The 144,179-nt window shown below is 30.6% G+C and overlaps 3 protein-coding genes and 1 pseudogene across 3 annotated transcripts; 2 read left to right on the top strand and 2 right to left on the bottom strand.

Moving 5' to 3' along the window:
* Positions 1-11,009: 11,009 nt before the first annotated feature.
* LOC142326709 (presenilins-associated rhomboid-like protein, mitochondrial) lies at positions 11,010-17,409 on the top strand. The gene is made up of 3 exons (XM_075369349.1): positions 11,010-11,158; positions 13,564-13,665; positions 17,274-17,409. The coding sequence occupies exons 1-3, from the start codon at positions 11,015-11,017 to the stop codon at positions 17,373-17,375; spliced, it is 348 nt and encodes a 115-aa protein (XP_075225464.1). The 5' UTR covers positions 11,010-11,014; the 3' UTR covers positions 17,376-17,409.
* A 6,940-nt stretch (positions 17,410-24,349) lies between these two features.
* Positions 24,350-49,481, bottom strand: LOC142326547 (glycine dehydrogenase (decarboxylating), mitochondrial-like; annotated as a pseudogene).
* Positions 49,482-55,565: 6,084 nt separating this feature from the next.
* Positions 55,566-126,192, bottom strand: LOC142326546 (uncharacterized). Its single transcript, XM_075369126.1, has 4 exons — positions 126,154-126,192; positions 64,557-64,685; positions 60,695-60,820; positions 55,566-55,913 (listed from the first exon to the last, which is right to left on the bottom strand). The coding sequence occupies exons 1-4, from the start codon at positions 126,190-126,192 to the stop codon at positions 55,566-55,568; spliced, it is 642 nt and encodes a 213-aa protein (XP_075225241.1).
* Positions 77,658-139,376, top strand: LOC142326121 (uncharacterized). The gene is made up of 4 exons (XM_075368322.1): positions 77,658-77,865; positions 128,404-128,661; positions 136,408-136,533; positions 138,769-139,376. Exons 2-4 carry the CDS (start codon positions 128,440-128,442, stop codon positions 139,054-139,056), a joined length of 636 nt encoding a protein of 211 aa, XP_075224437.1. The 5' UTR covers positions 77,658-77,865; positions 128,404-128,439; the 3' UTR covers positions 139,057-139,376.
* The last annotated feature ends 4,803 nt before the right edge of the window (positions 139,377-144,179 follow it).

Below are 144,179 nucleotides of genomic sequence, written 5' to 3'. Positions count from 1 at the left end.
TGCAGAGTGTGCACTTCTGTGCAGGCTTTATTAAAAATTTGTACCGAGCAGAAAGTGTCCTTTTGTGTAGCTTGTCGGGAATATAGAAAATCCCTCAACATGAGGAATCCTATACAACGCACTGTTAAGTTTTGTCCAGGCTCTTTCTAATAATGTGCAAAAGGAGAATGCATGTCCATCATGGAAAGAACCGACCAAATTGGTCTAGGCTTTGTCAGACCAGATAAAATTCCTTACGTCTGCTTTTTCGTCACTGAATTCTTTTTAGGCAAGAAAAAGGAGGATATTTTTGGTGGAAAGACTGATAGTGAGCAGTTTATTGAAAATCACTCAATCAGTACATCACCAAATAAAATTCCTGCTGTACCAAATATGCAGCAAACTATCAAAATTCCTATGAAGGGATGTATTAAAAAAAAAAAATTGTTGCCTGGTATGGTATCTCTGCCCTACAAGGTTTCCAGGTCCCCACCACATCTCGAGGTCTCTTCACAGATATGGTGACAAATGAAGTGCCTGAAGAAGCAAATTACTTCCTAAAGGTTATAAACACCAAAAAGAAAAACTGGATCGTATTTGATAATCTACATGCAGGGTTTATATTTTTTTTTTACTAAAGGAAGAAAATTCTGTGGTACATTGTCTGCAGGAAATTCACCTCCTTCCCCATAATGAAGTGTCTTCTCGCAGCTAGGTCTATAAGAGATGCGGCTAAGTGTAGGTAGAGGACATGAAGGTGTGGCTGTTTTCCTGAAGGAGGTTGATTAGCCGCACAGATTCCCCTGGCTATAAACATCCCTGCAGCTCAGTGAAAGTATTGGCATCATTTAAAATGAATATCTGCAACTTATACTTTTCCCCAAATTCCAGTATCAGTGAAGACGATCTTTCCAATCTGCTTTCCCAAATACCTTTGTCCTGCCTAATAATTGGTGATTTCAACACCTTTACTATTCATCATTATGTTCTTCTTTAGGTACTATAGTTGATTGAATGACGCATAACTTTTATCTCTGCATATTGAACAATGGGTCATACACACTTATGTCATCTTCATCTGGTACATTTTCATTTGTTGATCTGCCTTTGTGTTCAACATCCCTACTTTCATGTCTTATCCACTACATGTCCTAAAACTTTAGAAGCAGTTATAGACCAGTTTTTACCTCAGTTGTTAATTGTGATTTGCCTCAGAGTCAGCCAAGCAGATGGATAGTTGGGAAAGATTGGATGCAAGAATTCCTTTGGGCAATACAACAGGAGTCGTATAGTGTGATCCACCAACTTGTCGCATATATGGCATTTATATTTGTATTGTCATGGCATTTATAGACATAGAAAAGTCATTTGATAATGTAGACTGGAATAAAATGTTCTGCATTTTAAAAAAATTTAGTGTTGAGAGCATAAGAAAGAAACCGTAATAAAAAAGGGAGTCTGAAAAAAGATGTTCCCTATCCCCGTTACTTTTATCTTTACATAGAACTAGCAGTTAATGATGTTAAAGAAAAAGTCTGATCCGGAGTAACAGTACAAGGTTAAGTGATAAAGATACTACGATTTGCTGATGACATAGTAATTATATCTGAGAGTAAAAAAGATTTAGAAGAAGCAATGAATAGCATGGATTAAGTCCTACACAAGAACTACCGCATGAAAATAAACAAGAACAAAATGAAAGTAATGAAATGTAGTAGAAATAATGTTGATGGACCACTGAATATAAAAATAGGGCAAGAAAAAGATTATGAAGATAGAAGAATTTTGTTACTTGGGAAGTAGAATTACTATAGGTGGAGCGATATAAAATGCCGAATAGCACTGGTGAAAAAAGCTTCAGTCAAAAATATATTCTGCTTACATCAAAAATTAATTTAAACATCAGGAAAACATTTTTGAAAGTATATGTTTGGAGTGTAGCTTTATATTGAAGTGAAACTTGGACGATCAGAGTACCTGAGAAGAAAAGATTAAAAGATTTTGAAATGCGGTGTAATAGGAGAATGTTAGAAATCAGATGATTGGATAAAGTGACAAATGAAGAGGTGTTGCGGCAAATTGAAGAAAGAATCATTTGAAAAATATAGTTAAAAGAAGAGACAGGCTTATAGGCCACATCTTAAGGCATCCTGGCATAGTTGCTTTTATATTGGAGGGACAAGTAGAAGGGAAAAAATTGTGCAGGCAGGCAATGCTTTGAATATGTAAAACAAATTGTTAGGGACGTAGGATGTAGGGGATTTACCAATATTAAATGACGGGCACTAGATAGGGAATCTTGGCAAGCTGCTTCAAACCAGTCAAATGACTGAAGACAAAAAAAATTTATATTTTTAATATTGTGTCATTGTGATTTTATTTCGCCTTTAACATATGACATAGGCACTTCACATTATGCTGTACTGTATAAAAAATATTTTTGTTTTGATATTGAGCATTTTAATTGCTGATTTTATTTCTTTTATAACTCTGTAATTTAATTTTTAAGTTTGGTATTTTTAACTAATTGTTCATTCTTGTAATATAGTGTCCAGGTGTTGATAAAGACATTTAGTTGTCTGTCCAGGAAAAGATTAAATAGAAATAATCATATCAATCTGAAAAAATTTGCTAGAAAAAAAAAAAATTTTTCTTGCGGTCACCTCTATGATCTTTTTGACTAATCCAATCAGTATAAGATTTAATCGATGATCTCAAGTTGTGTTACTACCAACCAACAGTGTCAAATATTTTGTAGCCTGGAGCTGATTCTTCTTTGCTGGGAAAAAAGTTATCTTAGGAAGAGCTTTCCATTCAAGGACATATTGTCACAATTTTCAATTAAATTCAATTTATTCAGGTACTCAAATGTAACATGATAGACCTCTATAAATAGAATGAATCAGTTCAGCTGAGAGTTACCTCCTGTGCTCAGACCTGGATATAAAAATTACAAAGATTTACATAACATACAAGAACATAACAAAAGATATATGTACAAGAAATAAAAATCTAATTTCTAATTACAAAGTACTTTATAAGCAAAGTATTCATCATAATATTTTAAAAGAATCAGAAAATTGTTGAATAAATTCATTTGCTACTGGGATGTTTGCTGATGATTCTCCATGAATTTAAAGTTCCCAAATTCCATCATGCTGATTAAAATTTTGAAGCCACCTGTATTTGCAATAATATTTTCATTCCCATTTAGATTCTTATTAAAGTAATTGCTTTCTCTACTGGAATTGATCCACTAATTGGTTTATCAAGAGATCACTTTTGAACAAATCACCAAAAGAGCTCAATTCCCCTCATCATTTGATGCTTTCTTCATTGTCTTACTGGAAATACTTTATTCTTTTTTGAGTTGCAAAACATTAATCATAATGGTTTCTCCACTTATCTAAATATCTGAAAGAGTGGATGTTCCTGAACCATATTCATCTGATTACCATTATCCAATTTTTCTAAGATCTCTCTTTTTTCTGTAATTGATAAAACAATTGTTTTGTTGCAGACATGATATTAACAATCCCTAACAATATTGATACTTATGTTAACAGCACCAGAGTTACATTATTATAAATTGTATTTATAAGAAATTTGTACGTGTACTGTCTCTCAATATCCTTAATTATCAAACCAGATTATTATATGAACTGAAAACATGCGATATATATATATATATATATATATATATATATATATATATAAATAAAATATGTCCGTACTTACTTACTGATAATCAAAAACTACAGAAGATAAATTAATGAAAATTTGTATACACATTCTTCTTATGATGTAACTGCACATCACATTAAGAAAGTATTTTTTTTAGATTCTGAGTTTAAAGAGTTAAAATGGGGTAATATTAATTTTTTTTTTTTTTTCAATTTCTTGGTAGCAAAGTATTTAAAAACCAGATTTTTTTTTAATTCTATCTTGAAAGCGATGAGAGGTAAAAAAATGTTGACAATGATTGTAAATTTTCCCCATTTCCGATTATACTAAACGAGATATTCATTCGATTTGGGCTTACAAATACTCTTCAGATAATTATCTTAAAACCATTTTTAGATTTTTTTGAATTTTAACATTTTAAGGGATAAAAAATAAATTATTTATTTATTTTTTTGCTGTTTTATGCTACAACTATTGAATCAATCTTTATGAGATGTGGATGTGATTGTAATTTATGTTTTAGATTTTTTTTTAATAACGTGTTACTTTTTTAAAATTGCCTAGTGCAGATGTAAGGAGTCCAGATAGTTGGACATCTGGGAAATTGGCGTTCCATTGTATATTGTGGATATTGGCAACAATACATTTAATATTTCCACTAAAGTATATATTAAACTGAAGATTTGTCCATAGTACATATTTTAGTTTTCTTTCAATCATTGCAGCTTATTATTAAAACATTACTAGAGCTATCACAGAAAACTATAATGATTAAAACTGCATCACAATTAAAATGTACTCTTCTTAGAAGATTGAAGGTAGTGTACATTAATTGGAAATAAAAATCAATCGAGTGTTTTTGAGAAAAACATCTTAATTTTTGTGTGTAGTATATTAAATATCATATTAATACAGCTTAATTATATTAAATAAGATTTTTATCCGTAGAATATATGCTTATGCATAACTGTTGTAATATTATGTGGATTATCACATGAGTACTTTTTACCAAAATTTAAATTTATACTATAAATAGTATCACGAGTAGGATTTAAATATAGTACTTTCTCACTTTAAAATTTTTACTGAATGACCATTTAGTAATGTTACTTTCTTCTACAGTATAAGTTTGGGTTGTTTTTTCCCCAATGTTTATTTTAATTTACCATCTTGAAATGATTTTACGTGGTCATTTATATTGAATTTTAATTAAATAATCTAGTTTTAAAGTATATATGATATAATTATCATTGTCACCATGAAATAAGGACAGTGTTACATCTTTTAAGCTTTCATGTCAATATCTTAGATTTGGATTGATTTGTCCAGTTCTTTCTAGAGCAATTTTTTATAAAATCATTTATCAAGAGTTGGATGATAACAAAATTTATGTATGTTACTACTCATATTAGTTAATAAAAGACCATAAACTAGTGGCATTTTTGTCATAGTATACAGAAGAAATGATGAATTGTTCAATTTGATTGTTTATGGTAATGAAAATGAGTATTGCATAGCACTTTAGAAATGAAATGCCAATCATTTTTGTATAGTACATCTGTTGTCACAATTGAAAGTATAAGCAGGATTTGCTTTTTAGGCATATTTATCACCATAGTTATTCGGGATCAATTCGGTACATTGTTGATCGACTTTCAAAAAGGAAGCACATAACAAATGCTGCGCTAGCCTTCTATCAAATGATATAGAAATTGCACACCAGAATATACAATCAATGACACCTAACAAAGAGCATTGTGTTATTGCATGATAACATAAGCATGTAATACTTGTGGGGCGTAAGGTTTATTAAAAAATTATGATGGAAAAAGAAAACAGAAAATTCAAATCATTGATAACTGGTAAAAACAAGTAAGTTGAAGGGGTTTTTTGGTACCGATTTGGGAATGTGCTGAGTTGAAAGAAGCTGTCTGTTTTATGCGTTAACCGTACAGTTGTAACATATATATATATATATATATATATGTATAAGCATAAAAAGATAGTAAATCAACAAATTATGTAATATATTGTGTCATCAAATAATATAATATACAGGCTGGTTTGATTATTAGAGTAATTAACATAATACAATTTTTTCCTAGCAGACTTATTGCAGAGGATTTGATAACAGTAACTATTGTAATCATAAGTAATTTCTAGTATAAATTTGTTATTATGTATATTGTGTTGAATGCATATACTCTTCTTTTTCAGAGGATGGTATTATTATGGAAATTATTACATTTGGCAGAACCGTAAATATGTTGTTCAAGCATGGCATGATTTTAGGTCACCTTTTGACTGATAAAAACAATGTTAATAATCAAATATTTTAAAGGTAAATATATTTCCTATGCAAGTAATTTGATTTAATTTTTTTTTTTTTTACCTTTCAATATATAACAAAATAAATTATGTTCACATAACCAAATGAATGAAAATGCAAACAAATGTTAGTGAGAGTACTGTTCCAGTATGTCATGAAGAAAAGTACTGTTCCATGTGTTACAGGGAGATTGTACTGCTAATCGGATTGAAGGTTCTGAAAATCATATGTACTATAAAAGATGATGTTCATATAAACATTGTATTCCTTTAAATCATTTTTGCTAACTTTTAATAGCTACAAAGCAATAAGGTTACAATAAAAACTGATTATTGTGTGTACTTCTTTATCAATGTATCCTTCGTTTAGAATGAATGATTTTTAATTCGACCGGTGTATCCGTGCATGTTTGGTTTTTTTTTTGCAACATATATGCATTTTGTGTTGTAATGATTATTTCACACAAAAAGCAGCATCCTTAAAAGGACGTTTAAAAAAGATAATGAAATCCTTAAAATATATGTATTACTTTTCTTTGTTACAGATTTTCAAATGTTACACTGCAGAGATAAGTAATTTTTTTATAAATAATAATGAATGCATTTATTACAAAAAAATGTGACGAAAAAAAATTTAATTCTGGATAGTATTTATTATAACGTGCACATATTTTAATACACATTGTTGTGTATGCATTTATTTATGTGTGAAGTCATTTAATTTAAATTAAATTCGAATGGTATTTTAATATTAAAAAATAAAAAATGTTTTATTATTTTGTAAACAAAAATTTAATGTTTTATTTCCTATTTTGTTATCGATATATATTAATTTGTTTTTTTATCTTACTTCTGACTAATAAAAAAAAAACAGTTTATTTTTAAAGAAATGCTTCTTTTAAATAAGTTTGATAAAATGTTACAAAAAAGTAAATTTTTCTTTAATAAATTAGATACCTTTTACCACCTTTCTTTTTATATTTAAGGGAATAATTTATTTATGCTTTTAATTACAGGCTGATGCCAAATTTAATTGGTATACTTTTTTATGGATGAAAGATGAATTTTGTTGTGTATGAAAAAAGTCAACCCTGACTTGGATTAAAAACAAGAACCTTCCAGAAGAAAGACGTTTTCATGCTCCCATAAAGATCAGCATGATAAAGATCTCATTATTATCAAAATTATCTTCTATAAAGTGAAAAGTTAGGTTTTCAGGTTAATCATATTTAAAATTTGTGACAAAAATTTTTAAAGAGATTGATGGGCTGTGTATTAAGATATCCACGTTCAATTAATTTAGTAACAGAAAGATGTATGGAACATAAAAAGCTGTGAAAAATATATATTTGAATATAAAACAGCGATTAAGGATGTATAAATACGTCAAAGTTAAAAGATTTGCACAGTACAGAAAAAAATGGAGAATACAATCAAACCATTGTGAAGATGACAGAAAAAGTAAATATAATATTAAACTTTTTAAAGCCAGGAAAATTAAAATATAAAAATATGTGGAAACAAAAGTTTATTTTTAAAATCAAATTGAAATGTTATATTTTGTACTAGAGCAGTGGCTTACTTACCTAAAACTTCAGATTATTTTCTATGTAAAAATAAATTATGGTAGCATATTAGTTGAAACAATAACTTCTGCAAAATTAAATCTAAGTTCATTACTTTCTGGTGGGTTGTTACTTTAATCAAAGTCTAAATTCTTACAGTACCTTTACTATATTGTTATCAATGTAAAAGTTCATACTGCCATCCTGAAATTACTTCAACAACAGAAATGCATTCTGAAGTAATAATTCAGACCATCATCTTTGCTAACATACAAAACCCAAATTATTACTTTTGTTATAATTAAGTTTATATACTATATATGCGATGTTATTTTCTTTTAAAAAATTCTTCATACATTTTTAAGAGAGAAAAAATTCAATTTAATAGAACAAACACCTAAAGACAAATTACACAGAAAGTGGTTTAATTTTACAGTAACAGTAATTACTCAAAATACCGACACAATAACAAATGATGTGTTCAACCAAGAAAAAACATTAAGAAGTGCGATAAAGTTAAAGATAGAATTCTACATTTTAATAGTAATGTAATCCTTGAATTTTTTTACTAGCAATAGGTCAGTATTTTATCATAACAGAAATATCTGATGTGGACAACACATGACTTCCTTGTACACAGATTAAATTAAATTACATTTACACATTTTTTTTTTTAAATGAAAAGTACATAAAATTTTATTTCATAAAAAACTTCTAATATTTTATCTTTTTTTTGTTATTGAATTATTATTCATCATAAAAATAATTTTACAGTGAGAGGTTAACATAATTATTAATAAATCAATGTGTTTAAATTTAAAAAAAAAGTTAAAGAAAAAGGAGATGAAGTCTGTTTTGAACCGATGTGAACCTAAGATCCAAATATTTCATTAATAAAAATTTTATTTGGTTATAACTCTGAAACCAATGAAAATAAGTACCACTTTTGATATATCGTTAAAAAGCTATCAATGAGGGCTTATTACTGCAGTTAAGAAAAAGTCCAAACACCAATTTTATTTTTATTTTGGGCTTTTTTTGACACTTTTGGTTCAGGCAATCAAAAGGAGAGGTGCACAGTTAGATGTTACAACAGTCCTAAATCCAAAATTTCAACATCATACGGCTAATCATTTTTTAATTATATGAGATACATAATACATATGTGGATACAGATGTCTTGCCGCAACTAGTCAAAATGGATTCAGGGATGGTCAAAATTGATATTTCTGTTGAAATATGAAAACCAAAATGTTTCATGATCACAATACTTTCTTTACTTCGTACAAGGAAGTAAAACTAATTTAATTTTATTTAAATTACTTCTATTTTATTTATTAATAAAGTCTGTAATTTTCCATCAGCCAAACCTTTCTGGATGTCCTTGATATAGTCATTTTCATACAAATTATGCTGCGCTTCATTAAAAATATTAATTATATTCAAAACAAGCAAGCTAAAGCTAAAGCAAGCTAAAATTAACTGTAAAAAAGTGATTGAACAACAAAGGTGGACTAAGGAGGATAAAAATAACTTCCAAAGACCATGTTATTAGTAATTTTAGACTTGTGAAAGGAATGTGTTTTGAAAATAATTTTTTTAATGACAAGCGTAATTTATTAATATTTAAAACTAAGCATAGTATAATTTTAGTATTTTTCCTTTTACATGTCATAAAAATGTCATAAAAATGAGCACTGATGGAGAAATCAACTTGTTTTTATTAAAATTAAAAATAATTTAAAGGTAGGTTAATGACTGACTGTCTTAAATACCCTATGGTAATCGTTGGAGTATCAAATATCAGAATACCTTTAAAAGAGGAAGATATTTTTGTGTATATATATTAGAATTAAAAGTTATAATAGATGATTACCAATCAGTGTGAAAAGTATTTCTGGTGCTAAGAATTCTACAGCCAAGAACAGACAATTTAAATGAATGTGTAATTAAATTTAAATTTATTTAACTTAAATATTTACACCGTTTAACTGCAAAAACTAAAGTTATGCCATTCATCTTGCATTTACTTAAAAATTATTTTAGGTTACCATAATGTAGGTAGTGACCATCGATAAGTTACACTTTCTTGAATTCATGAATGTAATTTCACTGTAATCCACAGTAACATCTTAAAGAAGGTCCATTGAAATCTTGTCAAATTCTAGCCTTCAGTTGATTAATTTTATTTTGGAGGTAATGAGAGAATGCTCAGCTGTTTAAAGATCCCCATAAAAAGAATTTTATAATAAGATGAAAAGTTTGTGATTGAATGAAGGCTAATGAAGAAGCAAGATAAAGGAGCACATACCCCAATTTTTGAAAATATTAATGTAGGGTTAGTGTTTTATGGTTGTAAATTATGGATAATAGGAAAACCAGAAAGGGAAAGTGTAAATAGAGATTTTTGAAACATCATGTTACAAGAGGATGTTGAAAGTTGGTAGTTTAATAAATCGCTAAAGAAAAGATCTTAACAGAAACATGAGAGAAAAGAAAGTTTTGGCAGAATCTTAACAGTCAAAGTTGGTTGGGGGTGAATAAATTTATAGCTGATGGAGATCAATAGTTTGGTGATGGAGAGATAAGTAGTTGAGGTAAAAACTGTAGAGGAGTTGATGATTATAAAATGTGTGAAACGGACAATGGAGGATGAATGATGTAATAAATATGCTAATGTTGAACGATTAGGATAGAACAGAAGAAAGGATTTGTGAATAAATAGCATGAAACCAGGCAATTGACTGACTTCAAAATAAATTAAAGATCCAATAATTTCTCTGCTGCTGTTCCAGGCAGGACATGTTTGCAGCTTCTAAAAAGATCTTGTTGTGCTGTAATTGATATTCTTGGATTGTAGGTACTAAGTAGTCAGTCCTCTTCTCCTAAATCCATACATTTTAATTCATAATATAATTTTACTGTTTATAGCCAAAAGACATTTGAATCATGTCATTAATTTGTTCTGAAGTCACAATAGCCTCTCTGCCACCATAATTTTTATATTTATTTTTTCACAGCACAGCAGTCACCATTTTGTTTTTTAAATGTGTTTAATATTAATGTATTCTACACTTCTGACCAATCAATATGACATGTAACTAAATGGCAATGACTAGAAAACTAAATGGTGTCATAAACTTTGAATTTACTCTGAATAATTCAAAATTATCCATTCATACCCGCCACTTTTTTTAAAAATGAATTTACGTTATTGAATGCAGTAATTATATGATGTATGCAAATCTATATTCAATAAATAAATAAAAGATGGTATTTTTGGATTTACAAAATATTGACTTCACTGTGGGTTTTTTCAAATTTTATTTTTCTTTATACTTGGTGTTAAATAGTTTTGGAATCATTCTGCTGTAGTAATCAAATTTATGGACATAATTTGCATTATCTTTAAAAATATATTAATAAAAGAAATTATGGTATCGTTTACATTGTTTATAATGTTTTTGTTCTTTTTAGGAACTGTCGCTGCCCTGGGCAAAGAACAATTTGTTGGATTGTACATGGCGGCTGGTTGCATATCCTCATTAACTAGTTTATTATATAAATCTGCTTTTGGAGTATCTGGGCTTTCATTGGGAGCAGTATGTTTTTTTTTTTTTTTTTTTGTTTTACTTTATATAAGTATATATAGTTTTTTAATAATTTAAAATACTTTTTTAAAATTTAATATTTTAAAAAATAACTGAAAATAATAACTGTATAGGTCATCCAGAAAATAAAAACCATTCCATTACATTAACTCATTCTAAGCCAAATTTCATGACTAAATACATTACTATTGTGTCCTGTATGAAATACATGTAAAACACTGAATTTCTCTGAAATTTGCAATTCAAAGGATGATCCAGTTTTTTCTACTAAAAAAGCTCATCCTGTAGAAAGAAATCGATAGTCAAATTAGAAAAGTGTATATGAGGTTGTAAATTAAGTATGAGAAAATGGGAATCATATTTAATAAAAAACGATCAGCTCATCATTCATACAATATTTTACAAGAAAAATTGTTCTGGTTATTTTTCTCTTATGACTGAAAAACTGAATCAGAAAATTGATATTAATTGAGATTCATAAAAATCGGCAACTCATTCATTATTGACAGATTATTTATTATACACAGATTTTCAAAGTCTGTTGTAAGAAATATGTTAGTGAACCTCTAAAGTACAAAAAAATTTGTACCGATGAGTTCATTGACCTGCTGTCTGAAGAAAGCAATAAACAATGCATGGAAGCGGCTTTTGATATTTCTTCACTGGTATAAGAAAGAAGTTGGGGATTTTTTAAATATTTTATTCCATACTGCCCTTATCTGGCCCCCAGTGATTTAAACAAATTTTTTCATGAAAATTTTTAAGCTGAATCATTTTATAAGTGACAAAAAATTATGCATTCTGTATTTTAACTTAACTTTTAGTTAATTTAACTCTTAATATGAGTATTCTCTATATGTATTTAATACAATGTCAATTATTGTGATAAAATTGTAATGGTTTTTATGCGCTAGTATAAGTGCTAAGTATAATATTATAATATTATCTTTAACTATAATATTATCTTTGACAATTAATTTTATTTTTATAACTGTTTAATTTAAATACAATTTTATCAAATCATTCACCTAGTCATCGATTTACTATATTAATATAGAAACTGTTAAAATAGGTTGCTATGTATTCTATTTTTACACAAATCTTTCTCTTAATAATATCTTTAGGAAGTATTCTTTAGTGTCACTGCTTTTATCTGCCTGTAGCAGTTAACAAGTTTCCTTTCTATGCGACATTATTTTTTAGAAAAGAGAGCAGTGATGAACCATAAAATGGTTTAGATTGTTTTTTTAGTTTTAATTGTTTAGATTTTTAGTGAAGCATTCTTTGTGTTGTAGTTATGAAAAGCTCACGTAATTAGAAAAAAATTCAAATTTTAATATTATAGCGAAATTATAATTTTTCAGGAAATATGAAATCACCATAAAAAAAAAAAAAAAAACATTCCAATGTGTTATACAGAATATAAAAGTATAGCATGTAAATGATTTTGAAAATGTAAACTTGTTACAAGCACACTAAAAGAATATATAAAATTAAAATAAAAGACTAATGGAAAGAAAAAAAATTATTCCAGAATTTAATTGTTTATTTGTTCATTATTCATTCACATCAGACCAAAATTAGACTATGAAATGTCTTATTTCATTCTATTTATTTCATAATACTCTGGTAACTTCATTAATATCTTTTGGCTGTTGTACGATCTGAACATTTCATGAAAATCTCATCTATTCCTTATTCCTTTTGTTTTCAGGTAAAATTCATCTGCTCCATAGTAGTTTTCTTTAGCACAAGAAGCAGATTTTTCAAGCAAAATTTTGATATCCTGTGTCAGACATGTCTTCTCTTGCTCATATTATGTAACAATTTTCTTCTAAAGTTGACCTTTCTGGTTTTGCATGTATTTCTTACCAGTATTGTTGCTTTTAATACCAGTAAGCCGTGTTAAGTGATATGTAAAAATTAAAACAGGTTGTTCTGGTAAGTGGTTGCCAAGAAAAAAATGTTTTCAAGACTGTGAGATCCAAAATAGAACAAGTGAAACACTTATAATTAATTAATTTAATTATCCAGTAACACTGAAAAACACTTTTAGCTAACATTATCGATTAGCATCTATACTTCAACTTTCTGCAGGCATGCTCCGAGCATATTCATTGACACTACACATTTCTCACTTACTAGTACATGATCCAAGTAATCAAAAGCATTGCAGTAAAGAAAAAGGTGGGTTCCCTCTTCCCTACTTGGTTTACTAAATACTGAATAAGCACTAGCATAACAGTTGTTGACTTATCCCTATCAAAATAAATTTAAATAAGTAAGTAATAAACTCAATTAAGTTAATTTTAACTTAGTATTTAATTTATTTAGGTTATATTAGTTTTGATTAACGCTGTAATTTTGTATTTTTGGAATAAATTTTTGTGTTATAGTCTGGTGCTATAATGGCCATCATTGGTTATGTTTGTACTGCCTACCCAGATACTGAGATGTCACTAATATTTTTACCATTTGTACATTTTAAAGCTCATCATGTAAGTTTAATTACATATAATATTTTATTAATTAAAATTTATTTTAAAAATTTTATTATAGTATAATAGTGTTTTTTTCTTTTTTGAGTTTACAGGTAGGCTTTATTTCAGTGTTTATGCACTGTGCAGATGCTTTATAATTATGTGGTGCATTCCTTTCGACGTTAGGTTAGTTGGTCTGTGGACAACCATTGGGTGTAATAAACCGAGATGTCAGTTGTTGAGCTGTGATTGAACATGCTTCAATATTCATGTTGTTTCATTTATCAGAGTCAATTGTTGCAAGAAATATAATGTTTCTTTCTGTTGAGGAGGGCATTTTTCTCGTTGAACACATTTTTCATGAAGGTAACAAGTATATCGATTTAATAAAGCACTAGTTTTCTGAATTGAATTGCTCAAAGTGGAAGACCACCAAAACTAAACGAACAGAAGCTGCTGGAAATTTCAGCATGAAAGCCATATCTTGGGGTTAACCAGGCCCAACTATGTCATTCCTGAGCCCCCTTCCAAGGACCGTGACTCAGTCTGTACATTTTCTTGCCTGCCTATAACTACTAGGGGAGGGGTTTATACTGCCTATAATCGGGACCCAATTATGTTGGGCCCTGATTAACAAATAACTTACATTTGTTAACCACCAGTTTCAGTCCATGTGTTTGTATCCGCTTGTCAGTTAAAGATAATGCAGAATTGCCTCTTGTCTGTATTTCCTCTTCCGTCCTTCCGCTGACAAGGACCACAAGGTCATCGGCATATGCAATGGTCTCCGTCTGTGCTGGCAGACAAAGTTTCAACACGCCGTCATAAACCACATTCCAAAGCAGGGGCCTCAGCACTGACCCCTGTGGAACACCTCTAAACAGCTGAAACCAAGCCTTGTTGTGTATCAGCTGTGGCCCACCTATCCTTTAGATAATCTCCAACCTGCCTGCACAGTTAATTAGTAATGCCTTTCTCTCTCAGCAACTCCATAATGGATCCCCACAGTATGGAGCCGAATGCATTCCTTACATTAACAAAATCATCATCCGCATATTCCTCGTTCTCCATGTGCCCTCTCTTTCTCTCGCAGCCCAGTTTATCACTCTTGAGATCACCTGGGTAGTCGACTTTCCCTTACAGAAGCCATATTGGTTTAAGTGAATATCCATGCCAGCTTTTAGTTCATCAATTACTGCCAGCATCCTTTTCACCACTTTAGCCGTGGTATTTAACAGGCAAATAGGATGATACTCTGCTGGCCAACCAGCTGGTCCTCCCTTGGGGAGGAAGACCACCCATACCTCCTTCCAGCAAACCGGGAAGAAGCCACTCTCCAGACCCCTATTAACCATGATCTCCCAAAAGATCCATCTCACAAGGCTTTTGAGAATCAGTGCAGGAATCCCATCAGATCCAGGACTCCGTTTGTCACCCAATCTACCAATTGCCCAGGTCACCTCATCCATCGTGAATCTGCGTGCCTTAGAGTCCTGTTGTCTCTCTATGTCTTGTTCCTGACAGAACCCCAACCCCAATGAATTACACAAACAATCTTACAAAAATTGGAGTCTGGGTCAAATACGCATTGTGGGTCCAAACTTTTTTTAAAAATACAGTTAATAGTGACTGTTATTGTGCTGTTTTAACAAACTTCATTAGTCAGTTAACAGAAATGGAAATTATCACGGTTTGTTCAAACAAGATTGTGCCACAGTGTACACAACTAACAGGTCAATTATGTTTTTATGAAATGTCTTCGGTGAATGAATCATTTGAAGGGGTTTGTAGCCTGCACAATCACCCAATCTGACTATCTTACTTTCTACAGCAGTGAAACAAGAAGTGTATCACAACAGATCACACACAGTTGACGAACTAAAATCCTCATTAACGACATACGTAAGAGACATTCCAGTACACCAGCTGGTTAAAGTGTTTGAAAACAAATTGAAATGTGTGCAGTTTTGTTCTGATGTTGGAGGTCATTTTCAACACTTTTTATAAACTATTCTAGTAATTACAGTATCCATTTTTATAAAGTAATACTAAGAAAATTTCATTACTTTTTTTCTTGTGCACAGCAATTTTCTGAATGCACTGTAATCTAACTGCCTATGTGGTTGAAAAATACTTAGTTTATTTTTGTCTGCTCCATAGCAAGGGAAGGTTTAGTAAATCCCCGTTTCTACCATCCTAGTCAAAAAGAATAATACTTAACATCCAATTTATTTATGAATAATTTTAATGATGAAAAGCTAAATGGTTAATTTGACTAAAACACTACTTACTTGCAAGTTCTTTTTTTTTAATGATATTTAGTCTATGCTTATGTAAATTTAAATGTGTTTTACACTTTGTGATTACTGTACAGTAATACAGTAGAAACCTAGTAATCGTGACTTAAAATAGTACTTGGTCTGATCACTAAATATCTTGATTAACCAGAATTATCTTTCAGTCCATTTCTTTATTTAGTATTTTAGACAGCATGCATATTGCTATTGTGTAATGATTTATAAAATCTTAATCATCATAAAAATAGGTTTGCGGTTCTGACAATCAAAAGAATGAACATGAGAAGGTGAGATTGGAATATTATAGGCGGGTACCAGATAATTTTCTTTCCAAGTATGTCAAAAGAATGTTTATGGGAAAGAAAAGATAAATTTTTAGACAAAAACATTATCAATACCTGGTAACATATTGTGGTTACTAAACAAGTGTAAAATAGTTATTAATGAAGTGCACCAACTGTCCTTTCTTGCCCGCTTTAAAAGGAGTGGAGGAAATCTCCCAATATACCAATGCCAAAATTTCAGATAACTTAAATAGGGATTATTTAGTTAATAAATAGTTTTTGTAATTATTCCTTGAAAAATATTTATTTCTAAACCAAATTATGTAATATTTATATTAATAAGAATTAAATTATGTAATTCTTATATTACATAATTTATAATAATGTAATCAAATTAATATAATTTCTACGTAATCTAACTTACTTTTGTTTCCTTTATTAGCTAAACCTCGGTTTACATTTCTACTTTTCTCATTTTAAGTATATAAATTTGTGAAGAACATAGCTTCTAGATGCAAGACAAGTCATTCATAATTAGAAGATTAAAAATATAGGTGTAAAAAAAGATTAAGAAAGATTCCCTTGACATTCAAGTTGAATATATAGGGTAGACTTGACCATCAGTTATCTATTTTTTTTATCAGTGTCTATTTAAAATTCTAAATTTATCTTTAGATCTTACATATTCAAAATTTAATCTTTTATGAAATAAATAAAATAATCAGTTCTACAACAATCTGTTTTTCTGTCTACAGTAACATTGTGTACAACAATAATGTTTTAAATATTAAAAAACATGATTTTTCATCATTTTAAGTTGTTAAATTTTAGAGGAATACAATGTGATAAACAAGTGATAACAATGCGATATGCTCGTATATATATAAAATACAAACATGGAAATTGTTTTTATATTTTCATTCATTATATTTGCTTCAAAATTGTTATTAGAAATAATTATTTTATTTGACAGGCCTTAACTAGTCTGTATTAACAGGTATGTTTTGCATTAAGAAGTAAATTTAATAATTTTTATTTTTTTTAGGCTATAAAAGCAATAATGACATTGGATGCTGCTGGTATTTTATTTAAGTGGCAATTTTTCGATCATGCAGCACATCTTGGTGGTGCCATAGTAGGAATGTAAGATATAAATTAAAAATGTTATTCTTTTACTTTTAAGAGATTAACAGTTATAGAGATTAATAGTTAATAAATTATAAGTGCAAACTTATGTCTTAAATATAAGCTAAAAATAAACAGATCCTTGGAGATTTAATCATTTTTGACAATCTTTTATATGATATTTTTCTTCATTTATACATCATCATAAAAATATAACTAATTGCTGATGAACTTTTATGAAATAAATAACATAATCAGTTCTACAACAATCTGTTTTTCTGTCTACAGTAACATTGTATACAACAATAATGTTATTTTATATTTTAAGATAACATGTGTAAAATACAATGGAATGCCGATTATCCAGACTGCCATTTACAAGGCCAAATCCAGGTAAATGGAAAATTAAAAAAGGTTCATCATAAGTGTGGACATACCATTCCGATGTATAATGGGTATCACACTTAATAAAAATATGAAAGTATAAAAAATAATTGTATTACAGTAAAAAGATACTCAGAACATAAGTAAGTACAGTATAATAAAAAACAGATACAATTAGACGTTACAAAAATCGAACGTGGTAGAAATTTGCTAATAAAAGAATCTGAATTTATAAAAACTATTTTAAATAAATTAAAATTTACTACTACTACCTTACTGTTTTATAAAAAATGTCATTTCAAAAACTTACAAAAACATATTGAAGAGAAATTGCATTTATTATAAAAATATATTATTTTAAAACTGTTAAAAAAATAGAAAAAAAAATTACAGTACGTTTCATAGAATAAAACTTTAATAATACTAACATTTAATAATTTAAACATACCTTTAAAAATACTATTTCTTTTTAAAAAAAATCAAGAATGTATATTTGCTTGTATGTTGATCTTCATTTAGGAGCTACAGTAGCCAACATGTAACAGTGCGCTTGGATGACAGCCCGCACATCTGCTATACTATTGTTCTCTAAAACATTGGCACACCATGATTAGTCAATTCTTAGTAGCATAAACATGATGTATGATACGTTGGGTAGTAATTGTCGCCACTCCAAGCTCACCGTTATTTGGCGGCAACTGTACGAGATCACATAATCATTTTAACAAAGAATCTGTATGCTTTAACTGTTCAATAATGATGGACAAAAATTAAGTTTGTGTGAGACAGCCCTGGATGTAAGTCATTGCCTTTTTTTGAGCTGTTGGCTGATCATATATGGTATCTACAATCTCATCATTGCACAAAATTTAGTACCCTGGGTTATTGTCATCACTAATGATCCATTCATCAACATTCTCGAAATCACAGTCTGTATTGCCCGATATGAAATCTCTTGTGTAAAATTCCTTACGTTATAAAATCTTCACGATGCATTACATCAGTATTGTTGGCATTGTTTTATTTAAAATTTCATTCCACATTCTTTGCTAATATCACCCTTCTGTCAGAGTTCCATGCATAGGCCACATAAAACAGCAATCTTTTAGATTAATGTCTTTGATTATCTTAATTATGCCACGTACATCTTCATTATCAGCCAAAAGAGTTCTTTTCATGTCCTCTGAAACCAGGGTGAACCCAACTGTACATAACCCTACCTTCTCCAGTATGCGAACGCTGTGCTGGAGTCTTCTGTTGAATCGCTGGTCCTTTGGGAACAAAATTTCGGTTTTAGTTAAAAATATTTCAGTACTTGTTGTTCCTCTTGAAAAAACTAACAAACTGGGAGTTTGAAAAGACTTCGACCAACCTTTTCAGCTGAAGAGGTATCGAACGATAAAGAAACAAGTAATGTAACAGAGAGTGCTAAATTATTTAATGTATGGTTTCTTTTAGTAAAGTGTAACAAGGAAGTTAAATCCTTTTCTAAGGTTTCTCTCTTTGTAATAAGTAAGTGCATAATAACAGCTCTGGCTTCGAAATTTATTAAAAAACTTAGTAATGGTGCCCAGGTAAGTAATGATAACAAGAGTCGGAAACTCCTAGCCCTTAGGTGCATGGGGAAGGACAAAGTGATAGTGGAGCCCAATAATAATACACTAAATTCCAGCAGGAGAGTGTATCTTTCTAAGAGTGATCTTTTACCATGAGTTGGCTGGTATTGAATTATCTGAAATATCAGAAGATCTATCATCGCAGTCAGTCACTTCTGTGCAGAGGATTATGAATAAGTAAAATGGTTGTGTCAACATTTTCACTTATCCTAACCTTTTTTACTCCAACTGTTCCTAAGCGAATAAGACTTGGCTACCTCTCTGTCTGTGTGTGACCATTCATACCAAACCCAAGATGCTGCTTACAGTATCAGGGTTTTGATCACAACAAAATTGGTTGCATGAGGGAACAAATTTGTCTGCATTGCAGCCGTACAGAACATGATGATAGTGCATGCTTTGTAGCTGGAAAATGTATTAATTGTAAAGGTTCGCATTTGGCAAAACTTCAAGATTGTTTCGAGGTTGCCCCCTTTCCAAGGAGGAACAGGCTTTATTAAAAATTTGTACCGAGCAGAAAGTGTCCTTTTGTGTAGCTTGTCAGGAATATAGAAAATCCCTCAACATGAGGAATCCTATACAACGCACTGTTAAGTTTTGTCCAGGCTCTTTCTAATAATGTGCAAAAGGAGAATGCATGTCCATCATGGAAAGAACCGACCAAATTGGTCTAGGCTTTGTCAGACCAGATAAAATTCCTTACGTCTGCTTTTTCGTCACTGAATTCTTTTTAGGCAAGAAAAAGGAGGATATTTTTGGTGGAAAGACTGATAGTGAGCAGTTTATTGAAAATCACTCAATCAGTACATCACCAAATAAAATTCCTGCTGTACCAAATATGCAGCAAACTATCAAAATCCCTATGAAGGGATGTATTAAAAAAAAAAAATTGTTGCCTGGTATGGTATCTCTGCCCTACAAGGTTTCCAGGTCCCCACCACATCTCGAGGTCTCTTCACAGATATGGTGACAAATGAAGTGCCTGAAGAAGCAAATTACTTCCTAAAGGTTATAAACACCAAAAAGAAAAACTGGATCGTATTTGATAATCTACATGCAGGGTTTATATTTTTTTTTTACTAAAGGAAGTTGTGGGGCGTAAGGTTTATTAAAAAATTATGATGGAAAAAGAAAACAGAAAATTCAAATCATTGATAACTGGTAAAAACAAGTAAGTTGTGTTCAATGTGTGAAGTCATTTAATTTAAATTAAATTCGAATGGTATTTTAATATTAAAAAATAAAAAATGTTTTATTATTTTGTAAACAAAAATTTAATGTTTTATTTCCTATTTTGTTATCGATATATATTAATTTGTTTTTTTATCTTAATTCTGACTAATAAAAAAAAAAAACAGTTTATTTTTAAAGAAATGCTTCTTTTAAATAAGTTTGATAAAATGTTACAAAAAAGTAAATTTTTCTTTAATAAATTAGATACCTTTTACCACCTTTCTTTTTATATTTAAGGGAATAATTTATTTATGCTTTTAATTACAGGCTGATGCCAAATTTAATTGCTATACTTTTTTATGGATGAAAGATGAATTTTGTTGTGTATGAAAAAAGTCAACCCTGACTTGGATTAAAAACAAGAACCTTCCAGAAGAAAGACTTTTTCATGCTCCCATAAAGATCAGCATGATAAAGATCTCATTATTATCAAAATTATCTTCTATAAAGTGAAAAGTTAGGTTTTCAGGTTAATCATATTTAAAATTTGTGACAAAAATTTTTAAAGAGATTGATGGGCTGTGTATTAAGATATCCACGTTCAATTAATTTAGTAACAGAAAGATGTATGGAACATAAAAAGCTGTGAAAAATATATATTTGAATATAAAACAGCGATTAAGGATGTATAAATACGTCAAAGTTAAAAGATTTGCACAGTACAGAAAAAAATGGAGAATACCATCAAACCAGTGTGACAGATGACAGAAAAAGTAAATATAATATTAAACTTTTTAAAGCCAGGAAAATTAAAATATAAAAATATGTGGAAACAAAAGTTTATTTTTAAAATCAAATTGAAATGTTATATTTTGTACTAGAGCAGTGGCTTACTTACCTAAAACTTCAGATTATTTTCAATGTAAAAATAAATTATGGTAGCATATTAGTTGAAACAATAACTTCTGCAAAATAAAATCTAAGTTCATTACTTTCTGGTGGGTTGTTACTTTAATCAAAGTCTAAATTCTTACAGTACCTTTACTATATTGTTATCAATGTAAAAGTTCATACTGCCATCCTGAAATTACTTCAGCAACAGAAATGCATTCTGAAGTAATAATTCAGACCATCATCTTTGCTAACATACAAAACCCAAATTATTACTTTTGTTATAATTAAGTTTATATACTATATATGCGATGTTATTTTCTTTTAAAAAATTCTTCATACATTTTTAAGAGAGAAAAAATTCAATTTAATAGAACAAACACCTAAAGACAAATTACACAGAAAGTGGTTTAATTTTACAGTAACAGTAATTACTCAAAATACCGACACAATAACAAATGATGTGTTCAATCAAGAAAAAAAATTAAGAAGTGCGATAAAGTTAAAGATAGAATTCTACATTTTAATAGTAATGTAATCCTTGAATTTTTTTACTAGCAATAGGTCAGTATTTTATCATAACAGAAATATCTGATGTGGACAACACATGACTTCCTTGTACACAGATTAAATTAAATTACATTTACACATTTTTTTTTTTAAATGAAAAGTACATAAAATTTTATTTCATAAAAAACTTCTAATATTTTATCTTTTTTTTGTTATTGAATTATTATTCATCATAAAAATAATTTTACAGTGAGAGGTTAACATAATTATTAATAAATCAATGTGTTTAAATTTAAAAAAAAAGTTAAAGAAAAAGGAGATGAAGTCTGTTTTGAACCGATGTGAACCTAAGATCCAAATATTTCATTAATAAAAATTTTATTTGGTTATAACTCTGAAACCAATGAAAATAAGTACCACTTTTGATATATCGTTAAAAAGCTATCAATGAGGGCTTATTACTGCAGTTAAGAAAAAGTCCAAACACCAATTTTATTTTTATTTTGGGCTTTTTTTGACACTTTTGGTTCAGGCAATCAAAAGGAGAGGTGCACAGTTAGATGTTACAACAGTCCTAAATCCAAAATTTCAACATCATACGGCTAATCATTTTTTAATTATATGAGATACATAATACATATGTGGATACAGATGTCTTGCCGCAACTAGTCAAAATGGATTCAGGGATGGTCAAAATTGATATTTCTGTTGAAATATGAAAACCAAAATGTTTCATGATCACAATACTTTGTTTACTTCGTACAAGGAAGTAAAACTAATTTAATTTTATTTAAATTACTTCTATTTTATTTATTAATAAAGTCTGTAATTTTCCATCAGCCAAACCTTTCTGGATGTCCTTGATATAGTCATTTTCATACAAATTATGCTGCGCTTCATTAAAAATATTAATTATATTCAAAACTATAACCTAAGCAAGCTAAAATTAACTGTAAAAAAGTGATTGAACAACAAAGGTGGACTAAGGAGGATAAAAATAACTTCCAAAGACCATGTTATTAGTAATTTTAGACTTGTGAAAGGAATGTGTTTTGAAAATAATTTTTTTAATGACAAGCGTAATTTATTAATATTTAAAACTAAGCATAGTATAATTTTAGTATTTTTCCTTTTACATGTCATAAAAATGTTCAAAATATCCATCTTGAGCACTGATGGAGAAATCAACTTGTTTTTATGCCCAGTTCAATTTTTCTTAGTTACCGCAGCACTGACTTCAGCTAGCAGAAATGCTATCTTTTGATATTTTCTTTAAATTCACCAAAGTGTGTATGTTGTTCTTGTTATAGTAACTTTCAAATGAACCAAAAATAGAAATTTGGTGGTGAGAAAAATTTTGAGACCACAGATACCGTATTCCACAAGAAATTACAGTTATAAAAAAATTCATGCAACTCCATAGCCAAATTGGAAGTGTGACACAGAGCATCCATCTTGCTGTAACCAATATTTTTGCTCTTTATTTCAAGCTAAGCTATAAGATTTGTAATTTATGAATAATTTTCTGCATCCCAATCCCATTGGGGAAGACACACCCACTTTGTGGCAATTCCAGTCGCCACACCACCCTCTCCATTTTGAGCCCTGAGGGGCTTTACCGGAGGCCATCTTTAGACCCTCTTACATCTCACAGTCATCAGTCGGGATGCCACCGATGCAAATTGCTCGGCAGACATTTACAACAGTAAAAATTATATCAGCCAACACCTTCGCTTTAGGCTTCTTTCGGACAGCTTCACTCTTTTTCCTACAATATCACCCTCTGAACTGCTAAGTGAGTCCGTGGAAGCGCGAACTCTGTGTCTAGTTCCAATTTTAATACCAATGCTTGTGACTAAATGCCTCAACCATCAACTAAGTAATGAGTCAGTACAACGCTAAACTCATACCATTCAAAATGTGTTACATGTAATAACAAAATTCAGATTACATCCCATCGCCCATTATAAACATCATACCTGAAGACCGCCCCTTGGCAACACAGTGCCACACCTCATGGCTGCATGGACTACCATGCACAGTCAACCTCAGTAGCACAGTCAAGCCCCGCCAACAGTGGTTCCACCACCCAACTTTAACAACTATTGCTCTAAATTAACCGCATGACATTTACTTCATCACATTCATTCGCTCTCGGCAAGACAATACATATATACCTTTATGTGTTTATTTAGACAAAAGTACAAACATCTTGGACCTACAGTCAAAAAACATGAATGCAAACGTACATTTAAAATGTATGGAAAACTTACTATAACTGAAAAAATTTGTCATACATAACGTTTAGTCATCTCAATATCATAAACTTCTAACTTTCAGACTAATACACTTCATTCCACTTAACAGAGATAAATTACATGAATAAATTTTTTAATTAAAGCAAATGATCATTACAGTACACTATTAGACAAACTCCTACACAAATTTTATTATTAAAAACAAAATAAATTACAAAAAAGATAAATTCATTAAAATAATTTATGTTAACATCGCATTGAGAACTATAAAACAATATACAAATTATCAAACAATTTTGTTCTCCTGTGGTGTACAAATTTTGACTGCTGAGACTGAAATAAGTTTTACATTTGACAAAACAGATGGAGTATTTCATAATAAGAGCTCATTAAAACATTTCACTCCACCATTGAGTATACTTTCACAAACTGGCTTGTTGAAACAAATCTAAAATGCACAGGAATTCATAATTAAAAAGATCTTAAATAAACAATAAAGGACACAAATTAAATACACTTGTGAATAATCCAAAATATATATAATAATAAAAGAGGTTTTACAAAAACACAACTTAATTTTGAGCATGTAATTAATAAAAAAAATGTTACAAAATTAAGTTCAAACATCATTATTACTACAGCAATCAGCATCGACAGAGGCAGACTCTGTAGAAGCTTTTACCACCAAGAAAATACAACTTAGACTCGGATAAAATTTTTATAATTTTAACCTTAAATAAAGTACACTGAAATTGATTTGAAACATTTTTTAACATTTATGTTGTAAAAAGTTATAAATTGTAATTGATTGAATATTTACAATTTTTCTCACTTTTATAATTTTTCCATCTTGATATTCCATTCTCAAGCACTTATTTCTTTTTGAATAGTATCCCAATATTAAAAACTTGGTAATATTGGAGGGCAAGTGCATACAAGGTGTTTATCTCCATATATATCATCAATACGTCCAACTGTTGGCCAGATTTTATTATCGGGTCGAACAAATTCCTGTACAGAATTTAAAATGAAATATGAATATACAAATATACAAAATATACAAAGTTATAATCTCTTAACTTTTAATTTTGCCACAACATACTTGTTAATAAGTTAATGTAATTTATTTATCTCTTGCTTTGGAGGTTTTATGGCATACCTTTTTTTTCAATTTTTAAAAAGTTGGTTTTCCACCATTTTGGGGGTGGAACAAAACACTTGATCTACAAAATTGATATTTATATATTTTATGCATTTTAGTAAACCTTACATTACCATGTTTGAACCAACTTGATAGATTACCCCGTTATTGTGTAATGATTATTACAAAATTTATATTTTGGTGACCATGTTGAGGTAAACCCAATGGCTAATTCATGTAACGAATGGCTGCATTTGTGTAATTTAGTAATCTAAAATCAAAATCCAAGAAAAATGTGTCCACACACATACATACATAATTGAATCTAATAACATACTGTACATTCATTGAAAATTACATCTCTAAATGGCCGGCCTCGGCCTCCATGGTGTGAGTGGTAGCATCTCAGCCTTTCATACAGAGGTCCTGGGTTCGAATCCGTCAGGCATGGCATTTATCATTTATCAGGGAATTTATCATTTCGTAACTCTTTGATAAGGTAAGAGAATTGTTCCCCCTCTGTTAATGTCTAATGCAGAGAAAACTAATAAATATTCAAGGAGACAGGTTGAAACAGTGAAAAATTAAATAAAAATCATTATTGTAACTCCTTAAAGAATGACTTAGGTTTTGTACCAAATTAAGAATAATTTAATAACGACTTCAAAAACTGAAATTTGAACAAGTCAAAAAGTCATTTTGGTTTGTAGTATGATTTTTAAAGTTAGCTTTACTTTTTTTTAAAATTAAACCTGTAAACAATGTAGCTATATGAAAAAATAAACGATTTGCAAGAAATATAAAAGTAAGAGACTTCATCTCGATAAAAAATAAAAAAGTGAACACCACATGACTTCCTTGTAAGCCTATTAAATTATATCTACACATTTTTTGCTGCATTTCATTTAAAGTTATTTCATTTGAATGTAGATACAATCCTCCAATTCTTTATATAAAGTGAACAGTTACAGAATTGCATTGTGGTGGACACCACACTGATCACATTTTTTTGTGATGTACATATCAGCATTTTATTTCAGTTTATATATTAATTTTGTTACACGCCACTCAAGTAGTTGTGTAGTGTAAGTGAGAACGTGTCAGATCTGTAACCATGGACACATCGGTTGGAATCTTGACTTCATTTACATTTTTTATTTATTTAATTATATTGATTTGCTAATAATAATTATTAGCCTGTGTAAAAATTTTTGAATTAAAATGAAAAGAATGTAAAGTTTTATTTCACTAATAACTTCCAATTTATTTTTAATTTTTTTTTTTTGTTATTGAATTTTTATTGCAATTTGTTTTTACAGTCAGAGGTTAACAATTATTAATAAATCAATATATTTAAATTAAAAAAAAAAGTTAAAAAAGAATAAATGTATATGAATTTAGATTTGAACCGATGTGCCAATAAAGTACCAATAAAATTAAGTACTACTTACAATATATCGTTGAAAAATTCTGAGGGCTTATAATACTGCAGTTAAGAAAGAGTCCAAAATACAAAACATTTGGATTTTTGGCTTTTTTTTTACACTCTTGGTTCAGTCGATTGCAATCAAAAGGCTAATTATTTTTGAGTTATCAAGATACATTCATGCTTTTTTACATACAGATGTCTCGCCGAAACTAGTTAAAATGGATTTAGGGATGATCAAAATGGATAATTCCGTTGAAATCTAAAAACCAAAATTTTTTGCGATCACAGTACTTTTCTTACTTTGTCCAAGGAAGTAAAAAGGGGAATGATAATATAAGTAGACTGCTACCAACAACGAACAGGCATATCTGTTTGTGTTTGTCCATTAGAATTTATAAAATGCAATGTGCCTATTTTCTGATAATCGAGTTGATTTTTGATAGAGCTATCCAGACTGACAACACTGATATCAAATGTAGAAGCAATATTCACTGTAATTCGACAGTCATTTTGAATAATTGTGTTAACCCTGTCAGTCATTTCCTGTGTTGCCGATGTTTTCAAACAACAAGAGTGAGGTTTATTCTCTATATGTTTCGACAGTCTTAAAAGATTTACTCCATTTATAAATGCTTACATTTGTCAACATTTCCTTCACTATAATATCTTTTAAGTCTTATGTAAATTTCTGACAGCTTAATATTTTCTTTTGTAAGAAATTTTGTAATAATAAACTTTTCCACTTATAACGAAATAACATATAACAGCTAAGTGCTGAACTGTTGGAATAGGTTAATGCTTGTTTCCAGCCATCAGATGTGCTACTACTTCAGCTTTTATTTCTTATATTTCGCACCAGATTCAATTTATAATTTAAATTTTAACACTCCTCATAATTAAATTTGAAATTACTTTGTATTATTGAAAGACATTACAAAAAGAAATTTACGGTGCTCTATTTTCTATGAGAAAGTTGTGTATTTTCCATGAGAAGTTTGATTATATATTTGAAGAATTTTAGTTCATCAAACGGCAGCCAGTTTGTCTGTTGGCTTTGTCATCTAGCGATATTTTCAAACATAAATGTTATTTATTTTCAGTAACTATATAAAAAGGTAGTTGTATTTAAAATTAAATTTTTATTACACCCACATGCATATATATATATAACACAGCTAGCTAAAATATTAATAAGAATTTCGTTATCTAATCGTACAGTAAGTGTTGTGAATGTTTAATTACAGTAATTTTTAAATTAAAATATTTTTTTTCCTATGAGTAAGTAAAAATATACCATTGGAAATGCTGCTTGTATCCTGCTATAAGGTCGATTCCATTCATCAGCCATAACTTGTTCTTGTGTGTGCGGTGATAGTTTTAAAAGATTAGATTTATATCCATTTGTTTATTTTCTATTGCAGCAATTTCTTCTCTGATACCTATTAAAACAAACATCTTATTTAAACAACTTAGAAAATCCATTAGTGTAAATTGCAAAGTATTACTGTGCTACTACTTTGAACAACTACATTCTCTAGCATTAAATCTGGTACAACTTTACTTAAAAATTTGTGGGAATATATAATATTAAAAAAAAACCACAAAATTATAAATGATAATTGAAATCAACTCCCATGACATGTTTGCTAATAAATGTGAACTGAGGAATGCATACCAATAATGTCAACATGTTATTATTGCAGTTTAAATCAATGTAAGATTAAATTTATTTTTTATAAATTAATGTTAACATTAAATATGATGTGTGTGCAAACGTGTATATATAATTAGATCACAATGCAGGGCAAAAAAAGAATGTAAATTTCTACTCATTCATTTAAAAAAAAAAATTATTTGATTATAGTTGCATGATAGCTTTAATAATAGTAAAAGACAAAATAATAAATATATTTTATTTTTTAAATTATCCACTCAGTTAAGAAACACTTCTGATGTATTGAGAAACTGTAAAAGATGAGTTTTTTACTTTTGATAAGCAACAAAATGGTTGCTTAGATGGATGGTTGGATAACCATTTTTATCCTATTAAAAATTTACAGGCTATATTCTGTCGCCAAATGGCTTCAACAATGCATGGTACCTTAAAATCTTGTGGTAGTCCTGAAAAGTGCCATTTGAGATTTTTGGAATGATGGCCCTGATAGGGGTCTTTTGTGAGATAGCCTGAGGAAAAGCTGGTCTCCAGCAATTTCGGCTCAAATGTAGTCGGAGAATTGCAGCTTGCCCGAGCTCTTCCCTCAGCAGCAGTGATGGCCCCCCGGCCCCACACAGCCTCAAAGTGTCGGTCATCTTCCACTGAGGCGGTTCTCCCAGAGCAATCCCATGCTGGGCCCCCGACAGCCAGCAAACTTCTTTCTTCTTCTTCTCCAGGCGGTGGTTGATGATGAATTGAAAATTCGCTCTTTTATAGGTGCCTGCGAGTGATGGGACTGCTGTGGTGGGAGAGTTGCACAGTCGGCTACTTGGTGAAGAATGAGTGGCACTTGTGCAGGCACGTAGGTATACTGTACTCCCACTGACATCTGAATGCCTAGCATTGCAGTCACTGTTTTGAAGTTTGACAACAGTACATTAACAACAGATTGAACAGCTTGTAATTTGTAAGCTAGAGTTTGAATGATTATTATATAATGAATGAAAAGCAGCTTCAGATCAATAAATGGCCCTCATTTTCACAAATAAAGGGTCTGATTAAGTAGTATCCCATCAAAAAATATGTAATTTTTGTTTATTTTTAAATTAGAAACAATTAATACATCAAAATATTAAGTGTATATGAGATAATAATAAAGTAAAAAAATCAATGGAAATTAAAATAAAATTTAGAAGGCATCAATTGAATTTTTTAAAAATAATTAATGAGTTATTAATGAAAGCATATTTTGATTTCTGTTTCTTGAAGTACTGTGCTGCATAGAGGAAAATGTTTGGTTTGGTTGATATGGATATTGTTATTTTTGTTAGAAATAATAAGACTTCTTTATTTAGCAAAGATAGTATTAACATAAATATATCAAAATTAATATTTTTATTTATTAATTATCGGTCCTTTTGTTTATACATATGGGTACCAGCAAGCAATCTGATAGTCATGTATTTTCTGTAATTTTGTTCTTACACTAGAAGCCCAAGATAATCATTATGGTTTCAATTTGTTGGGCTGAAAATCAATTTCATTATTTTATGAGATATAATTTTCAACAAAACACATAAAAATTTTATTCATCAGGCAACAGTAATTCAACTATTACCAAGTGATCAGATAGATTTTATGAGAAATAGAAGACTGGGCAAATTGAACTGAAGGGTATTTTAGGTCTAATTAATTTGGCTTTTCATGTAACTTCAACATAAACATAATCCACAGGCGCAAAAGCTTTGCTACTCTACTGAGCCCAAGTAGAGAAATAGCTGGCCTCCAGGCTACTAGAAGGCACCACAAGAAACTTGAAACAGAAACAGCTACTGGAAGGAACCAACGTAGTGACCAGTGTTTAACATTCATCCAAGGAAGAAGAGAAGAAATAAAGAACAATTGAAAAAGAAAGATAGAGAGGCTTTCTTAAATTAGGGGTATTAAACCAAAATATCATAAAGTGAAACGGATTCTTATAATACAAGGGACAATCAGAAAGTAAGTTACAACCCCCTCTATGAAACAAATACATATTTATAAAACTTTTCTTTTTTTTTTTGAACAAAAAACTACATATTTTTATCTATTTTTTGGCATAATCACCAAAACCACACTTCTCATTTGAATTTTTGCAGTAACTCTACGTTACATAAGCTGAATGAGAAGTAATATTGTCGTGAAGAAAACCTACCCCATCGCTCAATCTTCCAGTCTTTGATCTTTAATGGCTTTACACAATTTTTTTAGTCTCATAGTAAGATCAGCATTCATTGTTCCTCGAGACATAAATTTACTGTAAACAACTCCCACAGAATCGAATGTTGATGTTTGTGGTTGTCGGTCTAACAGATGTGGCACCCATCATGCACACATCTTATGGTAACCAAGCTAAATAATTGCAAACACAGGACCGTAACTGATGTTAAGTTCACTTATAATCTCTCTAATTTTAATGCACCAGTTACTCAAAATCATTGCATTCACATGTTACCCATCGTGCTTACAGTTGAAGGACGCCCAGCACACAGTTCGTCACTCCCATTTATTCTTACATTTCTGAACATTTGGCACCATTTTGTGATCATGGGGTGACAGTGCATTCTCTTCGTATACCTCGACAATTTGGCAATGAATTTCACAACTGTAATTTTTTGCCCACAAAAATCATACTACTGGACGAAACCTCTAGAGGACATGCCATATTGACAATGATACTACACACATACCGAATGTCATACAGAATTGCTGCTAGGGGAGTGTAAAGACAACAACATAACCAGTGCTGCCACCGTAAGACATTAATATACCCCTTTAATTCAAGAACAGCAAGGGTGTAACTTATTTTTTGATCCACTTCTCTTATACCATACTTAAGTAATATAATTACTATCCAGGTTTCACGCTTAAAACTTGTACTATTAAGGAAGGTTTAATTTTGTAAATCAAATCTTATATAAGACATTCAAATATTTCTTATATGAAAAAAAAATTATTTATCAGAAATGCTGTATTTACCGATGAGTGCGCAACAGAATCTGTCCAATTCTTCTTTGTCTTCAGATTCAGTCGGTTCAATCATAAGAGTACCAGGAACTGGCCATGACATAGTCGGTGCATGAAATCCTAAAAATAAAAAAACATTAAATGTTAATTTTAATAATTATTTAAGATGTTTAAGAATGTAAACCTACAATAATTTATATAATAATTCTATTAAACATGGCCTGTTGGTATGATTACACAATAATAATAATAATTTATAAAAACCTCTTACCTACAACTTTCCTTTAAAAGTTGTTGATAAGTGGTTTTTATAAATTATTATTATTTAATAGTTTATATCAAGAAAAATGCAGAAACAACACAGGAACAATGGAAAAAGCTTATAAAATAGTGTGTAAGGTTTGGACAATAGATGTTTTGAAGCCATTACCCTTGAATGAACAAGGGATACGATTCAGCTGCAGTTACATCAGAATAAGCCCTAGGCTTGACATTATAGATACTACTGAAGGCCAGCTACAGAGAGTGTGCAATAACATTCAATGAATATGTGCGGTAACATTTGAGCATATGAGTGAAATTGTAACAGTAATCTGTTTTGCAATCGATTACAAGAAGCTGTTCACCAAGTACAGAAGACATTATTTGTTTATAAAAATAAGTCACTTTCTTATGTAAATAGTAAAAGTAAAATATCTTTGTATAAAGTTTATTGGAGTCTGTAACTGTAATCTCGCTGCAACCTCACTTTTTAGTTTTGTATGCATTTTTATTAATTATTCTAAATTTCATAGATAATCAGAATTATTGTTTGTGAAATATAATTTATCTATTTTGTAAGTAGTAAGATACTTAAGAGTAAATAAATTGCATTTGTAAGAATTTTAATATGTGTAATCCTCTAATATCTTTATCAAACTGGTAGCATGCAACAGCATGATATATATTTTTTTCATTTGTAAATAGCTTACAACTCATAAATTTCATTAACAGAATATGTTCTTTTGAAAAAAATATTTAAAAATTATTTTCATATAAAGCAAATTATTCCCATACTGTAATAAAAAATAATGGAACTGTTGAAATCAAACATAAATCAGTATTGTTGCTTCAAATGAATATTTTCAATTCATTAAATATAACAATAATTTTCACTAAATCATTAGTTCTTCAGAATTTTTATTCCTGCCTTTTTAAATATTTGCAAACAAAAACTATATTACACGATTTATATTTCCTAAACTTATAATACAATTTAAGCCAGATCGATCGTAGCGGATGATAGAAAAGCCTTACACCAACACAGCCTGTCCTTAAAAATGTAGGTAAAAATTTTTTGATCAATGTGATTAAGAGAATATGCAATAGCCCTATTATAATAATAAAATATAAAAACAGTACTTTCTAGACATAGAAATACAAAAAGATTAGCAATCATTATAAAATAAGAAGATAAAAATGAAAAAAAGTGACTGGCTTTTCAAAATAAAAAGCAAACTTCCTTGATTCACTCATACCAGATTTAAATCTAAAAGCCTGTATAGTTTCAGTTGTACTAATACTTATTTCATTATTATTGAATTTTGACAATACAAAAGAAAAAACTATAAAAAACATGTTTTCTTCAGTAGCTCTCTATGTCATGAAGAGCATATTCTTGTATCATCATTTTTTTGTTTCACCTAACAGTTAAGTGCTATAATGTAATATGTTTTATTTTATGCTATTTTAAATGTTCTAAAAAGTGTTCGATACAAATGAGTTGTAATGCTGCAGACCATTTATAATACAGAAAAAAAAATATTTCATTCATGCCTTACCATAATCCATAAGTCGTTTAGCAATATCCACAGCCTCAATGTTGGCAGTTTTTTTGAATTCTCTAACATCAATAATGAATTCATGTGCTACTAAACCACTTTTAGGACTGCGATAAACAGTTTTGTAATATTCTTTTAACTGATTACTCATATAATTTGCATTTAAAATTGCAACTTGTGTTGCTTTACGAAGACCTTTTGCACCCATCATCTGAAAAAAGTAGTGAAAAATAATATAAAAGTATAAATCAATACAAATTAATGAAAAAATAATACAATAACATAAGAGAACTCATGAAATGAAGGTATTATTTCAATAATTACAGCATCTTCAGTCTTGATTTAAATAATTATCATCATCATTATTATTACCACTATGCTGATCTCCATGAAAGTCCTGCATTCATCACCATAGAGGCCCTGCATTCTAATCCTAGTCAGGCCTGACATTTTTCATATGCTACAAAATTCATCTTTCATTAGTATTGTAACTGTAATTATAATTAGGCTGTTTGCTAAAATAAATAAATTTTAGGTGTCATAAATGAAATGGGTACAGGCAAAACTTGACATGAGTTTCAAGTTTCTCCCAAAAATGTCACTCTCCAAAAAAAAAATACCATACATAGCTTACTACTAAGGAAAGTGAGGAATGAAGTGATTTTCCACTGCCTTCTCTTCAAGCCAAATAAATAAGGCATATCGATACACTAAGCCCATCAAACTGCTACCGATATTCAACCCTACAAATGACTCCTTCACTCTGTTTACCACATGAACTTGGTGTACAGTTATCATTATTTTCAGAGAAAACAACTCTTACGGGTGCCTTTATACCTCTAGTGCTTTACATATGTCTCCACCATAAAAAAGACAGGAATTGTTACTGTCTCTCTTTCAACTCTGAACAGGGAATTATTATTATTACTATGAATGAAGTAAAAACAAAAAAGACATGTTTTTTTTTAATTTAAAAATTTGTCTGATTTTTTTCCATTCAATAATTAATATATTACAATCAGGTACAAAGAGCTTCAAGTTTATTATTTTCTTTGAATTGGAAAATATAATTAACAAAAGGAATATTCCATTTGAAAACGTCTTTAAATTCGTAAATGAAACTTCAAAGAAATTACATATTGTATTTTTCAAATACTTATATTGAAAAGATACATTCATACACAGCCGTAATAGCAAAATAGTTCAAAGTAAAAATATGAATAGAGATTAAAGCGCATAAGGTAAATTATGTATGTAGGTAGATAGATATAAAGCATCTTGAGTAAGATACAAATTGCCTCTGAACTGAAGAAAATTATCTGCTTATTTTAAATGTGGTTAGCTGTTTTTTCTTTTTAATATATAGATCATATATAAATGATGAGGTTTCATACTCCTGACAAAAATTATAATTTTGTGATGTACATTTTTTGGAGAGTAACAGATTTAGATTTTGTTATCAATGTTTGCATGTTTTCTATATTTGAAAATTTGTCTATTTTCTCTAATGTGATCAGCATAATTAGATTTTTTTAATTATATTATTTATAAAATTTTAATTGTTTTTGAAAATATTGGGCTTTTTTAATTCCCATTTCTCATTTCTGTATAGAATTTTTTTCTTTCCACATTGTACTATAAAGCAGGTGTTTACCTATATAAGTATTAAAATTAGATTTATTATTAATTTTACTTTTTTAATGTTTTGTTTTAAAGGCAATCATATATAATTAGTTAATCTTTTTGAAAAATTTATGTTGTGTTGGTTTTAATTTAAATGAATATAAAAGTAATATTTTTATATTACTTTAAAGTTAATTTATTTATTTTATTAAATTCTTTATATATATATATATATATATATTTAACAGTATGAATAATTGATTACCTTAATGTAAGCCCATGATATTGGTAAAATTGCAGATGAGCCGAAAGGTGCAGCACTTACTGCACCAAAACTTTGTGATTTCTCTTCCCCAGTTAAATCAATAACAGGATGATTGGGTAGAAATGGGGCAAAATGAGCTTTACTAAAAAAAAAAAAAAAATTGCATAAAATTATTTAATAAATCTGTGTAATGCATGGACTATTACTGCACTACATGCATTGGTATGAGTATGTATTCTACAGTGAATTAAATTTTAGTTACTAACCCGCTATTACAATCATATTTGTTAGTAAATTACAATTTCAATCACTTACACTGCAATAGGTCCCATACCAGGACCTCCTCCACCATGAGGTATACAAAATGTTTTATGCAAATTAAGATGAGATACATCCGATCCATAATCGCCTGGTCTACAAAGACCTACCTGTGCATTCATATTAGCTCCATCTAGATATACCTATAAAACAGATCAGTAAATATTTAATTAGACAAATTATTCAATAAAATAGAATCAGGAAGTGGCTAATATCATAATATCTTATAATAAAACCTGCATTTAACAGCATGTGAAAATACTTTCCTAATATATTACTGCAAAAGAAAAAGGTTGTTTATAAAGAAATATATCTTAAAAACCACTCAGTGGAATAAATTAAGTTTTATATTATACTAAACCTTGTTCTTTTTTGTATTATTATTGAGAGTTTCAATTATTTGAATAAAACTTGTACAAATTAAACATAAAATGTACCAATTTTTTGGCTATTTTTCCAGGTAAAGTGATTTCAAATTTCATTAAGAGGTTATGCAACAAATTATTGTTTAAGCATATTTAAGAACAAAGTTTTTATTTATCTACTGTTTAAGTGTTAACATTTTTTTCTGGTAAACAATTTCAATGTGCCATTACAAAAACTACTATTTTAGTACTTCTTAATAAATTTACTTTGTAAAATGTTTAGATTAATTTTTAAACTGAATTATCTATTTTAACATGACTGTGTATATAACTACTTTCATAATTTCAGTTAACAATGGGGTGAATAAAAGGTGTGAAAGAAAGAAAAATTAAAATAAAACTGCTGATAATCTTGGCCATCTGGCAGAGAATAACAAACATTATTGTTTCATAGTACTGCTCAGCAAAACAACTGTACCGTTAAATATAAGGTCTACACCTAGAATATGACTGTACTATAAACAGAATTATTTATGGTAAACTGAACTACCAGTATATTTGCAAATTATTATTTTATTATATGTAAGTGGGTTTCCTTAAACCATCCTTTTCCTTATCCTTTTCATTAATGGTCCATTAGGTGAAGGTCTGAGCTCCTAGTTAAGATGCTATAACCTTTGGACCAACTATGTAGATGTACTGGAACTATGACTCTGTTTCCTATCTGATAGCCAAAATTTAGCCCAATGGTTATAGTATTATTGAGTAAAGCTCAGCCTTCTAAGAATTGTGTCCTAACCGCTTCAATATGGATTTGTTAATTGTAGTACCATCTGCAGCATTAAATGGCAATAAGTTTCACATAATAGCCCTAAAAAAAATCATTTGGAGAAAAATCAATATATTTTTTAAAAAATAAGCATTTTTAATCTGTTTAAAACACATAAAAACAAAAATATTGTTTCTTCATGCTGACCGACAAAAACCAGTTATCCATTTAATAAAAACTTTATTACTATGCATAAATAGATGTATTTGTTTTATGTGTTCACAATTAATGTCCTTTATACATATCTTTAATTTTCTATACATCTAATTTTCAACTCGATAAAGTTTGTAAACGGTAAGTCTTTTAATTAAATGATATATATAAAACCTAATCTGTCCTCCGAAATTATGAACCATTTCACAAATTTCAGCTACATTATCTTCAAACACACCAAATGTAGATGGATATGTGATCATAATACAGGAAACTCGTTTGTTAAATTTTTCCAGCTGTAAATGAAAAGAAAAATTGTAAAATAATTAGATTATTCAAAATTAAAAAAATATTATTGTTAATAGAGTTCTAGAAAATCAATTAGTTTTATCAAAAAATGTTGTTTAGGAAATATATTTACACATTCATATTTGTGTATACATACAATACTCATATTAATCTTTGCATAACTGTAACAAATAAATATTTAAAATACCTTCCATTTAAATTATATAAATACTACGTTAGATTATATTGTTTGTCATCACCTAGACAAAATATTGAAGTAGAATAAAAAAAAAATTCAAGTATTTTCTTTAATATAAAGAATTATTCTTTTATATATAAAGGCTGTCAAGAAAGTTTACTGTAATGATGTGGAATTTTTACTTGAAGCTTTTGAACATATGCGCCATTCTGATCAATGACGTCTTTTTACAGACTCCTCAAAGCCTAGTTTGAAAACAGTCCTTCTTCATGTTCGAAATAATATCCTCTCAATTTCTTTAGCTCATATGAAGAAGTCATAAGAAAATATGAAACTTGTGTCGGTAATGATTCAGTATTAGAAACATTTGTGGAGACCTGAAAGTGATAGCGGTGTTCCTTGGGCATCCTAAATTCTGCTGCTTCTAGATTTTATAAACAGATGAAAAGAAATTGATTCCTTAAATTCATTACCTTAGTTCTGAATTTCATGAAATAGGTGTTTCTGTTGCAAGAAAATATCCATTCTTAAATTAGCCGAGATTTTTTAAAAAGAAAAGAGTTATGAAATACATCATTTCATCATCCAAATCACCCAGTGATGTTATTTTAAAAATGTTATCTCCACATTTATAAATTGCATTAAAAGAGAAGCAATCCAAAAATGTGATAATATTCATCAAACTGTGATGAGTGAATCAAACTTAATTCAAAAAAGAGTGCTTTCTTTAAGATTTTTTGAGTACAGTGAAATCTCCAAAGAGATTCCATTGCTAGAAAATATGTCTTGTGTTTGGACACATTCACAGTTCGGCGGGCTTGTAAAAAACCATTTTATTAGTGTACTAATTAATGATGAAACTAATGAACTCATTTACGACACATTTATCATCATTACACTACATTCTAAAAAGAAATTATATGACAAATTAGCTTACAAATGAGACAATATATCTACAATTTATGCATAATATGAAACAGTACAGCAGACCAAAGCAGCAAACAACAGTAAGTGTTAAAATTTTTTTATATGATGTTTGCTTAAAATTCAAGAAACAATGGGCCAAGCTAAATGATCCTTTTATCAATGGTATTATTGATTTAAGGATCATTCTAAGCATAAATTTATCCAGGTAACTCTAGAACTGGGGAATGAGCAAATCATAAATAGTGAGCATGTCATTTTAATGACACTTTCATATAGTAGAATTTTGAGAAGCTGACTAAATCGCATTATGTAACAACATAGCCATAATTAGCAAGTAAAATCTTCAAAAAAGAGACTAAATTTTATTTCGGTATCTCGTTTATTCAAATCAAGTAACCTTTTCTCAAGATATCAGCAACATAATAAAAAATGATATTGTACCACAATTTTCATAGGTAGGTGAATGAATAATTCATTGAAGTGAGTGCTATCTACATACTGTAAGTATAATTAAAGTTATGTCTACTAATAATTTTTCTAAGGTGTATTTTATTCGATATTATCTTTACATTCCACATAAAACTAAAAGAAATAAGGCTTTTGCTGTAATGGCTTAATTTATTTTGATTTATGCCCATTACCTCAATTTTTGTCAGTTATATTATTTATACAAGTGCCACATGAATGGCATTACTTGTATTAACAAATTCAATAATATTCATTATTTGACATATAAGCTAATGAATATTGAAGGCTTCGTTAATGTATTTGCATTCTTAACAATGTACATGGTTGAAATCCTCTGTTTCACAATATCTTCTATTTCTTCATTTAAAATATTTACCAACACAGGCTATTCATCTCAACAAAAAAAAATAGAATTTCTACCATTTACTCACTCAAGATGTACTGTTCTAAATAGGATAAAAAGTAAACCTGTACTCTTTTAAATTTTAAATGAGGATTTCTTCCCTATGTTGCAGGAGGTATTTTTGTTATTTACATGCTGTGTATATGTTTAAGTAACCATTTTTTGGGGACAAGGAATTAAAAGATTAAAAATAAACAATTTCCACACAAATATTTTTTTTTAGAATTTTAGCTGCAGGTTTTTTCTACTTAATAAATCTGTTATCCAGAGGGAAACCAGGAAGTCTCATTTTGTAATAGAAGTACCACAGACAAAAAACAGTTTCTCAAAAGAACAGACAAAAGGAGAGAAGATTTCAGGAATAACATAGAAGGGGATGAGTATTCTTCTCTCCTAGCCAACACATACATACACACACACACACACACACACACACACACACACACACACACACACACACAAGAACTGTTTTTATGTTCATAGGGGGCTAAAGTTTATAAAATAAATTTAAAATTATTTCAGTTATGAAATTGATCACCATTAAAAATTAATCTTCTGAAAATAATAGATTAGGAATGAGGGACACCTGGCAATGATTTAAAGTAACAATGATATAACATAAATAAAAATATAACCTTTTCTTTTAATTGTTCTATTTCAATACTGCCATCTTTGGAAACCAGCCATTTGTGCAGACGCAGGATTTGTACCGTGAGCTGAAACTGGTATTAAACAGACATCACGCTGAGTTTCACCAAGTGATGCATGATATGTCTGAATAGCTCTAAGACCAGCAGATTCACCCTAGGCACCACTGTAAACAAACATTATAAAACAAAATATATCTAAATATACTTTGAAAACTAAAATAATTCATTTGACCTTTAAAATTAAAAACAACATCATAGGTGTGGTAAAAATTAAATAAGGCTTTCTTTCTCTGTTTGTGACACAAGGGAAATTTTAAACATTGCCTAATTCATTATAGTACATTAAAAATAGACCAAAAAGAGATTGTACGGAAATAATTAGGAGAAATTGACTTTTCTCTTTTAAAAGTATAGTTTTAATATTTATTAAGAATTTAGAGGTTATTAAGATTCTCTGCAGACTCCTAATCAATATGTAGTTCAAAGAAGTTGAAAGAGTGAGCAGTAAACGGAGGTAAAATGAGATCTTTTTGCAAATATTTCAAAGATTATTGATTTTACAAACAACAAAAAATGTTAATAAAACTTTTCTTAAAAATTAAAAAATTCAGTTTTCTGCTCTTTCATCCAAAATTTTACCTGAACCTACTATTAGAATAGAATTATTCAGATTATTTCAAAAACTTTAATTAAAAATACAGTTTGTGTATTGTCAATGACGATACAAGATATTTGACAAAGGAAAGTAATGAGATATATGTCAAGTCTCATTTGTCAAAGACAATATCATGTTGTAAAGTGCAGGATTGTAATGAAGTTCTCATCTACCATATGAGTACAATATTTAATTTGAAAAGGAAATAAATTAATTTTGATGAAAAATATTCAAAGGTAATTGGAGACCAATAGAATTAAAAGTAATACTTTGAAAAAAAAAGAGTTACACAAATACTGAAGCATTCAATTCACAAAGTTGTCAAATTTTATAAAACTAATAAAATAACAGTTAAAATTATTTCTTAATATTCCTTTTTTCCCATAAACTGTAACACATTTATCCTACAAGTAATACTAAAAAGAATTTGAGATTTGACAACTCAAATATAACACTACAACATAAAACTTCTACATTACAGCACTGTCCTAAGCACTGAACACTACATCCAACAGAAAAGCATATTGTATGCTTCTAAAACTCTCAAAACATCTTTGAACATTGGAATCCTTGCTTAAAAATGTTATTTCTGAATATTTTATCCTACTATCAAAAGAGCAATACTGCTCCTTTTATTCAGAGTATTTCTTCATTGCATCTGGTTTAATTTGCAAGGAAATAATCAGATTCAACCCTGAATATGGTTTAGTGTTTGTTTTCTTAAATAAAAATGAACAACACATACATAATAATATTCAATTATTATAAATAATAGTCAATTATTTTTTAGATAAAAATAACTGCTAAATATTCCAAAATTATATTAAAATAAATTAGGATTAAAAAATTTCCCTAAAAAACATTTAGTCCTTTATCTTTTACTTTCCTGTCTAGAAAGTGCTATAGCAGAGCTGTAGTTCTAGAAAGTAAAGTACTGTAATCAGTCCAATTTGGGCATATGCAGTTTTCACTGGATCTTAACATTTTGATACCTAAGGAACCTAAAAACCAGATAGAAATTTTTCAGACGTTAATTTTTGTGTGTTTGGTGTTGGCCTCTAAATCACCAAATCACCATTATATCTCCAGTACTACTAGACCGATTTTGACCAAAACTTGGTCAAAATTTCAACTTAAACGGTCAAGAGGTGATGCTGCAGAACAAGATCATCCTCAGTACCTCGAGACTTCGCCTAATTAAGGTCATATTTTTCTAACACATTTGTTAACAATTAAAAATAATATTTGAAAAAAAAATTTTTTGCAGCATCACTATTGTAGTCGTCTGCAATGTTGTGATGTCACAGGTGAGTGGTAGAATTAAATAAATGAATAATATTTAAGTGTAAAAAAGTAACTTCATCTGGCCGGGTCTCGGAACTTGATCGCCCGGTTGACTCGGTACCTTGTATTCAGACTTAGGTTACTTTAATTTTTAAATATTCTTTACAAATTCATATTTTGTTATTATCGTTTAAATGTTGGAGCTTTAATGTATTTAATAGGATTTTTAAATTTAAATATCTTCGGCTTCGGTCAGATTCATTCGAATATTTACAGAGCACTCGGCTTCTTTCATACGCACTTGGCTGCTGACAATTCAGTAGTTCCTTATACATCACTCGGCTCCTTTCGAATGCACTCGACTCCTGACAAAGCAGCGGATCCAGCAACATTATTTAAGCAAGTCCATCGTCATTCTTGTGGTCATTATTCATTCTTCAGTCATCACTCTTGTTCAGTTCCAGGCGCCTACAAATGGCAATCGCATTATTCTTGTATAATTGCATTAAATAGCAGTTCCAGTTCATAATTCAATTACAATAAACATTTAATAATATATAAATAATTCATTTAATATTTCGAGTATATTAAACATTTAATTTATTCATACATAAGTATTTTCAAATATAATATGGAATTTGACAATAACATCAACTTATGACTTTAATTATTTAAAATCAGCACCGAACTTCATCTGTTCGTACAACCGGTGTGTTAAGCCTTTTGGCTACACCAGTCTGCCGACAGTACAAGCAAAATTTGCTCTATGTAAGTTGTGAAATAACATTAGTTTAGTTAGTGTCGACCGTCGCCGCTAGTATCGCCACACCCGCGCAAATTAAATACGTTTTGCGTGCGCACTTTAGTTAGAATCATTGAATTAAATAAATGAAAAAAATATTATATTTAAATAAAATAATAAATATTTTAAATTTTACTGTAAGTGTAAGTCGTGTATCAGAAACCTGTGTTGTCAGATTTTTTTTAGTTTTAAACACTTCAGTAATTATGTTTTTAGATTTGCTTTATTTTAGTAAAATAGATTTTATTTATTAGGTCTATTAGATTAAATTATTAAATTTATTAATTTTTTAATGTAATAATCTATATGAATACATAAGAGTAAGTATAGAGGAAAAATACATATGAATTAATTAACAAATTAATTAATTTGAAATTAAAATAAAAGACTAAAAACAATGATTTGCATATTGAACATTCAAGGCATTCTAATCTGAGAAAACTGGTCTTAATCTTAATTTATACACAGAAATTTTACCTGTTAGGTTGAAAGGATATTTTATCATAGCCAGTTATTTCACAAAGATCCTTTTCTAATTCAGTAAACATAAGCTGATAACCTTGAGCTTGTTCTTTTGGTACAAATGGATGTAAATCAGTAAATTCCTTAAAACTGCAAGGCATCATTTCAGTAGTACTATTCAGTTTCATTGTGCATGAACCCTGTATAAAAGATTAAAAAATGCTTTTATTAACATAAATCATGCATTTAAAACACAAGTCGACATCTTTGTTAAATCCATGAATCACATGAAGGGGAGTAATTTTAGAACTGTACCTTTTTTATATTAGACTTAAGTGCACCTGTCCTAAACTCACAGAACATGGAAAGATCAATGATAAAAAGGAGTGATAATAAATAGGAATTTACCCAGGAAGAGATAAAAAGAAAATAAAACACTAAAAAATTGGTACCCACAAGCTTAGGAAAGTACAACAGATGCCCATTCCACCCATAATCCCTCTGGAGATCAAAGACTTTTCCTAGGAGGAGAGTAGCATATTACTACTATTTAACAATTTTATTAAATCAAGTTCAAATATACACTCAACAAAATTACTTTTCCATCCCATCCATACTGAAAACCATTTCTTATCTCTGAATAATGTGACATGGAACTATTCAAGCAGAGCATATGTAAACTGAGAGCATGGAAAATTGCTGTCAGGATTTGAAATTATTCTATCAGACCTATGCTTCAGTCAAAGAAGTCTTTCATTTGTTCATTCAGGTAGTACAGTAATCTTCTTCAGCATCCTTTTAAGATTTAATCACACTCTACCATATTGTTTCTGCATTCAGAATTGTCTGCTCTTAGTTAATTAATGCTGTCCAGACATTGTTTATGGTATAGGATAAGTTGACAAAAAGATAGCTGGACATCAATATCTAACGACAGTCCTGGAAGCAAATAAAAAAGAAAAAAAGATAGACATAGGGACTAATACTGGATCTACGGAGATGGCTGGACCACAAAGCATGGAAAACTGGGGGTACTATTTAACTCAGTTCCTGATCGGTCAGTTACTTTAAAGCATACTTGTTTACATAAGCATTGAATCCCTCAGCCAAGTGTAATTATTGCAGAAGAGAGGATATCGCAGAACACATGGTTTTCAAGTGTCCAGTTCTTGCAGCACAGTAAAGCATGCCCGAGAGAACTTGGCATCATGATAACTATGCTACAGACCAACAGCTTTGATGTCAAAGATGTCGGTCAGAATTATCCACACAAAGATGGCAGAAGAAATACAGGGAGGAATTCACTCTGATTTTCTCTTGGAGCCCACTACTGCCCAAGGAATAGTAATAGGTAAAAAAGAAGAGTTTTATAAAAGGTACCATTATCCATTCATAACCCTACAACCATCAGTTCAAACCCTACAGAACAGTTTCTCCATATAACAACATGAGAGCCTCAATACGATAAGCCTTTCAGAACCATGAGCCTCATTGATCCGATGAATGATATTCATTCAAAGAAAAAAATCACTCTTAGGCCAACAAGGAGAGGTAGAAATGAAATGATTGTAGAATGCAAGTCTTAAATCTCTCATCTTATTCTTTGCTAGTAATAATGTAATTGGTAATTGAAGTATAGAAGTGCTACCCTGACCAAAAAATAATTTTTTCTGAATTTGTATCAATCTCAAGCACCTACTAACTATTCAAATGTATTTATTCAGTACCAAACAAATGCATGATATATGCAGACACTTGCTGTTTGGATGTTGGATAACCACCTGCTGCAAAACAAAGCACTAAAGTCATCAAGCAAAGGACTTCTGATTATACTTCCCCTCTGTTAATTTAACAAATAATTCAATTTTTTCCACTAATTTACCTTGAACTTAGACAATGATGCATAACAAATAGGGTCAAGTCCATCATAACACCCGTATACTTTGGTGTTTGAATGTCATTTATCTACTTATATTAAGACGTGTTCTCTGTTACAAAAATGTAGGTCAAAATGAGGTGTTCCCAGGATTTGAATCTAAGTGATTTGTTTTTCATAATATACTGTTAATCTTCCTAGTATTTTTTAGACTGGATATCTCATTTTTGCACCTTGCCACTAAGATTATGTCACGTATATACATACAGTTATTTGTATAAGATTACATCTATTAGAGGAATTGTCTAAAATTTCTCACTTGATGGTCTCCAACAACTTTGTATAGTAAATAAGAGTATGGAATTGGAGGCTAACCTTAAACCAAAATTCCTTACTACATGTTTTTAATCATACATCAAAATTATTTAGTTCATTGTAAGCTGTAACATTTATCAAATTCCCTAATATATTTGTTTAAAAATTGCCAGGAAGTGTCAAATTGCCAAGATGTTTAAATAGTTTATTTATAGGTAAAATAGTCTTTGTTTCATCTGCTATTACTGTAAAGTTTAGAAAGCTTTCTTTGTTTTCCGTAGCAAAAAAAAAACAAAAACAAAAAACTTGTAGATAAATGTCAGCAAAATTTTTGGGTACACTCTACATAATATTTCTAATAGCCTACAATTTTAGTCGAGATCTAATAAAGAACAGTTCTTAATTCTACCAAGCCCTGCTCAAGAAGTATACCGATTAATTACTGAATGTCTATCACTGAAATTGTCTTTATTAGCTCATCAGTGAATTTTGTTCATCATTAACATCCATTGTTCTTTCTTTAAATGAACTGATCTTCCATGCTTTGTCTACTCGTAATATCTTTACCGTACTGTAATCACTAATTTATTGGTGACAAATCTCAGCTAGAATTAGTCCTTTTATGCGGAGAAAATACAAGGTAAAATGAACCTGACAGGTCAATTTGAATATTGTTTTTTGCCCTTTCTAGCACTGTCACTCTAACATTTGTAGTCGATGCGTTATGGAGTACCTCCATTCTAAAAACTACTTTTGGCATTAAGTGATTGCTAAAAGTAGTTTTGAGAATGGCGATACTTTGATATTTGCCAATTACGAACGGGAAGAATAACAATGCTAGGAAAAGCAGAAAATAACAGCCAAATCAATTATGATAATCTAGAGGAAATACAAAATATTGTGAAAACCTAACAGGTTCATTTAGCAGGGCTAGAATGAAATATAATAAAAGTAATTGATATTGAATAATGAAAAGAAAAGTAATGCAGAGGTTGCCAAATCAGTTTAAGAGAAGTATAGTAGAGAAGAGAAAAAGGATGGAGTAAAAATGAGACTGTAAGCAATGAGAAGTACAGTTAGAGCAATAAGATGGTTTATGATAGCAGTGGAAGATGTAAGAACTTGCAAAAAAGAACACTGCAAATGTGCAGCAGCAGGTGAAAGATAGTGCAGGACAAAAATTAGAAGTATTTCAGATGACCCAACATAGATAAAATCTTGAACAGAGGATAAAAATAATGTTAGAGACAGCACTAAACTTTATTTTAATTCTGTTCACTTTTTTAAATTTTTATTCCTTTCTTTTCCTGTTTAGCTCCCGGTAATTACCTTTCAGATAATACTTCAGAGGTGAATGAGGATGATATGTATGAGGGTAAATGAAGTGTAGTCCTGTACAATCTCAGTTCAACTATTCCTGAGATGAGTGGTTAATTGAAACCAACCACCAAAGAACACTGGTATCCACAATCTATTATTCAAATCCGTGTAAAAATAACTGACATTAGGACTCTAGACTTTACTAGGGCTCTCGAGTTTGCTTGAACTCTCGACTTACAAATCAGCCGATTTGGGAATACGCGTTCACCACTAGACCAAGCCGGTGGGTTAATATTTTTATTCCTGGAAAAAATGAAAAAAACACTTCCTAGAGCCTAACTGCATAAACAATTTTTTAACTATTCTAAGTTTATTTAGACAAATCAGAAAATACAAACCAGTGGAATCATAGAATGAACTAAAGAAATATCTTTGTTTTCTAGTGACTTCATATATCTTACAATTCTTGTTTCAGAATGATAAGTGTTAAAAATAGGATGAGTCATAAACTGTGACATTCTTTTGAATTCTGTCTTCAAAATACTGTTGCTTAATATATCACTGTTTTCAGCAATCTAAAAACAGAAAATTAATAATTATTACTAAACTTTATAAAATAAAACATAAATACAAGGTTTGTTCAAAATCTGTCTGACCATTGACCAAGTGGCTATAAATCTTTGTTTCCTACAAAATAGCCTCTTATCATAATACTGAAAATATTTTTTGTACATCTCTTTTGATATTTCTACAAGTTGTGCTATCACATTCATCATTATATCTCCCAGCTGTGACATCAGAACACTTTCAGAAGCATTTGAAGTTACCAGAAATTACAAGGAGCCATATCTGGTGAGTAGTGATTTCAAAAAAATGTCTTAGGTTCTAGTGAACTGAGGATTTCTGTATTTGACTATACAGAATAAATACTTTCTGTATTTGAAGTTCTGGATTACATGTGACAAATAGGCGTGTGTGTTATGATGCAACTGACATTTATGTAATTTCCATAGATCCAATCTCTTGCACCAAACTGCATGACAAAGGTAATGGAGATCCTTTAGAGAGTTCTGTTTCTTGATAGTTTAGAATTCTGGGGCATACTTGGGTTGCACAACTCTGAGGAAATTAAAAAAAAAACAGTCAGCTTCATTTTCACTTGTCTTGCTTTCTTTGGCCTTGGAAATGATGGTGATTTATTTAGGCATTAAAAAGATCAGTAACAGCTAAAAAATTACACTCAAAATCCTACACATCTGTTAAGCATAAAAAAAGCATCAATGATATTGATCATCAATTTTTTTCTACAACTTCAATTTAGTAGAGTCAGTGAAACTTAAATTTAATAAAGTCAGTGAAACACATTTAGTGAATGTGGAAAAACCATTAGTCAAATGAAACAGGATACAAGTTGTTATAATTAAAAATAGTTTTATTTGGTGGCGAAATTAATTAAAAATAGTATTTTTTATCTATCATGCCAAATTTTACTGGATTTTATGTGATTAAGTAACAATCCTTCTTGTAGCCTAATGCCACTTCTGACATCAGTCTAATAAAGGGAATATGATATAGAAGTTTAAAGCATTTAAAAAATCAAGTGATAGGGTTCTTAACTGAATCTTCTAAAATTATAATTTTTACATTGAATTATTACATTGAACTAGAATTCTAATGTTTTGTACACTGAAAAACAAGATTAGGATGTTTACAGGCATATGTATGTAGAAGAGGGTTAGATGCAATACAGTATGAAGACAATTTAAATTTCAAAAACACCTTGAAAGGCATCCTTAAGACAAAGCTGTCTACATAGCTTTTGAAAATATTGAGATATCAATTAATGTAGAGTGGAAAAACTTTTCAAAATTTTATGAAAAATTAGTCTGAAATATAGGGAAAGAGGACTATGTAGTTGGTTGAAGAACTACAAGGGTAAGTCAATTATTATCTGCAATGTAGTTATAAATCTTATTGACAAATAGGAAACTTACATGTATATCATCTTTCAACATATTCCCCTTGCAATTCAATACATTTGGTCCATTGTTGCACAAGCTTCCTGATGCCCTTATAAAAGAAGGTTTTCGGTTGAGCTGCGAGCCAGGAATGCACCGCCTCTTTCACTGTTTTGTCCGAGGTAAATAGACGCCCCTTAATGCCTCTTTGAGTGGACCAAACAAGTGGTAGTCAGAAGGTTCTCCCGCTTAACACGCCATTAGTCGGGTGTAGAGAATTTTTCTCATATTTGACATTAAAAAAAAAAAAGATTTATTTTGTCCCAGATATGTTTAGTTCTTGCAAGATATAATTGCAAATAAGATATTAGACAAATGAAACATCGCTGGTAAAAAAAAAATTGGTCTATGTAAAAATAGTATGATAGAAGTTACATGTAATCAATATTTACTTATTGTTGTTTGCATATTAGAAACATAAAACAATTTGCTTTACTTTAAATTTTTAAAAAATGAAAATAATTACTTATAAATTGTTTTTATTTACTCACTGTCTTTGTTGACACATTCAAAGCAGACAAAGACTGGCTTCTTATAAATAGGGGCTCTGCACTTGTTAGTGTACCTGTTCTTTCTTTTAGGGCAGTACTTTCACTGTGGAGGCCTTTGATTTATTTTACACAATAAAGATAATTCAACTGTTTCATGAACTCACAAAGTTTTACAACAAAATTGTAAAAAATGTATTTTCCTAAACAACTAAAATATAAATGGTTATTAAGCTAACAACACACAAAATACAGTAAAAAATACTACACAAGGTAGAAAATAATGATAATTCAACGTAAAATAGGCCTCCAAAAATAAAAAAAAAGTCAACTATTCAATAAATAAGAACTTTGACATCGAGACTGCCTAACTTTACCTGTCATCTGAAACACTTATCACACCATCTTGTCCAGGTATTATAATTGCTTGATTAATATCATCATTACAACCTTCAAGTTTAGACAAAAGTACAGGTTTTTTTGTCGAATTAAATTTATCACCACTATTACTCGTAGCAGGTTTAATTTCGGCTGCCATATTCAACAAATCGAAAACGTAGAGATAACCCTACCACAAACATTTATTTACTTCATTCGTCTTTTCACAAGTGCTGACAACTGACAAACTGTAATTACAATGTATGAAGTCATGCAGCAGAATTGTACGCGTGTTCAAATAGCAACAACAAAACACTAAAAAATGTATCGAATGAAAGTTTAATTAAATCACACGTATTTGCATTATTTTAAATTCCATAGTTAGTTTATTCTTTCGTTTAATACACAGCAAGCAAAATAATAGAAAGCATAAAACAGTAAAATTATATAAAATGTTGAAATTTTATATTATTAACAATTTCTTCTAAAAAAATAAACTAAAATGTATGTATCCTAGAATGGCAACATTTGTACAATTACATGAAATAAAATTCATTTTCTAAAAAAAATTTTTCATTAATGTTATTTAATTTTTCAAATTTCCCGTTTCTTTGAATCACTTTGTACAATTACATGTGTTGGCGTCACTGTTTAGTAGATTGGGATCATATGTTTATAAGCGTTGTTAAAGTGAAATCTGTATCGTAATATCAGTATTATTTATTTGTGTTCACTTTTGTTGACTAAGTAAGTAATTTTATACCATTCTAACATAAATTAATAGAATTTAAGTTTGAATTTTTTGTGTTTATGAATTGAAAGTGTAGCTTTGGCCTGCGATGTAAATTTATTTAAATTCGACGTAAAATCGATTACTTAAGCAGCACATTAAAAAATTCACATATTGTGGCCATATTATTATTAGTTGTTTTTTAATTAGTAATTTTGGCAATTAAGCAGTTTGTTCCAACTTAACTTTTGTATCGTATACGTTATTACTCACGTGGTGTAAGGCAAGGTTAGCTGGCGTAGGTTACCCACCGGGTTGGTCTAGTGGTTAACGCGTCTTCCCAAATCAGCTGATTTGGAAGTCGAGGCTTACAGCGTTCAAGTCCTAGTAAAGCCAGTTATTTTTACACGGATTTGAATACGAGATCGTGGATACCGGTGTTCTTTGGTGGTTGGGTTTCAATTAACGACACATCTCAGGAACGGTCGAACTGAGAATGTACAAGATTACACTTCATTTACACTCATACATATCATCCTCTGAGGAATTATCTAAACGGTAGTTACCGGAGGCTAAACAGGAAAAAGAAAGCTGGCGTAGGTTAAGTTTCGTTGAATTATATTTATAAAATAAATAATAATGGTTATATTGGATGATATTAACTATAACCCAAAAGTTTGCTGTTTATAATTATATATATAAATTAACCAATTAACCTTCGCTTGCTAACCTCAACTTATTAACAGAAAAGTTTTGACTATTTTTTTTGCTATAATTTTCTTTCCGTTAATTGGAAATTATAATACTTATTTTTTATTCGTTTTTCTCCGATACTAATAAAAAAAGAACAGTTGATAGTCGACAGCTTTGTAATATACTGTGAAGCTTTCGATTATGTTACAATTAATGGAAAACAGATTGTCTCATGTTAACTTATAGCAAACTTCAATCGTTTTTAGTAGTGTCTGGTAGAACCATCTAAACTGAAATAGTTTACAAAAAACTATTGTGCCACAGAACAAAGGAAGAAAATCATCTTAACAACTTCTCACAAAAATAATAATTATAAATAAGTACTACAACAGAGGTATTACAACTCAACAGAGGCGTTTCCTTTCACTTTTGTCAGTGCTGTTCTATTTATTATATATGTAGCAGAATGGACTGCTTCATTACTTCACTCCTAAGCAATTTGTGTGTTGAGTGCAGAATGCAACCAGGATCTTGCCACCTCACAAATGATTCTGTTTTCTTTCTCAGCTGCTGTAGATTGTTGTGGAGTATAAGATACCGCCATAAAATGTTAACACTTGCATTAATTTTTCCATGCCTGATTTAATTATAGCAAAGTGTTTTTTTTTTATTAGATGGACATTCATTTTGATTTACGCCGTATAATTTACCTTTACAAAAAATAAGTCCCACTTAACAATTTTTAGAGAGATGACCCAATTTTCTACAACAAAAACATTTCTTGCCATTGTGATTAGCCTTAGCATGACTCCCTTTTGCTAAAGTTTGATCTAGAAGCATGCTTCCTGGGTTGACAATCAACCTTGAGTTAAAGATGTTTCGTTTCTTAATCCCAACTCATATTTAAAAGTAGTTTTGCAATTCAGACCATGTCTTCTGTTGGCAAGTCATGCCATGTGATGTAAATGGGATAAAACTCATGAGGCAAAGTTTATTAAAGCCTTGCACATGTCATCTTCAAATATTGTTTTGTCTACGAGTGTCATTTCATTTGAAGTTCATTGTACTTTGCAAGAAGAATGTCAGATTTGTTTTAATTTCAACCGTTCTTTGTGGGCAGTAAGATGTAACTCTACCTAATAAAAAATTTCTATCTAGAGAAAGAATAATTCTTTTCTTGGCCTCTTTTCAAAGGTTCTATTAACAACTTGACAAAAATATTATTTTGCTCTGAACATGTCTGCTCATAAGTTTTTCAATTTTGTTTTCTTCGCTAAAGTGAGTGCTACTATTTCCTGAGGGGTTCTAGGAGACTTATAGTGATCTGGCTTTAATTAAAATTTCCTATAAAATCTGTATATATATACATCATTTGATATGACATGATTATAAGCGAAGTATAAGATAGTTGAACTAAGATATGAATAAACAAAGATGTACACACCAATATTTTGAGTCTTTCACAAAACTAATATAATAAATGAAAGTTACATAAACTTGTGCCTATTTACATTTATATACCTAAACAAGCTTGCATTGTTCATTTTTTTGAATTCTGTTTAATCTGATTAATTCTCACTTGGTGTTTACCCCATTTTTGGTAACGTTTATTAGTGTGAGCATGTTAAAAAAAATATTTATTCTAAAGTCAGACCAATTTTTTTAACATAATTGTCATCATTATTTTATTGTATTCTGTTATAAAGTTTTTATCTTAATTTATATGATTAATGATTAAATCTCTCATAACATCATTATCAAGTATTAGACTGTACATATTATCAACTGCTAATATTTCATTGATATTATATAAATTGGTGTCATTACTGAACATTAATCATTTTCCAGCAATTTTAATTTCACTATTATTCTATCACAAAATAACATTAATGTACCTATCCGTAAACATATAATCAGAGAGACCTAAAACAACAATTTTTATATTGTATTATTTTTAATTATAAAGTAAATAGAAACCAAGTATTTCGGCTTATAACTCATATCTACTAATCCATATACATAATATGACAAATCTACAACCAACCTTTTTACAAAAAATCAAACTGCTTGTTTCATTTATTATTTTGGTTAGATTGTATTATAAAATTAATACATTAGATTGTACAGATTATAAAAATCTAAAAAATAAAATCACAAGAAGAAATCTTACTTACAAGCATGCATGGTCTTGTCAGACAACAATGTAATAAAAAAAAACAACAATACAGAAACATCAATCGTAAAAGAAAACCCGTTAAAAACTTAACATTGTACTGCAAAGTATTAAATATATCTGTATTAACAGGGGCCATTTGATTTTCACTAAGTTGAAAATGTGATACTATAAAATAGACACAAAACATTATTTTTTTATTAAAAAATAAAAAAACATATTCACTTTTTTGGCCTTTACAATGCATTCTTATAGCTAAGCAGATGAGTCGTCTGAAAATAGTGGTAGGGGGGGGGGGATTTGAAAATGACAAGACAGTGGAAGAGCTTGGTCAACAGGTTGTGATAAGACTTAGGATGTAATACTTTATCGGCAGCTATCCGCCACTGTGCAACTACTATCAGTGCTGTTTCAACCATCAGCGTGCATAAATCGAGGTTTTTTCTGCTCTCTGTGATCAAACGTGTTTTTGTCAGTGGAAAATATGTTTCCAGGCCATAAAGCAAACTTTCCATTTTCTAAATGGCTTCAAGAGGCTGCAGATTCTTTTAATGGTGAAAAGGCAAAAAAAATATATATAATTCGTTTGACAAGTGTACCTCTCATATTTCAGGTGAAAATAGGAGATCAAGACAAAACTTGGGCATTCCAATAAGTTTGCTGCACATGTGTTGAAGGACTTAGATGGTGGTCAAAGGGAACAAGAAGCGTACAGACTTGGAGTTTTAATGGAGTCACAAAATTACATCGATGATTGTTACTTTTGTTCGAACTGGTGTACACGGTTTCAATTTGAAGAATAAAAAAAGAATCGTTTATCCAAATACGCCATACGCTTTATGTCTGGTTCCTCAAGGTACAGACATACCAGTGCCAATTCCATCAGAAAATTTAACTGAAACGGATGGTTCTTCAAGCGATTTAAATGAAGATAATGTCAAGGAGTATGAACCTGGACATAGCTATGCACCAGAGTTTTATTCACAGTCTGAACTAAATGATTTGCTTCGAGAATTACATCTGATCAACGAAAATTCAGAATTGCTTGGTTTGAAGATTAAACTGAATAACCTACTACTTCCTGGTTCAGGTACAGAGAAAAGGATTCTCTTACACATTTTACAGAAGGAGAATTAGTCTTCTGCACCGATGTATGTAGAACGGTTCGGAATAAAGTTCTTCCATCTCTGCGTATCAAGTTAGGCTTGGTCAAAGCCTTACCAAAAGAAGGTAAATGTTTTAAATAGATCTGTGACAAATTTCCCGTCTCATAAAATGCTAAATAAAGGCGTGTCTTTGCTGGTCCTGATATTAGAAAACTTCACAAACAACGTAATTTTGAGAAACAAATGGAAGTTACAGAAAAAGAAGTTTGGGGAGAATTTAAAGAAGTACTAACCAAGTTTCTGGGCAATAAGAAGAATCTGAACTTCAAATCAATCGCTGAGAGCATGCTGCAGAAGTACAAAAATTTAGGCTGTTCTGTGTGCTTGAAGAGGTTCACTTCCTAAATTCACATGTGAACTATTTTCCTGAAAATCTGGGTGCCGTTAGTGAAGAGACGGGTGAGAAATTTCATCAGGACATGAAAGAAATGGAAAGAACGTATCAAGGAAAATGGATTACTATAAAGATGGCAGACTACTGCTGGCTGTTACACCAAGATGAACCCTATAGAGAACATAGAAGGAAGAGCGCAAAACAGAGTATAAGCCGTCCAAAGAAACTTCGATTTTGGAATAAAAGTTACATACTTCATCATGAAAGGTGGGTGAAGAGGGGGAGTGGTTTCCTAAGGCACTACATACCTCATAAAAATTAACCACTATAATAGAAATTAGGCTTATTTTATGGCAATTTGCATTTGAAATTAAGGGGTCAATGACCCAACCAATATTTAATAACAAAATATTTAACAATATTTAACAAAAAAATATATGTATGATCACAACTTATTTTGTACAGAAAACAAACGTTACTAATATTTACTTGAAAAATATTTTGTCATTATTAGTCCAGTGTATTTGCAGAATGCCATCAGAATACAGTACAGGAACATGATTGATGACATAGGAACATTTAGTAGCTCCAAGCTGGAATTTTGACACTATACAACTATCAGGAAAAGTAATTTTAAAAGTTGCACCAATATCTTCACGTAAACTTAAGTATAACTTAATTTGTACAATATTGAGAACGCACATAATCTCTGCCTTACAAACAGCATCATTACAACAAAAAGAAGTAATTTATTAAAGTATAACTCTCATTAAAGATTTTTGACAAATGTTACAAACAAATTTCTTCTTTGGTGTGTAAATTAATATGGTTCTTTAAATTAGAAAGAAAATTAAAAGTCTTTTGGCAGAATTTACAAACATAATTTTTTTTCTTTTGTATGAATATTAAGATGTGCCTTTAAAGTAGAACGTCGATTAAAAACCTTTTGGCAGAATTTACAAACATAATTTTTCTCTTTTGTATTAATATTTAAATGTGATTTTAAATTAGAACTTTGATTAAAAGTCTTCTGACAAAAGTTGCAAACATAATTTTTCTCTTTTGTATGAATATTTAAATGTAATCTTAAATTAGAACTTTGATTAAAAGTCTTCTGGCAAAAGCTGCAAACATAATTTTTCTCTTCATTATGCATAAGGTGGGTTAATATCATTATCATGAATAAGAGACTTTTGACAAAAGTTACTATTATTTTTTTTTTTTTTACCGTGAAAGTTAATTCTCTTTATATAACATTTACATTTGAATCTTTCATCGCAATAGTCACAAACCAATTTCTTTCCTTTCTGGATAGGTAAATTGTTTTCACTATTTACATTCTCGACTAAATTTTCTTCTGTCGTTATATCACCAGATGCACACTTACACTCAATTTTTTTTTTTGTAATTCCATCATGCACAGAACTATTTATGCATCTCTTGCAGGTAATACAATGCTTGGTATTTCCCTTGATGGTTTCTTTACTGACGGTAACCTGTCAAATTAAAAATAACTAATAATTACAATCGCAAATGAAAGAGACAAATCAAAAATCAATGTCCGATTATGACGGAATAAAACTGGCACAATCAATCTGTTTTTTCATGGAGCCCGCTGTTACAAGACTAATGTATTTTTGTGTTCCTGAATAACGCTTCCCGGATTGGATCAGATGAGTCGAACTGCACAGCAACCTAGATCTTCCAGATATGACTCTTTTGGACTTTTTCCTTGGGTTTGATTATAAGTTGTACAAAATAAAAGTTGAGTTTTTGTGATTTATAACAAATATTGGTAAAGGAACATATATACATGGTTTAATAATGCTGCAGATGCTTCTAAACATCTTCCAAGCGTTAGGTTATTGTTCTAGATGTCTGCCAAGCTACAAAAGGTGCATACGGTGAAGTTGAATAACCTACATTAGAACATGGATAGTTGTTGTTTATTTAAAAAAAAAAAAAAAATTATATTACCCGCTTCTCTTAATATAAGCTGTACACTTACATTTTCACACTATACAATTAGATGAAACACCCTGTATATATATGATAAAACTAAGCAAACATTATTTATAATATATAATTTTATATTATAAATAATAAGATAAACAATATATATGTTTTACTTTGGACTATTATTCTTATTCGGAGTATTTTTCTTATTTGTGTATATTGTTCGGGCATTCCAATGCTCCCTTTTCTGAACTCTGATGTTGCTTGGTTCAGCTGATGAAATATTTCTTAATAGACCTTTCAGGGATGATTGTCAAGGGGTCATCTGCGGTGGAACTAAGTCCCGAGTTACAACACCAGATGTGATTTGATGACAAATGGAGCAGTAAAGTTTGTTTAGATTCAGTTCACCAGACAAATTTCTCCTAGTTGTTCCAGAATATATCCAAGCTCACCCCGTGGAGGCTCAAACTGACTTTTGTAAAAGTTGTTATTTTGGAGAAAAGTTACAAAGTCTGGTCCTACACGTTACGCCCAAATATATATATTCGAATTAAAAAATTAAATGCATGCAATCCAAAATTTACAAGTTTGGTGATAATAATGAAAAATAACACATCAGGATACCAATTTTCCAGAATAACTGGACTGCTTAAATCCAAACTAGGCAATTTAAAAATAAACTACTACATTATTTGAAAAAATAAATCTTTGTTTCAATAGGAATTTATTCAGTGATCTTTATTTTACAGGGTTTTCAACCGACTTTTTTTGCAATTCATTTAGCAAAAACATACATCACTCTTATGCAGGATGGGTGAAGACAGACTCGCTAAGAAAATTTTCACCATTGTCAAGGCCAGTAAATTCAAGTCCATTTGGATAAAAGAAACACAAGATAACCTGGAAAGACTCAACATCTCAGAAGAAGAAATCAAGAACAGAAGAAAATATTGGGATGAATAGACGTAACAAAATTGAGTTGGGTAAGCAAAATATAAATGCTAAAAAGTTAATATGTTTATGATTTATTGTATAATTTATGAAATAAAAATAAATTGTATCTCTAATTCGCTTACCAATTACAAAAATAGTGCGCAATTAAATTTTTACTATTATTATTAGGCGACTTTAATATGCCAAGTTTTATAAAATGTTATAAAAAAAATGCTGCAACTCATCTTACAGATTTTTCTACAAATTGTAATCTTTTACAATCAAATAAATAATTGTTTAAATTTTTTATCATGATAAATGTCACACCTGACTGGTATTTTATATTGATCATGAAACAGAAATTTTTCACAGCAACTGAAATAATTTCACAGTGAGGTACAGGCCCGACTGCAGATTGCAATGAAGGATATTTAACAGTATGTTTAGATTTTTTAGAAATTCCAGACACACTTGTTAAACAAAAGTAACAATCAGTTCCAGATAGGTAAACCAAATGGCAAAGCCTTCTGTGTGCCTTTCAGCTGCCGTCCTCTTTAAATACACTGAACAATTAGTGCATATTATATGAGAACCCCACGTCTTATCCTGATCACCAATTTTATACTGTAGTACAAATTACATGCTTTTTTAATTAAAGGTGTAACATTTTTTCTATTTGATTTTACGGTAAACTCATCACATATATAACAAAAGGCATCCACATCATTTACACAATTTTTAGGCATTATCACACTGCACTCTTAACGAACTTAAGACAGTAATAAGACTGAACAAAATTGATTCATTCCTAAATCCAGTGCTTAATACAAACACAGCTGTGTTTTCAGCTACATTTTTTGACCTGCGCAGACATGATTAATCTTCTCCATGAAGGCTACCTCTTCAGTATTAGATATGATATCATAATATGCGACTATGATATGATTTAATTCTTTGCCTAGTATTGTTTATTTATACCTTACAAATTATGTTAACAAAGTTAAACAATAAAAAATGAGCTAGCAAAATACAATATAGGAGCTTAAAATGCTAACTGTACGTTGAAAAATTAAAAATATCCTTTAATTAAAATTTACAATTTTTTCAAAAATGGTGGGCGATAAAAAGATTGAGTTCATATTTGTTTTTAACATAAAAAACAGAATAAAATCATGCATTGCATGTTAGTAAACAAAAATTATGTTTATCAGTGTAATTAAACATAATAATACTCTAACAAATGACCACCCGTACTTCTGCATTAAAATTCTGGATTTATTTATATGAAGAAGGTACAAGAATATACAGATATGTAAATAACATTTATCTTGCTATACACTTTTATGCTTAGTATATTGTAAAAATGAATATTGTTATGGATGTTATGTTGTTAACACTAATTTGTAACAATTTAAATAATACAAAAAAAAATTCCCAATATTCTTAGTGTCAATGACTATAATTATAATTATAAATTTACCCTTAAATTTGCCTTCCTTGATTTTGATTAGCTCCATTACAGGATTTTATATAAAAAAAAACCACAACGTTATTAAGAATGGATTAGAAAAATAACTAATTATGTATCAATTACAATGGATGACAAAAACATGATTCGAATAGTAATTCATATACATTACTTATCATTATCCAATCATCTATTTCATTAACGAGTTTTTTGTTCACTCTGCTGTAAATAAAAATTAGCAGGAATAAGAATTATTAGTTTATGTCCTCTGCAGTTATTTTTTTAATGCTTTTTGATATGTTTTTTATTGTGAAAAAATATACACAGAAGATGTATATTTACATCCTTCAGTCACCCTCATATCAACTCAGTTCACCAAGGCACAATTTGATGATGCTGATGATGATATGTATGACATGTAAACAAACGGTAGTCTTGTACAGATGTGTGGCCATTCCTGGGGCATGTGGTCGACTCAACCCAAACAATCAAAGTACACCGATATCCACTCTTTTAGATTTTAAATACGTACAAACGCAACTAACTTTTACTAGGATTTGAACCTAAGAACCTTCAACATTGAAAATAGCTGTTAAACAACTGATTTTAGACCACCCTGGTGGGCTAAATCTACGTATATATCTCAAATAACAAAAAATATCCACCACCAACCAGCAACAGAAACCAAAAAAACTAACACCAAAAGTTGACTTTCATGAGATCCCGTTTCATCAATCAATACAAAATTCCAAACTTACATCAAACAATGAATAAATAAATAAAAACTAAAAATTTGGAAACATAAACCCTAATAACGACGAAACTTGAACAACAAGTGGAATGATTATCATTCCAGTTAGCACTGAGTTAAGTTTAAGTTTTGGATTTTTGTACTGATTGATGAAGCAGGATCTTATAAAAGTCAACTTTTGGTATTAGTTTTTTAGGTTTTTGTTACTGTGTTGAATTTTGTTCCCTGTTATTTGAGAATTTGTCATAGTGGTCAGTATGTTGATGATTAATTGAATTTTCGCAAAGTTATATATATGAGTTAAGAAACGAACTGTATGTAATCCAAAATTTAAATATTAGGTAGTAATAATGAAAGATGAAAATGATCAAAAAGATCATTAATGATCTTGATCATTTTAGATCAGGGTTCTGATCTAAAAGATCAGTTCATTAAAAGATCAAAATGTAATAATATGGTAATATGTTTAACTTCTCCAAATGTAAATATAAAATTAAATTTTATTTTACTTTCATTTCATTAATAAAACTATATGTCACAACTGTGATTGATCTGTATTTATATGTATTGATCTGTATTACTAACCTGATAAATATGACAAGTAAATATAATTAACAACCGATTACCCAGAGCTTATTAAAATGAGAACTCTATCAACAAGTTAAAGAAACACATTTCAGACATCACTGAAATTTAAAAACATTTGCCTTCGCACATTAACCATTTATCATTCACACACAACTTAAATCTATATAAATGAAATAGAAATAAATAGAGTTAGAAACAATTTTTTTATAACAGAACACACTGAAATAGCAAAACAAAAAAAATATATATATATATATATATATATATATATATATATATATATATATATCTGTATGTATTTTTGATTAATGATGAATGGTTAATTTTTAAATTTCAGTGATGTCTAAAATGTGTGTAGTTTAACTTGTTGATAGAGTTCTCATTTTAATAAGCTCTGGGTAATCGGTTGTTAATTATATTCACTTGTCATATTTATCAGGTTAGTAATTACAACCTGACCCAATACAGATTAATGACAGTTGTGACACACACACACACACACACTCTCACTCTCTCTCATGAAATTAACAAGAGACAAAGCATGTTTGTTACAATATCCAATAATTATAAATACTTACATGATCTGGATATTCAATCTCTTCTTCTATCTTCACAGAGTGTAAACAATTAATTTCAAGTTCATCGGTTTTCATGTTAAGATTAAACTGTGGTGAAACTTCATCATTTAATGAGATCTCAGATTCCTTTAAAAATAAGATAAAAGAAAAAACCTTACAAAATTTCCAAAATCAGTAAAATGGCTAGCCATTTACATTAACTAAAAACACCTGCAGTAAAAAGGTAAGATCACTCAATGCCAGACTAATACTAGAGGTTGGGAGGTGCTTCAGCTGGAACAGTCGCTTAGCGACCATGAAGTAATCTATTTTGAACTGGGGGCCTCATGGTCATGAGGGGTTGATGTATAAGTAAGAAGAGTGATTAGTGTGTTGGGCATTGGGAGGGTGTAACATATTGTACAAGAGTGTTTAGGCCACCTCAGTGGCATTTCGCCGCCGTTTTTAACGGAGGTAATTTTGAAGGCTTGCCTTATGCCGCTGGAGAAGGCATGACCAATAGATAAACTTGTATATTGGTGGTTGCCTGAGGTAGCGGCAGCTAGAAGGCCTGTTTTGGTGTAATAAGCGTCTACAGCAAGCAAATCATAGAGATGCGATGGAGGAGATTGATTTGGCACTGGAAGAATTAAAGAGGTGTCGGAAAGCTTTTAAGAAAGAAATTATGAGCAGTAAGAGAGAGAAGTGGCAGGGGTTGTGTGATCACCTTGATAGCGACATATGGGGAGACGCCTTCAAGATTGTTAGTAAAACGTTCAGGAGAACGTTACCTGACTGCGTGGAGGTACTGTTCCCCAGGAGGCCATGTGAGGTATTGGAGGTGGTTGCTGCGGCAGAGATTCCTCCATTTGTGAGATGGAATTAAGAAGTGCGGTGATGAAAATCAGTACGCGGAAAAGTCCCAAGAGAGATTATTAGCATCAGTGGCTAGGTCCGTTGTCTTGTACATTGTTCCAGCCTGGAGGAGAGCATTAGATACGAAGATTGTGAGAACGAGATTGCTGGTCTCAAAACTGATCGTACCGAACAGTTTTGACGGAAGCAACTTTAGTAATAGCGGCCATGCCAACTTTAGATCTGTTAGCGAAGGAAGTAGTGGAGAGATCAGCGGGTGTGCCAAAACGTCAAGATAAGCAAGATACGTTCATTGGGAAAGGACGCAAATACGGAGCTGGACGAGAAGGCTGATCTCACAGATCAAACCATGGCTGGGCAGAAGGTATGGCAGTTAGCCTATGAGATGATGGAGTTCCTGTCCAGTCATGGCTGCTTCAACAAGCATCTGTGGAACAGAAAGAGGAGGAGGTCGGATGGGTGCCTCTTCTACGGAGAGTGATGCAGTGGAGCAGCACACAGTGTTCCACTGTGTCAGATGGGTGATGGAGAGGAGAGAGATGGAGCATGTTATTGGTGTGATCACCACAGATAGCGTGGTGGAAACAATGTTTTTTAATCGGAAAAATTGGGACACCATTTGCAATATGGTCATCGATATAATGAGAGCTAAAGCTAGGGAGGAGCTGGAAGATGAAGAGGATGATAGGGAAATGGAGATTTGGGGTTTCTAGATTACGGGTTAGGTGGATAGCCCCTTTCTGGAGGTATGGAATGCCGAGGTGTCTTACAGCCGATGAGTGAATGAGGACTCCAGGGGATTTGTTAAGGGGTTAAAATGAAAAAAACCAGAGTGCCGGGTGAAAGGTCATCTAGGGGGCCCTCCTCTTTCAGGCAAGGCATTAGGAAAGACCCAGTCCTGGCCTACCAGGTGGTACCCAGTGCTGGGAATGACATAGCCAGGTCCAACATTGTCACTCAGGAGGTTAGAGGCAAAGGCACTTGGGATTGAGTCGTGCTTCATCGGTCTAGGTCTGGTCCCAAGAGGAAGGGATGAAAAAAAAGACTAAGACACTACTGCACAATCATTTCATTGGAAGTTCTATATCCAACTGAACATCTGACATTTGACAACAAACTTCTAATTAACAAAAAATGAATACTCAGAAAAAGTCTTTCAGCCCATCGAAGACAGAAAAGAAGACACAATAATGAATGAACTTTACATGGAACATGGAGAAAATATTAGATTTAATCAGAAAAAGAAGAATCGCCTTTTATGGTCATCTACAAAGAATGAACCCCCCAACAGGGTATTTATACACTATAAAAATCTAGAAACTAATAACAACTGAAACAGAGAAACTGAAAAAGAGAGAGAAAAAATGAAAATAATACAAGAAAACATCAAAGAACATTTACTATGGGAAAGAATTTCAAAATATTTCAGGTTTCCAGGAGAGAAAAAACCATAGAAGAAATATTTCTTACCTGGACAGAAGAAAAAATGTAAAACACTGGAAAATAAAAAAAGGAGATATGGAAGAAAAAGAAACTGAAAAAAGAAATAACATGTACATAAAATCAATTTGATTAAACAAGCGAGATTAAAACTAAAAATCAATCAAACATAGATTGTGTAACTTATGACATCAAATATTGATATTAGTTATTTAACCCCCTTAACGGTTTTTAACGAAATTACTCTGATGAACTTCAAATCCAAGAAGTAATAAGAAGTGTGAATTGTATCAAGAAGTGGCAGAGCGAGTCGGAAGCACTAATGCCATCTGCTGCGTCAAAACAAGCTCCCATGAATTTAGGTATTAAGCAGTGTGGATCTTGCAATAAGCTGAAAAAACTTGTTCAGATGTTGTCTGATCAGGTCGCTTCACTTAAGGCCACTATTTCAGAGCTGAGGAAAATGAACAATAAGTCGTTAGTCACAGTTAGTGAATCCAATTGTAACATTACAATTGTGTTCCAATTGTGACCACATTACAATTGTGTTCCAATTGTGACCACATTACAATTGTGTTCCAATTGTGACCACATTACAACTGTGACACAACTGAAGGAGACAGACAAACTGAAACGACTTGATTATTGCAACCAGCTTCTCAAAAACATTGCTGGCGACATTTAGACCCATGTTGTATTTCATGTCAGACGAGGCACGGCATCTTCATTTAAAAGACAATATTAATTCACAGATCACAAAGTACTAAATGGCAAGGAATCCTCACAAGATATTCGAGCGTTCACTTCACAATGAGAAAATTGGTGTTACAAACCGTTTGCGGTAATTGTATAATGGGAACAATATTATTTGACCAGACTGTGAATACACAAGTTACCTCGCAATTTTCAAAGAATTCTATGCACAAGTAACTGATAATGAAAAAGAATACAGCTTCTTCCAAAAAGATGGAGTTACTTGTCACACATCAAACGTTCTGAAGGTGAACATTTAACAAAATATCAACACAATGACATTTTGCATCAGACAACACTCAATATGAACAGTTGAGCACAAAAGTGCAGTGATGCCCAGGTAGCCATGTTAAACATCTTTTGTAACAATAAGGTATATAAATGCAACATTTAAATTAAGTTTTATGTTTTTCTTATTTAATTTATCCATATCATTTATCAAATTTCATTCCAAAATAACCTACCAATTCTGCAGCGGTTACATTATGAGTGATTTTATGTTGCTCACCCTGTATTAAGGGATTTGTTAAACTAATTATAAAAGTAAATTTCTACACACTGTTTTTTTACACTATACTAATGTGTCACATTACTTTTTTTCTTACATTGTACATGTTCCAAATTTCTTTTTTATTTTAGGGACTTTTTTTTTACTTCTACATTAATACTTTTTTTTACCCCTTTAAACATTAGAATGATATGTCCAGTGTATATTAAACTTTTTAATTTGTCTTTCCAGTTATCCAGATCTGGCCTAGCAAAGGTCAATCTAGATAACTGGTATTCCACTGTATGCAAAATCTATAACTCTTACCATTTCATTTTCCACTTTTACATTTTTTGATTTAACTGAGATGGTCTCTTCAATTGATAAAGGATCTTTTGGAATATCACCATTAATCATATTAAACGGTTCCTCTTTCAGTTGTACTAAATCTACCTGCTGCAATGCAAAACAAAACAATAAATGCTAAAAAAGTAAATATTTATAATTTTTTGTATAATTTGAAAAAAAAAATAATTGTACCTCTAATTCACTTACCACACACATTAACAGTACAGCCACAGTCAAATTATTATTATTATGACTTTAATAAGCCAAATTTTGTATGGAAGAACCTAGAAAATGTTTCTTACACCAAATTTTATCATCCGAATTTAAATGTTAAAAATGTCAAATTACTCAACTACAGATTATTCTACAAATTGTAATCTTTTACAATCAAATAATTTGTTAAACTGCTCTGGTAATTTTCCTCATTTAGTTTTTTCTAATCTTAGAAACATTGGTGTTAATATTGTCTACGGTAAAATTTTTGTTAGTCATAAATATACCTTTAAAGATAATGTTACCTAAAATTTTGAATTCTTATCTCATATCTAACAATACATACCAGATTATAAAAATAGGAATTATGTAAGATTCAAATTCTTTGACTGAAAGATAAATTCCAAACAATAGTTATTTATTTGTCATGTTGCTACATAACCTTGAAGCTTGTGTGGAATATGGAAATGCAAGTTTGCAGCATAAGAATATTACATTGCCTGACCAGAATTTGATATTAATCATGATACAGAAATTTTTGCGAGAAATTGGAATTATATTACAGTGGTCACTATGAAAAACGGGGCTAGTATTTAAACTACTGCATCCAAGTTAAAAATCCCACAATAAAAATTAAGGTATCATCAGTAAATGCAATTATTTTTTCACTACCTGGATTCGGCCAATTTTAGTTACAGTCATTTTTCTGAAAATTAGAGGCACGAAAAACGAATTTTTTGCAGTTTTTTTGTTGAGAATGTCGACTTAAATTGCTATAAAATCCAAACCGATAGAGATAAAAATTTTCTACTTTTGAAAGTAGATTAAACAATTAGAAAAAATAAATTTTCAATAATATCAGACAGTAATTTTTTAGAATTTTTATTTGTAGAGCTGAATTAATAAACATTAGTATTTTACGGTGAGGATCATAATAATAGATTTTAATATAATATAAGGATTGAAGAAGCAGTCTCAGTGAGCAGAAAGTCTCAATACTGATTACAGTATATTGATATTATGTCGTTGTATGTTAGTATAAATTGATTGCAATGCCAGTATTCAGTCTGATGAGTTCATTAAGCATTTAGCTGTGATATCTAATAAATTATATGGATTTTTTATTTCCATATGTTCAGTTCATGCTGTTTTTTTTTTTTTTATTTAACTGCTGCATTATGCCAAAGACAGTCTATAATAAGTTAATTCGCATTTTTTTTATCAGGTTTTAAGTTATAGATTTTTTTTTGTAATTTTTCTGTAACTATGTAATATGTGTGAGAGTGTAATATGAATGAGAGGGAAACACTTTCATTTTCCAGTCAACATGGCCATACAATTAAAAGTAGTTAGAGAAATGTAATCTACAATGAATATAAATTTTTTCAAAAGCTATCCGACTTGGAATTCCGTAGCGTGATTTACTTTGATAAAGTTCGTGAACTCAATGCTGAAACACGCGGCATTAGTTGGAGATCAATACAAAGGATATGTAGGACAGCTAAGGAGTGCGATAGCAACAATAGTTGCGTTCAGTTTGAAACGCCAGGGAAAAATAGGACACAGAATGGAAATCTGTTACTGGACAATTTTAACAATCATGTATTGTGCAGAAACATATATCAATAATACCTCTACCGTTCAGAATGAAATCCTTACCGTTAAGAAGTTCAAAGAGGAAATACGGGAAAAACTGAAAGCAAATTTTATCATCTATAACCGTTCGTCGTATTGTGAAAAAAATTGGTTTCAAGACATTTCACAAATTAAAAGCGTCAAGTGGTGGTCGACGTATATTTTATCATAAATTATTATTTTCATCATAAAAATTGGTTTATGAATGAAGTACAAATAACTTACAAGAAGAGAGTGCAGTAATAATAGATAACACAACTTATCTCCCTTTTGTGGTACTTAAAATTACCACAACAGCTGGAGGAAAGCTGAAATCAAACAGTAGCTTTAAGAAAAAGTGGTTGCTTGCCACCGCTTTTACAGATTTTTAAAAAAATTTCAGCATTCTAATAATATGTATAATGTTTACCGATAAGATTTTAATGCCTTTATGTAACCTGTTATTCTTTTTATGTAGATGTCTTTGATAGAAATATTGGGAATAATTGTAAAAATAAAAATAAATGAAAATAACAACACCAACAGTATAGTAATAATAATAATAATAATAATAATACTTACAAAAACTAAAATTTAAAAGATATTTAACTAACAAAAGATATTTTGAACAAAAAGGACATTTCAGTAGATGCCAAAATTTGGCACTAAAATACAGTAATCAAACCAGAGGACCCGTTTGCTTCAGTGTTTTTCTGGGCAAAAAACATTTTCGTTATGATGCCCAGGGAAAAAAATGAAATATAGAAATAAAGTATAAAATCTAATAAGACAGCAACAGAATTAAAATAAAATAAAAACTTAAAACCAAAAATTTTAATTCAAACTAAAATACTGAAAGCGATGACAAAATAAAAAACTTTAACTAAAATGTGAAACACAAAAATATACAACTACTGTACATAAAAAATTTAAGCATACTATTATTAAAAATATGTAAAATACTAATACTTGGAAGAAATAAAAATACCCAGTCCAAAACTTCTTTATTACTGCCTGGACAATTTAAATTTACAATGCAAGGCCGCATAACAAATGTAATCCACAAGGATGTGGCACACAGTCAAGCAGCACTCTCATTGTACGTCCATACCATAATCCCTTTCTTTTTACCCCATTTTCCCCTATCCCTTTCCTTTCCCCCTACGCCTTATTTTTTCTCCTTTCTATTTCCTTTTTTATTTTTCCCCTTTTTGATTTTCCCTATTTCCCTTTCTCTCTTTTTGCCGCGCGTAAATCGGTTCCGTAGTTTTTTAGTCTATACTGGATATATATATATCGAAAAAACTGAAACTGAATAGTAAAAAATTTAGTACAGCGTGTTTTGCTTTTACGTCCAACAGATAGCGCTGTTTTTACCTGTCACATATTAGGTATATAAAAACACGCGCGTATTCGAACGTAACGTTGTGTCAAAATTTCAAAACGATCGGTGAAGAACTTTCGGAGATTTATGATTTTGAACAAACGAACATCTACATTTTTATTTTTATAGATTATTTATATTTAACGTGTATTTTTGAACAGATTTTGATAATAGAAATGTAGTGTCTTACCTTTTTATATCTGTATCGTTTTCTTAAATTTTGGTTTTTTCAGCGGAAGAAATGAGATATTTCTTTCTTTTCCTGTTTAGCCACCGGAAATTACCGTTCAGGTATTACTTCACAGGATGATATGTATGTGCCGGTTATTTTTACACGGATTTGAATACTAGATCGTGGATACCGGTGTTCTTTGGCGGTTGGGTTTCGATTAACCACACATCTCAGGTATGAGAATATACAAGACTACACTTCATTTACACTCATACATATCATCCTCATTCATCCTCTGAAGAATTATCTAAACGGTAGTTACCGGAGGCAAAACAGGAAAAAGAAGGATGACATGTATGATTGTAAATGTAACATGACTTCCGCGCTGTTAGAGAGGTAGCTCTCTAACAAGGTAAAGGTAGACTTTACCTGCTAGACTAAAAGTTCCAGATTCGATACCCGGTTACATCTAGAAAATAGGACCTCAGAAATGGTCGGCCTGAGACTGTACAAGACTACATTCATTTACACTCGTACATATCATCCTCTGAAGTATTATCTGAACGGTAATTACCGGAGGCTAAACAGAAAAAAAAGAAAAAGGTTAACCCGATTAAAAAAAACTGTAGGCACTGGGTTCGGCTCTTTGAATTAACGTTTTTTTTTTAATATTTCATTCTTAATTTGCACATAAAAATAATTCTTAACCCGACAAGAAATTCAAAAACAAACAAAAAGCTTAAAGTTGGTTTAAGTTGTTTTATTTTATATTTTTGACTTTATTTCCTGCCACTGGGTAAAGGGATATATAAAAGCGATAAGACTCTGTTAACCTTGAACGTGCGTGATTGGAGTGAAAAACGGTTACATAACTGTGTACAGCAACAAAACGCTGATGAGACAGGGCGGCAAGGAACTTTTATCTTCATCACGCATTATAAAAACAAATATTCATAATCTATTTTATCTTAAATAATTTATTAATATCAACTGACAACCTTAACATCCAGTTATTTTTTCTTTTTAATTATGAAATAAGGATGGCAGTTAACGGTTTGGAAAGAAACATAGTTATTATTACTTCTTTTTTTTTTAACCTCCGGGATCACCGTTAGGTATTACTTTCAGAGGATAGGATGAATGATTTGTAGCGTGTGTGAAAATGCCATGCCTGACCGGGATTTGAACCCGGGATCTCCGGATGAAAGGCCGAGACCCTACCACTCGCGTCACGGAGGCCGGTTATACTTAGTATACTTGATTACTTTTTTATAATCGTAATTTATTTTTCTCGGAAAACCACAAAAAAAATTCACATAAAATAATGTAATTATAAAAGAAAATAAAAGTTTATAGCAAAATTAAAGCATTTTTTTTTTTTTAATTATTGATTACATTTAAAAAATACGTTTACAATAAATTATATTGAAAGTAGTTTAAAAGTGTTATAATATTAAAAAAAAAACCCTTTCGGCACACCGGAAGGCGAAGGTAGATTTCACCGGTGCTAAGTATGGGATAAAAATGATTTCCACCTTAAAGTTAAGAAAAACTTCATATTTACTCGATACAAAAATAACTGCACGTGAAAAAAAATTTCACACGTTTAGCGTACGACAATTTTAGCCCATCTTACAATTCCGGTAATATTTTGGTCGTCCTTGCCGTAAGGGTTGGTCATATCAAAAATTGTTTCAGACAAAAGCTTTAGGTAATGTTTAGAGGATTAACGATCACTTTAAACAGATTCGATATTGTGCCTATTAAGGGAGGTATGATTTTTTTTGTCTTCAAAACCCCATTTTTTCCATCATTTCCATCAATTAAAACTAATGAATGCAGTAATCTATATTATTAATATAAGGAAGTAATAATAAATAAAAAACTAACATTAGTAAAATAAAAAGATGGCTCTGAACAAAATTGACTTCCTGTGATAACTTTGTACGTAGTTATGATTGTGTGAGGGAGTGTGCACGTGAATGCGACGAGATAGCAAAATTTCTCGAATGTTCCGACTCTCGTCCTCCATCGGATTCGCGCCATAATTCGTCAACAAAAAAGAACTGCGTGTGTCAAAATGTGTTACGTTGATGAAGAGAAATATTTATAAAAAACTGTAACAAAAATTAATATAAGGAAAAAAAAAGAATTGGAAGAAAATAAATAATAAATTAAACGTAAACTGTAAATAAAAGTAACACCAAAAAAAAAAAAATTCTATAATCAAATAAAAAAAAACTAAAATAAAATCCTTTTAATTTTGAAGTTTTTTTTACAAGAGTTGTTTGTTTATTTATATTCACAAAATTATCGACAAAAACCTGCAACGAAAATCACCCCTTGTACTGCTTTCAATAACTCTTCAAAATTAAAAAAAAAAAATCCGTTCTGGAGTTACGAGTATAAGGTGATTTATAGGCCGCACCGAAAACTATTTTTAGAGGTGGTGGTAATTTAGCAAAAACTTTTTTTACAAAATTGTTTATTGATATTCACAAAATTATAAAAAAAATATATATATAACTTTAATTATGCAAAATCGGGAGACGATTTCGTTTTTCCCCCTGTATCTCCCATCCGCTGACCTTCTTAATTGAAAATTTAATAGCGCCGATGTCCCTTCTATAATAATATTATAGTCAAGTTTGGTGAAAATCGGTCAAGTATTTCTGGAGATATAAGGCGATTTACACACTAACATGCATACATATATGCGCACATTTTATAGCGGAAATTTCGGTTTTACGGAAGTTTCGATGCCATCTTTCGGTTTTCTGGTATCCTTAGGGGGTCACTTCGTCAAGACTCGGTGAGAACCGGATATGCCCGGTGTTGACCGATTATTATACTTTCGCTTCTATATAGCTATAGCTGCTATACAGACGGGAAAGAAAAAATTAATTAAAATCTAAAACTACATTTTTTGGTTGCTGAACGGTAACCGTAAAAAAATTAAATAAGTACTATACAGTACTTATTTACCGACTTGACCCGGATATTTTTTACCATCTACTGCCTGTCATAAGAGAACCGCTTGGCAGACTGTTCACGGGTCCTAAATCCAAAACTTCAACATCCTACAGCTAATCGTTTTTGAGTTATTCGAGATACATACGTACGTACAGACGTCACGCCAAAACTAGTCAAAATGAATATTTCCGTTGAAATATGAAAACCGAAATTTGTTCTGATCGTTATACTTCCTTTACTTCGTACAAGGAGTAAAAATTACAAGGACACCTATGTGTCACGATAAAAAATGATTCTGATCAAACTACTTTAATTTTGCAACCGACAGGTCTAAAAAGGCGAATAAATAAAAAATTAAAGCTTGAATAATCTTCTTGACCGTATACTTCAGATTTAAAAAAATAATCAAATTAAAAAAAAGATCGGCGAGAAAAAACATTTAAATAAATTTTAAAGTATTTCTCCGCGTTTGATCGAGCCCATAGGGGAAATAAAGTTTATCAGCGACTGCAATAACCCACCGGGTTGGTCTAGCGGTGAACGCGTCTTCCCAAATCAGCTGATTTGGAAATCGAGAGTTCTAGCGTTCAAATCCTACTAAAGTAAGTTATTTTTACACGGATTTGGATACCGGATCGTAGATACCGGTGTTCTTTGGTGGTCGGGTTTCAATTAACACATCACAGGAACGGTCGAACTGAGACTGTAAAAGACTACATACACTTCATGTACACTCATACATATCATCCTCATTCATCCTCTGAAGTATTATCTGAAAAGTAGTTACCGGAGGCTAAACAGGAAAAAGAAAGAAGTGAACTGCAATAAAATAGTTTAAATCTTAAAATTTTACATTTAATTTCTTTTTTCCGATTTTGCTAAACGGAAATGTTCCATTTTAAAGGTAAAAGGCCACTTTTGTCTTTAACGCTGCATATCTCCCTATCTAAGCAACGTAGCGATAAAATAAATAAAAAAAAGGGTTTTCATCTAGACGATTTAGCTTTAATGATAAATTGTGAAGTCTTTAATGTAGCGTCACAGTTTTTGGCTTTTCTTCATTTTGTGCCGAGGCATTGAAATCTATTGAAAGACTGTGACCGGACCGAGTATCATCCGCTCTCAGCTTAACCTAAGATATGCAACGTTTAAAAATAATAATTGCAATTGCCGTTTAGAAAAAAAGCATCTTAAAAACAGTAATTGTAATTATTGTTTTTAACAGATGGTAAATTTAAACATTTTAGGAGGCTCTCTAGTAACACGGGAACGGCCAGCAAAGCGGTTCCTGACCGTCTTGTTATATTTTTTTATGTGCGATAACACTTGCATCATAATTTTTCATCCTAGTAATATATTTATATAGCTTCGTTTCCTTCCCGTAAAGATTTTATTACAATCTATTTTTTTTTATTTTAATGGATTTATTTTTAATAAGTTAAATAAGAATCTTTTTTTTTTTTAATTACTTTACAAAACAGATAAACTTTATCGTAATATTTAAAAAAAAAAATTATAAATATTAAGGGAGATTAATTATTATTTTAAATAAAATGTAATAAATATAAAATAATCGACAAATCTTGATTTAATTTAATTATATCGAACGTCTATATAAGAAATGTCTTTATAAGAAAACGTCTATATTAACGTGTTACTCGCACAGCAATATACTCATACGTACGCACACACACATGTACACATGTTTTCGGTTGTATTTGAATTGTACAACGCTTGTTCAGTACTGTCTGACGGTAGCCAATCAGAGCGAAGGAAGCCAGCTGCGTTTGTTAAAACTCCCGTCCCTCTCTCCCCCTCGACGCATTAGTTAGACTGATTTTGCCTCATCCCAAAAAAATTAAATAAAAAAAGATTTACCTCTAAAATTCCTCTTAGCAAAAGTCCTCTGTCAACGTATAAACTATACAATTTTATAAATTATGTTATGGTATTATTTTATCATTATCTCTTGAACTATTTAATTTTTTTTTTTTTATTTATTTATTATTAAAGCATTTGTTACTATAAGAAATTTATTTTATTTCGCTCTTCTCCATCATCGCTCACCCAGTTTCCTTTTTAGCCTTTCCCGTTTTCCCCTTTTCTCTTTCCACCTTTTCCACGTTTTCCCGCGCGTAAATCGGTCCATTAGTGTTTTTATCTTTAGCGGACACACATACGAACATGCATTTTTTATATATATATATAGAATAAAAAAGTCTATTTGAATATTTGTTTGTTTCGTAAATATGTCGACACCGGCCCCACCTAGCGGGTACAGTTTTTGCAAAAATATTTATTTTCACGTAACTAATATTCATATTCTGAATACGAACCAAATCGGTCCATAAATATAATTTTTCTAAATATCTCAACCCCGGCGCCAACTAGCGGGACCATTTTTTGCGGAGATAATTCTTTCCATTTAAGTAACACGTATTCTGAATACGAGGCAAATCGGACCATAAATACAATTTTTCAAAATATCTCGACCAAAGCGCTACCTAGCGGGTCCAAACTAATTCAGAAACCTTCCCTGGCATGCGTCCAACCGTTCCCTAAATTTTCATGCTATCGGATGAACGGTTTAGAAAGGCTTAAGAGACACACAGACAGACAAACATTCAATTATATATATATATATATAATTACTTACTTAATAAACTTCTTATCAAATGTTACAACCCTCAGTATCGATGAACTGAAGGCGAACGTTCGACAGAAATCAATGCCCTTGACAACAATGTGCAAAACGTTGCTGTCAAAGTTCTTGCGACACCTGACACAAATTCAGGTGAGACAGTCAGTATCATCGCTTGGAACATTTTTTACAAATATAAAACATATATTACAAAAATATAGTATATATCCCCAACGACAAATGTTTTCCAGCGATTCATCTCAAAGCTACCTCCAAAAATTTTAATAAATAATAATTACCTCTAAAAGTTTTTTTCTCTATTTTCTTTTTATATGATAGATTTTAATCATTATGTAATTATTTCAACGAATATTACGCTACTGGCTTTTTTCATCTACAATACTAACCGGTCACTACACCGAATACTTAGTACAGGATTCGAAACTTTTAATAATTTGAAGTATACGGGTTTCAAAAAAGTCGGTTTCCATCTTAACGGTTACCTGTCTTCCGTACGGGTAAAAAAATATTTCCTACTATTTGAGATATTTCCATGCAAGAAACTTGCAAACTTATGGACGGAAGGGCAAGAAACGAAAAGGACCTAATCCGGTTGTTACCGTAAGTTAGTTAATCCCCCACAATTTTGAAACGGTGAAACATTCGTGATTACAGTAATCATATGGTCCTTCCAGGTTACGTAACATTTCAGAAAAGTCGGTTTAGTAGTTTTTTGCGTGAAAAACAGACTCTCAGAAACTACTAGATTTTTAAATACGGTATAATAGAATTTAAGTTAAACTCTACAAGTTTGTTTAACAGAGTTATTCTACTTCAAACCTAAAAAAACGTGTTTTTCGTCACTGAACTTTTCTGTTCTACGCTGGATATCGTGAAAATAAGGGATGATGGTACTGTTTTTTTTAAATTCTATTTTACAGGTCAAAAAACATAAGAAACCATCAATTTTACCCCTTATATAACGCCTTAAAAATTTCAGTATGACTTATTTCACAGGGGAACTGAAATCCGAGCGAAATTTACGCTAGCCGTAACTTTACAAAGAAGCGTTTTCGGACATATGTTTGTACGTGAACTTTTTCCTTTATTTCAAGATCTAGAATCGGTTCCCAAATTATTTCCCTTTCTTCCTAAATCACCCTGTATTTACGATAAATAAAATAGAACTGATAGTTACCGTTTATTTAATGTTCCATTTCGGACAAACCTCAAATCAGGTGACTTTTTATTAATACAAAAGTGCACGTTAAAACAATCGCACGCGCGCGAATAGAAATTTGATATCGCATATCACTAAATATTTAAAATTAAATAAGTAAAACGAATGAAAATTGCAACAACGGGAAAAGACCCGTTGTTGCAACGAGTCTTTTCGTTTTCGTTTTGACGGGGGGGGGGGGAAACCCCCCCACCGTCAAAACACTTTATCTTTTCTTTTTTGGGATTCCTCAGACATAAAACTTCGAGAAATTAAAAAAAAAGACCATACCCCTTTTTGACTGATTATCATACTTTTCCTTCTTGCAGTATACCTTTAGATCTATGCCAGGAAAATAGAATGAAAAATATTTTCGATCGATTTATACATATATTCTGTGAATTTTTAAATTAAAAAAATTATAATAAAAAGTCATTTAATAAAAATTTCCGAAAAAACTTATAAGATGATCATTAGAGAGAATCTATCTTAAAAAATAAAAAAAAAACGTAAAAAGTGATCCATTTTGTTAATAAATAAATAATTCAAAATGCATGAAAAAATAGTTTCTTAATACCCGTTTTAATTTTAGTTCATTTTTACTTCCTTGTACGAAGTAAGAAATTATTGTGATCGCGAAAAATTTCGATATTCAGATTTAAACTGAAATATCCATTTTGACCATCCCTGAATCCAATTTGACTACTTTCGGCGTGACGTCTGTACGTACGTATGTACTTTAAGTATTTGGCATAAGTCAAAAACGATTAGCCGTAGGACGTTAAAATTTTGTGTTTAGGACTGTTGTAACATCTCGTTGTGCACCTCCCCTTTTGATTGCAATCCACTGAACCAAAAGTGTCCAAAAAACCCCAAAATCTTGTTTCTAACTGCAATAATAAGCCCACATTGAAAGGATTTCAACGATATATCGTAAATGGTATTTATTTTCATTTGTTCCAGTTATAGCCAAAAAAAATTTTAATTAATGAAATATTTGAAAGAGGAAAGCACATCGGTTAAAATCTCCTTTTTCATCTACATTTTTTTTATTTTTTTTTTAAATTTATTAATAATTATTAACCTTTCATTATAAAAAAAAATTACAATGAATAATAAATCAATAGCAAAAAAAAAGAAAAAATATCTACAATTATTAATGAGATAAAATTTTACCTATTTACATTTAAAAAAAGTGTAAGTGTAATTTAATAGGCGTACAAAAAATCATGTGTTGTCAACATCAGATTCCATGTTGTTAAAAATTAATAATATTTTTACATTAATCATAAATTTTTAATTATTTTTTTTTTTTAATCATTTAATGGTATTAAATTGTAAATTTATTACAATTTTTATACTCATTCATTAAAACAAGATTAATTTTATCTTGTGGTTTATGTTCAGCGCAAATAAAAAAATTGGTTATTTAATGTTTAAAGAGCATTCTTATTTAAAATTTCCTTTTAATTTCATGGAACAAGGATTATTTTTTTTTGCACTGTGAGTATGAGTGTGTGTTTGTGTGTATGTAATATATATATGAAATAAGAGAAATACATTTATCTGACAACTATTCGCTCCAGTGAATTTTATACGTGTTTATTCTCTCAAAGAATCGGACTTGTAAAACATATAACAGTATGAACGCATCAGGAACAAATGGTAACATAACACGCGCACACGCACATATATATATATATATATATATATATATATATATATATATATATATATATATAAAACCAAACAACACGAACGAAGATCGCATCTTCGTTCGTGTTGTTTGGTTTACTTGTGTTTCCCGTCACGATTTTCAGTAGTTTTTAATGGGCGTTCATTATGATTGACTTACGTCATGTTTTTTATATGTGTGTATGTATATGTGTGTATGAAACGATAACTTCCAGTGGTTTTATTATTTGTTTGTATTATTCAAATAAAATAAGAGTAAATTAAACAATCTTTTTAACTAAAAATCCTTACGTGTAAAGATTAAACTTACTTAAACTAACTTAGAGAGGAACGTACTTCAGTATGATGTAAATGCACTTCAAGGTACCTTAAATAAAATTTCACGTAAACCCACATAATACATACACAAAAGATTTTATTAACCCTCCCCTTTGAGATAATGAGTGCGATGTAACACTCGAAAACCGTCTTTATTCCGTTGGTTCACAAACGATAACTTAACTACCTATCATTGTATTTACTAAATTAGTGTCTACTCAAATATTCCTTATTTACAGATGTTTGTTACGTAAGTAAACTAGAAAATCCAAAAATAATACGATTTTAAATTATAATTTTCAATTAATATTAAATAATCAGATGTTTCACGAACATCAATTACATATACACACGTATGTAATACCTATTAAATTAAATTTACACATTTTTAAAAGTATGTAAAATTTTATTTCGTAATTATTTTTTCTTTTTTTTTTATTATCATTGAATTATTATGTATCGTAATTTTTTTTTTAGAATCACGGGTTAATAATTATTAAATCAGTATATTTAAATTAAAATAAATAGTTGAAAAAAAAAATAAAAGGAGATGAAGTCTGATTCAAACCGATGAGACTTCCCTTTAAAGATCAAAATATTTTATATTTTTACGTCACGCCGAAACTAGTCAAAATGGATTTAGGGATGGTCAAAATGTATATTTCCATTTAAATCTGGAAACCGAAACGTATCGCAATCACAATTAAAATAAGTAAAAATAATTTAATATTAGACAACGTATAATGTAAAAAAAAAAATTGATGGTGATTGAAACTAAATTGATGGTCTGTAAACTAAATTTTAGATGGAATAATTTTTCATTATTTTTTTTTTGTTTAAAAGTAGGGTAGTTGGAAGATGTTATCGGTGAAGATCGTTGCCGTACTGAGATGAAGCAGAGAAAAGTGAATATAGAGAAAAAATTGATGAAATCCGACAACACTGTTGTCGGGAAGTCATGGTATATTACGCAATGCTTCCAGGGAAGTGGTAACCTAATCCATTCGTAACCATCCAATTTACATATTTTTATCGAGATATTTATTATAACTGATTAAGGTGAGTTTATTTAAATTTTTAATATAATTACAATTTTTGAAACGATAATTTGTATCCTTTGTTTGTATTATTCAAATAAAATATGACTAAATTAAACAATCTTTTTAACAGAAATTCTTTCGTAAAAAGGTTAGAATTATTGTAAAGACACGTACTGTAAATGAACAGCTAAGTTAAATAAAATTTCAGACACCGAAGATTTTATTAAGTGCGATATTACACCCACATAAACACGATAAAAAAACTACATGTCATTGTAATTACTAAATTAGTGTCTACTCAAATATTCCATTTTTTAAATATTTATTAGATTAAAAATGTTAGAAATCAGTTTACACTAGTTTATTTTTACAAAATAAATGATCGACTCCTAAATAGCTTACCGTCTATTACACGAAGATTAATTTTTACTTGAAAATATTCGGAACGAGCGTTAAAATATTTTAAATTCTATTCGTAACATTTAAAAAATATTTACCGATAATCTTTTAATTGAATTTTCCTTTTAAAGTGTATTATAAGGCATAAAAAAATCGGTTTAGTAGGTCGACTGGATCAAACAACCTGCTAATATGTCGAAGGTTCTGGTTTGATTCCAGGCACGAATTTAGCGATTCTTATTAGCCGTGATTCATCTAGTTAATTATGTGTTTAAGAAGGAATAAAAATCTGAGGTTAAAAAAAAAATCTTGAGATTATCCAGGATAAACTAATTGTGTCTTCAAATAACTTACATAATGGTGTAAATTAAATGTAAATCCAACAATTAATATGTAGACTGAAATTTTTCGTTACGATTTTTTAAATGAATCTAAGAGAAAAAAAAAATCACATTAGTTGTCGGGTTCTATAACAATCGTCTGATGTTCCTGTGTTCGATTCTGAACTTGGGTTCGGTATTTTTATGCGATTACCATTTCATTTCATTCATTACATACAATAATAAACGACGCGAAATAAAAAAATTACAAAAAACTATGTTTCTTTGGCTGATCAAAGGAGCACCGAAATTTAAAAAAAATGTAATTAACAATTTAACGATGTACTTGTATTTTCGAAATAAAATTCTATACGCGTAATTTTTTATTACTAAAAACGACGTAGCGCTTTTCTTTTTAGTTCATCCGCTTTTCTAGAACTACCCTGGCAAAAGAGCTTGAAAACCTTTTGAAGATTCTTGGAACGCCGTCTAGCTGCCTACCCGTGTGATTGGAATGCGATAAGCAAGTGTTGCATTTCTGGCTTAAGAAAAATCCCCAATAATCGGTTATTTTTATTAATCCTTAAGCTTAATGTCAGTAGCCATCCCCCAGTTTATGAAAAAGATACGAAAATCTTTGTACGGAATTGTGCGCTTCACAGTTCCAACGGCGTGGTGTTTAGCTGTTGTGCGCATGCGCACATAGGAAACTGCCAGGAAGAGAAAGCACTGTCGCTCCCGCAGAGCCCACCCTGGCGTGCCGGCGGAAAATAGTTTTCTTTTACGCCACGTGTTTACGGAAACTTCCTTTTTCGTTCGCTTCTCTACTTCGATCATCTGCGGAAGGAATACGAAAGTGTTTATTTGTCTTTTCAGTAGCGATCAGAAGACTGCTGAAAGCAAGGACTCTTTGATCGCCAAATCAAGGTAAATTACCTAAAGAGAAGGTAATTAGTAAAAACTAATAACGTATTTGTTTCTGCGTACATAGAAATTGAAATTAACCGCCGTTGGAGTATAGTGTTTTTAAGCGGAGATTTTATCGCCTAATATTACTAAAAAAATATTATCTGTTGACATTTTATTATTTATTCGATTAATTATGGAAGTGAAACTTGGACAATCGGAGTATCTGAGAAGAAAAGATTAGAAGCTTTTGAAATGTGGTGCTATAGGAAAATGTTAAAAATCAGACGGGTGGATAAAGTGACAAATGAAGAGGTATTGCGGCAAATAGATGAAGAAAGTAGCATTTGGAAAAATATAGTTAAAAGAAGAGACAGACTTATAGGCCACATACTAAGGCATCCTGGAATAGTCGCTTTAATATTGGAAGGACAGGTAGAAGGAAAAAATTGTGTAGGCAGGCCACGTTTGGAGTATGTAAAACAAATTGTTGGGGATGTAGGATGTAGAGGGTATACTGAAATGAAACGACTAGCACTAGATAGGGAATCTTGGAGAGCTGCATCAAACCAGTCAAATGACTGAAGACAAAAAAAAAAAATTCGATTAAACCGAATAGGCCTTTTAAGCGTAATATGCTTAGAAACGGTGGGCCGTATTCTTGAATCTAATAAAGTGTAGAATTAGATTATTATCCTGCTTTCTGCTATCGATTCATTCTTGTTTTCGGTTCTTTTATTTTACAGAAAACTTTAGCCGCGGCCTTGAAAAGGCTAAGAAAATCAACCTCGTTAAATTTAGCTACGAACCGCTACCGTTCATGTCTGTTTCTAACCAAACGACACGATTTCAGCGATGAAGAATTCCAGAAACCGGGTATCTCTCGATCGGATGGACCGATTTGGATGAAATCGGCACGATGATTTTTTGTACGTGACGGCGATTAATTTGTCACGATAGGTGTAGCAGGCAAGGAGATATGGACCTTAAGGGTCCTGTATCTCAAAATTTTATTCAAAGGGCAGAAATGTTTCCCAGCGAACATATTTTCCGGTATTATTCAATCCCCTATAAAGGGATAAAAATATCCTTTTTTCGGTTTCTCGCGCGGTTGGCGAAAGGACCTGTTGGTCTGCCTATTTCGACGAAGTAGACTTTTCCGTTATCGGTCTAGAAATGTTAATCGCTGAAATTACTTAATTTTTTCATATTTACTTATAATTCTAACGTTACATATTTAACTGTTTACGCCGTATCAAAACAGTACATACTGAGAATATTATTAAGCGACGTCAGGAACTGGGTGGAGCGAAAGCACGGGAACACAGGCTACGAATTTACCCGGCTCCTGTCTGGACATAGATGTTTTCGGGAGTCGTCGCTCCTCGATCGCCCCCTGGGGACGCCTTCCGGTCATACGGATTCGGATAGTAGAGTGCCTGTGTGATCATGCAGGGACTGTACATATCATATGGCTTAGATCCGGACCCTGCACGATAGGGGGGCAGGTTTTTTTAGCGGGGGAGAACCCCGCACTGCCATTAGTGCTGGCCTGACGGCGGCTGGCAGAGCTTTTTCCTCCCCCTACGGAAAGAGAAAAAAAAATTAATATTATTAAAAATACTGGTATCAACATTTTATTTTTATTAAATTTCAACTCTACCCGTATTCTATTTTCCCATTTTTGTCAGCTGTTTTTTAAACGCTGTACAGAGAAATGAATACAGTATAAAAAATTAATTTTTATTTCTGTAAACTACAGGTACGTAAAACTGATAGGCGACGGTCGTAAACGTATCAAACAAATATCACACCTTTATAAAACAATGCAAGCAAAACCGACATCAAAATCCGTTCAGCACGCAACACCCGGTCGGTTTACCGAAAACGATTTGGATGGATTTCAATTAAACAACAAATTTTTCTTTGAAATTACGAACGGTAACGTATTCCTTATAAAATTATGATCATTTCCGTCTTCATTTTCTCAATTTATCCACCATCGTGTCATATTAGTAACGTTTTCATCGGTTTATTATCGTCTGCGAGTAAAGAGTAATTTTATTTGCAATTATTTCTAAATTCGGAAAAAAAATTATGTTTGAATTACGGGCAAAATTAATAGGATAGCTGCCGTAATTACAATGAAGTTAAAGTTAAAATAGAAAGTAATTGTAATGTTTACAAGCCGTAATTTTAACGATAAATATTGTTCGAGCTGGTTGTAAGTAATAGTTTAGATGAAAAATTAGATATTATTTGTAAATTACCCGTCAAGATTGCGATTATTATTTAAAGATAGGTAAATCGGATTCATATTTTAAGTTTTTTTGTTATTTTTGCGTAATAAAATAAATTTTATATCCATTGAAATGTTATTTTTTGAAAAATACTTAGTAAATTTTTGGAAGGCGTAATTTGTTTTTATCTATTTCAAGAAAAATTGCCCGTAATAACGAATAAATTTGAGCGGTGCAAAAAAGTAGATTTCTTTGCTTGCGAATTCCGAGTTTTTATAAAATGTTTATAGCGCCTTAGAAATTAAAGAAATCTGCATATCAAACGGAAATATTTATAAAACAATCGAACTTTATGTTTCAACCTGGCTCGGTTCTTTTAATCTTGGATTTATTTTTATATTATGTTTTTATTTATTTTTATTTACGTTTTTTTAGTAAATTAACCGGAGGCAGGGGCAATTTTTTTTTTCTTTACCTTCCTTCACCCCTTTTGAAAAATCGAAGTCGGTTGTTATTTATTCGCGTGAAAATTACACACATCAGAGAACCAATAGATTTACCGCTGAAAGAAAAATCTGAAAAATTATAAATACGGATTCTATTATTTATTATTAAAAAATGTTACGCGCTTTTTAAGTGTGTTAACATTTTCCGTTGAAAATACATTTTTTAATAAATAATAATAAACGTTCTTCTGGTAGCGAGTGATCTTTATTTAAATATTCTACATTACATTACACAATTAACGATTACTAAAATTACAAGCGATAACAAAATTCTAATAGATATTTCACTAGTAATAATTTTTTTTTCTTTTTAACAGGTGACAAATTAATTTTATCTAATTCTAATGTTTTTAAACTTATATAAAATTCTGTGCGTCGAGACTAATCAAAACTTAGTTCATTATATAATTTTGGATGCCCGCGACTTTTATCGCATACTGTGGGTTATTTATTTATATAATTTTACCGTTATTAGGATCGATAAGATATATTCCTTAAAGTGTTTTAGTTATTTTTTACTTATAATTTACAACTTTTATTTTTACGTAAAAGGAAGTATTCAAAGAACTTACCTAGTTACATGTGGAATTCGTCGTTTAGATTCACATAAAATTTGATAGTAAACAAAATTTGATACGGTTTTAAACACGGTACTACATATCGTAAAGAAATACATATTATTACTGTATTTGACAACGTTAATCGTAAATAACACTTACATTAGATTAATAAGTTATCAGAAAGAAAATATCACATAATATGCTATATAAGTTTTGTTTATTTTCACTATAATCGCCGTATATAATGAAAGGAGCTAATAATATTATAATCAAATATAATTTTTTATCAACGTAGCAAATAGTTTGACACACCAGTTGTTTTGACGAACCAAGTCGAAGGAGGAGAGGTCGCATGCACTCATAGCAACTAACGCTATCTTGTGCCATTTCTTCGTACACTCCCTCTCACAATCAAAATTATGAGCAAAGTTATCAGTTAGTAATTTTTTTTTTCACTCTATCTTTGTTAAGAAGCCATCTTTTTATTTAAATTGTTAGGCTTTTTTACTTCCTTGTACGAAATAAAGAAAGTATTGTGATCACGAAAAATTCCTGTTTTCAAATTTCAACAGAAATATCCATTTTGACTAGTTCGGCGTGACGTCTGTACGTACATATGTATGTATCTCGCATAAATCAAATACGATTAGCCATAGGATGTTGAAATTTTGGATTTAGGACTGTTGTAACATCTAGTTGTGCACCTCTCCTTTTGATTGCAATCGACTGAACCAATAAAGTCCAAAAAAATTTGAATTTAAAAATTTTTCTTAACTGCAGTAATAAGCCCTCGATGAGAGATTTTCAACGATATGTCATAAGTGATATTTATTTTCATCGGTTCCAGAATTATAGCCAAAATAAATTTTAATTAATGAAATATTTGGATCTTACAAGGGGAAGGCACATCGGTTCGAATTCGACTTTATTGAATTTTTTTAACTTTTTTTATTTTCATTTACACGGTCTTAATGTGATGAATAAAACTGATAGCCGGATAAGCATAATACGCTACGAACTTTCGCCAAGCTGAGAAATACTCTTAGATTTTCAGCCTAAGGGTAACGTTTTTTTTAATTGATAATACCCAGAAAAACATTAAACATGTCAGCTATCGTTCAAGCCAAGAATCGGACCCAAAACCCTCAGTATATCATTCGGTTTTTCTGTTACGGAGATGACAAAATAGATTACAAAATCCGAAATCCGACTAAATCTAATTCCATATTATTTAATGAACTTTCAGTTTATTTTTTGGATTGTTTCATTCATCGAGAGCCAAGTATTATTTAAGAACGACGAAATATATTTTAAAAGATCTAAATAAAATTAAATTAGGATTTACACGTGTAATAAAGTGTATTAATAAATAGATCTGTGGGTGTACAATATCCATTTGATTTTGATATTGCAGACGGGCTTAACAGTAAAGTACCGAAATCGGCTAGATATGATAACTTTGAAATTTAGATATAATACTAATCATTACCTCTTTACGTACCATTTGTAGTTTTTATAATCTGTCATAACAGATGTGGCTTTGTTATTTTTCTTTTTGAGCTGATAACTATTAAAGTAATTAGAGAATGCGCTATTATAAATTTTCCAGATCCTAACCGAGTAACGAATCCGGAACATTTAGTCTAGCAGGTCACGTTACATCTAAAAAAAATAATACTATTTTTTTTTAATCCCTGATTTCATATTTAGACAAACACAGTAATAGTTAATAATAAAAAATGTACGCGTGGGTGAGGGTCCGTATTTACATGTATTTGATTACTTATATAAACTGATAATTAGGTGTAATTAAATAATAAGTGAAAATCTCATTATAACCCCTTTGTGTCTGGTTGGCTGTTAGAGTAATACGTACATTTATAGTGTAAGTGAAAATTTATTCTCATTAATATAAGTTCCGCAAGATTGATAATAAATTTTAAAAATAACAACAGTAATTTAGTATTAGACAACGCATAATGGATGGTCTAGTTAAAAAAATTGAGGGTGAAAGAAGCAGTTTGCGAACTAAATTTTAGATGGAATAATTTTGTTGTTTAAAAGTGTGGTTGTTGTGTCTTACGGGCGATGGTCGTTAGAGTAGTGGTGGGGGGGGGGGAAGGAAGACAAACGTCATGATGGTAAACTAAAGAAATACAGGCAATTGTTTAGTCTTGCATTATTGGCGGGAAACTGTCGGATATAATTACTCAATTCACCGTACCTTTAAAGCCTCTAGCCAACAGTGTTCTTTAACATAACCTAATCAACGCATCCATTGTACATCTCTATTGGTATATTCCTTATTACTGATTAAGGTAAGTTTTATTTGCTTTTCTAATATTAGAATTTTTTAAACAATTATTTGCAGTTATTTTATTCTTTGTTTATATTATTCAAATAAAATACGAGTAAATTAAGCAATATTTTTAACAAAAATTCTTTCGTATAAAGATTAGAATTACTGAACAAGAAAGCACTTCAGTATAATGTAAATACACCTTAAATAAAATTTCACATAAACACATACACAAAATATTTTATTAAACCTCCCCTTTGAGATTATTGAGTGCGATGTAACACCCGATAAACCGTCTTTATTCTGTTCGTTATTTACACACAATTACTGTCATTGTATTTACTAAATTAGTATCTACTCAATATTCCATTTTAAAAATATTTATTAATTAAAAATGTTAGAATCCAGTTTACACTTGTTTATTTTTACGAAATAAATTAATAATTATTTATCTTAATAATGTATCTAAATAGCAGTGAAACTGTGTCGAAAAAATAAATAAAACGAATCACGTTATATATTAGGTTATTCGACCATTAATTAAGAAGGAAAGTAAAATATATTGTGTATCAAATTAACTGTCTCATATAAGCAAAATGTATTTCACGAGGAAAAAGAGAGTTTTTAAGTATCGAATTTAATATTTCATTTTAGATATATTAACAAGTTTTAAGTCGGGTAACGAGAATGAAACGTGCTACGCAAGAAAAAATTTGCATCGGTATCGTTATCAAAAATATACTCTGATTTACTGGAGCTCCTTAGTTCGATTCCCAAGTAGCTTACCGTTTGTTCACCGATCTCATTCGTGTCGTTAAATATTCATAAATGAATAGATTTAAGAGGATAGGTAGTTTGACGAACTTATCATTGTTCTGTCACTCAAGAAAATATTTTTAAATAGCGAAGGAAATAGTGAATATTTGTAAATAGTGATATTTTTTGAATAGTGTATTTTTTAAATAGTGCTCTCTCTCAAAAATTTGAAAATTTTATCTGATTTAATTTTTGTAATTACAAAGGTTTTGCTATAACAAATTTTGAGTGAGAAAAAAAATTATATTTATATAGAACAGTATATTTCAGTATTTATATATAATTAAAATTGTGCGCGCGCGCTTCGGTTACTATACACAGAATACTATTCTTAATAGGGAGGGAGCTTGTATATGAAACAATTCTAACATTTTGTGATTGACAAATGCTATGTTGCCATTTATACTGATTTTTTTCTTCCCCGTTGACTCTTCACCCGCCAAAATCGGCATCTCTTATTTTACTCCGTTGCGTTTGACTTATTCAATACCTTTACATAATAAATCTTGCAACCAGTAAGGAAGATGAAAAAAAAGAAAAAAGTCAGTCTTAAATTCTCATTCAACAATATGGTTGTACTATTAATGATTTTGTCGTTTATGTAGTAGTGTTAAAAAGTTTAAAAAAATCATACTTAATAACTTTTTTGTTTATGTTAATTTTTTAATTTGTATAATACAGTTAGTAAAATGATCACTGATCTTATATATCCGATCTGTTGATTAACCGGACCTACATATTTTATTTATCCGTAAAATTTACATAAATCATTGCTTGATTTAAGTACTCGAATTATCAGAGAGATCTTCTTGCAACAAAATTCAGAAATTAATTATAATTCAAATTAAACATAATCTGAGATTAATGTTTATTAAATTGTCTAATATTCGGATCTCCATACCTCAAACATTATGTGACTTAAACGCGGTGAGAAATCTGAGAGAAAAATAATTATTAAAATGCTGAAAAAAAAATCGCTTGTTTAACCAAGACTCAGATTTAAACAAGTTTGTATTTATAACGAAGTTATTAGTTATGTAATTTCACAGCCGATGGTAAATAATGGCGTAATGTGCTAACATTTAACTTATCACTCCTTCATTCTCCTTCATTCGAGATTTGTAGGATATGAGAAATACCAAATCTTGCTGGGAATAAACCCAGAACTTTCCATTGACGCTACTACTCTCTCCGTCGTACGTGTTTCCTCAGCATCATTCAGGAAATGCTATTATTCTGTTTTATATTTGGGCTAGTTATAGGCTGAAATTTTTTCATTGTATTTTATTCATTTATTAATTATTAACTCGTAACAAAAATAAAGCTAATTGGCCAACCCGTTAATTTAAATAATTATCGATTCCTCGACTGTTCCGCTCACAAAATCGTTTTTCTGCATTTACACTCTCAGGCTGTTCCTTCATAAAAATAAAGATTACAGGAAAGTAATTTGGAAGTCATAAAATCTTTGTAGGCATTTTATTAAAAGTGAATTAAACTTTAAAAATTAATGATTGTCTCCTCCAATAATATTTTATGGGGCCCGGTGTATATGATTTTTTTGGCATCTTATAAAATTGTCTTTTATAAATTTTTTATTATTATCATTTTTTTAATTTCAGAAATTAAAAAATAATAAATTGTATTATTTTTTATTGTTATATTTATCAGAGACATGATTAGTCATAAATGTGTCATAAATAAAGTACGATTCATTTGTCCGCTTGTTTAAATGTAAACATCTGTCATTTTTTTCTTAATTGTTAATGAACGAACTTAATTATTGTTAAAATTATTAATGTATGAATCTTTAATTTCCTTTAAAATGTTGAAGAAATAACATTAGTAAGTTCTACGTCTGTTCTAGCTAGGCAGCATATTTAATATACGATTAAAAATGTGAACTTAATTAAAAGTATGAAACTATTGCAACGATATAATGAATGATTAATTCAATGTAAATTTCAAGTAAGATACTTGGTTACCCGGCAGTTATTTAATGTATACACAACCAACGAATTACTCCGCGGCTGGATTTGGAATTGTTGTACAGGTATATACAGCCTTCCCTGCGGTGAAAGAAGTAAAGTTGTCATTTGTACGACTGAACTTCATTTCCGTTTTCAAAAGGGTAGTTACGTGAAACTGCTTCTTCCCAATTCTCCTTAGCGAATTCGCCAGCCGTAACTCTATAACAAATTGTTTTCGGACATAAGTTTGTAGAACTTGTTAATTTCAAGCTCTGGAATCGGTTCCCAAGTTTTTTCACTTTCTTCCTATATCATTTTGTGTAGGTATATGTATATATAATTACATAAATTAAAATATAAAATCTATAGTTTATATTTTTTATTGTTTTTAAAAACATCATTTACGGGAAGATATTTTCTTAACTAAAAGTTTGAATAAAGTTTATAAATTCAATGCGTCGATGAACTTGAACGTTTAGAAATATCTAGATGGGATTGCTCTCCTGTCGCAGTGAGAAATATAATTTTTTTTATTCTATGAAATAATTTCAAACAATCGGTACACGGTTCATAAAAAATATGTCAGATTAAAATTAAGTTTGATTTGGCTATATTTATTCCTTATAATATTTAACAGAACTATGATCGGTATAAATATGCTGAAGGTCCGATAACGAAATTATTGCTGCAGTGCATTTTTAGTAAGGAATTAAATGATCTTTCGACCCCTCAAAATTTGCGGGCACCCACACGCACCAAAGAGAGAGTGAGAGCATGAGCGAGAGAATTCTCGCGCTGTCTGAGGTAGACTACTGTTTAAGACAAGGGGTGATGATACTGACTGTGATGTTACATTTACTTTCCAAGAGCGACTCTTACTTTTATAATTGTGTTCTCTAAATAAGTATACGTTTTCTTACTAAATTTTTACAGTATTTTGTATTTCATTTTATTCGCTAGTGAAATATTAAATCTCACATTTTAAAATATTTAAATGTTAGCAGAGTGATAAATTATAATGTTATTACTTGTATTTACGAGCGTAAACAGTAAAAAAAAAAAAAAAAAATTTTACTGTAGTTAAAATGTAGTACTAGGTACTACCGGGTTCGAATTCCGGTCAGAATTGGCTTTTTTATACGTTTTATTAAAATTTAAAAATAAAAGTAAATGAACTGGATGTCGGTATATTTTCGATTCAAATAAAAAAATAAAAAAACGTATTAGATATTAATATATATAAGAAGAATTAACAAACATAATATGCGACGATTATTAACCGTTGGTAGCCGCTTTATTATGGAGACAACACCGCCCTTCTGTCGCCGGTTTCTCGCCGACAGACTAATCGTAGAGCGTTAGAACAGCCTTCAATAAACACATGCTTTACACGCTACAATATAAACTCATATTTTGATAAATAATTCAACGATTCTATAATATACATTATATTAAATTAAATTAAAAATTTCAACCGCGCCTGAGATTCGAACCCTGACCTTCCGGACGAAAGATCCCACCTAACGAGGTCAGTCGGCACACTATTTAGTTGTCTCGATGCTTGTTGAAGTATTAAATAACATTATATTTTTTGTAGTTATAAACATAAAAGGATTACATAAATGTAGGAATGTAGGTTTTTTATAGCGTCTAACGCAATGTTGTATTTATCTGGCCGTCTTACTTCTATGTATTAGAACCTTAAATTTAATCGAGTTAATTACAAGTTTTACCGATTACTTTTTTTATCCTTTAATGCTTTATTTCATTTTATAAATTAGTTTATAACATTCTATCGTATTAAAAACTGGCCGACCAGTCGATATAGTTTAATGTAGTAAGATATAGTTTAAGAATTTGGTTTAATTTTTAAATATCTCATTAATTTCATCAACCTCATATTCCTTAAAATATACGTGTAGGATATTACGAGGTCGTATTGTAAATAAAACCGGAATAATTTATCTGTTATTATTTAATATTAAAATTTTACTTTACAAAACGGATAAACTATCGTAATATTTTTAATATGTTTATTAAAATTAAAGGAGATTAATTATAATTTTTATAAAATGTTATTAGTATAAAATAATAGACTAATCTTAATTTAATTTAATTATACCGAATGTCTACATAAGAAATAGGACTACTAACAATGTTACCGGCATAGCAATATTGACCGTTACACGGTTGTATTTAAATTGTATCGCGTGATGTAGTACTGGCCTACGGTAGCCAATCAGAGCGAAGGAAGCCTGCGTTTGTAACCCCTCTCTCACCCTCACAACATCGTCGCATTAGTCACCGACTGACATTTTTTATCTGACGTGTCCAGCTACTAAAAAAAAATTAAACGAAAAAATTATTACCTCTAAAATTCCTCTTTACAAAATAGTCCTCTTTCAGCGTATATCGATACAATTTTACCAATTGTATTTATCATCGGCTATTGAACAACTTTTTTATTTATTAAAACATTTGCTACTATAAAAAAATATTTTATTAATTTATCATTAAACATATCGTTTTAAACTGAATTTTTTTAAAAATATAGCGTAAATAATATATTTACAATAAATAAAATAAAATTGTACATTTTAGTATTTTTTTTTTACTTTTTCAAATAATCACAAAACATAGTATTTTATTTTAGATAGGGTATTCATTCATAAACGTAATAAATGATAACGATGATGCAAGGTTAGCATTTCATTAAAACGCTTGAAAGAAACACAGTGTGATTTGACTCGCTGTAATGAAATCGGTTTAGTCGTCTCATGAAAATTTGCTACTTAATTAGACGGTCCAAACATTTTACATAATGTACTACAGAAATGTTACTATTAATGGGAATAATATTTATGCAATTAGCAATGTTATTTCTTATTGAGAAGTGGATCGTACAAACTTTTTCATATTTAAAGTTTAAAGTTAGGATTTGCACGGCGGGTCGGTAACTTTATGTAAGAATTCAGTTTCCACGAGAATGGTTACAAAGGTTTATTCTGTTTTGTGTTTTTGTTTGTTGATTTATGCACGTCCAAGTCGGTGATACAGTGAAATGTAGAACAGAGACTACAATTTAATCTATACTCAAATTAGTGACAGCGTATATCTAAGTAGATTTTCAAACAATGAGTTATTTTCAATTGCAATATTTGTAATACCACTACGTTAGCAAACGTATCAAAGTTCTGAAAAAAGTTGTTTTTTTCTTCGTATATTTCTGTAAACTATGTTTGGAAAAATTCTGTTTGTTTTTCGATAAACGGTAAAATTTTATTTTTTCACGTTAGGCAAGGTAGGCGACTGCCTACGGCGGCAAAATTTATTTTTTAGTAAAAAAATAAACACAACTCATAAAAATATATTTCGATTACTTTTATCTAGACAATAATGTTATTTACTATTTATTAGTAGTTTTGTTTATTTTTTAAAAAGTATATTTAAATTATCTCTGAAAATAGTAGGTACTAGTTTTAGTTGTTAACTCGTTAAAAAAGTAATTTTTTTTCTCGATAAAACAATTTTCCGTAAATCGTATTAGTATTATTGTCTTAATTCAGTTATATGCCATTTTTCTGGCTAACATGGTTTTTTTTTATAAGTCTGTTTTTTTAATTTTTAATTTTTTTTAAGCTTGGGGGCGGAATTTTTGGGGTTTGCCTACGGCGGCAAAAACGCTAGGGCTGACCCTGCGTGTTTATCTGTTTTAATTTGACGCGTTAACTTTATTCTCATATAAAATGGAAGAGTAATAATTCAAAATTAATCGAGATAAAAGCTAATTAATAAATAACAAAGGAAAATTTATATTTCAAAAAAGTCGATATTTTAACGCGCCAGCAGGAAGCGTTTACACCGCTTTTAAGGCCGTTATCATAAGATCTGACTGACAAACACTGTGTTAAAAAAACTTAGCGCTTAATTAAAACCCGGAACCTGTAGGTGAAAGGCAGAGATGCTACCACACCGTCAGGAAAATCTATGATATTGTTTTTTCAAAGAAATCTAACAAATCATATACATCTCCATTTTTACTTTCCCGTTTAGATAGCGCTATAGGTATAGAAGAGAAAGTATTGTAATCGGTCCGATTTGGGAATACGCGGTTTTCACTGGATCTTGACGTTTTGATACCTAAGGAACCGAATAAACCAAAAAGCTGGATGTAAATTTTTCGGATGTGTTTGGGGTCGGCCCCTAAATTACTTTATATCTCCAAAACTACTGGACCGATTTTGACCAAATTCGGTCAGATTACTTTTATATATGAAACATTCATTTGACTACTTTAGAGTTATTTTTGTGGGGGTTGTTTTGTAGCAAGTCTATAGCAAAAACCACTAACATTTGATGATTTCAAAGCAAATATTCGTTTTATTATTTATGGAATTCAATCTGATTTAGTGAACGAATTATGCAAAATTTTGATATAGACTTTGGTTATGTCATGCAAAGCCGTGGAGGCCATACGATTGATATTGATTTTTGGACATAATGTAACATTGTAAGCTTCGAAATAGAACACGATTGGTTGATATTAGACGTATTTTTTATTTTATAGAAATTTTACTTTTTGCGTTGAAAATGAAAAAACCCTATATACAGACAGGATATACAAATAATATAAATAAAAGGTTAAACTAAAAATTTTAATTTACTAATTATCGGCTTAAATCAATCACAATTTTTTAATAACAATACATTAGTTCGTCCAGCGACCACCAGTCAAATGACTGAAGACAAAAAAAAAATTCGATTAAACCGAATAGGCCTTTTAAGCGTAATATGCTTAGAAACGGTGGGCCGTATTCTTGAATCTAATAAAGTGTAGAATTAGATTATTATCCTGCTTTCTGCTATCGATTCATTCTTGTTTTCGGTTCTTTTATTTTACAGAAAACTTTAGCCGCGGCCTTGAAAAGGCTAAGAAAATCAACCTCGTTAAATTTAGCTACGAACCGCTACCGTTCATGTCTGTTTCTAACCAAACGACACGATTTCAGCGATGAAGAATTCCAGAAACCGGGTATCTCTCGATCGGATGGACCGATTTGGATGAAATCGGCACGATGATTTTTTGTACGTGACGGCGATTAATTTGTCACGATAGGTGTAGCAGGCAAGGAGATATGGACCTTAAGGGTCCTGTATCTCAAAATTTTATTCAAAGGGCAGAAATGTTTCCCAGCGAACATATTTTCCGGTATTATTCAATCCCCTATAAAGGGATAAAAATATCCTTTTTTCGGTTTCTCGCGCGGTTGGCGAAAGGACCTGTTGGTCTGCCTATTTCGACGAAGTAGACTTTTCCGTTATCGGTCTAGAAATGTTAATCGCTGAAATTACTTAATTTTTTCATATTTACTTATAATTCTAACGTTACATATTTAACTGTTTACGCCGTATCAAAACAGTACATACTGAGAATATTATTAAGCGACGTCAGGAACTGGGTGGAGCGAAAGCGCGGGAACACAGGCTACGAATTTACCCGGCTCCTGTCTGGACATAGATGTTTTCGGGAGTCGTCGCTCCTCGATCGCCCCCTGGGGACGCCTTCCGGTCATACGGATTCGGATAGTAGAGTGCCTGTGTGATCATGCAGGGACTGTACATATCATATGGCTTAGATCCGGACCCTGCACGATAGGGGGGCAGGTTTTTTTAGCGGGGGAGAACCCCGCACTGCCATTAGTGCTGGCCTGACGGCGGCTGGCAGAGCTTTTTCCTCCCCCTACGGAAAGAGAAAAAAAAATTAATATTATTAAAAATACTGGTATCAACATTTTATTTTTATTAAATTTCAACTCTACCCGTATTCTATTTTCCCATTTTTGACAGCTGTTTTTTAAACGCTGTACAGAGAAATGAATACAGTATAAAAAATTAATTTTTATTTCTGTAAACTACAGGTACGTAAAACTGATAGGCGACGGTCGTAAACGTATCAAACAAATATCACACCTTTATAAAACAATGCAAGCAAAACCGACATCAAAATCCGTTCAGCACGCAACACCCGGTCGGTTTACCGAAAACGATTTGGATGGATTTCAATTAAACAACAAATTTTTCTTTGAAATTACGAACGGTAACGTATTCCTTATAAAATTATGATCATTTCCGTCTTCATTTTCTCAATTTATCCACCATCGTGTCATATTAGTAACGTTTTCATCGGTTTATTATCGTCTGCGAGTAAAGAGTAATTTTATTTGCAATTATTTCTAAATTCGGAAAAAAAATTATGTTTGAATTACGGGCAAAATTAATAGGATAGCTGCCGTAATTACAATGAAGTTAAAGTTAAAATAGAAAGTAATTGTAATGTTTACAAGCCGTAATTTTAACGATAAATATTGTTCGAGCTGGTTGTAAGTAATAGTTTAGATGAAAAATTAGATATTATTTGTAAATTACCCGTCAAGATTGCGATTATTATTTAAAGATAGGTAAATCGGATTCATATTTTAAGTTTTTTTGTTATTTTTGCGTAATAAAATAAATTTTATATCCATTGAAATGTTATTTTTTGAAAAATACTTAGTAAATTTTTGGAAGGCGTAATTTGTTTTTATCTATTTCAAGAAAAATTGCCCGTAATAACGAATAAATTTGAGCGGTGCAAAAAAGTAGATTTCTTTGCTTGCGAATTCCGAGTTTTTATAAAATGTTTATAGCGCCTTAGAAATTAAAGAAATCTGCATATCAAACGGAAATATTTATAAAACAATCGAACTTTATGTTTCAACCTGGCTCGGTTCTTTTAATCTTGGAGATGGCAGTACATCGTATCTCGTTAGATTTATTATTTTTATTTATGTTTTTTTAGTAAATTAACCGGAGGCAGGGGCAATTTTTTTTTTTCTTTACCTTCCTTCACCCCTTTTGAAAAATCGAAGTCTGTTGTTATTTATTCGCGTGAAAATTACACACATCAGAGAACCAATAGATTTACCGCTGAAAGAAAAATCTGAAAAATTGTAAATACGGATTCTATTATTTATTATAAAAAAATGTTACGCGCTTTTTAAGTATGTTAATATTTTCCGTTCGAAAATACATTTTTTTAAAATAATAAACGTCCTTCTGGTAGCGAGTGATCTTTATTTTAATATTCTACGTTACATTACACAATTAACGATTACCAAAATTAAATGCGATAACAAAATTCTAATAGATATTTCACTAGTAATAATTTTTTTTTTCTTTTTAACAGGTGACTAATTAATTTTATCTAAATCTAATGTTTTTAAATTCGTATAAAATTCTGTGCGTCGAGTCTTATCAAAACTTAGTTCATTATCGTTTTGGATGCCCGCGACTTTCATCGCATACTGTGAGTTATTTGTTTATATAATTTTACCGTTATTAAGATGGATAAGATATATTCCTTCAAGTGTTTTAGTTATTTTTTACTTATAATTTACAACTTTTATTTTTACGTAAAAGGAAGTATTGTAATCGCGAATAATTTCGGTATTCAGATTTCAACGGAAATATCCATTTTGATTTGTTTCTGGTGACGTCTGTACATATGTATGTGCTGCGTACGTAATTACCTCGCGTAGCTCAAAAACGATTAGCCGTAGAATGTTGGATTTAAAACTGTTGTAACAGATCTAGTTGTGCACCTCCCCTTTTGATTAGAATCGGATGAACCAAAAGCGTAAAAAAAAAAGCCAATATTTAAAAAAATTGGATTTTGGACTTTTTCTTAAATGCAGTAATAAGCTCTGATCGAGAGGTTTTCTACGATATATCGTAAGCGGTACTTGTTTTCATCGGTTCCAGAGTTATAGCCACCAATAAAATTTTAATTAATGAAAGAAAGCGACCCCACGCACTCGTGGGTAAGATTACCCTTTGCGGGCCCAGTTAAGGGTTAAATTAAAAAGTTGATTATATATTTAATAATGTGTACATCACGCGAATTTATTTTATTTGTTTTTCCGATTTACATTTAAATTACGGGTTCGTTTATTAACTTCATGTAGTTTTTAACTCTTAAGTAATTAACCGTTTAAAACAATATCTTTTTCACGTGTAAAGAAGGATATATTTTAGGTAAGAGGGCCGTATTAAAACCACGTGTTTTCGCGTCCCTCAGTTTTCTGTTTTTATTAAATATTTATTAATTAAATATTTACTTGATTAGTTGATTAGGACATAGAGTATATTTTTGTGAACATTTTCAAGTGATTTGATCAATTTTAGGACGATTCTGTGATTTATTGTAGAATTTTACGGTTTTTAATTTTAATATTAATTTTTAATAGCCATTTAAATGTCGCCATAAATGACGTATAGCTAGTTCGATGACGCCATCTTTCTCGTTGAGAGTGTGTATGTGTGCTGCCAGGCCAGCTGCGCTTCCCTACTCTGTTGCTATTGGTGCAGATGGGACACGTGATGCGCCATGCTGCTCTGCGCATCTCAGTCATTGCTACGTAGTTAGTGCAAGAATTATATAAAAATAAAAAACCTAGACTTTAACGTAATATCTGTTAGAATTACTACTATTCCAGGAGTACGCTTGCATATGCTAAATACTAACTCCTCCTTCCCCCAAAAATACCCGGGAGCTGCTGATTACAATACAATACAAAAATACGAGCCTTATAAAAATTTAATTCGCTAACGTCTAAAAATCTGGATTCCTGCAACTCTTTCTTGCGTAAAGTAGTGGGTTATTTCTATATAAAATTTTACTATTATTGGGGTCGATGAGATACGTTCCTATTCCTTAAAGTCTTTTCGTTATCGTTTCCTGATGGTCTGATCGGGTAGCGGTTACGTAAGATAAAAGAAAAACATAATAAATCGCATAAACGCTATTTAAAGTTTGTTAAATTTATAATTATATACCAGAATCGCAAGAAGAGTTTACGCGTCAACTATAATAAAGGAAAACAATACGGTAAATAACATTTACGCTACAAGAACAGAAGACTAAACTGAAAATATTACGCTCTGCATCGAACACACATTATATTTGCAAATACAAAAATAATAAAATCTAATTTTACCTTTTTTTATTACATTCCGACAACACAGAAACAGCCGCGAACAGTAAGTCAGAATTAAATAAAATATTTAGATACTTTAATCTTGTAAAGAGCTTAGCGCAATGATTTATCGATAACAAAACATTTACACTGCACAACGTACTCGTATTACAACGTTTATTATATTTGTTGACAAATTCTAGCCCGGTATTGCGAAATCGACAACTCTGCTGGCGACGTTGCTGTCTGCGACGTGTGTCCTTGACCACAAAATCTAATAATTTTTATTTTTTCCTTTTGCGGCACACTTGACAAAAAATACTGCATCTCTGTTATATCCGTTTAATTAAATTTTCATTAACATCTAAAGAAACATATTTACAATTCTTATTTGTATCGCTAGATTAAATAATAAAATCTTCACAATTTATTTCTCGATCGATATTATTTCAAATGAACATAAATATTTCCATTACTTTTTGTTAGCACTAGACTAGATAGGGAATCTTGGAGAGCTGCATCAAACCAGTCAAATGACTGAAGACAAAAAAAAACTTGTTTTTCCTTATTCTAATTTTTGTTGATACTATTCCAGTCGCATAAAATATCAGTTACATATTATTCATACAGTCGATTATCCTACTCTCTTAGCCCTCCTTTTTCTAAATAAGATACATCCCATATATCGTTTATTTTTTGAATTTTTAGAACTCAAAATCGTATTTTGAAATTTTAAAAATTAACTGAGATTACTAATTTCCCTACTCCATACCCTGATGTTAGAATATTCCTGATCTGTGCTTTTCCCCTTATCGACCTAGTATCTATTAACTCTCTCTCCTGATCGAGCGATTTTTCATCCGCGTGTTTGTTACCGATGTACTGAAGCTTCATTTCTTCAAAATTTTCTGTTAGTTTTCGTTGCGGTGCATCATTATGGCCGATAATGATATTTTTCTGTCGATTATCGTTTCACCTTGGACGATCTTAACTTTGCCGTTCTTCATTTTTCTATTAATTTTATTTCAAAATATCTATATACAGTACATCGCCCGTAAATTTTTAAGTATAATATAACGAATTATATGAAATCAAAGAACGATTAAACGATCGCCAACAAAAAACAAATAAACGAAATGACGATCAGCTCCGACTTGGCAAGAATATTGTGCGACAATATCAGAAGAGTAATGAACTAAAAGATACAAATTTTTTGCACCTTATTAAAGATCGGGCATGCATGTCTCAGTTTATATGTTGTTGTTCTTATGAGGGTCTATTTTTCAGTCAGTCTGTAATTAACTTTAATTAATGTAAATAAAATTAAACAGAAATTACAGTAGAAAATCCAAAAATAATACGATTATAAATTATAATTTTCAATTAATATTAAATAATCAGATACTTCACCAAATCTATTAGATATACCCGTTTTTAAAATTCTATAAAATTTTATTTCACTAATAACTTCTGATTTTTTTTCATATATATATATATATATATATATTATTATTGAATTGTAATTTATTGTATTTATTATTGTAATTTTTTTTTTTTCAATAATGGGTTATTAAAGCAATTATTAAAGCAATATATTTAAACTAAAAAAAATGAAAGTTAAAAAAATAAATAAAAAATTAAAATAAAAAATTAAAATAAAAAAACGTTATGAAGTGTGATTGGAATCGATGAGCCTTCCCTTTAAGATCCAAACATTTCATAAATTAAAATTTTATTTTAATTTCGATCGCAATCGAAAAGTGTGGTCCACAGTTAATGTTACAACAGCCCTAATCTAAAATTTCAACATCCTACGGCTAATCGTAGGATTCGTTATAAATAACGAACATTTTCGGGTAACCCATCTTTTTCTTTCTTTTTCCTGTTTAGCCTCCGGGAATTACCGTCCAGGTATTACTTCAGAGAGATATGTATCTGTAAATGAGGTATTTTTACAGTCTCAATTCGACCGTTCCTGAGATGCGTGGTTAATTGAAATTCAACCGCCAAAGAACACCGGTATCCACGATCTAGTATTCAAATCCGTATAAAAGTAACTGATTTTACTAGGACTTGAACGCTGGAACTCTCGACTTCCAAATCGGCTGATTTAGGAAGACGCGTTCACCACTAGACCGATTCGGTGGGTTAGTAAACATCACTGCTTTGTGATGTTAGTGTCCATGTCTGGTTCTTCGAACGTAAAAGTTATAATTAATCTTAACGTCAAGCCTATCTAGGAAATATATTTAATGTAAATATAGTCTTATGAAAGCAAACAATACGAGGTGTATTTTCTCCTCCTTTTAGGTAATTAGTTATAAAGGAGGTAAACTCCTAACTCAAAATTTGTGTTAAGATTAACCTTCTCAGCCGTCCCTCTACCGAAGATTTATGACTTATTGTTAAGTCGTCATAGCTATTACGATAATAAAGGAATTACTTAAAACCGATTACGGTCACACATTACTGACATCAGATATTCTTTATTTCTCTGTTATAACATCCATAGAAATGTAGTCCCTACTCCAAATTATAGAACGTAGGAAACCCCCTTAGTTCTTTTGCTTTTCTTAACCGCCTATTAATAATCTGCCTCAAAATGTTATCGTTAATTTTAACCCTCTTCGCAGAATTTTCTGTAAAAAAAATAATCTGACGAGTAAGAAAAATCACCTAAATGTATCGATTAAAATTTATTTCATTCCTTTTTCATCAAAATGAAAGGCTTTCAAGAAACAAATGTATCCCGTGTGCTCTTTCTTTTGCGCTCGTAAGTAACAAACATCTTTACCGTTGTACGATAAATTCTAATTTATCCTTGTATCTTTATTTAACATCACACTATTCGGTAGTCACTTATTCTAAAGAAAAAAAAAACAAAATTACCTGTATTTTATCGAATCGGGCTATAGAACTGTTTACTTGTTCTTTGGAGTACAAGAAAGGAGTTAATTATTTTTCTGCTGTTGTTCTTAATAAGATCTAGTTAAATCTTTTTCCCCGTTAATTTAATTAAAATATTCTCTTTTACAGAAAAAAATAATATTCCGTTTTCAATGATTTTTTAATTCGTTTTTTTCATCGCTGTGTAATATGCGCTCAATGCCTTTTAGCTGTTTATTTTTTTTGAATTTTATTTAATCTACCGATCATCTATGCAGATATTTAATATTTCTAAGAACTAATATAGACTCACCGCATCCAATTTTATTTTATATGTCGCTCTAATTAAAGTTTTACCTCTATTTTCTTTGATTTATCCGGTATTATAAGAGTTATTTTTTTATCGATGTATTTCCATCCTTAACCTTTCTTGATATTAATTGTATAATGCATTATCAGTGCAAAATATTTGTAGATTTAATACAGGTCTGTTGTCCTGTCACCGTCTGAAATAATTTTACCGTCTAGACGAAAACAACTTTATACTTAATTACATCGGGATAGGAACAGAACTTCTTAGGCGCACTCTTTGATTTTACATAATCGGTGTTATGCTAAATATATGCTGTAATTCTTTTCTCAAAAACAACCGCTTTAATGTAATTTAGTTAATTAGCGAATTCTTCGTTAAATACTAGCTAAAATAAAAAATGATAACTAATTGAAAACTTCAAGTTAATTTCTAGCGATTTCAATTTATAAATTTCTTCTGTATGAAATGAAGCGCGTCAAAACAGAGGTACTGGAATTTCTGATGAAAGATGCTATATTTCATCGGAAATTAAATAATATAGATTGTCTATGTAGATTATTTGTAAATTCATTTATACATTAAATAAATCGTGACCGATTATTTTTTCGATTATATTTCATTAAACTAAAAGACCCCTCTCCTATATCTCCCAAATTTTGAAAAATTTGTTATCTATGTCGATAAGAAGATTATTGCGTATTTGTTTTGTACTTATTATTCTGGTGAATTTACTACGTCGATACTACTCTCGATTCTACTTTCAAGATTTTATTATTTTTTTAGTCGATAAATTAATTAGCTATATAAGCGTGAAAATAAACGATTGAAATTTTATAAGAAAAAAAAAATAGATCCTGACCGGAATTTGAATTCAGTACTTTCCAAACGAAAAGCTGAGATATTCATTATCTTTCTGTTACGGAAGTCAAGTTTGAGACGCATTTTGTTATCTTATTTCATCAGACAGCAGATCTAAAGATTTCAGATTCGTTGTTAATTTGTCTTTTTCTTCAATTTCACATTTGAAATCTCCTAAGCCTCTTTTTCTTTCTTAGGCTCGGTGTATCATCCGTACTTACGCATACTCCAAACATAACTCTACATAAGATTCTTCTATAACTCTAATATCTTCTTACGTAAGTACAGTTTCTGTTAAATAATATGCGTGTTTCTAAAAGATCATCCGATTTTGAAATTTCATAACTATTTAGCTTTTAGTCCGTTTTGATCGAGCAAAGTACCGTTAGAAAGCGGGAACTCTCGAATTTCACGAGGTTGTCGCCGGGTAGCTCCAGAACTTCGTTCGCTTCAACATTAGAAAAAATGGCGACTTCACGACAGAAATCACGCTTGTTCTCACACAGCCTGAGTTCGTATTTACTGTTCGGTGTGATTTCCATAGCGAGTACGGCGCTGAACATCTTCCGCTAAGAGAATTAGGCTCGTGGTTAATTTTTTTTTCTTTTATTTATATTTTTCAACAGTAAAGAATTTTAATTTTTCGCTATTTATTTAAAAATTTCCTTGATATTTTACTTCAAAGTAGGTAATTATTTTTTCCTAATGTGTCGGAATATATATATTATTTCATTTTCAACATTTCTGTAAATGATTCTAAAAACGGTTTATTTGTTATATCGTTTTTTTTTTATAATTTTTGCCTTCAAATTATATTTTATAAACATTACATATAATTTAAATATATTAGAATTAAGATTCATTATTAATTATTTTACCGATTTTTTAATTATTATTATTATTATTATTTTTTTAGTTTTAAAATCGATTTTATAATTAGTTAAATGTATTTTATTTGAAAAATGTATTCACGTCGGTATAAATTGAATGTAAAATATTCAGTGGAATATAAAAATTCGTAAATTAATTATGAGCACAGGTCAGTTCATTTTTTATCGGCTACTGAAATAACAAATATACAGCTCTCTATTATATTTATAATTAGATCATACGTACGGTGCTGCGGGACGTATTCGCCCAACTCCAGAACCGATTCAGTGGCGCCAAAAGGAGCAAAAACGTTCATGTCGACACAAGTCCTATATTGCCTTGTTTGCCTTCTGGACGCCACTCTGTGATTTTCAACAAAAAATTTATTTTTCAGGAGCGGGTAAACCTGCATTAATTAAATTTAGAAAACTTAATTTTTTATTCTAAAAAATTAAATATTCTGAAAACGTCACGTCAAAAATTCCAAAACGGAGGCTATTTTAATTATTTATTCTTCAATGTCTGTAATTATTTGTTTGATAAAATGTTTAATTATTAAAAGATTTATTAAGGATTTTATTTTGAACAAAATGATACCCCATTTTTAAAACTCCGTTGACAAACAATCGAGTTATTGCAAACAAGTAACCCGTATGATACGTACACATTTGCACCGTAATGCAAGGTGATAACTTTTGCTTGTTTTTGTTTCCTCAATTAAACGTAATAAATATTGTTAATAAAAAATAATAAGAGTAAATTAATTAAAATTAGCGGTTTTTAATATTTTATCCCTTCTACGTTGTACGCTTGGAAATGCGAAATTTTTAAAAACATTTAATCAAGACACATTTATAAAATTATATTCGTATAGTATTAAAATTATTATAATAGTCCTTTCCTTTAAACTCTGCTGTCTAAACATTTTATTTGCTTTGCTTACGCGCGTGCGTGTGTTTGTATTGAAGCAGAATGACACACAATTAGATCGCATAGACATAATTTCATCGAAAGGGACGAAATAAAATAAGAGAACAGATTTCTTAGTTATATGTAATAAATCCTTTATGTCGAGAAACAGCGCTCTCACTTCTCTCTCTCACTCTCTCTCTCTCTTTCTCTATACAGATATATTATATATATATATATATATATTAAAACGTATGACACATGTACGTGAGATACGAAAACTTTTAACCTTGACTTTTTTTAATATTACACTGGACAGTTGTCATTGTTTTGTCTACTATAAAAAGAGATAGGTACATTGCTTTAATGTCTCTCTTCCGGTTACAGTTTTTTTTTTTTTTATAGTTGCTTCATATTATTCTTTGCTAATGTATTTAAACCGGCCATATTTCTTCCTAATAACTTTGTTAAATCGGTAACAAACCATATATATATATATATATATATATACATACATGTGTCATGTGTGTGTGGGCACGCGCGTGTGCAGATTATCCTAACTCAACAACCACTGACGTGATCTGAACAGTTCTTTTACCAATATTTTAATTAAAATTTGAGAGAATGATTTTAATTAGAAACTTATCCAGGTATCAATGTTTTCCTCCGTGCTTTTATGATTACCATCTTTTTATTGTATTCTTTATACGATTAAAAGTGTCAAAAGCCTCATTACCTTATGTTTGATTTTAACGGTTCTGAAAATTCAAAATAAGTTAAATATAGATTATTTGTAAGCGCCTGCAAATATTTTCAGTCTGTCTGTTTTATAAAAGATAAAATACGATTTATCAGTATCTTTTGTATTTTGAAATGTTTTACTATGTTTTTTAAAAATGACGTGTAATCTTACCCTTTCCATTTAAACTTTTTAGTGTCCCAACCACGGGGGTTTGAATGGCAATACCATAATACCATAATTGAATATGGTAATTATGGTATATGGTAATTATATAATAATATTATATAATAATATGGTAATTATGGTATATCAATACCATAATTGAATGGCAATTATTAATTTCATTGTTTGTTAAAACTGCCAGAGATAGTATTCTAATAACTGATAACGAAGAAAAGTTCTTTTTAGGTAGACCGATAAGTTTGCTTCTAATTTGTAAGTTTTTGTTATTATTACTATTATTTTTTTTTTACGGGCATCAACTGCTAAGGTCGTTGCCCTTGTCACATTATTAAAAAGAGGTTAGCGTCACCGTCAGGGACATCATATGTAACTGTGTAAAGGGCCCTTACATTTTTATTTGAAAGCACAAAGTACACGTAACGTTTATCTAAAAACAATAAACAAACAACACTTATGGGATGTAAAGAGCCTCGATCTTAAAATTTGAGATAATATCTCAAAGAACGTAAATGGAAGATACAAGTCTTTACAGTACCATTATCTCATTCTACCTGTCTCGTTTATTTATTTATTTAAGCACCCTCGGGGCGACCAGAACCGCCGTTAAGCAGCATATCAGTCGCCTCAGGATGCCGTGGCAGTTGACTCCCCCCCTATAAAAGTCCCGTAGGACGTAATCCTTCAGGGTCCTCCCGGCGCCATAAGAACAATCTGACCGCCTGTTCGGGAGGGCCAAAAGCCTCTCTGCAGGGAGGCTGCCCTTCCCGGTTCAACCTACTTGACTACAGGCATGCATTGCGCTTACCCGATGGCCTCGTGCCCACAGTCCACCCTTGAGAGTCCCCCGTGCCATCGTTGGACACACCCATTACAGACCTTGGATGAAGTTCCTCCAACCGATGGGAGAGGGGAGAGCCACCGTCGTATCTTTTGAATAAAACTGAAAGACTCCGATGGAAAATTTTAGTCCCTTCGTTTGGCCGACTCTACAGATAAATTAGTCGGTCTGTGTGTCAGCGAGTCGTTTTTAGTATATCGGATCGAAACAAAAACGAGGAGACATCGATTGCGTACTAAATTTAATTTTAACATGAAACATACGCTAAATGTTACACGATATTTATTTCGATTAATATTCGACGACAATTTTGTTCAACATCGGTCTGTGATATGAAAAGTAAGAGGCATAAGTTATAATAAGCAGCGGTAGAGGTGCTCGCGCCGTCGGTGTCGTTCACTGAGCGCGCCGTGTCGGCTTTGCGACGTTCCCGAAACTGTTTCGCTTTCTCAGTAGCGGACACTGCGGTACCTGTGCGCGGCCCATAACCTTCACTTTCCGACGATATGCGTAATTTATATTTCCGACTGGCTTTTACGCGGGCTGAGGCTGAAATATTGAATTTTTGTACTTTTTACACGTTAATATTGTCCAAAATACACTTATTATTACATAAATCGATCTATCTCGAAAAACTCTAAACGCAGACACACGAATCACCGCGCTATCACATCTAAATCGTCAGCTACACCGTGTGCCTCCTTCCCGCCAACCCGCTCGCCAGTAACGCAAACTCAAAGTCGTATCGGCGAGCTGACCGTGTAAGTTATAAAATAACACCGCACGAGACTAATAGTTAGGGAGTTATTAAGGCAGGACGATATAGACCTTTTCGTTACGCTACAAATTTCTGTTCTGGTACCCGTATGTTTCGGTGTGATTTTAAAGAAGTTTCGCGTCAAAAACGCCAAAATATTGTATAAATATATAAAAAATATCAAAATCGATCCGACTGTTAACGCCAAAACTCTGTTTCAGTCACACGACTTTGTGAAAACCTTTTTCTGAATATCTAAAACGAATTTTTAAATAAAAATATAGGCGAGTAAATACAAAATAAAAAATTATTACGGTAATATATATATAATTTTTCTTTTTTGAGAAGACGGGCACCGACTGCTTTGATCATTTTGTCCTATGAAAACGGAATATTGTAGAGTATGAGTAATAATTTGCCCGACCTGGGACTTCCGAGTGAAAGCTTGTAACCGTACCGCACCGCTACGGAGATCGGCAAAAGATATTTAGAATATAAAATATTTTTTTTTATTCTAAATACGTCAGTTATAAAAAAAAAAACAATAAAGATTTATTCAAAATAAACGTTCGGAAATTTATTAAATTAACTATTTTACGTTTTAACCGCTAATTAATTTTTTCTTAAAAGAGGTCTAAGTTTATCCCAGTTTTTTTTTTTTTTTAAATTTTAACCTTTATTTTCAATTTGGTTTTTGGTTGTATATATTTAATTTTACTATCCGGGGAGGCGATTTTTGCACAACCCATCGGAGTTAGGTAAGTTTTATATACTTTCTTTAATCTATTATTTTAACTTTTATATTTTATCAACTTTGTCTGTAGTATTGGTTTTGAGTTTTATTTTGCCTTCTTGGCTTGTTTTAGTAAATTTTTATTATACGATTAATATTATTATGTTTACACCTTGTATAGTTTATTATTTCGGAGTTATTTTACCCTTTTACTAATATCTACCGGGCGATGATAACGCCCAGGCGTTTTTCGCCCACAACCAAAAAAAAAAGTATTCTTTGGAAAGGTTCAGATGAAATTGAAATTACGATTCTTGTCTTCTCTGTTTTACATTTTTTTTTTTTTTTTTTTTTTTTTTTTGTTTAACCGTCGTCGGATCTACCGTTAGGTATTGCTTCAGAGGATGAAATGAATGATTTGTAGCGTGTGTGAAAATGCCATGCCTGACCGGGATTCAAATCCGGGACCTCCGGATGAAAGGTCGAGACCACTCTGTTTTACATTAAAGACAGATAATTAAACGTATTTATTTTTGCGTCTCGTTTTATTCAAGATTATATTTCTCTTCTCGAATTCTGGCTTACATGTTGGTAAATAGAAATAAACGAAACAAAATCAAAGCACGTCATGTTCACCCTTCGTAAAGAACACTGTCCTGTTTTTATCATCGATGTTCCGATTCCGAGATCTCAAGACCGTAAATATTTTCGTTTTCAACTTGATCGACGACTTACTAAAGCTTAGCGTATCACATCTAAACGGAAACGGTTGGATCTGAAGTTTAAATACATGTTCTGGCTGATAACACGTAGATCTCTGCTTTCAACAGAAAGTAAAGTATCGATTTATAAATCCGTTTGGATGAAGCCTGTTTGGACTTAAGGGCTTGAATTGTGGGGTACGGCATGCGATTCCGGTATTGACGAACTTGAACGCTACCGGACAAAAACACTGCCGAAAATGCTCAACATATCCTTGTACATTTTTTATGTTAGTCAAATTACCGTAGAAACCAAAATCAAATTTATTTAACATTAAAAACGATTTGTAACAATTATATTCTTTAATCGAAACATTTTATTTTATGACAACGGATTTCACATTTTAAATTTATTTTTGTTTTTTACTGGAATTGTAATTCCAGTATTGATATACTTGAACGCTACCAGACAAAAACGCTGCGGAAAATTCTCAATATACACTGGTACATAAACAATAGTTGTTAAGTTGCAAACCGTTCGGCAGGAAATCTCTCATATCAGCGTAAGGTATCATAATCGTTTAGATCGTCACCCGAATTATTTGGCGGTCAGTTTATTAGATAACACGATCGGTGTGATTTTTCAAGATTACTGAGGAACAATATTCTTGGTTTGCCTTATTTCAATTAGGTGATTTTACGGTCTGGCCCTACGGAGTGCTCTTCTATTTCACAAGCCGCTGGGTCTGTGGCTACTTAATGTTAGTTCAAATAGATATTTTTACTTATTGTTCAATTATCTTGCTGAACAAATTGTTAAGTTGCTGTGTCGTTACAATAAAAAAAAAATAAATTTGTTCAAAATTTATGATTTAAATAAATAATTATTTATATTTAATTTATATGTTATTTTATAAGTCGCACAACGATTAATAATATTTATTCTTGATCGATTTTTTCTGACAAACTTTAATTGACTTTGGAGAATGTTTAAATTTTATGATGAAATGTACGTTAAAATTTATCGTTGAATATTTTAATTTTTAATATTAAGACTTTTAAAACACGAATTAAAAGTATTACATTAAAACAAGCATTTATAAGTATTTAATAAAATTTCAATAATTTGAGATCCCACCGATTAACTTGGTTTTATACAAACTTTACAAAAAAAATAATAAATTAGAAAATAAAGATGACGTGATATTATAATTTCTTTTATGCCGTATTCCACAAGGACTAAAATAGAGTTAAAAAATCTCTCTTTCTGTCTTCTCCCTGTGTCTGTGTGTTTTTTATATATTGTTTTTTACAAATAACCTTTATTTGTCCAGATGTTCCATTACAATGATACCACACGCATTGCTTCCACAACTAAATATTACTACATAATGTAACTTATTCTATTATAAATTTGTTTTTTTTTTTTCACTATAATTCCTTTGTTACACTTTTTGTCTTTTATTAAGTCACAAGCCGCCGGGTCTGTGGCTACTTAATGTTCGTTCAAATAGATATTTTTACTTATTCAATTATCTTGCTGAACAAATTGGAAAATTGCTGTGTCGTTATAATAATAATAATAAAAATTAATTTGTTCAAAACTTATGATTTAAATAAATAATTATTTATATTTAATTTTTATGTTATTTTATAAGTCGCACTTATAAAATATTTATTTATACTTTTACGAGTAAATTTAAGAAATATTTTAGTTTTCATGTTAATGAATTCTGTATAGAGCTTTTAATATATATATATTTTTTTTTTAAACTACTACTTTAAATATAAATATACATATAATTATACTATATTATACATATAAATATAAATATAGGAATATGTATCCTATATATTCCTCAGTCATTATATTCCTTAGTCCTATATATTCACTCATTTGACTGGTTTGATGCAGCTGTCCAAGATTCCCTATCTAGTGCTAGTCGCTTCATTTCAGTATACTCTCTACATCCTACATCCCTAACAATTTGTTTTACATATTCCAAACGTGGCCTGCCTACACAATTTTTTCCTTCTACCTGTCCTTCCAATATTAAAGCGACTATTCCAGGATGCCTTAGTATGTGCCCTATAAGTCTGTCTGTTCTTTTTACTATATTTTTCCAAATAATTCTTTCTTCATCTATTTGCCGCATTACCTCTTCATTTGTCACTTTATCCACCCGTCTGATTTTTAACATTCTCCTATAGCACCGCATTTCAAAAGCTTCTAATCTTTTCTTCTCAGATACTTCGATCGTCCAAGTTTCACTTCCATATAAAGCGACACTCCAAACATACTTTCAAAAATCTTTTCCTGACATTTAAATTAATTTTTGATGTAAACAAATTATATTTCTTACTGAAGGCTCGTTTAGTTTGTGCTATTCGGCATTTTATATCGCTCCTGCTTCGTCCATCTTTAGTAATTCTACTTCCCAAATAACAAAATTCTTCTACCTCCATAATCTTTTCTCCTCCTATTTTCACATTCAGCGGTCCATCTTTGTTATTTCTACTACATTTTATTACTTTTGTTTTTTTCTTGTTTATTTTCACGCGATAGTTCTTGCGTAGGACTTCATCTATGCCGTTCATTGTTTTTTCTAAATCCTTTTTACTCTCGGCTAGAATTACTATATCATCAGCAAATCGTAGCATCTTTATCTTTTCACCTTGTACTGTTACTCCGAATCCAAATTGTTCTTTAACATCATTAACCGCTAGTTCCATGTAAAGATTAAAAAGTAACGGAGATAGGGAACATCTTTGTCGGACTCCCTTTCTTATTACGTCTTCTTTCTTATGTTCTTCAATTGTTACTGTTGCTGTTTGGTTCCTGTACATGTTAGCAATTGTTCTTCTATCTCTGTATTTGAAGCATAATTTTTTTAAAATGCTGAACATTTTATTCCAGTCTACGTTATCGAATGCCTTTTCTAGGTCTATAAACGCCAAGTATGTCGGTTTGTTTTTCTTTAATCTTCCTTCTACTATTAATCTGAGGCCTAAAATTGCTTCCCTTGTCCCTATACTTTTCCTGAAACCAAATCGGTCTTCTCCTAACACTTCTTCCACTCTCCTCTCAATTCTTCTGTATAGAATTCTAGTTAAGATTTTTGATGCATGACTAGTTAAACTAATTGTTCTATATTTTTTACATCAATTTAAAACAAGTTTCTACACATTCTATACTTGTTATAATACTTAGTGTTAAATATACTATACTTACAATAAATCAGTAGTCAGGTTAATTTGTTTACAAATTCTCAATATAAATGTTTAATCAAATTTTCAATATTTGGTACTTTTTCGTTTTATGCCACCCAAAAATTCTTGCCCAAATCAACTCAAAAACACGCAAAAACAATTATTATATTGAAAAAAAAAAACAATTTTAGGCAATTTTTCTTTTTTAGTTTTTTATACTAAATCAAAGAAATATATTTATTTTTTTGTATATTCCTTTGAGCAGTAGTAAAAAAAGCATAATATTAGTATCAAATGATAATTGCGTATCTTATAACCAATGTATTATTGCGTAAACCAAGTTCTGATCGACAAGTTCATTTTTTGCATAGCCACCTATCACGTCCGTTTAAATTCAATGTCATTAGATGTACTCGTTTGATATAACCATTTACATTTATTTATTTTATAAATATAATTTAACCAAACTTAACCTACGCTCGCTTCGCTTGCCAACCTTGACTAATTAACAGGAGTGTTTTGATTATTTAAATAATAAATAATTGCAATAATTACTGAATTTATTAAATAAATACTCAAAAACTTACGGTGTTAATTAATCAAGGTTAGCGAGCGAATCGAGCGTAGGTTAAGTTTGGTTAAATTATATTTATAAAATAAATATATTAAAATTCATAAAGAGACTGTTTTGAATCTATGTTAAACTCTATATCGGCCCATTTTCCACCGAAATCCGATCGACTTGTTTGTTTTTAATTAAAGCTGAAGCTGCGGTGGCGCTAATACGTAAGTACCAGAAAAACTTCACAATAATTGTAAATTATATGTTAATATTTTAAATAACATCGATAATTGAATATAGAGTTTATTTATTTTAGGGTGTATCGAGCTAACCATTTTCAGTGAGCTCAAGGACAAAGTTCACAATAACCGAAGAAAGCATTTATTTATTAACAAACGCTCTCTTACGGTTCTAGACACAATCGGAGTAAATTTTATTGCCGTCTACAGTTTACTATTTATAACTAAACTAAACACCATTATATTGAAAGTATATATTTTTTTTTTCAGTCACCTTGTACAATCTTAAACATCGATAAAAGTTTGTTTAATCTGATAGAAATTGTAATTTCGTATATGGTGATTTTTAATTATTATTGAACTGTAAGTTTAAAAATTACTATAATGTTTTTGTTAATCCTGCAGTGAATCTTTTCTGGGTTTTATTGCACTTAGTTTTTTGTTTTTTTTTTAAATGAAACTATCGTTTTAAGTATTACGATTAGTAAAATTGAAATTAAAAGTAAGGATAGAGTTCTAGCTTTTTTCTATTGAGCTTACACCGGTGACATTTCAGAAGTTATCGTGATATTTAATTATTATTTATTTTACAATTACTAAGTAAATGTTTATTTTAATTAAATAGAAAAGAATGAAGATAAACGTAATGTATTTTTTTAATCGGCTGAAAATCTACAACAGACATCCTTTCTTGTCGGTAATAAAAAATAATTTTAATTTTTGTATTGTAAATATTAGTATAAAAATGAAAGAGAAAGGATTATGGAAACGCATCTATTTGTACGGGTATATATGTGTTTGCACGCGCCCGTCCACGTAATTAATTTGTTTTGTTCATTTTAAGTGCTCCGATATAAAATAATCCCTAAATACATCGACAAGCATTATCTTTTAGAAGGCTAAAGATTAAAATTTATGCTGTGATAGTTTACAAGCGAGCAGATTTTAGCATTTGGTATGGGTATTCTACTGCGTATGGGTGTGTGCGTACGCGCTCGTACGTATACGCACCCGTTTTGTTTGTTCTCACGTAAAGCGTTTAAAAATGTTCATATCTAAATCGATTTAAACCTGTAATGCAGAAGGCGGTGAATACAATGCGAAATATAAATACGACGGGTTTTACTAATTTAACATCGGTTAAGATATTATAGTTATCTCTTTACAATGAAGAATTTTCTGGGGTAATGATTTTAGAATGTCCCTTGTTCTTCTGTATCTTTAATGTTTTCCAGGGATAAAATGAACACAATAGTCGGTTTGATAAGTCTTTTATCGTTTTAAAACATTTGCTTGAAAATCTCTCTTTCAACACTAATGTCGTTATATATGTGTAAAGTCTCATGAAGGTTTAATTCAGATTTATATTTTACAATAATTAGAAAATGTGTTTCGTTAAGATAACTACGTAATTATATACTTATTCAATTTACTTGAAATAAACGTACTTTTGTTGTTATTGAAATTTTATTTATTAAATCTAATTAGAAATAGATTTATCTCGTTTTTAGCTATTAAAAAGGTTTTTGATAGATAAAAAATATTTCTTATTAGCATAAAAGTATACGTTTATAAGCGAGTATTTAGTTTAAAGAGGAGCTTTTTATCGTCGCGAAAAGATTAAATTTATTCGCTATATTAATTGAATTTATTTTTCCGTAATAGACTTTTTTGTCTTAAAATAAAATTTACAATCGGTTAAATATTAATGAAACCGTAAATAACTATGATCACATAAAATGAGGTGCAGAGAGGCTTCTGTAGAAGTTCATCGTTAATTAAATACTAATATTTCTATACAGAACATCGATATATGTACGCGTAAAAGTTAAGTCAGAAAACAGTACCGTTAGCGGCTCAATCGCAGCATTAATAAACAAGAGATACGATGAAACACAGAGAAAAAAATGAAAATAAAACTAAAGTTAATAACGAATGAATAACTAAAATTGAATGAAGCCAAGTAATGGATTGATGGCTAACACTCGGTTGATGCAGCTGAAACTAAAATCACATGAAATCAACGACAACCAAAACCTGTAGTAGTTTTAGTTTCCTAACGTTTTCATTACTGTCTAGAAGCGAAATAAATAATTCACTTTTCCATAGTAAATCTGTCTAATCATTTATTTCAACAACAGATTATTAATAATTTTTTTTATTTATAATTACTACTTAACTATAAATTTAAAAATCTGATGTGGACACCATATCACTTCCTTGTACGCCTATTAAATTATATATACATATTTTTTTTTTAAAATGAAAAGTACATAAAATTTTACTTCATTAATAACTTCTGATATTTTTCTTCTTTTTTTTTTTAATTGTTACTGAATCATTATTTATTGTAAAACGTTATTTTACAATTAGAGGTTAATAATTATTAATAAATCAGTATATTTAAATTTAAAAAAAAATGTTAAAAAAATAGAGATGAAGTCTGATTTGAACCGACGTGTTTACCGTTGTAAGATTTAAATTTTTCATTAATAAAATCATTTTATTCGACTATAACTCTGGAACCGATGAAAATAATTTCACTTACGATATATCGTTAAAAATCTCTAAACTAGGACTTATTATTACGATTAAGAAAAGTTCAAAATCCGAATTGTTTTTTAATTTTGCCCCTTTTTTGGACACTTTTAGTCGAGTCGATTGCGATCAAAAGGGAAGGTGTAGAATTAGATGTTACAATAGTCCTAAAAAAAAATGTTCAACGTGCTACGGCTAATCGTTTTTAAGTAACGCTAGATACATACGTAGTACGTACAGACATCACGCCGAAACTAATCAAAATGGATTCAGGAGTGGTCAAAATGGATATTTCCGTTGAAATCTGAAAGCCGAAATTTTTCGCGGTCACAATACTTTCTTTATTTTGTACAAGGAGGTAAAAATCATTACAATAACAATGTTTATAAATAAATAAGTCGACATCCAACAAAAGAAAAACTCGTTCGTTGGTTGAAGTCGTTATATTTTTAATCATGCCTGTTTAAAATTTTGCCAGCGTATAACTAATTAATTACTAAATTAATTATTATTACAACATATTAAAATAATAGAATACAAAAAGTAAAAGAATTATGATGCAACAGATTCATATGAAAACAAGTTGAAAAAAAAAATTGTTAATCGCATGAATGATAGTGGATTAAATGTTTTTTTAATTATAATTTAAATTAAACTGAATGAAATTTATAAAAATTCAATTATACAGATTATCTTTCTTCTAATAATTTTGAAATTAAGTAGATAATATCTGAAATTCTTATAATTGTTTTTCGTTACATTAATAAATACAGTCATATGATTTGGAAGTCGAGAGTTCCAACGTTCAAGTTTTAATAAAGTTAGTTACTTTTGTACGGATTTGAATGCTAGATCGTGGATACCGGTGTTATTTGGCGGTTGGGTTTCAATTAACCACACATTTTGAAACGGTCGAACTGAGGCTGTACAAGATTACACTCGTATATATCATCCTCATTCATCCACTGAAGTAATATCTGAACGGTAATTCTCGAAGGCTAAACAGGAAAAAATTATATTTATAATAATTATTAACGTAATGCTTATATCGGTATCTCTTAGGTACATTTGAAGACCTATATTTGAAAAAAATTGTCGAGTTGAAATAAAAAAAAATAGGTTAGCGAGCGTTTTTTAAGTTCGGTTAGATTATATTTATAATTTCTCTACAAATACCTTCAAATATGCACCGATTTGAAAGAAAAAGATATGAAATACAATACGTAATACGCAATGTGAAAAAAATACCGTTGCGGGGGAAAAACAGAAAAGACCTCAAGTCGGATTCGTTCTTGGTTTATTTAGGTATTGTTTTTATAATTAGTTTCAGCGGTGTAAATAAGTCCACTAAATGAAAGTGAAATGCTCCAACTCGTATTACCAAACCGTATTTGCAGAACCGATCGATGAATTTTATCTTTTATATATATCGGTTTTCTATATAGTTTTTATAGAGATCCCATTTCGGTTTCAATTTATCATTATTCCAAGATATTTTATTTACGTTTATCTTCTCTAACGTGGAACAATTACATATGTTATTACCTAAGAAATTAATGTAATTAATATGCAATTTTAGAGGTTTATTTAAATTTGGTCGCCTTGTCTTAATAAAGACTAAGCGTGATATATTTTGTTTTCTTCACGTTCAGTCCCAAACTACTACCGTTCAACTATTCCGTTATCGTTAATCGACTATTCTTAGCCGAAGAGTAAACTTTCTTTTATAAATATTCTGAAAAAATTACCACCGAAACGAAATAATTATACCGTTTTATACATCAAGATTTAGAAGATCGTTTACATATATTTTGAAGAAAATAAGTGACAGTACAGTTCCCTGTGGTAAATCGTAATATAATTTAACTACATGTTAACGGAATCGGAATTTATTTTTAAGATATGCGACCTTAATATCCTTATACCATAATATCCTAGTTCGATGATTGCCAAACTGTGCGCCGCGACGCTCCGAGGAGCCACGGCCTCTTAAAAGGGGCGCCGCGAAATATCGTAAAAGCTTCATAATTAATTGAATCGAGACATTTAAAATTATTAATTTAATGTTAATAAGGTAAAAAAATAATGAAAATTCAGACGTTTTATTTATTTTTATCCCTTACTTACGAGTAGTCGCACTTTTACTTAGGGGTAGGGCATCGTGGAAAAATGTTAATCGAAAAAGGGTGCCGCGACTCCGAAAAGTTTGGGAACCGCTGTCCTAGTTTATTCAGTAATTTTGAGTGAAATATAGTATATTTATTAGATCCAGATTATAATCAAAATCATATATAAAAATTATGGAGAATAGAGTACCGGCTTACAGTAGATGTTATCGTTTATCATAAAGAACGGTTTATATCCTGGATTATAATATTTTCCTGTAGCATGCGTTTCAACCGGCCGACGCAAAATCAAACCGTCTCGGAAGAAGTTCTTCAATATCCAAAGTAATAATTAACGAAATGGGTGTCTGAAACCCGAGCAAAACCTTAAACATTACTCCGAGTAGTTGGTTTTTTTTTTACATAATGTGGTTTCTCTTAGGTTCGGTTGTTTTTTTCTCGCTACCCATCACAGTTTTTTTTTTACTCTTAATCCCTTCTTTCTCATTATCGATTCTACGTTTGTTTTGAACCGATTAGATTCTTTATAATGAAATGAGTACATCGAAATCTGAAAGTCTAACGGATTCTTGAAATCTGTTCGGGAGGTTTTACAAAGATTCCGTTTCTTGTCTGCTTACTCTACAGCAAATTTAAATGCACGTTGTTTTTTTTTGGAATTTTGATTTCATATCTACGAAACTCTATAATTAAAAAAGATTATCATTAGGTTTCAGGGTTTTTTCTGAAATAGAATAAGTACTTTTTAAAACTCTAAGAAAAATGTCGGTTAAATCTTTAGAAAACCTAGATTTACGCTCTTTTCCGGATACATGAAATTTTTTACCTCTTCATAATTTCTTAGCTTTTCATAATTTAATAAAAATTAAATTATGAAATAAAGTTGAAAAATTGTAATTTTCTAAGTCATATTTTATTATATATATATTTATTATTTTTTTTGTTATAATGTTTCATTTATAAAAAAGCATTTCTAGAAAGCACGCTTGCTAAAAATGCACGCAAAGTCCTTTACAAGATATACATAAATCAACAAGTATTGAATAGAGAGCAAAAAAGGATAAACGGTCAACACAACAGTTAAATTAAAAAAAAAGTATATATGAAAAAAATCAGAAGTTATTAGTGAAATAACATTTTTTTGTACTTTAAAAATTTAGATTTTGAACATGGGACCGCTTAGGATCTAAAACGCACATACATTTTCACTATAGCAACGCATTCCTCGATCGAATAAGGCGTTTTAACAGTTTACCACTGAAGATAATAGACGAGAGCGGTAACGTACCCGCCAATAGTGACGCTAACAGTAGCGGTGTTGAAGTTAACACGAATGACTGTAGTTCGATCTGATCGATTCGTTTTTTATGTTGCTCATCCGACATTTAAAATGAAAGATTTCTTTTGCTACTTTTTCATCGACGTAGTCTGTAAAAACTCAAGTTTGCTTGCTTTGCCGAGTTCCATTTTTCCAGTTCCGTTTTATATCGTAGGTTTTCTCCTGCTTCAAAATTTGTCATTCGGTCTTTTCTAATCTTTATAACATTTTTAAACGGTAGAAAGACCGAGTTTAAGAATAAATAACAGTCATTAATATGTAAATACGCAATAGCGTATTTGAAATAAAACGCTGTCGATGAAGATGCCGAGAAAGTTATACAACGTCGATTCGGATTTTTTTAATATGAAAATAAACTGAATTATTGGTTCGTAATTTTTTATCTTCAAATTTACGTTTACCTAGTAACATCTTTAAGATTCAGGCACATATTTCACTATCGTATTCGTAAAAACTGCGCAAAAATTTATAATGCGATCAACACACGTATATTTGGGATTTGTCTGTGTGATATTTTTCCCCCGGTCGGGTAATATAAAACGTTTTATATTACTCGATATATTGTCTTTTTTATATTTATTTTTTTTTTCATTTTCTTGGATTAGCCGAGAGAGATTTAGCGGGATCTTTTATTACCGGCTGACTTTCCTGTTATCTATGTACTAATGTATGCCAGAAGCACGTAATTTAAAAAAAAAAGAAGGATTGTAAACTACACGCTCAAGCTAAAAAATAAATATAAATAATGTATAACGCCCTTTTTTAAAATATAGCAAACAGAAGTTAAAGCGGGATACCTATAAAATATATTTTACCTTTTTTGTAGTATCGAACATTTTAATATATTAGCAGTTACAAATAAATAAAACCACATACTGTACTATATATATATATATTTGTGTGTGTGTATTTAACAGATAAGAAATGGTGACGTTACGTTGAATGTAATTTGAAGTAATATCCCTCTAATCAAAGACAATCCGATGGAAAATTACGGTTGAGTCACCATATGGCTGGTAAAGTCACCTTATTTTTTACAACATAAATAAAAACAACCCCTTGTGTACATTTGGAAATGTAAGAAACTTTATTAAATTTTTAAAACAAACAAAAAAATACGTAAAACATTCTTGTATAAAATTATTTTCCCGTGAGTATATTACAATATACTCGTAATAAAAAATATTTCTTTACAATATTACAGCACTGAAGTAAAAAAAGGCTTTTTTTTTTTAAGCATTCTATTTTTTTTGTTTTATATAAATGTATGAGAAATAGTTAAAAATATTACTATTAAGAGAAACCACAGTGTTGGCTGATTTTGCATTAGGGGACTGGGTTTATCAATCCAAGTTGTTTATTATTATTGTTCTGAGCTGTGTACGAATGTCGTCATTAGCTGTCGCCAGTCTGCTGTCTGTGTGCGTTGGGTGTGGTAGTCTCGCTGTTGTGAACATTGCTTTTTGTTATACAATGAATTATTATTTATTGTAAACATCTTTTTCCTAATAATCTTTTGTTAATAATTATTAATAAATGAATATATCTGAAATAAAAAAGAAAAGTTAAAAAAGGAATGAAGTCAAATTCGAACCGATGTGTATTACCCTTGTAAGATCAAAATATTTCATTAACTAAAATGAAATATTTTGCTAAAAAATATCATAAGTACCACTTATGACATATCCTTGAAAAGCTCCCGATGAGTACTTATTACTGCAGTTAAGAAAAAGTCCAAAATCCAAATCGCTTGCGTTTTGCGCTTTTTTGGGTCAGGTCGATTGCAATCAAAATCCAAGCACAACTGCATGTTACAACAGTCCTAAATCCAAAATTTTAACACGCTAAGGCTAATCGTTTTTAAGTTACACGAGGTATGTTTGTACTTACATACGTACATACATTCGTAAGTAGAGACGTCACGCAGAAACTACTCAAAATTGTTTCACGGTTGACCAAAATGGATATTTCCGTTGAAATCTGAAAACCGCATTTTTCACGATTACAATACGTCCTTTACTTCATACAAGGAAGTAATAAAAAAGCCGCCGAATAGTTGGCATCGCTAGAAAATTTTGCAGTGCAATCATTTTAAACTCTATTTGTACCTCAGGGAATGGTAAACGTAATCAAATAATATTTATAGTCGGAGGGATTATCGATTTTTAACAGATTATTAAACTATTATCATCAGTAGATATAATGAAATTAATACAAAATAAATGTATACAAATTCAAAAACATAATAAAATAAAAATTACAAACATAACATTAACATCAAATATACTCGTAGCTAAAAGAGGTAAGTAATTTGTTATCGAGTATATTTGTTATATCGAGTATATTTGTTATATATCGAGTATATAAGTTACGAGTATATTTGATGTTAATGAGTCTTAACACTTTCCGATATCATCCTATATGCCGTCAAATGAGTCGGCATTATGGTACGGCGTAGCCAGATAAATTCGGACAAATAACTTTAGTTAACAATTCCACGATCGTTTTGTTATGTCAATTTTAATAATCCCGATAAGATTTCTATCATCTGGGTGTGTACTAAAGTGTCCGGATGAACGAAATTATAAGTAGTCACCTTAAAATGTTCGAAATCGTATGCCTTCAAATTCGTAGTTTGATGTACATCCTAATATTAAGTGTTGTCATTCTAACCCACCGGGTTGGTCTAGCGGTGAACGCGTCTTCCCAAATCAGTTAATTTGGAAGTCGAGAGTCCCAGCGTTCAAGTCCTAGTAAAGTCAGTTGTTTTTACACGGATTTGAATAGTAAATGGTGGATACCGCTGTTCTTTGGTGGTTGGGTTTCAATTAACCACACATCTCACGAACGGTCAAACTGAGACTGTACAAAACTACACTTCATTTACACTCATAGATATCATCCTCTTAAGTAGTATTATCTGAAAGGTAATTACCGGAGGCTAAACAGGTAAAAGAAAGAAAGGTGTTGTCATTCTATTACATGCTTTATTATTTCCGCCCTTAAAGAAGTTTTCGAATAATCGGTCGAGAATTTTTATGTAAAACAATTCACCCTCAAATACTCTCTGTAGCCGGTAAATGCGGCCAAATTGAATTTCCCATCTTTAAAATAGTTTCACATCGATTTTTATTATTGTTCTGACACCGCCAATTTTTGTAATTTCTGTTATCACATTTTCGACACGATCGACTAATCTCCTGCATATAATTGTTCCAATCAGTTGTGAATGACACAAACTCACGGACATACAACTCACGTGATGTTATCTTGTTCCCATTAATAAATATTATTATTTTTTTATTTTTTTCCCCTACTCTCCCCGACCGGATATCCATTTAAGTATATTCAGTCGGGGAGAGTGTCCTTTTACTCTAAGGGAGTGTCCCCCGCCCACCGGTTGTACACCCGGCACGGCAGGTTAGCTCCCCCGGTCTCGGATCTTTAATTTTATTTTATTCGCCTGGCTCTAATCCCCCGCCTCGGAGACGGGGTATGGCTACGCCACCTCCCATCCCCTCAGCAGGGAACCGGGTCTCGGTCATTATGTCTTTGCCTCTAATCAGCGGTACCGCCCCCACTAAGCGCCGAGGCACCCGCAGGAGCGGCACCGCCAACCGGGACTCGATCTTTTATTTGTCCCACACTCCCCAGGAGTTCCCCCCCTTCTCAGGAACCCGCACACCACGGCGTACGGGCCCTCCACGGAGGGACTGTCCTCCCTACCCTAATTTCACAAACCCCTTCTTCTGTCCTCTTCTTCCTTGGTGCGTAAGATTTCCCCGGCAAACCTACGGAACCAATCCCAGTTATCGTCACTATAGACCATCCAATTTAAGAGGTTTTCAGGTGTAAGTCCGTTGTCCAAAATTTCTCTTCTATTTGGAGCCCATCTTGGGGATACAAACACAGTGTGTTCCGCATCATCAGTCTCTGGGCAGTACACGCATTGTGGGGTAGGTCTTTTTCCAATTCTAAACAGATAATGGCCGAACGAGCCATGCCCCGTCAACAGTTGTGTCGTATAAAAATCTACATTACCTATTCTATTACTAGTCCACATATTTATGTTGGGGATTAGTCGCCTGGTCCAATCCCCAACTCTAGAGTGTGTCCATGTATCCTGCCACTCTTGATCGATTAGCCGTTCAATCTCATCTTTGGACATACCCCTATATCTAAATGTTCTTTGTTTAATTTGTAAATCAACGGGTAGAACCTTCGTTAGTATACACAACGCGTCGTATGACACTGTTCTGTATCCCGCGGCTACACGCAGTAAAGCAAGCCTGTTTACTCTTTTTAATTTTGTTTTGTTTCTCTGAATATTCATTGTATCTCCCCATATCGGGGCCGCATATAAAATTGCTGACGTGGTAGCCGCAGTTATCAGTCTCCTTATTACCATTTTCGGTGTACCATGGTTCTGGAAAAGAGTCCTCAATGCCTTAATCAAAGGGGTGACCTTGTTACAAATCATCTCTACGTGTTTGCTAAATCTTAGGCTTTTATCCAAAAGAACCCCTAAATACTTTGCTTCTTTGACCTCCTTAATTCTCTCTCCTCTAATGTTTATATTGAGGTTTCTAATAGGTCTTCTACGTGAAAACACCAAACAACAGGATTTGTTAGGGGATATCTGTAGCATGCTTCCTACCAGCCATTCATCAATTATTCGTAACGCCTGATTTGCTTTATCCTCTAGGTTATTAACTTCTCTGTCTTCTACTAGGATAGCAATGTCATCAGCATATCCAACAACAACAACCCCCTCGGGATAATCTAATCTAAAAATTTTGTCATAAAAAATATTCCACAGTATAGGCCCAAGGACTGATCCTGTGGAACTCCTCCAAATATCTCAAATGTGGATTTTCCTTCTAACGTTTTAACCTCAATGAATCTACGGTAAAGGTATTGATTAATCTGGTTGACTAGATAATCACTTATATTCATGGCTTGTAATGCTGCGATAATGGCTCTCCAAGGAACAGATCCAAAAGCATTTTTTATATCCAACATTATAATAAGTGGGATTTTCCTAGTTCTCCACGTGCCGTTTCTACTATTTAATGCCCAGGTCTTAACTTTGTCGATCGCGTTTATCGTAGACCGGCCTTTTCTAAAACCATATTGCTCCGCGTGTAAACAACCTTTTTCCTCGGATTTCTTCTCTGAGTCGGGTTTCTAGTAATCTTTCGACTACCTTACCCATGTTATTTATTAGTGTGATTGGTCTGTATCCTACTTGTTCTTGATTTGGTCCTATTTTAGGAATGAAAACAGTTCTAGCTTCTTTCCAACTATTGGGGAAGTTACGGTATTGTAAGCCATAACTTGTAACATCCACTAATTCCCAGGGTATGATCCTGGCAAGGTCTTTAATGATGGCGGCAGGTATGCCATCCGGTCCTGGACTTTTTTTATTTTTTAATTTCATAATGGCTTCCAAAACCTCCTTTTGAGTGAACCTGCCAGCCTGACACTCAATTACCTCTCTATTGAGATCTTCTATTCTGGAAAATAGCAATTTAACCTGTCGTGCCGACATTTCAGCACTCAATGTCGGCACGTATCTTCCCAGGCGTTTGCCTGGGAATCCATCCTAAATGCCTTTCCCCAGGGATCTTCGTTAAGCTCTTCACACAACTCCAGCCATTTCTTTTTTTTAGCTTGTTTGATAAGGAAGTTAAGTATTTTCCTAGCTTGTCTGTATTGCTCTATCGCAAGACGCCCTTCTTCTTCCGTTCTATTTCTAGCGCGTAATCTCTGAGCTGCTCTTTTGTATCGTTGCATGATTCTTCTCTGCTCTTCTATCTCTGCAGACCACCAATAAACCGGGTGATATTTATTGTTACTCGGCGGTATTTTAGTTATCTCCTCTTTAATTATATCCTGAAACGCCTCAGGAGTTATTTGTGGACAATTTTTGATTCTGTTTGCTGCGTTGTTGGTAACGCGGTGAATCTGTTGTTCTGTCATTCTACTGAAGATGTTTAACTGTCTTCTTCCTGGTGGGTACTCTCTAAGGGTGACTAAAATGGCCCTATGGTCACTAGCAGTTTCTTCGTTAAGGACCTCGAAGTCGATTGAGTCAGTACGGATCCTACTGTCGATTATAACCAAATCAATTATCGAATTATGTCCTCTTGCGCTATAAGTGGCGGTCCCGTCGTTAACACAATTCGCGCCATTAGCCTCAAGCAGTTCCTCTAGTATTCTTCCTCTAATATTCGTGTAGGCCGCACCAGCTAGCGCTGTCTTACAATTGAAATCGCCTAGGACAAGCGTTCTCTTACAGGAGCGCGTCATGACTTGCTGTAAGTCAAAAAGTCTATTTTTAAAGGCTTCCGTAGTACAATTAGGACTAATGTAAATTCCTATTATTATTATATTGCTTAACTCTACGGCTACCATACCATCACCCCTATGATACAGGTTGTAGTTCACATTGCCAGCAATCCTTCTGATGGCCACATCCCCATTCCTGTCAGTCACCCAATGTCCCCTGGCCGCCAAGTACACATTTGGTTCCGTGGCCACCAAGAAGTCGGCATCGTACCTTGTTGCAATCTCCTCAGACAGATCACAAGACAAGCGACTTCTATTATTATTAATTAGTATTACTTTAGTCATGACCTTTGTTACAGCACGGGTTCCCGGTCCCATGTGAAGTGGCTCCACAGTCCAGGCATATGGTCGCCTCCTTGCAATCTTTAATTACATGGCCGGGTTTACCACAGTTGAAGCAGAGGTTTGAACGGTCCTGGCCTCTGCAGTCTCTTCTGCTGTGACCGACATCCCAACATCGATGACATTTCTCTATATCCGTCCGGATGTAGGCCCTGCAACTCACCCACCCTACTCTCAGCCTTGCTGCAATTAATTTCGTTGCATTCCTTTGACTTGTGACCACCGTGGCATTTTTTGTGTTTCCAAATGCCTCCCTTAGTGATGTGATCTGAAAGTTTTCTCCTTGTCCTAGTACCTTCTCTACCGCTTCCCTGATCTCTCGCTCAGTAGTGTCGCCTAGCATGTCTTTTACATGAACAACTGTTCTACGGTCTCCTCTTGTTCTTATATCCACCTGGAGATCCTCTGCTCTGTTCTTCAGCAGGGAGGAAAACTCCCCCGCCTTCTGCGCCCCACTAATTCGGACCTCTAGTTGTTGATCCCTTCCCTGTTTAATTGACAGTATTTCGCCGGCCTCCTCAACCTTAAACTTTTCTTTCATGGTTTTCAACAGATCGGCATAAGATTTACCGGGGGCCCTTACTACGACCGTTTTACTTTCAACGACCGAGGGGATTTCCCTTCTTGATGATACCGACCTCGACTTTGCTCTCCCTTGTTCGCTCAGGCTGGGGAGTAACATCCTCGGCAAGGTCTTACCCTTCCTCATCATGTATATTATTATTTTCCTCACTATGATGCCCGCTGGACCACTGGGAACCACAAAGACAACTGACTCCAGCTTACCTACAGCTCTTCGTAAGGCCTTTATAATATGAGAGGCCATTATCTTATCTCCTTCTCTAGAATCATAGATTACCGTGTACCTAGTTCCGGTATTTGTGATCTTTCCATCTTCGAGGATGGTGGAGTCTTGTAAGATCATTGCCCCAGGTGCCGTCCCAGCATACCGGCTGGATGGCTTTAATCCATTTAAATCGATGAAAAAACAGCTGTCATCTCCTGGTCTTAGATCTTTCTCCTGGGTCAGCCTGTTCATTACCCAGGTTGACCATCGTGTGGGTAATCTGTCTATCAGTTGTTCATCTGTCAGCTCTACATCTAGAATATCTGACATCTCGTTCCTGCCATGACTTTCGGTTTGCGTACTTTGGTCAACTGTGTCTGGAGTCTCATCATTTATTCTTTGTAAATCTTTATAAATTTCTGTCAGCTCCCTCTCATGAGCCTTGATTGCCGTTACACTGTCCCATTAATAAATAAAATGAATTATGGTCACGAAATCAATTCGGGAATATCTTGGCCAATAACAGACTCGCATCTGGACTTTCGTGGGACTCATCCGTGGTTTGTTACAACGTCGTATGACTCTCTCGATGTATTGTAGCTTAACAGTCATTATACGGTTATTTCTAAACCGTTCCAAAAAAATAAACTCTTATTCTGAAGAAATGCAATACTTCTTATTCATTATGTGGTAAATCCAAATTTTCATTTATCACTGATGTAAATCTTCTGTAGTACAAGCACAAATATGCTACGTGAATAAACAGGAGAAACTATTTCTGTATAATGAAAGCAATAAGATAAAATGGTAAAAAAAAGAAAAAGTATTTTTTATTTCACGTTTTGCTCAGAATCAAACAATAATACAACACACTATTGTTTTTCTGGAAAAAATTAGTGTGACGTCATATATACTATACAAGACCCATTTATATATAAACCTACGATTAGCTTGTGGTTTCTTGATGAGGCCATGCAGCAGCTAACTACAACTGTGAGCAATAATTGACTTACCTGGTTGACTTCTTACTATAATGAGTGTTAAAATACTAATACTGTATTAAAGATGTAAGTCTTGAAATTATGAAAAATATTGTAAAAGAATAAACTTAAGTAAGTTATTGTTAAATAACAAAATATTATTGAAACACCTACTGTGAGTACTTTTGTTTCTGTACAGACAAAAATAATAATACGAAGCAGCTACTTGTGAAGCCAATTACAGAATAGTAAGTAGTTGTGTGAAAACAATGCGGGAAAAGAAATATTTTTTGGTCATTGAAATATAATATTTTATTTCTGTAATACCTGAGAGATATTCCAGGTATCACAGAAATTAAAAGCTTAAACCATCAAAGGCTGTAAAACCAGAAAAGCATTTCTATATGGTTTATTAATTTCATTCAAAATTCATTAGCATGGCAGTGTTCAGTAGTGAAAGGAAATTTACTTGCGAGTTTAGAAATAAAATTTATTTGTAAGAAATGAACTGCTAAAAATCTCTTTCAAATCATAAATTACATTCTGATGCTGCAGTTTAGGTTTATTTATTACTGGAACTCTTCTTCGTCAGGGTGCTGGACTTAATCCAAAGGTTATGAATGACATATTGATATTTTTGTACATTATCTTATATTTTTTAATTAATCATTTATTTTCAGGTGTGTTTCATCTTAGCTAATAAAAGTCATTTGAAATTAAAAAAAAATGTATGCAACAAATTTTTGGGACATAAAAAGTAACTTAGTAATTAAAATTACAAATTGAATGTTTTATTAATTAAGTTCTTTTTATTGAAAATTCTTCTATAAGAAAAAAATCCCTAGAAATAATCTTGTAGCCTACTATAGCTAATAATAAATAATTAGCTGCAGTAAAAAAAAAGATTTTTTTTAAGGTTGTCAGTTGTATGTTTCCATATGGGAAATATTGCCATACACTGGTCTCAGGTTTTTTCCTGCATTTTCTATCTTGCCACCTACTTCCCTTCTTACAATTCTTTCTCTTTCTCTTTCTCTTTCTCTTTCCTCCATCTTAATAAGATCAGTCTTTTTTCTTTATCTTCCTACTGCTTCTTTATCTTCAAAACTTAAAATTAACAGTCATCTCTTACTCCCTTCATGATATAGGCATTTTGTAAAATCTTTACCTTGCTCTGTATTAGACAACTCTTTCTATTTTAGCAGTTTTAACATTAATGTGCTTTCTCTCATGTCAACCAGATTTTCTTTTCACCTTATATTTGTACCATTGAACCATTTTCTCTGTCCATATCTTTTAATCTTTCTACTTCTATTATTTTCATTAGTTTGTAAGAAGTCACCTGCATTCTTACATTTTTCTTTCTCGGCTATTTTTTTCTTTATCTCCTTAACCATCTATTCCTAATACAATTCGTTCTATTTTTCTCTCTGTTTTCTTCATCTTTCTTTCTACTGTTATTTTAATCAGCGGCCACATTTCACATTTATTTTTTTTCCCTTCTAATCAATGTTAATATCTCATACATAGGACACTGCCTTATAGAATCAAACGCTTCTTCATAATCCTTATTCCAGATATACTGGTAAATTATACTGTTTATATTTTTCATTCAAAATTCTTGTTGAATATATTTATGTGACTTACAATCTTATTTGATCCTGAATGTCACCAGTTCAATATATGTTATCACTTGTTCAATACCTGTTCTTATCTGTTATAATTTATTGTTTTTTGTCAAATTTAGTATATTAGTAAATTTCATATTGTTCAAGCATGTTAAGGTTTTTATGTACTGTGAGCAAAATTTGCTAGTTGTGATTAGTATTTTGTTTGTACATCAAGTTTCTATAAGGTAATTTACAAAGATTAATTCTGGTATTTCAGTTTTACAAATCACATCAAAGAAGCAGGACATTCATAAAAAGAGAGTAACTATTACACATAATTGTATACACAGCACACAAAACATTAGATCTCAGTATATTTGAATCATACAAAATTTAAACAATAAATCTTACAAAAAAGCATATTTAAGAACAAACACAACATATATTGAATATACTACTTGAGTACAAACTAAAAATGTTTACTAATCACTTTAACATAAGCATCATTAAAAGCAGTCCATCATCGGTGACCCTTCTTTAGAAGGAATTATGTAATTAGCTGCAAAAGATCCTCTGGAAGAACAATTTCGATGTAATTTGAAAAATATTCACTTATAATCTATCTTCTTCTTTAGTTGTTTCCCTGTTCCTAGTAGGCTGTCAAAAATTTATTCTAATGTTTTCCTCTGCAGAAACTATTTGTTTATTCTCAAAAACACTTTCAGAATAAACAAACTTTGAGAAGTCTTGGAAGACTTTGTTTAGTCTTCAAAGGTAACTTCTATGCATTTCCTCCTTAACTGAATCCATCCAAATCCTTCTTCTGTTCCCCATTTCATTTGGTATCCATCCATTTGGTCTAGGTACCAGCACCACCTTAACTGAATTTAAACAACTCCTTCCAGAAAACTATATTTACACAACTTCTGTCTTACCTCTTAATATTTTACTATTTCTTCTGTTTTTTTTCTGTTTTTCCCAAAAAAGTTAATCTTTACATGTAGTTTACAAGAAGCAGAAATGCAGGTATGTGCTGTTTAGAGACTATGCCCTCCCCTCCAATGAATACTTCAAGTTGGGCATGTAGTTTTCATATAAGAACTGCTCACACTTATTTATAATTTTTAATAATTCTAAAGTGTTTTCATACTTTATCATGCTGCTCAACATTTTATTTTAACCTAAAAATATACTGTTCATCATTTATAATCCACGTAATCATTCTTTCATACATGTTGATTCTTAAAAGCAGTTCTAAAATTTACAAAACAAATTAAACTGCTAAACTGTTATTACTGTAGAAGTTAAAACACTTTTAATCTACCATGAATATACAAGGAAAATTATAAACATTTAAAGTTGTAGTGATTATTTTGTTTTCCTAGTTTATCCTTAACTGATGATATTAGTCACACTCTTGTGTTTCTCAAAGGTTTTATCAATATTAACTTCAGTTATATTCAATGTACACAGTTGTTGCTGCATTTTCTTTTCTACTAACTGAATAAATTATAAATTTTTATAACTCTAATTATGTCTTCTTCAGCTACTCAAAAACGGAAATGCTGAGTTCCTAGAGCAAATCAAGTACTTGATTGTTTTAAAATTATCATTAAAACTATTTTATAATTTATTTAATGAAATTTATTTTAGGTGCCGACTTCTCAGCCAACAAGATTATTTTCTTTTATGAACCCTTTGGCTGTTGAAATTTGGTTGTATGTGTTAGCGGCTTACGTACTTGTTTCCATAACAATGTTCATCGTTGCCAGATTTTCTCCATATGAATGGCAAAATCCACATCCATGCGATATTGAAAATGACCTGATAGAAAATCCATTTTCTCTCGCCAACAGCTTTTGGTTTACTATTGGAACTATTATGCAACAAGGGTCTGATTTGAATCCTAAGGTAATGACTATTTATGTGCTGTGTCCTGCTTTCTTATCAATAAAACATGTGCATTAATTATAACAAAATACTACTACTTATAAATTATTTTTATTTTCTGACATTAAAAAACAAAGTTTATTTATTTAGCAAAGATAGTTACAATTTATTACATCATTACAGAACAATTAATTATTAAACAGTCAAATGTCAGTAAGATGCGCTGTTATTAGTTATATTTTTCTGAACTGAAATTGTTTTCAGTGTTTAAAACCATATACAGCAGAAGATTTGCCTGTATGTTCCTGAGATTAGTATCTGGGGTTTTTTTTAAAGCGATTGCTACACTTTTTTTTCCATTTATACATTATATTTTATAAATAGTCGTATTTGTGTATGTTTATGTAAATATGATCACTTTCTTTGAAAGCAAGAATTGAAAACTTTAAAGATTACCCACAGATACAGTAAAATAAATAAAAACTGGTTTAATTAATTAAAAGTTTAATCAGCAAAAGAAAAAGTCAAGTGAATCAACTGCATCTGTATACTAACATAACTTGAATATTTTACTTGTATCACATTAAAGTCACACATATATATACTAGCAAGTCAGGGCTCCACCCCCTGGACCTCTGATGTGTTTGCATAATCCTCTTGGTTGTGAAAATAATACTGATAAATAACTTAAAGCCTGAAAATTTCTCTTTCTTCTAACACTTCCCTGGTTCTTGACATAGAAGTTCTGATGTGCTCCTGCTGTAGATGAACATATTTCTTTTGATTCCCCTTTCCTTTACCCTAGAATTTCCTATCTCTTGGGAAGGGACCAAGATAGAGAGCTGAAAATCAAATATACTTCAAAATGCATAGTCTATTATTTTTATGTGGAAAAATGAAATCAAAAATGGTGTTAGGTCGTCTTCCAAGAAGAAAATTCTCAAGTTCACCCCCAAGGAGGCCGGGGCTCAATCTATGGCTTAAAAGCTTAACTGGGAAAACACAAATGTATCCTCAAAGGTCGATTGATTCTCATGTGATCCTGTTGCAAACGAACAGAACCGCAATAAACTTTCACATTTATGTATATGAGTATATAATTTCTAGAACCATCTTAATGTAATAAGTGTAATTGCAATTCATTTGAACTACTTTAAATTTATAAACGCATTGAAAAATGTCTTTATTAGACATACACAAATCAAATACAACTATTTGAATGATACTAAATGGATTTCTCAAAAATTAGTATTATTTCTAATTTGTAACATCATGGTGGAAAGAAACTGCATTACAGTTCTAACAGTACATTTCATGTATCTGAATTGTATTAATTTTTTTTCTTTTATAATAGTATAACCTCATTTGCATATCAGAGAACTGGATGCTCAAGACTGAATTTGCTACATGATTGTATGTGGCTTTATAGAACCGCATAGTGTTAAGTCCAGGTTCAGTTATTGTTTGTTTGCCTTACTCATTCACATGGGGAGTTCACAAGTATTTGCATTCAGCTAATATAGTGATAATTCAACTAATTAATAAAAAAATAATTGATTCACTTTCATCAATGAGTGAAAATAAGTTCAATAGTTTATTATTGAAAATTCAAACATATAACTAATTATGTAGAAAAGCATTTTCCATACTACTAAAAAATTCCCTATAAGATAAATGTATTCTCTTTTAACTATAGAATACATATAACGTTTTAAATCTCTATTTAAAATATGATTTATTAATATGGTTGACTGTTATCCACTTATTACATAAGTCTTCTGATATCCAGTGGAGCTTTTTTGATTTAAGACTCACTGGCAACAAAAATATTATAGTCATACCAACAATCAAAAATAGTATGCTATAATTATCAAAATTTTAGCTTTAAGTTTTGATATGCATAGCTCATTTAATACAGAAGCATTTTGAGGTTTCAGATATTTGTTTAATACAGTTTATCTTATTATTTTCAGCAATTTAAGTAAAAGTTTATTATTTACAAGTGTTATCTGGTTGTACATAATCTACTTTTATTTTTAAACTTATACATTTAAAATTGCTATAAATGTCATCGTTTCATAGTAACAAAATTTCAGTTACCTAAATAATTACCATTATGTGATATATCATATATTAGTTACTGTGTACAGTTGAGGGAATTTCTGACTCGTACATATAATAAAGTTAAAGAAATAACCTCATGTGGAAAAAAGCAGATTTATTAATTATTATTTGGAAATTTTTTCTCTAATTTGAAGGATACTGCTCCTAAAAATGTGCTTTACATATTCAAAGCGTAGGTATTTTTTAATGCACTTTGCATAGTTTAGAAAGCACTGTGTTGTATAAATATTTATAAAACACTGTGCTTTCTAAAATATGGCAATTGCATAACTGTTTGGTAAAGTCCTTTAAGTCATTTCTCTATTATATTTCTGTTTTTAGTAAAAAAAGATACATGTTTTACCTATTGGTATGAATAATTATTGTAAACTAAAGTTAACTATCAGTTACTAAAATGCACTGAAAAAAGTTTAAATCCTAATCCAGCTGAACATGTTTTGTACCTGCTGAAAATTCAACTGATCCTCTAGGTAAAAAACTGAATTTGATTAGGTATATTTCTTTAGTCACTGAAATAGTAAATTAAATATAAATTAGGTCATGAGAAAAGAGCTTATTACAATCCAGTTTTCATTTTTAACAAATTAAATAACAATGCAAAAGATCGTCTGATCTATTTATTTAAAATTATATTAAGATTCCCTTTAACAAAAGTAGTATTATTCTGTAAATAAGTGTTTAGCAGAAATGATTACATGAATTAATTATTTCATCCTTTTCATTACCTAGGCTCTTAATTACTAATTTTCTGTAACAGGCTTCATTACAAGTTCACTGAAATTCATAATTATTAGAAAAAGTAAAGTTTTTTTTAAGCACAGTAAATGGTAACTTATATATATAATAATAATATTATATTATAGTAATTTATATATATATTTAGTTATTTATTTATTAATAAATACTATTAAAATAAGCAAAAATTAATTTTTTATTTCTGAAAATAAATTTACCCTCTTTGTACTATTTCTCTGACATGATTGCTTTTCCTGATGCCTGGTTAAACTTCATATATCCAATATTTTGAAGGTGAATCACATCATCTATAATTTTAGTATATTTTGGCTTGTCTTGTTGAACTGGATCAGGTAAATCATCATCCAAATCTTCTTCAGAATCTTCTGATGAACCTTGGTATTCTGTTTTATCTAAATCTGGCTGTTTTGAATCAATCTCGTTACTCTACCTCTCTCTTCCAAGGCTTTTATTAGAGCAAGATATGTGTTTCTCATTACATCCCCTATTGATTTTGAGGTCAATAATTAAGAATTTTTTCCTCTTTTTCAAAAGCTGTCAGAACTTTGCTTGAAGTCACATATTCTTTGTCTTGGGTTCCTTTTGCTCAACTTTATTTTTTCTGTTGTGCTCATTTCATTTTATTGAATATCTGTAAAAAATAGAAATATAAAATTAATAACCGATCAAGTAAAATTGTGATTCACTTTGGAACTTAATTATTGTTATTCATTATGTTTTTAACGAGTATAATTTGAAATTTGTTCCATATGTTAACCTACGAATGGACAAACATTAATTTCAAAATGAAACTGCAAGTGCATTTAAGCAGGGAAAATATTCCATTCTGAAGTTATGTAACATTGATTTGACATCCCCAGATGCTGCCCTCAGTGACAGATGTCCACTCTTACCGGTTTAGTGTAGTAGTTAAAGTATTAGGTTACAGAAAAACTAGTGTTGTAATCAATTCCTGGCAAAGATTAAATTTCTTTTCACCTCACATTTTATCATCGCATATCTTGTTAAATTCATGTGTAACATATCCCCAAGTACAACAAGCTAAAATAAAAAATGACATACTTACTGTTATCTTTATTTTGATTTTATTTGGCACTTGATAATCTATAATCCAGAAATAAGTAAATTGTTGAGCGGCATCGGTTCTTATTATGTTTCTCCAAAAACAGTATATTGTTTTCACAAATATCATGTATGGCAATAATCATCCTTGCAGACTACTTCAAGCTATACCTGTTTAGGCAATACAGCAAGAAAAAATGTTTCAGAAGTGTTTTTAAAGTAGGAAATAGTTCTGAAAGACGACAAGATTCTTATCAATGCTTTGTTTCCTATATTTCTGGAGCAAAGAAATTGTTAATCTAGAGTGGGAAATCAACATAGCTTGATAGGATTTATGAAATGTATCGATGTACCATAGTGAAATTTTATTTTGGCCCTGGAACCAGTAATTATGTTAAAAATATGGTATGGTGTATGGATAAATTTGTTAAGATTGATGAAATCATGCATGCAAAATGCAAAGATAAAACTTTGGACATTTTTTACACAAGTGAGTTTTCAGAAAAATCTGTCAGAGACTAAGTAAGCATTCATTTGAAAAGGACTTGACTGAAACATTAAGAGGGTAATTTAAATGATTAATCGAACCATGTTCCTTCCATAAAATGAATTCAAAATGCCTGGGTGCTTGCAAACTGTAGGTCGCCAGTTATGATAAAAAAATGGCCGGATCCAACTGATGGTACCCACAGTCAGCATAAAAAGCAAATATGGCGACCACACATAAAGAAATAAAAATTAAGGTACGCTTATATAGCACCTCAATAGTCTGGTTCAGGTAGAGCGGCAAGTGAAAACCAAGAATGCTTATCTGTTTGACACATTTGCCAAATTGCCACCACAATAAATAAGTAGACATATTTATTTAACAATATTAAAAATAATGAAAAAATTCATATTACGAGTTTAAGATTTTTCAATGGGATTGTTCAATCTATAAGAACCCACAGCATTATATTTATTTTGAAAGCTAATCTGTAACAATCTCTGGATGATCACCTTTCTCCACTAAAAATAATGAAAAGTTGACAAAATATTATTTAAGCATATGCTAATTTAGTTTTTACACGACTGCTCAAAATGGATTGTAATGTATTTAGGGTGTGTGAGTGTATATATTTATCAGGCTGAACTGATTTAGATGTATGACAGCGCATTAGAATTCTTATGTTACTGGAAGTGTCATAGGCTATATAAGTAAATAAATATATATATATATATATATATATATATATATATATATATATATATAAATTTAGGGGCTCTGGAATTCTGCATAACACTTTCGTTTAATGATCTGCTCTGGCCGGGCCATTTTTTTTTTGCAGTCGAGTTTTTTAACTTTTAACAGATATAAAACTTGTTTTATCTCTTAAAGGTGGATAATTTCGATAACGTCTTCTGTGAGTATATTTCCACACATTTAAGCAGTACCGGTAAGTCGGCTAAACATTTTTTTTATTCATTTCTTCTTTTTATTTTAAACTATTTAAAACGTTGTTTTATAATGTAATAATTTTTGTTATGTCTTCAATTCCCGAATTCCACACGTTTTCTCTAATCGTTCTCATACTAACACTTAGACACTATTCTTGTTGCCAACACACACTCTCTTAGGTCTGCCTAGGTTTGGTTTCCCCCTCTTTTCACTTACGCCATTTTTTCGGCAGAGTAGATCAGACTTTCACCATGTGCGATCGACTGTGACCTTTCTCTCTCATACTTCATGTTTTTAAATACGTTTGTCGTCTTCGTACTCTCATAAACGTTGTGGTATTTCTCCGTCGAAATATTCTGTAGTTCAACTCGTCAGTGTTTCGTGACTTCACCGATCTCTATGTTTTGTTTTGCCTCGTTTCTTTGTTAAGTTCAAATTCTGTATATTACGTCTCTCCGGAAAGTGTTTCAATCGCTACAAACTGCCGACTCTTCTCCAGCTGCTGATTTCTTTTTTCATCGATGCAGATTCTCTCCAAATTCGTTGCTACATATCTGAGGTGCTACGTAATTCAACTTCTAATCACAAATTGTTACCTCTGTTATTTTTTATTCGCCATCACAGACTACGCCAAGGAAAACTATGTATGTATATGTGCACTTTAATTTCACGAGTTCATTTTTTACCGATATTCGTGTGTTATTAAGGGATGTTCAAATCCTTCATTATTTATTATAGTAAACAGTTACGCTATTAGTAAAATTTGTGAAACATTCAGTAAATCGTACATTATGTTTTTCAAGTTGGGTTTAAAAACCCATTTATTCACTTAAGTGCACTCAGTACAGGCAGCCCAGGTAGCTTATATAAGGTTATGTTATTATGTCATGTGCAAACATATTTTATGTGCTTACTTATTACAATTTGTTTATATTTGTACTTGACTCTATCATTCAGTTTAATGTAATTCGTTAATCGCAGAGATTAATTATTATCTATTCATGAACTGAATTCATATTACTTCTCTTAGATTAATCTAAAGAAAATAACTCCTGATGTGAAGTTACGTTTTTGGACTTCTTTGTAATTTTATATTTTCAAGTAAGCTTGTTTACTAAAATAAACTCTATTTATATGTTCACTTTTTTCAATTTGATTATTGTAATTAACTCTTTTTTTATACTGAAATATAATCGTGGCCTTTTTTCTATACTAAACTAGAATTACATGCTTTAATTATTTAATGTTAAGTTTGATGATGTTCATAATTCAGAAAAGGCCAGTGCCAATAATAAGATGTACTGTAGTTTATTTTTCTAAGTTAATGACATTTGTTCATTGCTAATTTTTCAATATTACAGCATATGTCAGTAATGCAAATAGTTTTCCAGTCATACTATGTTTATTGATGTCATGTTTTTCTAAGTATATAATTGTAAATAGGGTGTTTTATGTTCTCTTGTTTTCAGGCTTTGTTAAATTGTTGATTTTCAAAATGTGTATTTGAAAAATGCATATTCATCTATTTTCTCATTTAATATCATTATTCATATGTTGATTCAGCTGACATTTCTTATATAGAATTAAGTTATGTTTATTTCATAATTTCTTTTAATTTTTTAAGGTTATGATTTAACATAAGTTCAGTTGTTTTCTTTCTAATTAAAGTCCAATTTCTTTTGGCAAATATGAGCTGTGTGTTCTTTTATTTTTGTTAACTTTACCCAACAATAAATGCAAATGAATTGAAGAAAAGTCTGTTAAAAAACCCAGTAAAATAAAGATTGATAAAAACCTTCCCATTGAAGCAAAGATCGATTTGAATAGTGTTAAAATTTTCAAATAATGTATTTGTTTTTTTTTTAAATTGCCGAGTCTGAATTTAAAAAGTCCAGTTAGTTTGACGTCTGGAAATTTGGGGCCTCACTGTTTATCTTTTCATTACATATATATCATCCGCGTTTCATTTGGCCTTGGTGGTGTTGATTTTATGTTCTGTAGTTAAACAAATTGCAACCTACACATTAAGAAAATAAAACCTGTATACATTTTTAATAACTAGTTATATTACATTATAACTATTTATATTATAACTAGTATTATATATACTAGTATTATAACTAGTTTAAAATTTATATAAAAATTAATTAAAACAACTTTTTTCTTTTTTTTGGTCTATTTCTGTCTTAATTCTTGATTTTTGTATCATTTTTAGCAATTAGACTTAGATTTTTAATTGTATTTGTTACCAAAAATATCTATTTTAAATTGAATCTTATGATGTATATAATGGTATTATTAAGTTGCAGGTAGAATAAAAAAAATGATTTAATATTAGTTCGTTTTCATATTTTTTTTAAGGTTTTTCATTATCCTTTTTTTTAAAGGAATCTGAGAACTTGTTGAATGATGACCTTTCATCACAACCTAATCTTAATATGAGAACCAATGAACAAATAAATGATTTATGCATGATGAAGATAGAAGAAGAGATGTGGTTTTATCCAGGTTATGTAAGTATTAATTACTGGATCATGTAATAAACATGATTTCTCTCTTGTTTATTTCATAAATATATGTATGTAATTTGTATATATGTATATTTTATTACTTTTACTGTTATAAAAAACAATTGTTTTTATTTCTATTAGTTCTATTTAATTAATACTGACTTATGCTATGTGTAAATGATAAATTATCAGTGTGTGAGAGTAAATTTTTGTTTGAAAATTTGGTGATAACTAAATGTATGTATTATAATCTGTTGATACAATTCACATTTCAATAAGCTCCAGGTGATTTGTTTTTAATTGTTCCGGTTGTAAAATTTGAATATTTTACCAGGTAAGCAATTTAAAATGGACCTGACACAGAGAGAAACACACAACGCCAGCGGAAACAGTCTGGTTTGTGTGGGTTCCACCTAGTTGGTTACTGTTTGCTATGTTTCTGAAAATATTCAGAAGTTATTATACTAGGTTGTTTGTAAGGGTTTGGCATTTGTTTTTGGTTTCTATCTTTGGGTATTTTATTTCAAATTTTTGGGAGTGGGTGGGTTTATTTTCATTGAACTACTCTATTGGCACAGGGACTGTCTATTAGTCAGTTTTTATTTATTGTTATTGGTTTTTGTTATCTTTAATAATTTGTGGTCTGTTAATTTTGAATTTGTTGAAATTTCATACATTTGTTTAATTTGAACAGCTGTCATATTGGCAACTGTTTGTGTTGATAGTTTTTATTTGTATTGTGTGTTTATTATTGTGCACCCACTTTGTTTAGCAAAAGATAATGACTGTTTGTATGTCTATTAGACTTTAATCTGAGATTTTACGTGAAAATTTTCTTACCTGAATTTTCATGTAGTCAATCCAACACGGGTTAAGTGGTGTGAATTTCTTGTACTTGTGGATTTACCCATTTAGTTCACTGTATAGTGGATTGTTGATCGAGGGTATGTCTGACACAGTTGACATTAAGAAACAGGGTAAGCCCAAGTGGGTTAAACCTGGTGAGGTGTTGCAGCTTGCTGGCTCTTCCTCCTCTTCTGGGGAGGATAAGTCGCAAGTTGAGCCATCGACCTGGGCTGGAAAGGTTAAGGTTTTGGTTCAAGAATCAGGGAAAACCGTTAGAAAGGCAGGTACCTTTGCTCCCTTTCAGACTTCATGAACGAAACTGCCCAATGATGCCATCTTTTCTCATCATAACAGATACTGACTTTCGGTATGTCTCATTAATTTTTTATTCCTGTGTGGTGTTTTCACTATACCAAATTTGACAATTGTGTCTTTAACTATCCCAAATGTATGAAAAGTTGCCTCATCTCTAAATAAAATATCATTATAATTAGGATTGTTTTCAATATGATGATTGCCTCTGCTACAAGCTGATATTGGCAACGAACGTTTGGTTTAATGTGATGTATTTGTAACTTGTACACTTGCAAATGGAGGAATTTGCAGTCCATAACTAGACCACCTAATAGACTTACCTAGACTGGCAGTGAACTCATTGCTTACTTGATTCACAGTCTCTTGGAATTAAAAAAACCTTTTGATTTCCAGTTTGTGAAACCAAGCTTCCAGTCTCTCTTGAAGTCATATGTTTGGAATATGATGTCTTGGATGTAGGAGAATTGATATTTAATTCAGTTTGTACAAGCCGTTGAACATGCATAACTAATTGAAACTACTAACCAAAGCATGTATCTTGACAGTTGCATTGGAGTTGGCTTGTCTGCATTTGTGTATTCTGCTGAATCTGAGAGTATACTGAACAAATCTTGGGGATATATCCTGTCGTTTGAGCTTATGTTGTAAGAGATTTCAAGAACTGGTTTCCTGAATAGGGCCATTAGTTTTAGATACCTTCACCCCAGACATCGTGTATATAAAATGTGTGGGTTTGTAGATGTAATCAATATGAATGTAGAAGTAATAAATATATTGACCTGTTATAAATTTGCTAAATAATTAGTTTTGTTGGTTTTCTTAAAACATGCATTTCATAATAAAGCTTCACTCAAGATTATAAACATACTATAAAATAAGTAAAGTTCCTTATTATACTGAAGTTAACTCTGATTAATTAATATTCAATACCATGTTGATTATGATTATATGTTTAAATTATTCAATTTTTTATACATATTTTGTGGTTTTTTGAAAGATAACACTTATTAATGTTATTGTAATTAAAATAATTTTTTATTAATTTATAATTATAATAAAAAATAACTTAATTTACAGGTTGCTATGGACAAAGGAACCATCAAGGGAAGTACCAAGAATTTTATTACTTATAAGAGCATAAATAATTCGTTAAATGATGGAATTATAAATGAAAACTCCATTGAATGTAATTGTGCATACGGTGATGTAACGATAGAAAATTTAATAGAGAATATAAGTAGTGAAAACAAGTTGTTCGAGCAAAAAGGAAAAGAATTGGTTTGTGAATATTGCAATAAAAGATTCAGATGTAACTGTTATTTAAAGAGACACATTAACATTCATACTAAACAAAAAAAAAAATAGTAACTTTTGTCAAAAGTCATTTAATTTTGAAAATGTTTTAAAGAGACATCTTAATAATATTAATACAACAGAGGAAAATTATGTTTGTAACTTCTGTCAAAAGTCATTTAATAGTAAATCCCGTTTAGTGAGACATCTTAATATTCATAAAAAAGAGAAAAATTATATTTGTAAGTTTTGTCAAAAGTCATTTAATCGCAAAAGCTCTTTAAACAGACATATTAATATTCATTCAAAAGAGAAAAAATATATTTATAACTTTTGTCAGAAGTCTTTTCATCATAGTTTTACTTTAAAATTACATTTAAATATTCATACTAAGGAGAAAAATTATATTTGTACCTTTTGTCAAAAGTCATTTAATAATAAAAGCGCTTTAAACAAACATATTAATATTCATACAAAAGAGAAAAATTATATTTGTAACTTTTGTCAGAAGTCTTTTAATACTAAATACAATTTAGTGAGACATCTTAATATTCATACAAAAGAGAAAAATTAATTTATAACTTCTGTCAGAAGATGTTTAATCATTTTTCTAATTTAAAGCTGCGTATTAATTTACATCCCAAAAGGAAAAGTATGTATGTAAATTTTCCCAAAAGTCTTTTAATTGCAGTTGTGATTTTAAAACACATATTAATTTCCACTTAAAGAAAAAAATTAATATTTGTAACATTTATCAAAAATCTTTTGATCAGATTTATATTTTGGAAAGACGATCTTAACAATATCCTTATTAGAGAATCATTATGACCTTTTAAGAAAATTGATTAAGGAAAAAAGTAATAGCATTCTTTAATATGTGTATAATTTAAAACTAGTATGACAAAATTTTTCTAATGTTTATAATTTAACGTTACATTTTTCTCATTTTTGTATATTACAACTTAAGGCGGGGAATTTCTATCTTGTTTGCCTCAAACGCAGATTTGTATATTACTGTAGTTTATAGTATATGATGAGTATGTTTATGAACATTTTAAGCCCTGAACCATGGCAGTCAGAAAATTTGGCGTAAAAAAGTTGTGTAAAGTTCTCAAGTGAGACTTTTGTCCAAATCACAAGTTTAAATGTGTTTTTCTTGAACATTTTTTTTTCAAGTTTATATTTAATTTTATATTAAATTTAATATTAACTTAATTTTTTTATATTAATTTAATATTTAATATTATATTTAATTTTATATTAACTTCACATCATGTGTCTTATATTTGAGTAATGTTTTCAAATATTAAAACCAAACAAGCTTGAACAAACAATAATATTCAGATATTAATATTATTAAGAATATTTTTTTTTGGATATGAAAAGCTTTTGTTCATTAAGACTAAAAAGTAAAAAATAAAAATAAAAATTACAATAATATATTTGATTACATATAAAAAATTATTTTTTAAAAAAGCTTTTATTTAACTAATATTAATATTAACATTAATAAAAAAAGGCAAACAAATTAGACAACCCTCTAAAAAGTAAAAAATAAGAATTAAATCAAATTGAGAATTTTAAACAAAAAAATATAATATATTAACAAATATAAAAATGCACTGAAAAGTAAAAAATGAGTTGTATAAATGTCTAATAAATAACCAATAAATAAATGTAATAATTATTAAATTTTAAAATGAAAAGTAATGAAAATATTTAGTTAAAATAAAAGCGTGCATAAACACTAAATAAAAATATCGTGCATAAAAATATCCCTACTGCTATGACCCATAATTGCTTGAGTCTACCAGGCAGACTAAATTGGTCCTGCCTTGTAACAGTTTTACTAGAATATCACTTTAAACTCTTAAAACATTTTATCAAAGATTTGTATATTTCATCAACGTAATACGTAACGAAGTAATATAATCTCATATTACTTCATTACACTCTAATTATTTTATTGTTTATATATCAAAATGTTCTTTATAATTTTAACCTTTATTGCTTATGTAAATAAATTATTGGCAATAATGCTTGAATTAAAATTAATTTTAATAAAATTTTATGAAAATTTAATTTAAAAATAAATTTGTCATAAAAATGTGTATATAATGTACATATATAAGTTAAAAATATATATCTACTTACTACTGTGTTGATAAAAATATAATCAACTTGCTCTGTTGATCACCTTACTGGTGTATGAGGTGTGTTCATAAAGTACGAGAATTTTTGTTTTTTGGAAAGAATTTTATTTATTTGTCTACAATAATGTTATCCCCTTCAAAATAATCCCCATTAGATATATACTTATTCCAGTGCTTTTTTCAATCCCCGAAACACTTCTGGAACCTGGAACTCAATCTTTGGAATAGTGTTTAGCTCTTTCAGCTATTTACTTTCAATCTCATCTATGCTTGTAAAACGATGGCCCTTTAAGGTTCTCTTTATCTTTGGAAATAGAAAAAAAGTCATACGGGGCCATGTCTGGCAAATATGGTGGCTGGGGTATCATTACAGTGTTGTTTTTGCTAAAAATTGATGAACAAACCATGAATTGTGAGCAGGCGCATTATTGTGGTGCAAAAGCCATGAATTGTTTTGCCACATCTGGGTGTTTTTTTCAGATTGCTTCATGCAAACGGCATTATGTAATACTCGTTGATTGTTTGAACTTGTGACAAGAACTCATCATGCACTATGCCGTTAAAATCGAAGAACACTGTGAGCATAACCTTCACATTCGACCGTACTTGTCGAGCTTTTTTCGGTCTTGATCCAGAAAGCCTCCATTGGAATGATTGAGCCTTAGTTTTGACATGATATCTGTAAACCCATGTTTCATTACCTGTTGTGACACGTTTCAGTAGTTCTTCATTGTTGTTGACTTCATTTAGCAACTCCTGAGCAACTTCCATTCGCCATTGTTTTGGTTCAAAATTCAACAATTTTGGAACAAATTTCACTGTCACGTTTCATACCCAAAACATCTGAAAAAATTTCATGGCATGAGCCAGTTGATATCCCAACATCATCAGCTACTTCTCTGATTGTGATTCGGTGATGATTCATAATCATTTCTTTTACTTTTTCCATGTTTTTATCGGTTGTTGATGTTCTGGGGCACCCAGGGCATTTGTCTTCTTCAAACGCTCTTCTTCAAAGAGCATTTTAAGTTGAAGGATAAGCATTTTGAGTTGAAGGAAGGTCTCACGATCTTCTTGGAAATGCTTATACTACTCATAAACCCTTGCTTTACTCACAGCAGACTCACCAAAAGTAATATTTAATATTTTTAAAACATTGCTACATTTTAATCCATTCTAATAGCAAAATTTAACACAAATTCTCTGATCAATTATCTATAAAAATAAAAAATCTTTGATTGTACCAAAACATGTGTTATCCTTTTGACAGCTTACAACAGACTAAACATCCAGTATGGCTAAAAATTTACAGATACTTTTCAGACGTGTTTACTAATACAACAGTGAAAAAATGCAGAGAATCTGACTAATACATCCAGTGAAATTTCAAAATTCTCATTACTTTTTGAACACACTTTGTAAATTCCGGAAATTTATATCAGTTCTGTATAAATTATTATTAGTAATAATGAAGTGTAATTAATTGTTCAGAACATTCTAATTCAACTTATATAAATTCTAATAACACATTCTTATTCCAATTTGCATTCATTATTACAATGAATTCACATTCATTTTCTTTCAGAGTTATTCCAATCAACTTAACTTAAAATTGGAAATGAATCGCTGTGGTTGTCTTTAGTCCTTCAACTTTTCTATATTTTTTCCAATTTTGTACACTTTCATGAACTTTTTGTTGAGCTTAGTACAGTAATTGAAAAGATTTTATTGCTGCAGTGCAATTTTTTTTTATTTTAGTCTGTATAAGTCTTTCTCAGGATAGAAATAGAGGAAGTTGCAATTAAAATTTTGTCTATTTCATGTTTTTTGTGTTACTATCTCTTATTATTGTAATGAACATAGAAAAACTGATATCACTCTTATAAAGCAGTTTTTTTTTTTTACTGCTAATAATAAATTGGTTATGGATAAAACTAAACTATTAACTCCTATTCACTTCTTTACATGTTTCTTTAGTCTGGCCTATATGACATAGTCGCCTTCTACTGGGATGCTTGATCCCTTCAGATATCTACTGTAGAACAATTCTAACCCACTTGTGTTCCAAGTTATGTAACCCACCTTGCCCATTGACTTGCTAAAATAGCTTCATAAAAAATATGTTTGTATACATTTTCCTGCTGTTTATTTTTTATTGTATGATAAATGTGGTTTATAGAAAATGTTAGTAGGATAAAAAGGGAAAGGTTTTGATAAGTGAATTTTAAGTGTTATAGAATTTAGAATTATATTTTTATGTACTTGTGTATGATTATTTTTTAAATCGTATGTTTTAGTTATCTGAAGCTTTGGTCATCACTGAAAGGGATCCTGTTAAAGCTAAAAAGAAATTATTGGAAATACTTTACAGTTTTAAAAAAATTAATGAAATCATAGATTGTGCTGCTGAAACATCTGATTTAAATTTAAAGGAATTAGCTTGCAAAATGTTTGGTGAACTGAGCATTGAAGAACCTAATATTATACGTAATGTTGAGAGTGATATTACGCCTTGGTGTGATGAACTTCTTAAAGGAAATCCTGCATCTTATTCTGGTTTATTAGCTAATGCTGCACAATTAATAAGAAATTCTTTGTATTCTGATGCCAGAGATCTATTAGAAACAGGTGATTGTATTTTTTTGTTATCTAGCTGTATTTTTTAACTTACATTAATATTGCTTATTTTTTCATTATTATTTATTTATATTTACACAATATAAATGTGTTGTGTTTCATTTAAAAAAAAAAATTTGTTAAATCTTGAGGGGCCAAACAGAATTATAATTTTTAGATTCTTTTCCCACTATGTGAGAGTGTCAGATTTTAAAAGACTCTCTTCCCTGGTTCTTTTTTTTATTTTATAAGGGATCTTTCTTATAATTGAGTCTGATTCTCTGACATGGAAAATGTAGAGAGGAAAATTTTCTTCAAGTATCTTCTGACTAGAACCAAAATGGCTTCATATGGTGATCCTGGGTTGAAAAAGAAAGAAATTTCTGACTTAACAAGAGTAGAGTAATCTGTAGGACTCAGTTTTAT

This window comes from Lycorma delicatula, chromosome 6 (genome assembly GCF_047948215.1).
Source record: "Lycorma delicatula isolate Av1 chromosome 6, ASM4794821v1, whole genome shotgun sequence".
NCBI lineage: Eukaryota > Metazoa > Arthropoda > Insecta > Hemiptera > Fulgoridae > Lycorma > Lycorma delicatula.
The sequence above is the reverse complement of the archived record's forward strand: the minus strand, read 5'-3'. Positions and strand labels throughout refer to the sequence as shown.

What these genes read in the sequence shown, in the direction of transcription:
- LOC142326546 (XM_075369126.1), bottom strand. Translation starts at nt 126,192, where the DNA reads ATGGAGGAAAGAGAAAGAGAAAGAGAAAGAGAAAGAATT. An exon ending in AAAGAGAAAGAGAAAGAATT is followed by an intron (nt 64,686 to 126,153) that starts GTAAGAAGGGAA and finishes TTTGCATTGCAG; the next exon opens with CAGGTAGATTTAGTACAACT. An exon ending in TAAAAGTGGAAAATGAAATG is followed by an intron (nt 60,821 to 64,556) that starts GTAAGAGTTATA and finishes TTATTTTTAAAG; the next exon opens with GAATCTGAGATCTCATTAAA.
- LOC142326121 (XM_075368322.1), top strand. Translation starts at nt 128,440, where the DNA reads ATGAACCCTTTGGCTGTTGAAATTTGGTTGTATGTGTTAGCGGCTTAC. An exon ending in GGTCTGATTTGAATCCTAAG is followed by an intron (nt 128,662 to 136,407) that starts GTAATGACTATT and finishes TTTTTTTTAAAG; the next exon opens with GAATCTGAGAACTTGTTGAA. An exon ending in TGTGGTTTTATCCAGGTTAT is followed by an intron (nt 136,534 to 138,768) that starts GTAAGTATTAAT and finishes CTTAATTTACAG; the next exon opens with GTTGCTATGGACAAAGGAAC.
- LOC142326709 (XM_075369349.1), top strand. Translation starts at nt 11,015, where the DNA reads ATGTTTTTGTTCTTTTTAGGAACTGTCGCTGCCCTGGGCAAAGAACAA. An exon ending in CTGGGCTTTCATTGGGAGCA is followed by an intron (nt 11,159 to 13,563) that starts GTATGTTTTTTT and finishes TTTGTGTTATAG; the next exon opens with TCTGGTGCTATAATGGCCAT. An exon ending in TACATTTTAAAGCTCATCAT is followed by an intron (nt 13,666 to 17,273) that starts GTAAGTTTAATT and finishes TATTTTTTTTAG; the next exon opens with GCTATAAAAGCAATAATGAC.